Source organism: Ursus americanus, chromosome 16, assembly GCF_024610735.1.
Source record: "Ursus americanus isolate L20-20 chromosome 16, mUrsAme1.1.p, whole genome shotgun sequence".
Classification (NCBI taxonomy): domain Eukaryota; kingdom Metazoa; phylum Chordata; class Mammalia; order Carnivora; family Ursidae; genus Ursus; species Ursus americanus.
In genome coordinates, this window is record NC_142142.1 from 56218813 (window position 1) to 56362991 (window position 144179).

The 144179-nt window shown below is 41.6% G+C and overlaps 1 protein-coding gene across 1 annotated transcript; it reads right to left on the reverse strand.

The window, feature by feature from the left end:
* Positions 1–5711: 5711 nt before the first annotated feature.
* Positions 5712–103828, reverse strand: LOC123792459 (uncharacterized). Its single transcript, XM_087868036.1, has 8 exons — positions 103807–103828; positions 102719–102852; positions 95988–96185; positions 77538–77679; positions 77085–77193; positions 60996–61114; positions 8810–8907; positions 5712–6131 (listed from the first exon to the last, which is right to left on the reverse strand). Exons 1-7 carry the CDS (start codon positions 103826–103828, stop codon positions 8879–8881), a joined length of 753 nt encoding a protein of 250 aa, XP_087724162.1. The 3' UTR covers positions 5712–6131; positions 8810–8878.
* Between the last annotated feature and the right edge of the window lie 40351 nt (positions 103829–144179).

Sequence of the window (144179 nt, forward strand, 5' to 3'; positions counted from 1 at the left end):
CTTTACTCCCTACACCTAGATGGGTGTGGGGACTGGTGTGGCTCAGGGTGGCTGCGTCTTGCTCCTGTGGCATGAAGACAGCTTTCTGGGTTCTGCTTCGCTCCCAGTAGAAGAAGGTCATAGTGATCCGGATGAAGACTAAGCAAAGAGGAGGGGCCTTGGCCATCATAGTTTACCAAGTAACGGTGCAGATGGCTCGAAGTAGACCTGATGTGCAGAGGACAGGACAGGTGCCCGACAGAGCCACTCTGAGCCAGCTGGATTGACCTTTAGAGAGATCTGCCTGGGATCTGTAATGAGGACACCTGGCCACTCATCATCTGGTCCTTCTACACGTGGCCAGTTTCATGGCTGTAGCTTTTCCTTCAAATCTGAAAATCGCTGTTTTGCAAATACTCTGGCAGTGGGCGTATGGAAGCTCAGTTGTAGATGGTAGACTGTTTCCACTGGAGGGGACACTGAACAGGCAGCTTGTATTCCTCGATTTGCATGGAAGAAAATGCAATCCTGGGCCTGCTCGGTCAGAGAAAAATGATTCAGTCCATCCTGGCATTTTGCTGGAGGCATGTTGGGTCTGGAGGCCCCACCCCAGGGGGGCTACTTCAGCAGGACAGGCTTCCGGGGGAGGCTGAGCCCCGGCCACAGGAGAGGGTGAGTGAGATGGTCTGAGAAGCCTTCGGGCATGCAGTTATTTTGTTTCTCAGGCTGTACCATCCCGTGACAGCCACTGGACCATCCAGGAAGCACGAGATTGCTGAAAGTATCTCTTTAGGGCAGGGGAGGGGGATGGGTTTATTTGCTGAGTGGCACATGGGGCCCGAAGGGGGTTCTTGGACTCTGAGCCTTACACTTAAACAAATGAGTCAGTTCCTTGTGCCCATTCCAGAATCTATTAGAGAGGGGATTTTAGGAATTGGGGAAAAAGCTGAGCGAGCTGGTATACTGGTGCTGAAGGTGAGTTCCTGCCCCTGGGAAGGGAGGTGAGCCCACTCGGGGACTCCTGCTCCCTGGAAGGAGCCGTGCCTGAGCATACTTCTGGGACGAGCTGAGGGGACTGATAAACCGCCATAACAAGCAGCTTCTTGTCAGATCCAGCCTGGTCTGCAATGATGAGAAGGTCTTTGCATTTATTTGGACAAAGTATCATATCTCACTGAAGCTAAGCGCCAGTGACTGTAAGACACACCCTGATTTTGTGTTTTACTGACACTGTGTGTTCAACCAGTTGTCAAATCTTGTCAGTCCTGCCTTCTTTGTGGGTTTCCTTCAGGCTCCTTCTCTGTACCTTTAGCCTGTTCCAGCCCCTGTTTTCTCTTCCCTGGCTGTTGTGCTGGTTTCCTGGGTGTTTCTTCATGTGTTCTTTCACTCCGCCTTATCTCAACCAACCTCAGAGCTATGATCATTCATCCTCCAACCTCAAATCCCAAAAGATACCCAATAGCCCACCAAATGCAAGATAGGTTCCGCATCAGGTCTTTTGCTGGGGGCTCTGCCCTTCCCCCTTGGAATCTTGTTGGTTTCGGACCTTAAACTCTTATGCTCACCACTTCCTGGTTTTCCCACTTTTCATTAACTTCAAGCTTTGTCTCCTCCTGTTCTCTGCCCTGGTAACATTTTGTTCTCCTCTTCTTTATCTCCTGAGATTTTGTGAGTTCTTCAAATCTCATCTCCTGTCCAGCTTCCGCAGTGAAGGCTTTCCTGTTGCCCTGATTGGAAGGTGATTCCTTCCTCCTTTCATCCCTACACACTCCGTTGTGCTTGTTTCTCTTTTCTGAACATACTTCTTCGTTGACTTGCTTCTTCTTCTCATTAGATCACGAGTTCCGAGAAGGCTCAGACTGTGTCTCCTGCAGAACATAACCCAGAACCTTTTAAATAGCAAGTGCTCAAATATTTATTGAATATATGAGAATTCTACAAAATGTGGGGAAGAAATAAATTAGAGAGTCCTCAAATGGCCGTGTGCAGTGAACAGCTTGCTACCTTTCTGAACTGTAGCATGAAGAAGTAAACTTGATTTTTAAGCCACTGAAATTCAAGGTCTTTTCTACAGTTTAGCCTTTCACACAAATCCACTGGGGAACATTCACAAGTAGGTGATGCCATTGACATCTACAGAGCAAGGCTCATCCATTCACTGATCTCAGGGCATGAGATCATTAGCTCTCCACGACAAACAGATGATGGCTTCGGGGTGACTCCTCTGGTTGGAATGAGTTTAGGGAGCTCTTCAGTGGTCTCAGCCTTTGCAATGTGAGGGACAGCAGTCTGGCAGCTGTAGGAGGGGTCAGATGGAGGTTGGAGAGGCTCCCAATGGGACAACTTGACCAGTAAAGCCACATGACTACTGGTGAGACAAAGCCCTGAGCTCAGTTTGGAACAACAGGTGAAGAAGCCACACTTTACCTTAGAATAGAACCAACACTGAAAAATGAAAATAAAGGTGAGCCAAAGTAGACAAGAGAGAATGGAGTCCAGGGAGCCTGGCGCTTCAGGAACTTGAGTAGAGAGGCTAACAGGAAGGTAAAGGGGTGGACAGATGTCAGTCCAGATGTGCCGAGGGGCAAGAACTCTTGAGACTCAAATAGGGAAAATATTATCCTCTGCCTTCATCTGAGTCCTGGGCTTGCAGGGGTTGGGGTGCCTGAGAGTAGCTATAATAAAGTCCAGGGACTGAAAAGAACATTTGGAGGCTCATTTTGAGAAAATGCTCCAGAACCTTCGTTCCTGCAGTCAAGAGTCTGTTATACTGAGCACAACACTACCCTAAACAGACTTGGGACCAATCTGTGTAGATGGCCCATTGCTGAACCTGGCATTGCCGGACACTACATTCAGCTGCTCCCTGAATCTACTTTTGTCCGTGCAGACCTCTCCTGTCTGATCCTTTGCTTGCTTGGAATTTCTCCATCCTTTAGGTTTCTGGAGGTAGGGTGGAGAGCCCAGTCGGCAGCCTGCTTCCTGGGGCTGGGCCCTACCACTCTGCATCGACTTCACCAGTTAACAGCCTCATCCGTACCAGGCACCGGGGGCATTGACCTGACCTGCCAACCCCTCTCCTGCAGGAGCATGTGGGCAGCCGTGCTCCTGCTTGGTCTGGTCTCCTTGGACTGCTCCTTAACTTGTGCGAAGTAAGGGACAAGGGATGGACACCCACTAACAACTTCTGAAATGTCAAGGAAGGAGCCCTTCTGATGCAGGGACCCCCTTGCAATAGTGCCCTCTGCTCCCCTCTCTCTGTGACTCTGAGGTTTCTGCATAAACTCAGCAGAAACTGTTCTTTGAGAAGAAAGAACCTCTTTCCCATTTCCCTTTCTTTTCTGGCTCCTTCATCGGCACTAACTTCTCTACTGAGTCTCCCCCAGATGCTGAATATGGCCCGCAGCTATCCAGAGGGGCCCACAGTCCTGGGGAGAGATCTTAGGAGACACAGTTTTCCAGTTTGTTGGACAGTGATGGGGGTTCAGGTCTCCTGGATTCAGGTCTCCTGGATTCTAGCTCTTCCTTTGTTCCCGATACGCTAGGTAAACCCTTACACAGGCTGGCATGAAAAATACCTTTTAATGATGTGTGGCTATCAGCTACGGGGAATGCAGAAAGTCTTGGGGGGGGGGGGGTTAGTTTTGCTTTCTAGTTCCCTTTTCCTGCCATGGACAGAGCACTGTTTCCCTCCTTGCCTCGGGGTTCTCCTGGGACATCTTTTGGGGGTATTTTCAGTTTTAGCCACTAGGTGGTGCCTCAACCCTATCAGTCACTCCCCAAAGGGCCGGCTCTGATAGCTGGGTTTATGAGCAGATTTTTGGGGGTGGAGGAGTGGGGAACTGCAGTGAGATGGAAGGAATGTTACTCTTTTCTTCCTGAAAACCCTGGAAGTCAACCTAAATATTCCCTCCATGACTGCCTGTGAAGAAGGAAGTCATTTCCCCAACTTCTCTCTTTTCCTCTGACTCATTCCACCCGCCCTTTGCGGCTAATTTGAGTAGGAAAGAGCACATCTGGGAGGAGCCTCTTTCTTTGGGTGGTCCTGGGGTGGGAACTCTTCTCTTGTTCATGAGAGACAGCAAAGCCAAGTGGTTAAGAGCACAGGCTCTAGATTAAACCTGACTCCACTTATAAACTATGTAAACATGGGCAAGTCACATAACTTCTCCCTGCCTCAGTTTGCTCATCTATAAAATGGGGATAAAGAAAGTGACCTGCCTCAGGATTGTTACACTGTGGTAGTGTAGCTTTTATTTATTAACACTGTCCAGGTTACCTACTAGTCAAACCACGCAAACTTTAGTTTTTGGTAGGTTCAATCCGCCATCTTGTGGGCCCTGGTGAGAGACTATGTTTTCTAGTCTTTTCTTTAAGAGGGACCTTTGGTATGCCTCCTGTCCCCAGGACTGGGAGAGCCTTACCTCTGACCACAGGGCTTGTAGAAGACAGTTCGCCTGCTCCTCTGGTCTTGAGCTTCTTCTAGTTGTCCATACCCTTGGAGGCAGAACATCCAGACCATATGCCAGGGCTCCAACTCAAGGCTGGTCCTCCTACTCCTGTCAGCCAGCCCTGGGCAATTCTCTCTGTAACTATTGTATATCTAACTTAGTATTTTTTCTTTACATTTTTGGGTCCTTTGCTAGATATAAAACTTTTAGTCAGTTTGGTTTAAAAACATTTATTCAGTGGCTCTTTCGGCCAGATACTGGTTAGTATGTTTTGTATCTGTTGGGGCACTGTTCCTGGAGTGTGTGTCTTCCAGCAGCCTGGGAGTAGGAACAAGCCCTCTGCTCCTAGTGAACAGTAGGCAATGCAAAGTCATCATCAGTTCGTTGGGTGACTGTGGGGATGCAGAGCTGTGAAGAGAGAGAATAGCCCTCTGGACACACCAGCCCTTTCTTTTCTATATCAGGCTGTAAATTAACACCCACATCTCCTCAGGGGTCTACTCTGAAAATCACAGAGGGAATCTCCTATGCTCTGTTGATAATAATTCTCCTTACCTCAGTCATATCTGAATTGTCTGTGTTTCATGTTCTTCAGATTTGTCCGATTATTGGCTTATCAACTGAATTTGGGGGTTAAGTGGGGACTGGAGGATGAGGTGAGATTGAATTCCATGGGCTCAGGAATTTTGAGCATGACCTCCGTCAGGTATCAGAGGAGGCACCGGAGGGTCCTGAAGCCTTGAGGGTCTGTTCCTTGCCACCAAGCAGCCGTTTGGCTTCTTCAGCTGGGCAAACAGTCCTTCCTTCCTGACTGGCTCACAAGAAAATGAACTTTTTGGATAGGAGAGGATTTCTGTGCCTACATGAAAGAGACACACTGTCCCTCTCATCCCTGACAAACAGATTTGTGCCTTGGATTTTGTGGTGAAAATATTGTGTGGTTTGTTTTTCTTTTTTTTTGGTTTTTTTGGAAAGCTTGTGCATTTTTCTGTTGAAGGCTGTTGAGTGATCTTTTTGCTGATACCCCCAAATGGGAGCTGGGGCCTATAGCTGAAAACAACAGGTGAGAACTATCTGCCATTGTGGAGAGAGCCACCAACTAGTGGAGGCCCCGGAAGCCACTTCCTCTAAGCTTATTAAGAAGTAATGCATAGTCCCTCTACCACCAGCCACTTGTCCCCCACCCACATACTTCCCGCACCCCTCCATCTATACAAGAAAACTAAGGAGTGAAGAAAGAAAGAAAGAAAGAAAGAAAGAAAGAAAGAAAGAAAGAAAGAAAGAAAGAAAGAAAAGAAGCCATAGCTGTGCAGTGTTCGTGTTGAGAAGTTATTTGCTCTCTGTCCCCTGGACGAGGGAGGAGTGAGTTATAGACCACTCCCCTCCTCAAGCCCAGTGACAGGGAGGCTCCAAGGAAGTTACCTGTAGAAGCTGGAGAAGGGGAGGTGGGCATCCTGGTCTCCAAGTGGGTGACTTGCTGATGTGCGGTGGCCAGTCCCATCTGATCTCATCCGAAGAGAGGAAAGAGGACTGGAAGACGGGGGGGGGGGGGGGGGGTATGGCCGTGGTGAGGACACGCATGTCTCCTGTGGGCCTGGAGAAAACACTGGAAGGTAGGTGGGCTTGCATCACTTAAAAAAGCTGCCCCTAAGAGGGGTGCATTGTGCTGTGGCATGGTCTTCAGTCCTCTCCTGGTGCAAGCTGTGGGTGGCAGGGGTGGGGTGGGGGAGAGAAGGGGAGGGGTAGAAGAGGTGGAGCCAGGGTTAGGTCTCCCAAGTCAAAGAAGCCAGAGCTCCCACATGGGCTTTTTGAAGCGCATGAAGACATGATGGGTGTCTACAGCTAGCTAATGTCACCCCAAGAAGAGGAGCAGCCTTTGGGGAGAGGAACCACAGAGACCAAATAAATGAGAGACCCCTCTCTCTGCCTTCTGCCTGCATCTTTTGGACAGACCAGGCCTTGAAGGATACAGAAAGGCAGCTCAGAGCTTCCCCCGTCCTTGCCCTCTCTCAACTCCTCGGGTCTCAGGTTAAAACCATGCTGATGGGAGGAGATGTCATATGCAAATCCAGTTTGGGGTTAGAGTGTCAGTTGGACTGAGTTTTAATAATAGAAAAATAACCAGAAAAGCTTTGAAATCCGCCTAGCATGTCACTGAAGAATGCAAAGGGCAGATCTGACCGAGGTTGCTTGAAGGCAGTAATTAGAGAAAAATAAAACTACATCATGTTCATGCGCACTGAGATGAGACACAGCAATATACTAATTACAAGCCATTTACAAATGATTTGTCCTAAAGGAGATACAGGCATCTCCAAACGAAATATTTAGTATAAATTGGAGATGTCATTATTAGTGGGAAATTACAAAATTTCCTGTTGTAAGACACAAATGTTTCCTAACATCAATATCTTAATCATAAGCAAATTATAAAAGGCCACTTGGTTGGGGAGGGGAAGACAGCCCCCAGGTCTTAACAGATTTCCGTGCACTTTAAGGTAAGTGTTGAGGGTTAAGATTAAGGATTATTGATTGTGTGTCAACTGCACTGCAATAAAAAAAAGAGGATTATTGGCCTAAACTTCTCTCGCTAGCCTTCTTAGAGTAGGCTCAGAGTCCACCAAGCATTCGAAAACTCATGTCAATGAAACAGGGGCAGGCTTGTTCAGAGCAGGCTGACATTATCAGAACATCTCTGGAGTTACTCTAGAATCTACATCCATTTGGATTGATTCAGTCCAAATACTCAGTATCTAGCTAGGAGCTTCAATTCATTCTCTTAGGACAAAACTTGAGTAACCATCCCCTATCCCCCACAACCAAGTCAGGAAAAAGACACCTGCCTGGTGTTGCTCACCATTTTTGCCTGGACACTAGGCATGCCTTCTCTCAGCCTATAAGACTTCATTGCCTGGTCATCCACCATCAATTGTGACCTAAGTTCCCCTCAACTAAGATTCCCCTTTTCATTGCCCCTGACCATGACCTCAACTTAGCCTAACTTATTAAATTCTCTTGTTTGGCCAAGACCTTTGCTCTGCGTATTAAGCTCTGCTGTCTGCCTTGGTGAAACATTTTTTCTTTCTTTCTTTCTTTCTTTCTTTCTTTCTTTCTTTCTTTCTTTCTTTTGGTGAAACATTTTCAAACTATGTCAGTTTTTGTTTTAAAACCATTTTGCTGTTTAAGAACACAACATGAGAGGTGAATAAGGACAGCAGACTCTTTGAAGAGGAAAGGATACTAGTCAGGAAGCATTTACGGCAGGGCTGTATCTCACAGTATTAAATCTGTGTTTCCTGACCTAAGTTCTGTGTATCTTTCTCCCTCCCTCTCTCACTGGTGCCCTGGGGGCTGTCTTCCCCTCCCTAGCCCACACAGAAGCAGAAACAAAGACTTAAAGGAGCCTCTGCCTACTTCAGGAAGAGGAGACTCCCCTGCATGCTTATATTTAGCTAGAGTTCCCACCCCCAAAGGCGAAGGGAGCCTGGAGGCAGGGGAAAGGGAAGTGGAGGGGGAGGGACTAGGCGGAGTTTTAGAAGTGTTTGAAACAAACTGAGGGCTTCAGAGAGGAGGGGGTGGGGGATTGGGAAGGGCCAGTGATGGGTATTAAGGAGGGCACGTATTGCATGGAGCACTGGGTGTTATATGCAAACAATGAATCATGGAACACTACATCAGAAACTAAGGATGTACTGTATGGTGACTAACATAATAAACAATAAATTATAATTATATAATAATAATAATAAATAAATTAATAATAAAAATAATAAATAAAAATAATAAAAAATCATGGAATCATGGAACACTACAGCAAAAACTAAGGATGTACTGTATGATGAGTAACATAATAAATAATAAATTATAATTATATAAATAATAATAATAAATAATACAAATAATAAATAAAAGTAATAAAAAATTATTATTAAAAAAAAGAGAAGAAGTGTTTGAAGTGGGGAGGGGAAGAAACCCAGGCTCGGTGAGCATTAGGGATGAAGTGAGTGGTTGGTCCTTGTTACCCATGAATCCACCCACCACTTATGCATACCTGTGGTCCTACAGTCCCGGTCCTCGCAAGCCTGTGAATGGAAGGTGAAGAATTTGGGACACCTTGTGAGAGAAGGGGCTGTAAAGGGCAAACTGCATCCCCCACAGAAGAAGAACTGTTTAGAACCCGTCGGATCTCCCTTTGACTCAAGGAAACCATGGGTCCCACTGTTCTATACTTCAGGATGAGCTGAGCTGGTTTGCTAGCGTGTGGGTAAAAATGATGCATTCACCTGAGTTTGAAGTTGTGCGTCTACTAATTCTAGAGGGGCTAAACTGTCAGTTAGAAGGTTAATCTCACACATCATATGCTACAGGTAACACTTTACCTGGGTCTCGTGGTAGTTGTTAGGGTGTTCACTTTGCTCTGAATGTGACCTTGGTCATCGCACTGATCTTCAGCGTTGACTGTCTGATCTGGGTCTTTCTGTGAAGACAGTTGTATTAACCAATTTCAAGTATTCGACCTGTGATTTGCTGGAAACTCAGAAGTTAAGTTCTGGCTTCAAATTATGTGTTCCAATGACAGATTCCGGCTTGATTGCTTTTGCAGAATTAAGTATACAGATATATCATCAACAAGTCAAAATTGAGTCAATTTTGGGACAGAAAGTACATTTCTTCATGCAAGAATGTGTTTGTGTATGTGTGTATGTTACAAAGTAGTAGAAGACGTGATTACAGCCCTTGAAGAGCTTTTACAGTTGACCCTCGAACAACATGGGGTTAGAGGCGTCGACCCCTGCACAGTAGAAAATTTGGTATAACTTTTGACTCCCCCCAAATTTAACCACTAATCACCTACTGTGGACCAGAAGCCTTACTGATAACATAAACAGTCAATTAACACATATTTTGTTATATGTATTATATACTACATTTTTACAATAAGTGAAGCTACAGAAAAGAAAATGTTAAGAAAATCATAAGGAAAATAGACTTGTAATACTGTACCGCAAAAAATCTGCGTGTAAGTGGATATGTGCAGTTCAAACCTGGTTTGTTCAAGGGTGAACTGAAATCTGGCTAATGTAACATATAAAGTTAGTAGGTTTATATTTAGAATTATCATATGGATATATATTTCTTGGCCCCCAAATATGTGCTTATATAAATTTACAGCAGGACATTAACACTGAAGTTTCCACTAAGACATTAAGATACAAAATATGCTGGTTACCAAAGTGGGATGTGAGAAAAAAAATAGATAACTGGAGTCATGCAGAAGGTCGCCTTTCCAGACTGGCTTCTTTCACTTAGCAATATGCATTTAAGATTCATCCATGTGTTTTTGTGTCTTGATAGCTCATTTCTTCTTATCATTGAATAACATTTCATTGTATGGATGTTGCAAAATTTATTTATCCATTTACCTATTGAAGGACATCTTGGTTACTTCCAGTTTTTGACAATTATAAATAAAGCTGCTATAAACATTCGTGTGCAGATCTTTGTGTAGACATAAATTTCTTAAATCAGTTGGGTAAATACCTAAGAGTATATGAAAAAAAATCTATATTTAACTTTCTAAGAAACTGCCAAACTTTCTTCCCATGTGGCTGTACACTTTTGCATTCTCACCAACAATGAATGAATGTGTTATTGTTCTGCACCCTTGCCAGCAATTGGTATTGTCAGTGTGTTTGGATTTTAGCCATTTTAATAGATGTACGGTTATATCTCAACATTTTAATTTGCAATTTCCTAATGACAAAGAGTGTTGAACATCTTCTCATATGCTTATTTGCTATCCATATGCCTTCTTTGGTGAGGTGTCTACTCAGATATTTTGCCCATTTTTTTACTTGGATTGTTTTTTTTTTCTTATTGTTGAGTTTTAAGAATTTTTTTGTTTTATTTTGAACACAAGTTCTTTATTCGATAGTGTTTTGCAAAGATTTTTTCCCCACAATCTGTGACTTCTCTTTTCATTCTCTTAAGAGCATCTTTTGCAGAGCAAAAGTTTTTAGGTTTAGTAAATTCCAACTTACCATCAAGTTCTTCCTTCATGGATTTTTGCTTTGGACGTGGTATTTAAAAATTCATGCCAATCCCAGGGTCATCTAGATTTTCTACTACGTTTTCTTCCGGAAATCCTATGTTTTGCAGTTCACATTTAGGTCTATCCTTGAGTCAATTTTTGTAAGAGATATAAAGTCTGTGTCTAGGTCTGTGTGTGTGTGCACATGCAAGTGGGTGTGTGTGCACACATGTAAGCGTGAGTGGGTGTGTATGCATGTGTGTGTGCACGTGTGAGTGTGTGTGTTTACGTACATCTAATTGTTCCAGTGCCATTTGTTGAAAAGACTGTATTTTTCCATTGAACTGCTGCTTGTATTTCAAAGATCAGCTGACTGCCTTTGCTTGGGCCTATTTCTGGACTTGCTGTTCTGTTCTGATCTGTATGCTCCTGTTCTTTCACTAGCACCATGCTGTTTCGATGATTGTAGCTTTTCATTTTTTAGGTAGAATCCACAGTACCTGTCCTTAGTAGGGACTCTGTGGACATAAGGTACATGTGGAAGTTTGAGCGGAGACTGAAGTATTGGTTAATATCCCGACCTGGACTCTAATTAATTCGAAATCTGACTGGATTTTGTTAAAGTGACTATGGCAGTGTCTATCACCTTAGAATGAAGAGAAAACTCAGGAGACCTGCTGAGTTTTTATCTAGTGCAGGGGCAAAGCTTCATTCACTGAACAGTTTCAAAGGGCATTGGGGAGACAAAAATGAAGTTGAGTTTCAGTGAAATCCCACTCAATGGGCCTATTCAATATGTGTGTCCAACACATAACTATGTTAGAACTCATACAGCATTTAAATAGTTATTTCATGCACTTGGGTTAGCATGGGTCAGATCATGTACCTCAAACATTATAAGTATATCCAACAAGTAAATACTTGAAATGTATCATCAAGTATAAAAATATTATAAGTGTTAATTCTATTTTCTGGTGCCACATTTAGGAAGGAATTATGTTGTATTTCCTTTTCTTAATATTTTATAGATATAACCCAAATATAACATGAGTAGTTCCAAATAACGTTTCTGTTTTGTTTTCTTTAAAAGTGTACACTTTAGCTTTCCTTAATAACATTACAGTCTATTAATTAGCAGCTATTCCTTAGGGCTTGTAATTTTCCCAAACCGTGGGTCTAACACCACATCTATTATGTCTTACTCTGAATAGAACAAGTACTTTTTAGGGTATTCTCTGCCTCTTATCTTACTTTAATATCGAGACAGAGTGATAGCGTGCACCCTCTGGGGCGCTGTGGTTAGAAGGTCTCATCGTTGGTGTTCTTGGGAGATGCTTATGTAGTCTCCACGGCTGCCTAGAACCGCCCTTGTCCAGGGTGAACAACGTCAGCCGTGAGGCACTGACCGACAACATTAAAATAGTTCAGAAATTATTGAGCATTTGCTTAGTAACCTGATTATTTTACATTTTTTTCCATGTTTGCATTTCAAAAAAGAAAGATATTGTTGGAATTCACCTCTTTGTGGAAATAAACCAGTTTAGCTGAGAATGACTAATTAACCTGGATCAGGAGTAGGTTAGCTTTTTCTCTATTTTAGGCTTTCTGGGCCAGTCTCTGTCTCAACTACTCAACTCTGTCACTGTAGCATAAAAGCAGTCTTGGAATATATAAACTAATGAAGGGAGTCCTAATAAAACTTTATTTATAAAACTGCCAGCATTCGGCCTGCAGGCTGTCCTTTGCTACCCACTGGCTTGGAGAGTGGCACATGCACTTAAAACTTGGTTCGTAGGTAAGTGGAATTAGTCAATGCTACTGGCAACTTATAACATCCAGCATGGAGTCGTAATTACAATGGATGACTTCGCTATCTGTCAGGAGTTCTTTAAGAAAACATCCCAGGTTACCAGAATTTTTTCTGAAAAATTTGAGAATAAGAAAGAACTAATATCAAATGCCATCTTGTGTGTTCAGGGACGGAATCAAAACAAAGGCAAATTCCATAACGGTGCTAATGAGCCCCTGGCATGGGTTCGCCTGATTGGCAGAGGGTGGCTCTGTGCTTAGCAGCGCCTCGCCATCCAGACGGAGCCTCTAGCGACTTGATTTTCTGGGGCATCGTAGAGGAGCGAGAAACAGACACACATGCACCCAGGCTTACACACTTCCCTCAGAGGAAAGACTCTACCCTGTCAGGAATGGCATCTTTGTCCTTATTTTAGAATAAATTACCTAATTTCTTAGTCCCAGGTGGCTGACAATCAGCAAATTAGAAAGGGGGAATAAGGAGCATTGCGGGAGGCTGACAGCCTGAGAGTAGAGGAGGACATGAGCTTAAAACAAACACGACAACTCAAACCCCCAGCCTTGTAGTCATTTACCACCGGGATAAGCCGTCCTTACGCACAGATTACTGCTATTGATTTTGGCGATGATAATTATGCAATATGGACAAGACCAGCAAGAAGCATCACAGGAATAAAGGGGTATTGATGTCTGTGAGTTTGGGGTAGAGGTGACTCAGGCTCAGAGAAGCTGACTGAAGTAAGGGCTTCGATGTCCATGAAAAAGAGCAATTTTCTGGAGAAACCAGTCACCGATTGAGTACTGCTACCACATGCATTTCCGGGAGACAGAGGTGGACAAGGGGCCTCTGGGATTATATGACAAAATGGGATTAGCAGCCTAACTGATCTTGACCCCAGGTCAACGTGAAAACCTGAAGCATATTGTGTCTACTGTCTTAAGAAAGGGGAGAGAAAACACCCACACATGTAACAGCTTTCTAAAAGTGATTTCAATCCAAGTGGTTAAAATTATTAATAAAAAAAAAGTCTTGGCACTTAAAGGCGTAAAATTATTTGAAACACTTCATTTCACAATGATGTTGAATAAATAAAGCATTGCTTTCCTTAAGTAAGGCCAGGTGTAGAAACAAATTACTTTTTTTTTTTTTTTTTTTTGCTGAACCCTTTTGGAGGTCTGTGCTTGCATAAGATTGTTTCCATATAGTACAAAGTGCGGTGGGGGTCTGACTGCTATTTGGTAATTGTGATCAGTATTAAATACCCAAGAATAAGTGATTCCTCAAGTGAATTAATTTCATGCAAATTTTAAACTTAGATGTCTAACACCAATACAATTAACTGAATAACGGCCAAACATTTTTCTTTCTTCCTCTGTGGAAAGCATTTATGTTGCTGAGAGATTATTTGAAATTCTTAAGTCATCTGAGGTTTCCAATCTTGTTGCCAAGAGGAATTGACTGAACATTTTTTTTTTCATTTTAAATTTGCTTGTTACTCAGGTTAAATTGTTTCATGTTTCTCTCCTCCTTTTTAATATAATGAATAAAATATAATAGGTATAGATGAAGACCCATTTGCATGCTTCCCCAGCCACACTATCCTGTTTCTTACCCCAGAGATAACCTTCATCCAAATTGCTGTTTATTGTTTTGTATGTGTATTTTAATTGTTATGTACTGTTCCAGTGTATGAATATGCCGAGTTAATCCTTCATCCATCTGTTGATGGCATTTGGGTTCTCATACTGGAATAAACAATAATGAAATCAACTTTGCCATGTTTGTTTCCACGCACATGTATCTAGAAGCACTATTTCTGGGCTTGTTTATCTCCAACCTGGCTTTTATGACAAATTGGCTCTCTACTGTGGCTGCACCAATGTACAGTCTCTTCAGTGTGTGAGGATTCTCACGTGTCCACATCTTCCACACACTCAACGGGATCAGGCTCATCATGTCATAAACATTGCCGATCCCACAGTGTTGAAACTGATGGGTTTTGTTTGCATCTGCTTGACTATTAGTCACATTGAACAGCTCGCCATGTATTCTTGCCTCCTTCGTGGTTTAAAGCCCATATGAGACAACAGAGAATGATAATGATTTGGGGGGGAGGACAAAGGTTTCCATGGCTAGGAGTCGAATTCTTCAAAAAATGAGGGACGTGATTACAAGTTGTGGGGATTTCAGCAGTGAGGAGAGGAAGAAGGTGTCGAGGGCCTTTCAAGATCAAGAATATGGGGACAGTGGTTTGAGAGGGAGCACTGGGGACCCAAAGACTCCTACCAGAAGAATGTGGAGCTACTTGCAGAGGGCTGAGAGGGTGTGGGACCAGAGAGTCTCAATAGGATACGGCCAGGTTTTCATTTAAGGCAAGAAAAGAAGTAGAAGACACAGGGGAGTTTGCTGATTGAGGGTTGGAAGGTCCAAGGACCTGGCTGAAGGGTTTGGTCAGAATTAGTCATAGAGGGAACAGGATGGAGATGAGATTTGGGGGATAATGGGTATAAGGCATGGCAGGATGGGCCCTGACATTCTTTTATAGGAGGATAGAAGCCTGTGTAATGGGATGGTCCTCCCCTGACGGTAGGACAGCTCCAGGGAGAGTGACTAGGATTGTTGCTCTTACTGACATGTGGGCCCCAAGAACTTAACATGGTGCCTTTGTCTGAGCCAACACTTCCTACGCTTCCTGTCCCCTAAGAGACCCAGCGATCCTCACCCAGAGCCTATAGCCAGAAGCACTTGATAATCTCCGCTTCTAGAGTAGGGTTCGCAAAAGGAATTCAGAATTTAGAAATAAAATTCACTAAGGAGCTCCCCAAAAAAGGATTTAACAAATATTTCTGTTTTAGCTGCACAAATATGAGTTATTTTGTTTTCAGTTCAGCCTTTATCAAAAACTTCACAGGAAAATATTTTTATTATTTAAACATGGCTTTCCACTGGGATTACATTCTATGCAAACATCAGTTCTGAGTGACTCAGAGATTGTTTGTCTTCGAATCCTGCATAAAGTAGAGTGTGTTTACTTTATGCACATTTATCTACAATTGAAGGGCTATATTTGGGGAATATTTGTTACTAGGAGTACTCGATGTTTATAAAAAAATCAAATTTTATACATTTTACCAAAATTTGGTGCTAGTGAAAAAATAAGGTTTCTGCTGTTGTGTTGTGTCAAATTTGTAACAGCAAAGCAATTGCAGGCATTTGAAAAATAGCCAAATCATAAACCTTCTAAATCAATATAGTACTCGTAATTTCTTGGTAATTAGTGGAGACTTCCAATTTGCCAAGAGTCAGCAGTGAGTTTAGACAAGGAGTTAAAGCTGGAACCCATCTGGCCCAGTGCCCCACATCACATCAGGTGATGGGAAGGCACATCCTGCTCCCACATTTTGTCTGTTACCATGTGGCCTCTTGTCTTGAGTGTCTGTTGCCTTTGCCCAGACTGAGATAACACATTTCTTGTAACTACATCTATTTAAATATTTAAATGTGTATTTAACTATTTATTTAAATATTCAAACTTTTGGTTTAATAAAAACTATTGTAGGAAATTAGAGAACCATCATTTGAGAACAGTAGGTCTTAGTCCAATTAATCTTCAGTTCTACCCTTTAATTTTCCTATATTTCTACCATGAAACTGGATTTTCATTTACAATGTTTCAAAGAAATGGCATTTATCCACTGAAGTAAGCATGCATCTAGCTCACACTTTTGGGTCAAGTCGATCAGCATGCAAGGCCTAGAGCCTTAGCCAGAGACAAAGTTTATGCTTTCCGAAGGCTGTAATCGCTAACACTCATTCATTCAACAAACATTCAGTAAATGCCGACTATATGCCAGCACTGTAGAAATGCTGGGGCTACAGCAGGGAACACAACTCTCATGAATGCCTGCTTTCAAGCAAGCTTAACTTCTGCACCAAAAGGTATCTGTGCAGAGAACTTCCTTCCTGGTCTTCTCACGGTGCTTTAATGCTTCCAGCTGCCTTCTCTGGTCAAAGTCTGAGACCAAGGAGGAAGAGATGCTTCCACTTTATTTACCTTGAGAGGCCTGGCACCAACAGAATGTCAATCCTTGAAGCACCCTTGTAAGCATCTCAAGAGGAAATCCCAGTTTCAGTGAGAGAGAGGAGTAATAACGGTTTCTTAGGGCTGCCACAACAAAATACAGTTGACCTTGAACAACATGGGGGGAAGGGCACTTATCCTCCCATGCAGTCGAAGATATGTGGATAACTCTTGACCTTCTCAATAACTTAACTACTAAGAGCCTATTGTTGAGCAGAAGACTTACTGATAACACAGATTAACACATACTTTGTTATATTATATGTATTTTATACTGTATTCTTACAATAAAGTAAGCTAAAGAAAATTGTATTAAGAAAACCATAAAAAGAAAATACATTTATAGAACTATCTTAACGTTACTGAAAATCATCCACATATAAGTGTATCCATGCAGATCAAACCTGTGTTGCTTAAGGGTCAACTGTACTACAAAGACAGTGGCTTAAAACAACAGAAATTTATTCCCTCTATGTTCTGGAGGCAAGAAGTCTGAAATGAAAGTGTCAGCAAGGCCCTGATTCCCCTGAAGGCTCCAGGCCTCTTTTGGCTTCTGGTGGTTGTGGGCAATCCTTGGCATTTCCCAGCTCATGGCACCATAACTCCAGTCTCTGCCTCCAACTCCCTCTGACCCTCTCTGTGTATCCTCCGTGTCTTCAAACCTCTCTCCCCTTATAAGGGTCGCCCTAATCCAGTATGACCTCATCTTAATATAATTATATTTGCAGAGACCCTATTTCCAAATAAGGTCACATTCACATATACGGGGGTTCAGACTACAGCATATCTTTTGGGGGAACACAATTCAACCCACAACAGAAGGGAATGGAAGAGATATTGTAAAATGGGGCTGAGAGAAGAGATGAGCTTGTTTATAGTAGGTTGAGTGCTTCATACAATTAAGCAGAAAGGATTAGGCACAGGATCTGCAAGGGATGACTGGTCAGAAAGCAGGAAGTGGGGAGGGAGAGTTGTAGCAGCGAGCTGCCCATAAAGCAGGGCTTGCAAACTTGGATAGTTGGAGGAAAGGTCAGCTACTGTCAGGGAGGAAGGCAGGCTAGATGGGGAGTATAATGAATGGCCTGGACAGCATGCGCTCATCTCGAAGGAGCATCACTGTGCCGCTCCAGCTGGCCGCCATCACAAAAGACTGGGAAGCAGTGTTGCCAAATTGTCCCATTTTCTAAAAAAATCCACCAGTACACCAAGATTATGTGGCATCTCCTGACTTTTAAATGATGGCAGCAAATTGACAAGTGTTAATGCATTGTATAGACGACAAGTCCCTGTGCAGGCTGGATTGATACCACAGTGGTCAAGGATCATGTGACTAGGGGAGGCAGGGCATAGGGAACAGGCAGGGAGGACAAAAATGTAACAGACAGCTCCGGGTTCTCATGGGCATGGTGCCTCTCTCCCTGATTGCATGGCAAGCTGATTGTCTGCAGAGGCTCAGGCCGGGGCAGTGAGGATCACGTGACGGTTTCTGCTGAGCAGGCTGCTGGAAATAAGCTGCCTTCTCTGCTAGAGACAGTTATGGCCCTGGCTTTCCAAAACCTTACTGGTCATTTGAGTGGACATCACAATTGTACCCAAGATGCAAGGTTTGCTGTGTAAACCATCTGTGCAGCCAGAGTCTTTAAGGTTGAGAGGATGTAGGTCCACAGGAGAGGTGGCAACAGGGCACTCCAGCACGGACACAAAGGAGGGTGGTGTGTGCCAGGGAGTAAGAGGACACGGTGACTACCGTGACTACCAGATGTCCAGACATAGCAGCAAGGTCCTGGGTGCTCCAGATTCACTCACCTCCTCGCTCTGTGTCCCAAGAGCCTGACCTCCCTGGACTGAATCGACTAAGCTCCCTTGCCCCTTGGTATCTGGTCAGGGTCAGCCAACGAGAGTATCAGTAATGTATAACAAAAAGTTGAGGTTGAAGGAAAAGAAGATCAAGGTATTTATTTTCCCAGGAGCCCTTGTTGCTGGGCTGTGGGTTGGCAGTGGCTAGACCAGAGGTCAAGGCTGCTGTTGCCCTGGGCAGCCCTCGTCTTCAGCTGTAGGTCTCATTGAGTTTCTGTAAATGCTTTCTCTCCTTGCCTGGTTAGACCTAGGGGAGGTGGCAGCTCTCTACTATTGCTAGCTCCAAGGTGCTCCACCAATCCTGGTTTCCCTTGACCCAGTGGCCTTCTTTGTGAGTAGTCCCTTCATTAAAGTCTCCTCAATTATCCTGTTTGAGTGTGCCATCTGCTTCCTGCTGGGAAAACAGATAAATAAAAAAGAAGCACACACATACATATATGTATATATATTACATATACATTATATATATCTCTCTCTATCTCTCTATCTATACCACATTCTTTGACCTTAAGATGTCTTTCATTAGGTTTAATGTTTAGCATTGTAAGAAAAACAAAAATCTCTAAGGAGCCCCCAAACAGAAGGTTCTCCAACTGATTCTTTTTGCCATCAACCAAAGTAACAGGGGACCCTCCTAGAATTCTACTCGCTTGATCTGTGCCTTTGCGTTTCACTTCTCCAGCAGTGTGCTGCCCCGGGGGTCTTCGTGTGGTAGCTCACTCGCACTCAGCCACTTAGGATGCAAAAATGAACTCTAAGAAGGTCCCGGGATAAAAGAATTTAAAGGTACGAAGTGTAATCATGGCAAACTGGCACAAGTGAACACAACAGTCAGATCTTCAACGGTGCCCTTTAAATCTGATTCACCTTTGGTATGTTTACCAGATGAAAACTGCAGTATTGTCTTCACTGTTTTCATGTCCGAATAATGAAAGCCTTGCCCCAAGTCTACCCTGGTTCCAAATCAAAGCTGTGGTCTCTACAGCCCTCTGAGCTGTCAGACCTCTGCTTCCACGAATTCCTTCCTGGTCACAGAGCTCTTGGATGAGTCGCTCTTGTAGCAAGACAGCTCTGAGAGCCTTCTCGGTTCTTCCTGTCTGCCCCTTTCCATCTTTCTTTCACTCTCTTTTGACTTTTTTTTTAATATCTTGGCTTTCTGATCTCTATTTCTCTAGAGCTCAAAATTTTCTCTTCATATCATGATTTCTTTTCTCCTCTTTTTCTTGCAGCTTCTAAAAATGGTTTTCCTTCCATTTTCTTTTTAAAAATTTTATTTTAATTCCAATACAGCTAACATACAGTGTTAAATTAGTTTCAGGTGTACGATATGGTGATTCAACAATTCCGTACATGACTCAGTGCTCATCAAGGTAAGTCTACTCTTCATCTCCATCACCTACTTCACTCATCCCTCACCTCATCCCCTTGGTCACCATCAGTTCATTCTCAAGAGTCTGTTACTTGGTTTGTCTCTCTTTTTTTCCTTTGCTTGTATCTTTGTTTCTTAAATTCCATATATGGGTGAAATCATATCATATTTGTCTTTCTCTGACTGACTTATTTTGCTTAGCGTTATACTCTCTAGCTCCAACCATGTTGTCGCAAATGGCAAGATTTCATTCTTTTTATGGCTGAATAATATTCCAACACACACACACACACACACACACACACACACACACACACACACCCCACATCTTCTTTATCCATCCTCTACCAAAGGACACTTGGGCTGCTTCCATAATTTGGCTATTGTAAATAACGCTGCACTAAACATAGGGGTGGCCTGTCTTTTCCAATTAGTGCTTTCATATTCTTTGTCTATACTATCCAAAGCAATCTACAGATTTAATGCAATCCCTATCAAGATACCAATAGCATTTTTCATAGAATAAGAACAATCCTAAAACTTGTATGGATCCACAAAAGACCCCGAATAACCAAAGTAACCTTGAAAAAGAAAAATAAAACTTGAGATATCACAATTCCAGATTTCAAGTTATACCACAAAGCTGCAGTAACCAAAACAGTGTGTTACTGGAAAAAAAACAGATACATAGAAATGTAACAGAAAAGAAGGCCTAAAAATAAACCCATCCTTATATGGTCAATTAATCTTTGACAAAGGAGGCAAGAATATACTATGGGGAAATGATAGTCTCTTCAACAAATGGTAGAAAAACTGGACAGCTACCTGAAAAAGAATGAAACTGGACCACTTTCTTGCACCACACACACACAAAAAAAACGATGGATTAAGGGCCTAAATGTGAGACAGGAAACCATAAAGATCCTAGAAGAGAGCACAGGCAGTAATTTCTCTGACATTGGCTATAACAACAAATTTTTTCTAGATATGTCTCTGGAGGCAAGGGAAACAAAAGCAAAAATAAACTGTAAGGACTACATCAAAATAAAAAGCTTCTGCACAGCAAAGGAAACTATCAACAAAACTAAAAGGCAACCTACTGAATGGGAGAAGATATTTGCAAATGACATATCTGATAAAGGGTTAGTATCCAAAATGTATAAAGAATTTATACAACACAACATCAAAACCCTCCAAATAATTCAATTAAAAATGGGCAGAGGACCTGAATAGACATTTTTCTAAAGAAGACATCCAGATGGCCAACAGACACATGAAAAGATGCTTAACATGACTCATCATCAGGGAAATGCAAACCAAAATCTAAATCACAATGAGCTATCATCTCACACTTGTCAGAAAGGCTAGTATCAAAAATACAAGAAACAACAAGAGTTGGTGAGGATGTGGAGAGACAGGAACACTCTTGCACTGTTGGTGGGAATGCAAACTGTTACAGCCACTGTGGAAAACAGTATGAAGGTTCCTTAAAAAAATTAAAACTAGAACTCCCATATGGTTCAGTAATCACACTACTGGTATTTACCCAAAGACTCTGAAAACACTAATTCAAAAGGATAGATGCATTGCCTTCCATTTTCAACCCAGCCCTGGTTGGGACCAACCTCCAAACTAGTGGACTGTACCCAGCATGCCTGGGGGCTATGTCGGCATTCCTTAGCACAAACGCTGGCATATAAAGGGGCAGAGAGGCAGCCCAGATTGCATTCCCAGTGCTTTGGCCTCAGTTGGATTTGTCTCTCTTGAATTATACAAGGAAACTGGGTGCTGTGACAGGGAATTGTGCTGGCCTATACCTAAGTGCGATGTGATTTCCGTAAAGTCAATTGTCCCCTCTGGGCCTCAGTTTCCTTATCTGTATGATGGAAGGAACCAGAGAAGTATTTTTAGCAGTGTGCACTCTTGTCAAACAAAATGTTATATGTAAAATAGGTCTACATATTTTTCCATTCACATTTATAATATTTACTCATTATAAAGCCAGACAAAGACAATGACATTAAAAGACAATTTAAATTGGGAGAGGTGGTGGTGGAGAATGGATGAGGGACGCAAGCTCAAATGAGCCTCCTTTCCAGCAAATGCAAATCTGGGGTTGCAGAACCTGCCCAGCACTCTCCACAGGGTGCTAGAGTTCTGAGAACACAGCTTTATGGCGCCTGGGCTGGGAGATCTCCAAGACCTCACTGCCCAGAGTGTGACCATGGATAGCAACATCAGCTTCACCGGGGAACTTCTTAGAAATGCAGAATTTTGGCCTCCCTCCAGACCTACTGAGTCAGAATCTGCACCCCAACAAGTTCCTCAAGTGATTTATCTGTCCATTAAAATCTGAGAACTAATTGGGAACACTTTCTCAAACTTGGCTGCACGTTGGAATCAACCATGCTTCCCAAACCTTAAGTCTCCTTAAATCTTATGAGGTCCTTTCCAGCTCTGAAGATCTATGATTTTAACATCTAGCCTCATGAATTGGGGGTGGAATATATTTTTGTTAAATACACAACAGTTTGATCATTTAGTCCTGAACTGTTTAGGGTTTTTTTTTTTTTTTTAAGCCATTGGTTGATAAGTAGACTAGATAGTAAAGGAAGTCAGTGCTTTAGAAATGTGTGAACCACCTTTATTAGCTTTATTTTATATCTAGGTAATTTCTATGACATTAAAAAATGACATCTTGAGGCCATGAAAAGATGCTCAGCATCACTCATCATCAGGGAAAGGCAAATCAAAACCACAATGAGACGTTTCTTCACATCTGTCAGGTTGGCTCGTATAAAGAAGGCAAGAAACAACAAATGTTGGTGAAGCTGTGGAGAAAAGGGAAACCCCATGTGGGCTGTTGGTGGGAATGTAAATTGATTCAGCCACTGGGGAAAACAGCCATAAAAAAGAATGAAATCTTGCCATTTGCAACAAGGATGGACCTAGAGGGTATTATGCTAAGTGAAATAAGTCAGAAGGAGAAAGATAAATACCATATGATTTCACTTATATGTGGAATCTAAAAAAGAAAATAAATGAAGGAACAAAACAGAAACAGATTCATAGATACAGGGAACAAACTGGTGGCTGGGGTCGGGGGGATGGGCAAAATAGGGGAAGGGGATTAAGAGTTACAAACGTCCAGGTATAAAATAAATAAGTCACAGAGAGGTAAAGTACAGCATAGGGAATTTAGTCAATAATATTGCAATAACTTTGTATGGTGACATATGGTAACTACACTTATGGTGGTGAGCATTTCATAATATACATTAATATTGAATCACCATGTCATACACCTGAAACTAATATAATACTGTATGTCAGCTATACTTCAATTAAAACAACAAAACTCATTGAACTGTATGTACACTTAAGATTCATGCACTTCACTATATGTAAATCATTTCTTAATAAAAAGATTATCCAAAAAAATGACATCTTGGTAACTTTACGGAATGTACCAAGGAGTATAAAAGTGTTTTCCCTGGTGGGGTGAGTGGATAACCCTGAGTAATCACATTTTAGACTTCTCACTTTTGTTTTTATTCTCATTTGCTATCTCAAAGTAGCTATCAGAACCCAACATACTTTTTTTCAGCATATACTTCCCCTAACTGTGATGCTTCTTGGTGGAGATCACAAGGTGGTGATGAGCTGGGATGTACATATTTCACTGCACCTGTGAGAGCTGGTCTCTTCTGTCAGAGGAAGCATCTGCAATTGACAGTCTTTTTGACATTTGCAAAGTCCTTGCTCTTTTTTATTTCCTTATAATTTCTGCCATAAACTCTACTTCAATACAGATGCAGCCTATGAATTTCATAGCATTGAAAGCCCCACTTCCCCACATTCTTTCCATTTGTAGAAATTGTATGTATAAAAAAGCTGAGCAGGAAGTGTGATGACTGGTGAAAACAGCTATTTTTACCTAAGCCAGAAAGCTATTGCCAGTAGAATTGCTGTTGGCAAGAAAAATGCACTTTTCCCTAGGGATGTCACTGACACAGTCGGTACAAGCTGCTGGACATGTTAGGAGACAGCACACAGGTTCCACCCGAGTAGAAGGAACCAAGGTCTATCCATCAGGTTCAAGGCTAGCGGAGAGCAGACTTTTCAATCTTGGATCTTTTGATCTTAAATATCAAATGGGTGAATAAAATATAAGGATCCAACTACAAAATGGAGGCTACCACGTTTGACAGAATGAGAAGTGCAGTGACTGGCCTTTTATTTGAAGGAAACCGTCTTCCTGTTTGTGACATCAGATCTGTCTTTATTACAATGTTCCAAACACACTGTCCTTCACTGAGGAGGGAGTCAATCACCCACTCGTTGGATTACATACTGGTCGTGATCTTGTATAAACCAAGGCCACAAGGTTAAAAAAAAGTTTAACTACCTTAAAAAAAACAAAACACTGTGTGTGAAAGCAAATCAAATGAAATGGACATTAATGTTTCGGTGATACCATGGAATGTTTGTCAGCACACATTTAGAAAAAGCCCCAGCTATCAGTGAACTTCCTTCGGTTCACCTGGCAACATTAGCATATTCAACAACTAGTGTGTTAAAATTTCTGATTTTTTTCTTCTCAGAATTGTACTCTGTCCCCAGATCCTGGGTGTTTCCTTTTGCTGGGTGAACGAGATCCACAGAGTACAGTCTAAGGGGCTGTACTTATATTTACAAAAATAATTAGGCTAAGATCAGAGGGAAAACGTGGGTCCTTTCTACTCCTCAGGGGCTGAATGCAGATCCCCTTGTCTCCATAGGAAGAGTGGGACAGAAAGCCTGCCCAGGAAGGCTTGAGGCATTTCACGGGTTGAAACAGCTGGAGCTGTTTGTCCATCAAAGGAAAGCGTAACCAAAACATGAGGGAAGAGGTATTTTTCAAGATGGGGGATGACTCTGGCTGAGAATGACCACTCGTCTTCAGTTTAAACTTCTGTGGATTCCTGTTGAGGGGCAGACTTTTGAATAATAAGATAACTGATCTAAACCATCTGTCTTAAAAACACTCTGCTCGTGTGAAGAGACTGCATTATGTTCTGTTAGGGACGTTGAAGCTGTACCCAAAGCTAGATTCGTGGCTGGTTACAAATCTACCTGAAAGCTCCAGGATTTCCGCAAGATACGCTATTTTCAGAGGAGCTGCCTGAAATGAGCACACTATTAGGAATAGCAATCATTTATTGTTACTATGTGCCAGGTACAACAGGTGCTTTATGATGTTCTCTCTCTTTTTATTTGATGTTCTCTCTTTTTATGCATGGTCCAATTCTTCCTTTTTTTTTTTTTTTAATCAGACAGAGGGAGAGGGAGCAGGAGAGAGAGAGAGTCTTAAGCAGGTCTCCATGCTCTGTGCTGAGCCCGATGCAGGCTTGCTCTCATAACCCTGAGATCACGACCTGAGCCGAAATCAAGAGTCTCATGCTTAACCAACTGAGCCACCCAGGCCCCCCAGCACGGTCCATTTCTTCATCTCTCTAATGAAAATCTAAGCCACCAATTACACTTCCTTCTACTTTTTTCTTTGCATCCACAGAGACTTTACTTCTGATCATATCTTAGCTCCTTGACATCAGAGACTATAAACAGGGCACTGCCCTTGGAATACTAAGGCAGGTAACACAGATAATGCTTTGTGCCTCACAGAACTTAGAGTCTGTCCTACAGCACTCGGCTCCTCGTACGGCTCAATTTTGCTGAGCGGAGGAGTATATATTTATACAGATGACACACATTTGCCCAGCTAACAGCAGCCTGATGCTGAGTTAATGAAGACAGTTATATTCATACTATATCTGAATCACAGTCCTCGTCACAAAAATCACTTGCTCCTCACTTCACAGTCCGTGAGGGGAGACTCCGTTTTATCAGAGATCTTTTTGGGTTCGTGGTGTATCATTGCCCTTCATTATGACTGACTTTCTAGTCCCCATGGTCAACACCACCTGTCTCATGTGATTTTTACTCACTGATTTTGGTGTTCTAGGTGTTGTCTTCTCCAGTTATTGCCATCGAGATGTAAAGAATAAGTCCCCTGTCCACTGATATTTGGGGCACTGTTCCTGAAGCCAAACACACAAATTCATTATTCGTCCCTAGGCTGTCAGTCCTTGTATTTGACCTGCTCTTGGTATATTCCATTCCACTTCTCACTTTTGTTTCATACTGAAAATGGATTATCTTCCTACTGTGGTCTTCCAGTTTCCCTCCTTTCAGAGTGAGTTCATCTAGTATACCACCCACTTTTGTTGTTGTTGTTTTTGTTAGAGGTAGTCATTATTCCTCATATTTAGAATTTTTGTCTCTGAAGACCTGATGTTAGCACCAATCCATCCAATTATGCTGAGCTCACTGGACTCCTTCCTGGGCTGAGATTTGCCTGGCATCACAGCAGATATAACTTTAGGCTTTTGCTCTGTGACATTCTCTACACATACACACACACACACACAAATTCTGAAATCTCTAATTATCAAATGTTATCTGTAACAAGCTAATGATGAAATGAAATCATACAATTGAGAATCCAAACACCCCATCCACCCCCCTCTTCAAGAGAGGATCACTACTGAGAATCACTATCTGAGGTTTCCAATTTTCTCATGCAATTTCCAAATCCAGTGGGCATTCCCCCGCCCCAGTCCTTGTTCTACTTGTTTTATTTGACTGGTAGCATCTCACACTTCTGACCAGTTCCTTCCTGAACTTCTTCATCTCTTAGCTTTCCAGCTACTACTCTTTCCTGGTTGTCTTCCAACCATTCTGGTATTTCCTCCCAGTATCCACATTCTTTTGTGCATTCCTTAAACGCTGGTCTTCCTTAGGGTTCCATATTTGACAATCTTCTCTTCTTATGCCATATACCCTATTTGATTCATGTATTGGGTTAATCTCATTACTCTCAGGGCTTTAAACTTCCATCTTTATGCAATATCTATATTGGTATATTATATTAACTTGTATCTCCAGATCTTTCCCTGGAGTGCCAGACCTGAGCTTCACGGTGCCGAGTAGACGTGTTCACTTAGATGCCTGTGAGCATCTAAAACTGAACTTGTTTTCATGTCATTTATCTTTCTCCTATATTGCTTACTTTAGGTAAAGCCGTCTCATCTCATTCTAGTTGCTCAAGCCAGAAGCTTTAGAGTCATCTTAGACTGAACTCCTCCTGCTCGTCACCTTCAAAATCTCAAAATTCAAATCCTGTTGAATATTCAACTTCTCACAACTGGGCCCTCTTCTCTATCCTTGAAGTCATGTCTTGCCATTTCTCAAAGGTGGTTCTGAATCTTACCTTTCACCTGTCCTCCATAGAGTGGACTTATCCCTCTTCTCTGCTCCAGAGTTCTATTTCTCAAATGCAGATTTGATGATGACTCCATCCTGCTCAACATTTGTCCATGTCTCCTTACTGACAAACACAGGCTGAACTTCTTGAACTGACCCACTAACACCTTTCCCCCTCTCCAGCTCCTCCTGCCATCCCTCCCACACAGGCCATGCCCCCATCATGCCAAAACCGCTGCTGCTTCCTGAACAGTCCCTTCTTGCACATGAGATCGTGTCTTCAAATTTCCCTAAAAACTGTGTGGACTGAAGTGTAACCCAAGATGATAGGTGTGGTCATCATCAGAGTGGGACCTCCTGAGTACGCCGGCCTAGCAAAAGGGAATACCAGCTAGAGCAGGCTGTGTGACTTGGGCGTGAACCTTGAACATGCTGACTTACTCCTTGTAGAAGCAGAGAGAATCTTTTCCAGGAGGGAGGGGAGTTTCTAGGATGAGGAAGATGTGAAGTAACTTGTGGGGGTCAGAAGCAGAGAAGATAGAACTCTTGAAAAAAAAGGTAGACAATCTGCGACTTTGGGCTTACATGGGGCAGGGGCCTGCTGATAAAATCTTAAAAGTGAGCGCATCCCTGAGATGATGACCCCCAGAGGCTAATAGATCCTTACAGCAGAGCTTAATACCAGAAAATCTTAGGTTAAATTCTGGGTTTACTGAGCCAGGATTTCACCAATAAGCAGAACAGTTTCAACATGAAATTGAGGGGTGAATCTGGGATTCAGGCAAAGAAAAAACTGTTTTCTGACAAATAAGGGGTATGACTAATAATAACAGCACTCGGAATTTCTGAGTATTTATTCAGTACTAAGGGTGATTCTAAGGGTTTCATATCTACTCATTTTATCTTTACAAAACTATTGATAGCCCCCTTTTATGGATGAGAAAATTGAAGCACAGAAAAGCTAAAACAACTGCCTAAAATCACAGCCCTATGTGGTAGAGACAGGATTAGAACCCAGAACTCTGCCCCTGTGCCTATTCTCTTAAGCATCTTGGAACAGGATGTAGGAATGAAACCAGGAGGAAGCACTTGGAGCAAAGGAAGAACTCATGACACAGAGAGGATTTGTAACTGCTCACATAACTTTCACACACACACACATGCACACATGCATGCTCATGTACACACATACATGCATATTCACGCTCACGTGCACACATACATGCTCATGTGCACACACCTGTGCATTACACGTTCATGCACACACATGTATATAGATGCTCATGTGCACACATGTATCCATAATGCACACACATACACACGTACACATGCGTGCTCATGTACACACACTCATGCACACACATGCTCCTGCACACAAGCTCATGCACACGCATGGATGCGCACATGCAAGCTCCTGTACACACACACACACAGGCACACACATACATGCACGTACACACAGATTGTAAAGGGCACACCAGGATATTGCCTTTGAAGAAACCCTCTCATTTCCAGTAACAGCATCCTGATGTTACCCTGGCAAGCCAAAATAGGAACAATGTGTCATCACAGTGGCTTTTATATTTTTTCTCATCTATAGATTTTTTTTTAGCTTAAAGCTAAATATAGATTAAAAATGAGAATTCTGAAATGTGGTAATTTTGGTCGTAGCTATTTACAATATACTTTAAAACGGATCATTAAAAACTAGCTTTAAAATACAAAACGAATGGAACTGTTTGGTAGATAATTTGGTCTGATGATGTACAGAGTCACATTAAAGACAGTCCAGAGGCTCTTCCATCTTAACTAGAGAACAATACGATTTTTACCTACTGCCCTCTGAGGTGATCTGGAACTCCTCACCTCATGCTATTTCAATAGCAGCAGTGTGAGAAGTTGGGACATCTGGGGTCTGGTTCTGGTCTTGTCTGTGGCCACGTCTTGTTTAACGATGACACTTAGAGACGTACTAACCTATCTACACCCATGTGGGGATTGTTCGGTACTATGACTTCTGTGTCCTTCCAAAATTCATATGTTGAAAGCTAACCCCAGTGTGATGGTATTAGGGGGTGGGGCCTTTGGGAGGTGATTAGGTCATGAAAGTGGAGCGCTCCTGAACGGGATTAGTGAGTTTATAAAAGAGACAGAGAGAGCTCCGTCAACTCCATGGGAGGACACAGTGGGCAGACGGCCACCTATGAACCAGGCAGTGGGCCCTCACTAAATCTGCCGGCACCTTAGTCTTGGACTTCCCAGCTTCCAGAACTATGAGAAATAATTGTTTATTGTTTAAGCTGCCCAGTCTACAATATTCTTGTTATAGCAGGCCGAACAGACTAAGACAGCTGCCAAAAATCAGAATGCCACGTGGGTCAGCTTAAGCACATGTGAACATCACTGCAAAGATACAGGAGTACCTCCCTGAACCAAGGGTAAGAAGTGCAGCCAGCCTCCTCTCCCCTCGCCCTCTCAGGGGGGTGGTGGGCTCTCACGTCTCAGCCTACATCACTGTCCTCTATTTTTGCAAAATGGCTCTTTCTTCTTTGCATACATGTGACCTGACTCTAGCTTTTGTATCACTTGAGGTTCATGTCGGAGTCTGACCTGGCTCTGAATTTCAGAACTGTGGCAGGGAATCTGACGCTTGGCTTCGATGTCCACTTGTGGTTCAGTTGGCTGTGGGGAGCATGGGGCTGATGGCCTGGCCGCCCACTCAGTTGGACATTGGTGCAGACTCCGAGAAAGGGATGGGAGGAATTAATTTAAAATGACTTAGAAACGACTAGAAAATGATTTAGACACCTATCATACAGTAGAGAGAAGTCTGTTTTTGCATCTGTTACTTGAATGCCCCAAGTCCTCAAAGTAAGTTTGTATGAATGGGGTCATACTGACATTAATGCCTGAATACTGAAGCACAGAAAGTTACAATAATTGGCAGAAGTCACAGCACCGTATGGGAGAGTCAGTTATAATCCAGTATTCTGGCCACTAAGCCTGTCCTCTTAAGCCTCTGGAACCAGGAGGCTGGCAAGAATGGAACCAGGAGGAAGAATCTGGACCAAAGAAGGAACCAATGAAGCAGAGAGGACTTGTGACTGCTCACTTACGAATTTCTCACACACACACACACACACACACACACACACACACACACTCAGTCTGAGTCTTGCTGATGTTAAAACCCTTCTTGCAAGTATTTCTGGGGATCTCCAGGGTGTGTTTTACCAGCACCCATGTGTCCAGGTCACTCTTCCTTAACTCTGCCACACCTAGTAGAGCCACTATGACTCCAGCTGGTTTTGTTCGTTCTGCATAGGCTTCTGTCCCAGTTAGGCCCAGATCCTGCTGGTTCATTCTGGCCATTAGTGCCACCAACCACCTGTGGCACGGGGCAGGAAATGCCCCTGTTCTGTCTTGTGCTTACTCAGCGCACGATGAGCTCCCATGTTGCAGGGTTTGGTGTCATGGGTCTTCCCATTCCCCTGTTAGGCGTCCTTCTCTCCAGGGCCAACATGCTGCTAGGACAGCAGGTTCAGAAGGGTTCAAGACTCAGCCACCATTTGACAGTGACCTGCCATGCCTTGTTACTGATCTGCTCTGCCTGCAAATTTTCTTTTCGATTCCTTCCTCTACTGTGTTCTCCATTGCGCCTTAGATGTTGGGCCATCGTGCACAGCCAAGATGTGAACAGCTGAACTCCCGTCCTGGACACTATTAAACATTTACTACAGTGAGGCCGCCAGTTTCCATATGAACTAGTGACTGCGAGTGTATCTGTGGGTGCGTATGTGTGTGCCGTTTGTCACTAACTCCAGAGGATGACCTTGTACCTCTCTCTCAGGGGAGACTCCAGATACACACAGCTTGCCAGACGTTGTCTCAGGGATGTGTGGGGCCTCTGTGCACAGATCATTCACACAGACCACAGTCCTTAACTGGTGGTTGAGAGTGTGCCATCCTGTAGGCATGGGGTTCTTTATTTGGATTTGTGGACCCCCTAGGAGTCCGTAAGTGAGCACCAGGAATCTGTGATTGATGGTCTCTAAACTCTCATGCACTGAGAATATATTCGATTGTATATTGCTCACAAAACAAAGTTTTGATCAGAGGTCCATGATATTCCCAATTTTTGAACACAAGTGTTCATTGTTGTCTCTCATCCACTCATTATAGTGATGGCTGTTATTAATGACTACAAGATGCTATTTTTAACTCATTTTATCTTAAGACACAAATGAAATTGTGTATAGTGGCAATCAGGATTTCCTCCCTTTTGCTAAAAGGCAAGGTGGTGCAGTAGACTAAAATTCTTACTTCTGATTAAGTAATCATGTAAAAATGGGTCATTTAATTTGTCTGGGCTTCATTTTCCTTCATAAGAAAATGAGATTAGACTAGATTATCTTTAAATTTTGAGGTACTAATATAATGTGACTTCTGACATTTTTTGGGGGAATAAATAGTACATAAATAATATCAGGAAAAACTTTAAAAAATATATTAATTCTAATCTAGTCCTCAAAGTAGCTTTGAATCTGTGGTCTATTTTCTAGAGCCTTCTTCAATATAGTGTAATCTATTCAACTAATGTGGTAATAGCATCTATTAAAAATATATTGGATACTGGTGGCTTCTTAACCATAGGTAATATCTACTAATAGAAAATTTTCATTCTTTTTGTTCTTTTAGTGTTTCATATAATTGGTTAAGTCAAGGATCATAAAATAGATCTTCACAGTATATTAGTAGACTCTAAATCATTTCAAACAGATTTTTACTTTCTTCCTACCTGTTTACTTAAGTGTAAACATAGAAAATACTTTATATTCCTGCTTTAGAATTAGCAGTTGGATTTCATAGTATTCGTAGATTTATACAAATTGGATTTTAAAAAGAATTAGTTTAATTTCTATCCTTAGAGTTTAGAAAGTACAATTTATCCTTAGAATTTAGAAAGTACCAAACTTACTTCAAATTCATATAGTCAGTTGTCTCTGTTTTTTAATAAAATTCCACTTATTCATGAAACCATTTGCACTCCCTCACTCCTAAGGCCCGGGTGGTGGGCTCTGTGGTAGTTAGTTACCCTTCGTTAAGAAGTAGAATGGCTTGCTTGGCAAAACCAGCTAACAGTGGTGATGGCTGGAGCTGCGCATTCAGTCTCTGTCTCAAGTATGTCCTTGTGGATGACCTCTAGGGATGGAAGGGGGGTGTGCTCTTGACCACACCTACAGCAGACGGAGCAGCTGTTCTCAGTTCCCACAGTGTGGAGACAATGTTTCCCAAACTTGCTGATGGAAGAATAATGGGAGATGCTTGGAAGACAGATCGCTTCCCCAGGCCACCATCTTGGAGGTTCTGATTCCATAGAGATGGGTTGGGTCCAGGAATTTGTGTTATTAATGAGAACCTCAAGTACTTTTTTTCATCAAGAAGTTCAGGCAAACACGTCACTTTGAAAAAGCTCCCTTCTTCCTTTTTTAAAATTCCTATTAAATTTCTCTAAAATCACAAATATACCACATGAATTTTGCCATCAGCGATGCTCTCACTTTCTGACTGGTTGCCTGAGTTGCTGCTCTCACATACATCATTCATTTTATACACATCACCAGCTTTTTCTTCTGGAAATTCGGCTCTCATCACTGTTTTCCTGCTCAAAGAATACCACGGACGCTCTGCGGCCTGTGGAATTACAGCCAGATTCCTCAGCCTGGAACTTAAGGAACTCTCTCAATTAGTCCTGACCTGTCTTTTCAAATTCTCTCTTGCCAAGTTCCTGACTTTTTAATGTCCTGACTCTGCCTGTTCTCTCTGCTCATCTATGTTTGTCCACACCTTCTCTGTCTTTCAGGGGCCAGCTCAAAAGTTCCCTCCTTTCTGAGGTGGGACCTCATCCTATCGGTCCGAGAATAAGAATTTATTGACTGCTAACTGTATGTAGGGCATTGTGCTGAACTGCTTATGTGGATTGTCTCGTTTATTTATTTTTAATTTTTTAAAAGATTTTATTTATTTATTTGAGAGAGAGAGCATGAGCCAGGGGGGAGGGATAGAGGGAGAGGGAGAAGCAGGCTCCCCGATGAGCAGGGAACCCAATGCGGGACTTGTTCCCAGGACCCCAGGATAATGACCTGAGCCAAAGGCGGATCCTTCATGGACTGAGTCACGCAGGTGCCCTGGATCGTCTTGTTTAACTCTTGAAATGATCTAGGAGAGAAACTCCCCTCCTGCGGACCTCATTCACACGCTACGGTAGCTCTTCATTTTTTGGATTTCATGTTTGCGAATTCACCAACTCACCTTTATTTCTAATTCCATAACCAGTGCTTGTGGCTCTTTCCGGGTCATTCTTGGACATGTTCGGAGTGGTGAAAAGTCTGCCTTCTTGTTTCAGCTTTCATACTATAAGTAAGAGTCCTTTTCTCAGTCTATTTAGTACCGTGCAATGTTTTGCATTCTTGTGCTTTTATTGTTAGTAACTTTGTTGTTTAAAAATGGCCCTAAGAAGAGTGCTGCAATACTGTCCAGTGTTCCTAAGTGCCACGGGGCTGTGACGTGCCTGACAGAGACTACACATGTGTTAGCTAAGTTTTGTCCAGGCAAGTGGTAGTGTGTCTGTCGCCTGTGCATTCAACGCTAATGAATCAACAGTACAATCCATCCAGAAAAAAATGGAGACGTTCACTGATCTGTACATGAGGCTGCCCCAGAAAGGGCTACAGGAACATATGTAGTGTGTGATGAAGTTATGGAAAAGAAGGAAAAGCAGATCAATTTGTGGATTCATGAGAGGAAGACCTTATGAAAAGCACGGTGGGCCACACTGTGGGGACACTGAAAGCCAGAGACATACGGTCACATTACCCAGGGTCAGGCCTTTATACCCTCCTTGTTGGGGGTCCTCTCTGCTGCTCCACATGCTCCAACAGGCAACATGCTAAGGACGACCTTCAGCTTTCAGGCAAGGCAGGTACTGCAGATCTGGAGGCTACAGAATAATTAAGAAATTCATGGTACGTATTATATAGGAAAAGGGAGACGAGGAAGAGCAGGTTTTCAGTGCTGCTGAGCCTCACTTTTTTTTTACAAGAAAGCTGGCAAACAAACGTATAGAATGTAAATGTGTTTCAGTTGATAAAAATGTTATCTGCAGCTTATAGGAAGCTAATCCTTATTTCCCCTAGGAGCCATAGATGGTTCAGTATTTGCTAACTTGGTGTCCACAGCGGCTTTAGAAAATATCACTGCTGCAAATAGTGAGAATCGGCTGTCCTTTGTTTTTAACTTTCTTTACAAAATGTATTACTTTCTCCCTTCTATTATAGATATTACACTGTGTACCAACCCCACCCCCATCCCCACCCCCAGTACTATTTCAGAAACTCCTCAAGGGGAGGATCCAGTCATCATTCTTCCAGCAACAGCTGTTGAGGGTCTGGTATGAGACAATCAGAGGCAGCGGATGAAACTGTGTCCCTGCCCTTGGGTAGCCTGTAGTCCAGTGGGAGAGAAAGACAAGCAGACCGGTAGTTGTCACAGGGATTCAGAAAGGCACAGGAGGCCCGATGTGATTCATTAAGGGACTGCACCTAATTCACAGTCTAAGCATCAAATGAATGGATCTGCCATTTAAATTTCTTTTAATGTATGCTCTACCACTGAGTAAGTCTTTGCCTCTTGGAAATGATTCTCCATCTCTGTCTCTGTTTCTATGTCTGATGTCTATTTCTTTATCTTCTTGAAGACCCGTAATCGTTACTGTGTGGTTTTGCTAAATCACAAGACATCGGTTTACATTTTTTACTACCACCGACAAGAGAATCACAGTTCTTAGGTATTGAAGAGGAGAACCGTACAGGCTCTGCTTTGCAAAGCTGCCAGCTCACAAAATGAGCAGGCAGCCCGGAGCCTGTGAGCGGTGTGGCTACGCAGCCAGACAGCCGGCCACGCCCTGCATCGCAGATAACAGCACTCGCTCCGCATGCAGGGGCTGCGCGCTGCAGAACAAGGAGGGTCCCGGCACGCCTGGGTGAGCGGCTCCTTGTTCCAGCAGGCCAGCCCTAACTAATAACTGTGGTTTGGATCAAGACTTTATGGTCAAATAACAAACGAATCACTTTCTTCCCTTTTCCTCTTTTGGCAAGAATTGAAAATAATTAGTGATCTATTCAACAATTCCAAATACTTCTCCTAGTCTCTTTGGAAGAAGACTTCAATATATTTGCTAGAAGAATCTGGCTGATGTCCAGGGAAGGCTGCATTTCTAAGCCATTTCTTTTATCTTTTAAAGGAGGCAACTGCACAGAAACATCAATTTTAGGGACAAATGGGAATGAAAATGAAATGGAACCCGGGTTTGCCTTTAGGAGCTTTCTTCTAGGCCTTCTCTCGTATGGATTTTAGGCTTAACCACCCAACCCTCCGACCTGATTCCTAGACCTGCCCGATTCTTCGCTTCTGTGACCCTTCCATTCCCCTTCTTATCTCCAGGCTGCTAGACAGTTCCTCTGTGGTTGTCCCAGTCCCTGGGGTCAGTGAAAAAGCCACCAATTACGTGCCCACCCTGCTCTACTGTTGTGGTGTATGCTTCAAAGCTGAGTATGAGCGAGCCCCTGACCTGGAGGAATTTATTGTCTAGCAGGGGAAAGACACACACAGTGATCGCAGTGCTTCGTGACGAGTAGAGACGTCTCTAAAACAGCAGAGTGGGTGAACGCTTCATCCCACTTGGAGGACAATCCCCGCTGCCCACAAACGCTCCTTCCCCTTGGCTTTGGGTCGTCTCTCTTTCTCTCTCTCCTGATTCTCTTCAGCCTTGGCTCTCGGAAAGGGCCCTTCACTTCTGCTCCATTTCTCTCTGTCCCCGTTGGCCTCTCTGAAGTACATTCCAAAGCCTGATGTCAAACCGATTCTTCCCTTTTGTGAAGCTGGCCCTTTTCTCCCGTTGCTTGAGGCTGGGATCGAGGCCTGCTCCCACTTGGGGCCTCATTTGTTACAAATCTATGTGTTTTCCATAAATAATCTCATCTCCCCAAGATGATTTATCAACTCCTGAGACAAGACTACGCCAGTTACTTCCGTAATATATCTCTCATAAAAACCAACATAATTTTGAAGACATAGAATCTGCTCCACAATAATTTTTGAAATTTGGTTTTGTCAGTACGGCCTCGGTGTTCACACGCTTATTCAGACATACGGCATCCAATGAAAGCCAGGAATGCAGAGACAGGTGCTCTAAGGAGATTGTCCAGCGAGAAATGATTTTGTTTCTGTATTTCAAGACTTATTATTTTTCATTTGATCCTGTAAAAATACCTCTTGAGCTTTAAAAAATTAACTGTCTCATTTCACATCCCTAGTGTTTGCATACTGCGTCCACTCAGCAGAGCTTCGAAACCGATGTGCTCTTTATCATACGCAGACACGGAACGCAGGGATGGGGATTTTTCCCAACCTTCCATACTCTAAGTCAGGATCTTCAAAGATGGAGGAAGGCTCTCCGAGTTCAAAATTTTGATCCATTTTGTCTGATTCTGGCCTTTGGGGAAGAAGTAGGATTCACATAATCTTTCAAAAATATTTCCCTATGTTTGGTGCCTTCTGTGCTCGGGCTTCTCATTCCCTTCAAGCGTTCCTGGGCTGCCAATTATCTACAGGCTTTTTTCTCTACCCCATAGAGTTACCCACTTTCCTTATGTTTCTTCCATCCCTCTGCGTGTGTGAGCTGTGCTCTGATTTTTCACCTATTCATTAGCACCCCGTAAGGGTACGGACAAGTCATATTAAAATTAGAGCTATTTGATTTTTTTTTCATGGTTGTAATGAAAGGTTTGGTGAAGAAAGGGATTATAATTACTGCTTTCAATACCGTGTTCCCTGTTGGTAATTCCAAGAGCATATGGATCGTACATTTTGTTCTCCTAGTAAGAGAGAAGAAGTTTCTTTTGTCGATGATCCTTTTTTTTTTCTGTGAATAAGGCCCCTTAATAGAATATAAGATGGTTCATTACCCATGTTTTATATATTTCTCTATTGTTGGATTCCCTTCTCAACTCAACCACGATGTTCTTTTTTATTTTTCTCCTTAACCTAATTCTCTGCTCTGAAAACTGCCCAGGATCTCCTAAAACAGTGTTTCATATGCATGGCCTCATCCTCCCCTGTTTTCACCTGGAAAGCAAGGAGTGTTCTTTTTGGAGCCAAACCCAATGCTTCACTGCTGTTCTAGGGTCCATGTCCTCCACTTCCTCTAGCAGTTATTTTAAATCAGCTTTGTTACAGAGTAAGGAGGTGTTTTCTAAAGTGTTCCTGGGTATTCTAGTTCTGTAAAAAATGTTCCACAAAAAAAGGTTCTGTGGTCCTATAAGTTTGGACACATGGTATACATACTCATTCCATTCCCTTCTGGGAGATTTCCAATGCTCATATTGGAATATACTAAATATCTTAAAACCCGGAGAAATCCTGCCTCTAACAAACCTGTTTACTCTTGTCTCCTTGTCATTTCCCAAATGTATCTGATCACCGAGACCCTTTCATTCTTGAAGCACAGAGTTGGCAAAACCTACTTAGGGAGATATGGGGAAAGGAATTAGGAAATACAGTTGATAAGCCTGGATGAATCGCAGGTATGCAGTGGCGGATTCCTGTATCTGGCCTTGTAGGTCCTATTTGTTGTATCAGGGAAATGCAAGCTTCATGGGGGCAAGGACTTTTATCAGTGTGTAGCAGTTCACTGCTCAATCTCCAGGCTCTGGCATGTGTTTGCGCTCAGTGACCACTTGCTGGCTGGGGGAATGCCTGCACCTCTGGGTCACCACGGACTCCATGATTTCCTTAGCTTAGTCTCAGGGGTTGCCCTTGTTTCAGCCTGAAACTGCACTTTTACCAACTGCCTGGATCCTATAGCCAGTTGTTTCTTCTCTTTGTTTTAACATTCAGAATGTCCCGGATGCTTTATCTTTAGCAGTTGTGTGGCACACATTGATCCTATTCATAGCTCCCCATCGTATTTTGACAAGTCTTCTGTGTATTTGGGGGAAATGCCTTTGTTATGAGTCTTGCCTCCTCATGTAGAATTCAGTACTCAGATCTCCAGGCTTTTTTTGCAGGAAGATGCATGACAACCATGAGAGCAGAATGTTGTGGGGAATAGGCTTTTTTTCAGACTAAGTAGTACCACTGAGGTCAGCTTCAATGCAGAAACAGGAGCATTGGTGGGGCCTTCAATCAAGTGGCATGGATTGCTCTGGGGTGGCCAGGAAAGGTCAGCAACTGCCTCATCAGGCCAGTTCTGCAGGGTGGTCTGAACCTTTTTCCTGGAAGCTTAAACAAGAGCCTGGTTTTCCAGGACCCAGAATTTAACTCATTCTGATTTGTTTAAATGTCCCTGCTAAACTTGATATCCATCCTATAATTCTGCAAGTCTCAAATTCCCATTTCAGAAGACTTTTTTTTTAATTTAAATTTTATTTTTAAATTTTAATTCCAGTATAGTTAACGTACAGTAGTCTATTAGTTGCAGGTGTACAATACAGTGATTCAACAGTTCTGTGCATGACTCAGTGCTCATCATGACAAGTGCACTCTTAACCCCCATCGCCTACTTCACCCATCCCCCCAGCCACCTCCCCTCTGGTGACCATCAGTTTGTTCTCTAGAGTTAAGAGTCTGTTTCTTGTTTTGTCCCTCTTTCTCCTTTATTCATTTGTTTTGTTTCTTAAATTCCACATATAACTGAAATCATATGATATTTGTCTTTGACTTATTTTGCTTAGCATTATACCCTCTAGGTCCATCCATGTTGTTGCAAATGGCAAGATTAATTCTTTTTTATGACTGAATAATATTCCATTGCATATATACCACTTCTTCCTTGTCCATTCATCTATCAGTGGACACTTGGGCTGCTTCCATAATTTGGCTAATGTAAATAATGCTGCTATAAACATTATAGGTATTGTAATTATAAACAGATAGGGGTGCATCTATCCTTTTGAATTAGTGTTTTTATATTCTTTGAGTAAATACCCAGTAGTTTGATTATTGGGCTGTAGGGTAGTTCTATTTTTATTTTTTGAGGAACCTCTGTATTGTTTTCCACAGTGGCTGCACCAGTTTGCATTCCCACCAACAGAGGACGAGTGTTCCTTTTTCTCCACAGTCTCACCAACACCTGTTGTTTCTTGAGTTTTTGACTGTAGCCATTCTGACATGTGTGAGGTGACACCTCATTGTGGTTTTGATTTGTATTTCCCTGATGGTAAGTGATGATGACCATCTTTTCATGTGTCTGTTGGCCATCTGGATGTCTTCTTAGAAGATTTTGTTCCTTGTTGCTAAAGATTTCTAGACTTTATAGCTTTCCACACCATTTTTTAAAAATTTTATTTACCTCCTTTAATTAATTAAATACACACAAATATTCCTCCTTTGCCTCTTTGTCCTGCCTGTTTTTCTGGGTTTTGATCACACTAGTATATGACTCTCCCCTTCTGAAGGCCAATGTCTATGATTTGCTTTTTATAATGGGTCTTTTTGTTTTTAATTTGGATAACTGAGACTTTGGGGGACTCTCGATCCCACGTAAATGATTTCTTTCCACACCTCTCTTGTACTCCAGAGATTCTTGTTCACTGAAGTGGTCATGCTTAGAACAATAGATTCTATTTCCCCTTATTTGGAATCATCTGAGTTAAATTTTAATAATTCAGTTTAATGTTCCAATCTTTACATCTGCCAAGCACAATTGGGAAAGGAATAGGGAGACAAGATTAGGTTTCGCTGCTTGTAAGAAAGATCCAAAGTAAAAGTAATTAAAATACATCAGAGATGTATTTTTTCTCTAACAAGAGAAGTCTGGAAGTAGGCTAATTAGGTACTAAGTATGGTGACTCCCTGGTCACTGAGGACCCAGTCTCCTTCTTTCTGTTCTACTGCCCTAAGTAAATGGCCTTCATTTTCGGGGCAATCTGCTGCTCACAAGATGGTTGAATTGCTGTAGCTTTCCCATCCTGCCTCCCATTTGAATCAATCCCCCTTCCAAGAAACCACATGCAATGACTTCCACCCATATCTTATCATCCACTTTCATCTCTAAGGGATGCTTAGAAATGTAGTTTTAGAATTGGGCAAATTGCCACACCCAATGATGGAGGGCTCTGCTTTTATTCAAAGGAAGAAGAAGGGAATACATACTAGGAAAACAACTAACAGTCTCTGCTTTGAAGATTTAAAAAAAATTTTACTGTTTTTTTGTCGTTATTTTTTGTTTTTAAAATTTTTTATTGCTGTTTTACAAAAGATGCTGTTGACTATAAATCTGATGTAAAAGTATTGTGAAGATTTCTCACGAAACATCTTTTATAGGAGACAATCATGGCTCAATTCTTTGCATTTGGAGGAATGTCCAGAAATTCATGTCGTCTCATGGGTCAGAAAGTGGGCACAAATTACCTGCATTTACAGCTGCCGTGAGCAATGTTGTCTTCCAGGATATAAGCCAAGCTTACTTTGTCAGTATAACTTCTGATATGTATTTAAAAGAAAGCATAAGATGCAAGACATGTTCCAAATGAAGCATTTTAATAATGCTCCATCATGATTAATTCTTGAGAGCCAGATTCACAATTCAAGGCATTTTGAGCTTTTATAAAAGATTTACAACTTTGAATGCAAAACAGAGTCAGCTCTCTCTAGGCTCATTATAAAAACCAAATCATAACCACCATCACAGAAAGTAGTTTGGTTATTTCTCCTTGTTCCTGGGTAGATAATGGGAGGTTGGGTCAGGGTGATCCAAGTCAGAGAAGGATCTGCTCAAGATAGAGACACATGATGCAGAGAAGAAACTGTCTATGCTGATGTCGTCTCGGATAAGCTGTGTTGGCATGAGCTTTCTTTTGCCATTCTTAAAGTGGCAGGTTTAAAGCTCAGGATCAAAATCCCGTGCTTCTTAACACTTCTGTGATGTGATTACCTTTCTTTCTTGTTTTAATTCTGCTTACTTGCAATCCACCAAAAGTCAGCTTCAAATCATAGTTCCAGATATCCAAGGGTCAGGATACTGAGCCATTTTTTCCAGGGTTATTTATTTGGACTAATAACAAAGAATTCAGACTTTGCAAGATGCTGTACAGTCTTGCCTTTTCTCCTCCTTCCTCCCACGTAGCTCATCCTTGTAACAAACAACTGGTTCTGCTCAGCCAGTGTGATGTATCCATAACCACCCTTCCCTTCCCTTCCTCTTGTGGAGGATGCCGCGATGACTGCTTTATACGCAGCTGAGGAGAACTCTGCCTTTTACCAAAATGGGGAGAGACGGACGGTGGCCAGCGGGGCGTGATTCTGTGCCCCATATAGGAGAAGCGGACACCCAGTAGCCCCATCCCGTGGGAGGATGCAAGCTTCCAGTGAGGCCAGCGGCGGCCAGATGGATTAGAGCCGGGGGACCAATGTGTGCCTGCAGCTGGGTTAGCACAGGGGAGGCTGCGTTCATCCATGACCTCCCGTCTTCCCGAAATGGTCCTGCAACAGGGCTGCCATTGGGGCCCTTTCTCTGGTATCACCATCAGACGCTTCATCAGTCCAGTCTTTCTCGCCACTCTTGCAGGTATTCAAAGAACATCCTGGGTGCTGGAGAAGCAAAACATTCTTTCAGCACTGGTGAATTTTCCATTCAAACCCAGCCAAGGCTCTGCTGAAGGGGAGAACTAGCCACTTCTCGAAGCTGTCAGGCTTAGTGCTGGGAAGGCATTCCTCCATGTGCTTTGGAGGCATCCCAGTGAGGGGAGAGCTGCAGGGGGGTGGGGGAAGGTAGCAGCGACAAGGATCAGGCTGCAGGCAGAGCATGCGCCTACGGGAGACACACCAGCAGATCTCTGTGCTCCTGCCCAGAAAGGAAAGAAGGGAGTAGGAGATGCGGCTCCAACTCTGGGCGGGTATAAAGCGGGCTTGCCACCTCTAACCCGTCTGACAAATCAGACTCCGAGTGCCTCATGCCTCAGCTTTGCCAAATTTGATTCAAGTTGTTGTATTGTTTTATCATTTTCCTAATTTGCAAAGAAACAGATACGATAAAAATGTAAACAAGAGGTGCTATCAAGCACTTTAAAAGGAAAGAAGCCATTCCCCAGACATAAAAGAGCAACCAAAGGTTTATAGCACATATTTTTTTTTTTTCAAAAATTTTACTTGAAGTCAGGTAACGAATACGTGAAGCTAAAGCGGTGATTATTTTGTTTTGAATTAAAATTAATTTGTCTATTTATTAGACAAATTAACAAATTAGACAAAATTAGACAAACTCTAAATTATATAGGAGAAAAACCGTGGATCTTTAATCATCCTCCAATTTTGGAGAGAAGTTTTTACTGTTTATTCACGAAGCACTTTTGAAAAGCAGGAAAGTGCAAGATGAAGCTGACTGGGAGCTCTGAGCTGTTTCTGGCCTCTTGTTTTTGTCTTCTTGAGCTTAGATACTGACTTAGTACCACGGATAGCCTGGGGCTGGAGAAACTTGACACGAGGAGTAGGATCAAACATGTGGACGCCCCACATCCTTAAAATGGAAAGTATTTCCGAATGTGGAAGATCAGGAAGAAATTTACAGTGTGGGATGACAGATCACAATGGCTTGAAAGCTCTGATAAAACGATGATGACAAAGGTTAAAACTCTGTTTTTCCTTTTCAGAGCACAGATTATGAAGTTGCTAGGAAGAATGATTTGCAGTTTCTCTCCCTAAAATCCTCTAGCGTAGAATTTTTCTGAGTAAGTGACTGTTATTCTTACATTTCATTTTTATCTTGGCTTGCTTGGCACCTGCCTTTGTCAGTAACATTCACATGGTCTGTTTTTCTCTCTGCGTGTGTGTTTTATGTATCCGTAGCTTCTTTACAAGTTTATATATATAGAAGTTACAGGGAAGAGGTAGAAGCAATAAAATCTTCATTTATGCCAAAATCTGGAAAACTAAAAGGATAACTGTAAAGGAGAAGGAGGAATGTCTGGCACACAGTAGGCACTCAATAAATGGTTGTGGAAGGGGTGAATAAAGGAAACTCCTCCTTCATTAAAAGATTATTGCTATTTCATAGGGAATTACATAAGTGAAAAAGATTATGGCATACAGTAACTACATAATGTTATTCTTCTGTGTGTTTTTTTAAAGTTTTATGTATTTATTTGAAAAAGAGAGAGCAGGGGGGAGGGGCAGAGGGAGAAACAGACTCCCCATTGAGCAGGGAGCCCAGTGTGGGGCTCCATCCCAGGACTCCGGGACCATGACTTGAATCGAAGGCAGACGCTTAACCGACTGGGCCACCCAGGCGGCCCTACAATGTCATTCTTACAATATCCTTGGGAAATGAGTAGGTCGGGTATCTTTGTTACCCCCATTTGCTGATGCAACTTGGAGTCTGAAGAGTTCTGAGCTTGCTCAGAACTGGTAAGTGTCCTGGCTGAGCCATGGCCCCAGTCAGGCGATTCTAAATTCTGTGTGTTTTGTTGCTTTTGATTTGTCCTCTGTGTGCCTGTGTGTGTGTGCACGCGTGCGTGTATGGTGAAGTACCCTGGTCTTCAGCAATGGCTACGGCTATGGTCTGAGTGTCTCTGTTTTCCCAGAATTCATTTGCTGAAAATCTAACGCCCAAGCGGATGACAGTGGAAGGTGGGGCCTTTGGGAGGCGACTAGGTCATGAGGACAGAACCCTCACGAATAGGATCAGCATCCGAATAAAAGAGGCTGTGGAGAGCTCCCTTGCCGTTCTGCCCTGTGAGGACACAAGAAGTCTGTGACCCAGAAGGAGGTCCTCACCCAACCATGCTGGCTCCCCGATCCTGGACTTCCAGCCTCCAGAAGAACGAGAACAAAGTTGCTGCTGTTCATAGCCACCCCGTGTGTGGTACATGGTTCCAGCTACGACAGTGCTAACTGGGGTGCTCGCCGCTGTAGGCCAGGACGTGACTCTTTAATTTACATCTGTTCCCAGTTTTCAGCTTCCTCTTCACCCCTCCTTTTGTAATGTCCATTCTATGTCACATTACTTGTTCAGGAATAGTCACTGAAAAACAAACTCTTTGAAAGGAGAAAGGGGAATAAAAAAAGAAAAACAACAAGATTTATTGCAAAGCTGTGGGTCCACTGCCTTTGTGTTGGGGAATTTTCATCTCCTATGTCTGTCCTTTTACACATGTGTGACACATTTCAGAAGGACGTAAGTGAGTTTAATGATAACAAACATTCATGCTTCCACATCTCCCTTCCGCTCTGTGATGGGCTCTTGATTCTTTATGTGGAACTGACAAGTGGAACCACGAGCAGGCAGGACAAAGAGGCGGCAAGGAGTTTCTTGGCAGAAGCAGCGGCTCAAAGAACTAAAACAAACTCACACACCAGGGTGATGTTGTTCCTGGACCTTGGAGAAAACAGCAGAGATGAAGAGGTCTGGGTTTGACCAGGGAGAGCCTCTTTCTGAGTGTGACCTTTCTCTTCAGCATGCAACCTTTGGAGACAATAGAGCATAATCTCCGCTTTCAAACAATGACTGCCCTTCCCCCTTCGTTGTCACACGTTTGTGTAAGACTTCAGATCTACAGATATATTATATTCTTAACCTTTTCTGCAATCCAGGAGTTGACCGCGGGGAGAATACAGGAACATTTTGTTTATGTAATGTGTTGTGCCTGAGAACCATTTGTGCTTTGGAGGTAGCTCAGCAGTGTGTCCGTTCTGCCTGCTGTTCTGGCCCAGCAGCAAGGGCCTAAGTGCTCACCGCCTTGGGAGCTCCTGCCTCCAAGGAGAAGGACTGCAGAGAGCTGCTAAGCCCATTTCAGGGACCTGGTACATAGAAGGGTTGCCTGACTTCCCAGGGGCCCATGTGAATAGGCTCGATCTGGAGATCTGGCCTTATTTGTGCCAGGGAGGAGGAAATGAGCCTGAGAAACCCCCTTAGCCACAGCCCTCTCTCAGGGAAGCAGCCAAAGGTACCCAGGCTCCTTTGCTTTCCTTCATGGTGCCCTGGTGACAACAGATTGAACAAGACACTGCACACACTAATCTAACAAGGGTAACCATATACACCAGATAAACAAGGTCTCATGACCTCTGAGGCAGCCAGGCTCCTTCATGAATACTGACTGTGATATTCTGACTGTGATCTTCTCTTAGGGAGTTTTAATACCCCCCCAACACATAAGCACACACACATAGACACACACACAGAGACACACACATACAGGGCAGTAAAACAGAGGGGGTAAAGGAGGAGCAAGAAGACACAGAAACTGAGTCAAAGATTGCAAAACCCCTGAAGTAGGGAAAGAGGGAGTCTCTGACAAGATAATCTAGTCACTGGAGCTGCCCCAGTATTTTGAGCAGTGATAACCCACTGTTCTTTTCTGGATCGCGTTTTTCTTTAAGGGCTGTGCTGAGGTATAGTTCACATGCAGTAAATTACATACATTTAACGTGTAAAATACGATAGGTTTTGACACATGCATGCACCTGTGAGATCATCATCACAGTCAACATAATAAACATGTCCATTTCTCCCAGAAGTTTCCTCTTGCTCCTTGGGAATCCTTCCCTCCTGCCCTTCCCTGTCCTCTCTCACTTTCCCTAGCCAAATCATCTACTTTGTGCCAGTATAAAGTAGTTTGCATTTTCCAGGATTTTATATTAGTGGAACAATACAGTGCATGCTCTTCTTATCTCTCATCTCTCATGCAGCATAATTTTGAGGTTCATTCATGTTGTTGCATGTATCAATAGTTATTCCTTTTTATTGTTGAGAAGTGTACCATTGTATGAACAGTTTTGGTTTTTCAAAAAATCCATTCACTTGTTGATGCACATTTAGGTCATTCCCAATTCTCTGCGATTACAAATAAACTGCTATGAACATTTGTATCCAAGTCTGTGAATATGTGCAACTTTTCATATGTTTATTTGCTATTTTATATCTTAATATACTGTAAGTCAAAGCAGAAATAAAAGGGAAAGAGAGTATTTTGAACTGAATAAAAATGAAACTACAACATATTACAGCTTGTAGGGTGCGCTAAACTGTTACTTTGAGGGAAATTCATAGCACTAAACACCTATAAGAGAAAAGAAGATTTTTAAAAAATTTGAGACCTCAGCTTACACATTACAAAACTAGGGGAAGAAAAGCAAATGAAGTCCAAAATATGGAGAAGAAAGGAAAGAATAAAGAGCAGAATGGAAATCAGTGAAATTGAAAATAGAAAAACAATGGAGAAAATCAAGGAAAGCAAAAGTTGGTTCTTTGAAAAAGATCAAATATAACCAGTGAAGCTAAGACTACATTGATCAGGAATAAAAGAGAAAGCATGAATTACCACTATTGGCAATGAGAGAGGTGTCATCAGTAAGAATTCTACAGATACTAAAAAGATAATGAACGAATACTACGAACAGGTTATGCCAATATGACAACTTATATGAAAAGCACCAACTTCATGAAAGATACAAATGTTCAGAGTTTATTCAAGAGCAAAGAGATAAGCTAAACAGACTGTATCTATTAGAGAAATTAAATTTGAGGTTAAAAATTGTCCTGCACACACATCCAAAATCCAGGCCCAAATGGCTTCACTGATGAATTATACCAAATGTTTACAGAATCAATAACAGCAATTCTGTACAAAATCTTCAAGAAATTGAAAGGAAGGAAATGTCTCCCAATTCATTCTATGGGGCTAGCCTTAATCTGGTGTAATCCAAAACATTATAAGACAAAACATGAACATCATAAGAAAAGAAAAATGCATGGCTCGAAAATTTAACAAAATTTTATAAAATCAAATCCAACAATATACATCAAAACAACGCATCATGACCAAGTGAGGCTTATCACAAGAATGCCGGGTTAATAATACCTCTGAAAATCAATATAATTCACCATGATAGACTGGGGAAGAAAGAGAAAAGAAAAGAAGAAAAATTGTCCAATTATCTTAATAGATGCAAAAAAAGTATCTGACAAAATTTAACATTCATTCCTCATAAAAACTCTTGGCCACTTAGGACTAGAGGACAACTATCTCAATTTGATCAGGGGCATCTGGAGCTAACATCATATTTAATGGTGAAATGTTGAATACTTTTCCTCTAAAATAAGGAACAAAACAAGGATGTCTGCTCTCACCACTTCTATTCAATATTTCACTGAAGGTTCTGGACACGTAATACAACAAAGAAAAGATATAAAAGGCATGTAGCCTATAAAGGGAGAGATAACACTATCTGTATTCATAGGTACTTGATCATCTATATGGAAAAAATCTTATGGAATCTACAAAAAGGCACTAGAACTTATAAGTGAATGCATGATATGAGATTAATATATAAAAATCAATTGCATTTCTTTACACTAACAATCAGAAACAGAAAAAAAAAAAAACCCTACCATTTACAATCATATCAAAACAGGAAATATTTAGAGATAAATATAAAGAGATAAATCTAGTAGGTAATGTGCAAAAGACTTGTAACTGAAAACCATGTAACATTTCTGAGAGAAATGAAAAATTTAAATAAACAAAGATTTATGAATGTGAGATATATATCACACATTCATAAACTGGAAGACTCAACATTGTTAAGATGTCAATTATACCTAAATTGATAATAGATTCAAAGTTACCCCAGTCAAAATCCCAGAATTTTTGTAGATACTGATTTTAAAATTCATTTTGAAATGAAACAAACCTAGAATAGCCAAATAACTTCGAAAGGACAAAAGGAAAGTTGGAAGACTTACAGTACTGACTTCAAGATTTATTATAAAGCTACAGTATCCAAGATATTGTGGTAATAGCATAAAGATAACAATGTTCAATATATGTGCACTTCATAACAAAGCTACAAAACAAAATGACAGTAATGCTGATAAAACTTGAAGGAAAAATAGACAAATCTACAACTGTATTTGGAGATTTCAACATTCTCAGTAACTGACAAAAAAAAAGTAGATAGAAAGGATATAAAAGAGAACAGAAAGATATAAATTAACAACTTGACCTAATTAACCTTTTAGGACACGATCTGCAAAAACTACAGAGTACTCATGTTTAAATGCATATGGAATATTCACCAATATAGACTGTATGTTGGACCATACAATGAGCCTCAGTAAATTTTAAAAAGAAAGAAAGAGAGAAATCCTACAGTCTATAATAGAATTAAAGTAGAAAATTAATAACAGAGCTATCTCGTTTATTAAAAGACCTCTGATTTATTTGGAAATTAAACAACACACTTCTAGATAACCTGTGGACAAAAGAAGAAACCAGGAAGAAAATGAGAAGATATTTTGAACTGAATGTGAAAGAAAACAGAACACACAAAAAACCTGTAGGACGCCTCTAAAGCAGGGCTTGAAGGAAAATTATAGCTTTAATACTTACACCAGAAAAGAAAAAATGATGAATTTTTCATTTTAAGAAGCTAGAAAAAGAGCAAATTCAACCAAAGCAAGAGAAATAATAAAGACATGAAACATAATAAATTAAGACAGAAAATTTATGATAGAGAAAGACAATGAAGCTAAAATTTGGTTCTTTGACAAGTTTAGTTAATGAGAAACACCAAGACTTAACAAGTAAAAAAGAAAGTGCAAATTACCAAAATAAGGAATTAAGAAGTGAAACTACTCGAGACTTTCAAAATTCAAATGCCTACGGACATTCTAAGGATCAAAAGGAAATATAAAGTACAAATTTATGCTAGTAAATTCAACAACTTAAATAAAATGAATAAATTTCTTGAAAGATATAAATTAACAAAACTGACACAAGAAGAAAAAGTAAATCTTAATAGACTAATATTTATGAAAAATATTGAATTCATAACTTAAAATCTGTTCTCTATGGAAAGCCTAGCTGGTTACATGGGTAAGTTCTACTAAACATTTAAGGAAAAATAATACCAAACCTAAACAATTTTTTTTCAAAAAATAGTAGAGGAGATAATACTACCCAATTTATCTTATGAGACCAGAATTACCTTGGCACCAAAACTAATGACACTACAAGCAAACTACAAACCGACCCCCTGATGAATGCACAAACCTAATCGAGGAACTAGCAAATTTAATTCAGTGACATATAAAAAGTTAATACCTCGCGGTCAACTGATATTTGTTTCATAAATATAAGATCAGTTCAAGATTTGAAAATCAGTATCGGTTACTATAACTTACCAGATTAGAAAAATAAAGGAAAAAATCACAAATCTCCATAGAGAAAAAAAGATTTGTCAAAATGTAACACCCATTTATTTAAGAAAAAAAATCTCTCAGCAGACTGCAAATAAAAAGAAACTTTTTCAGTCTGATAAAGGGCATCTACAAAAAACCTACAGCTAACATCTTACTTAGGGGTGAAATCTGAAAAAATTTCCCCTAAGATTAGAAACAAAGCAGAGATGCCCACTCTCACTAGTTCTACTTGACATTGCATGGGAGGTCCTACCCAGGGTAATAAATCAAGTAAAAGAAATAAAGCTCATATAGCTTGAAAAAGGATGAAAAAAGTGTCTTTGTTCATAGACAACATGTTATATACATAGACAGCCCTAAAGAATCTATATAAAACCACTAGAACGAATAAGTGAGTTCAGTAAGTTTGTAGAATTCAAAGTCAATATACAAAAAGTAATTGCATTTCTATGTACCGGCAATAAACTTCTTTTAAAATGAACTTCAATATCATTTAGAATAGCACGTAAAATTAACAAAAGATGTGTAAAATCTGTATACTGACAAAACACAAAAATACAAAAACATTGCTGAGAGACATTAATGGGGATCCAAATTAAATGAAGAGTTATATCATGATCATGGATTGGAAGACTCAATATTGCTGAGATGATGGTTCTCCTCAAATTAATCTACACGTTCAACATGATTCCAGTAAAACCCAGTAGCCTTCGTGTGTGTGTGTAGAAACTGGCATGTCATTTCTAAAATTTATTTAGATATTCAAAGAACGTAGAATAGCTAACATAATCTTTAAAAAGAAGAGCCATACTATAAAGCTGCCTCATATACACACCATGTGCTATTGGTGTAGAGATACACAGCTCAGTGAGTTCAGAAATAAAACTGCACCTTGAGAGCACAGTGCCAAAGCAATTCAATGACAGAACGAAAGGCTTTTAACAGACAGTGCTGGAACCACTAGATATCCATACAGAGAGGTGACCTTCAACCTAAACCTCACACTATACACAAAAATGAATTAGAGATGGCTAATATATCTGACTGTGAAAGGGGGTGAAAAACAGCCCTTGGAGGGTAAAAAAAATCTTGGATGTTACAACAACAGTTTGTGGCCCTCCAAAGGGTCATAGTACAAGAACAGATATACATTATATCTGTGGATATTAACATATTTCATGTGAGGGGACTGGGCTGATTAGAAAGAGAATATCTAAAAAGATGGCTCTGGAAATACTGTTGGTATGAATTGTGTCTCCCAAAAAACTTATGCTGAAGTCAAGCCCTGGTATCTGTCAAAGTGATCTTGTGTGGAAATAGGGTCTTTGCAGATGTAATTAAGAAGCTAAGGCGAGGTCACACTGGAGTAGGGTAAGTCCCTAATACAATATGACTAGTGTCCTTATAAGAAGAGGAGAAGAGATATAGAGACAGACACACAGGGGAGAAGGCCACTGTGAAGACAGAGAAGAGATTGCACGAAATGTTACAAGCCGAGGATTCCTGGCAAACCAGCAGAAGCTGGCCAGAGGGCAAGGAAGGATCCTCCCCTAGAGCTGGGAGAGAGAGCAAGGCTCTGCCAACACCTTGATTTTGGAATTCTATCCTCCAGAACTTTGAAAGTATACATTTCTATTGTGTTAAGCCCCCCAGTTTGTTACTTTGTTATGGAAGCCTTAGGAAACTCACATGGGGACAATAATGTAAAAAAGGTCAGGAAACTTTGTTCTAGTTGAAAACATGGGAGAATATTTTTGTAACTTTTTGTAACTTTTAGTTAGCCAAAGATTTCTTAGATGGATCCAGAGAGCACTAGTCATAAAGGAAAAAAACAATGAAAAATAGGTTTTCATCAAATTATACACTTATGATCACCAAAAAGTCAGACCTGTTAAGATCATTGTTAAGAAAATGAACAGAGAATTCACAGACCAGGAGAAAGTATTTGTAATAGACAGCTAACAAAGGACTTATAAACAGAATATATGAAGAACTACAATTCAATAATAGAGAGGCAACTCAATTTACTAGCGAGCAAAAGACTTAAATAGTTCACAAAGGAAGAGATCCGAAAAGTCAGTAAGCATTGCAAAATATTGAAAGTAATGCTAAATATTACTAGTCATCAGAGAAATGCAAATTAAAACCACAATGAGGTACCACAACACAGCCACTTGTATGGTACAATTAAGAAGACTGAGGACTCCAAGTGTGGGCCAGGATGTGGAGCTATGGGAGTGCATGCCTGTTCTGCCATTTTCTCATTTAGTTAAACATATCTATCCTATGTCATTGCAATTCCACTTCTAGGTGTTGACCGAAGAGAAATGAGTAAATATACAGCAAGAACTGTGCACAAATATTAATAGTCAAAACCTGAGAACAACTCAAATGTCCATTGTCAGGAGAATGGATCAGTAGACTGTAGGGCGTTTATTCAATGCCCACTACTCAGCAACGAAAAGGAAGAAATGACCGATGGTCTCAACAACACAGATGGAGCTTGAAAACATTTTGCTGAGTGAAAGAAGCCACACCGAAAGTGTCCTCTTCCATTTATATGAGGCTCTGGAACAGAAACCCACTCTATAGTGACAGAAATCAGACTGGTGGATTCCTGCCTGGAGGGACATTTGAGGGGTTTACGTCAAAGGGGTACACGGAAACTTTCTAGTGATGAAACAGTTCCACAGCCTGAGGGACGTGGAGGGTAAGTGTGTGCGCGCACAGGTTAAAACTCGTCAAGCTAATAAAGTAGAAATGTCTGTGCGTTTTACTGTTCAACTCGGAGGAGGTCAGGGAATGGCCATTTCCCTGATGTGGCTGGTCAGCACGGAGAACCCTAGTCAGGTGGGTGGGCTCCTAAGTGGAGGAAGCACTGAAATTTCTCAGAGTGGAACCCTCTTGGCCTTTTGATAGCTGTGTGGATGCAAGGACAAGAGTCATGGCGGGATGCGGGCAGCTCAGTGCCAACATGTAAAGCCTATGTTCTCCCGTTTCCAGGACCATCTCCCCAGAAGCCCAAACTCTCTTACACATCCGGCTGTTGTGTAGGTAAATCAAAGTGAGCCCATCACGAGCCTGTGTAAAGAAAGTCAATTCATACATTGGAAAGTCTTAGTAAAAGAAGTGGTGAAAGGGTCTAAAACTCCCATACAGTTACAAGAATGCTGACAGCATTGAAACAAACCCTTTCCTCAAGGGACCCCAAAGTTTCTCTTCAAAAGCTTGCATTTGGCGTGATGATTACACTTGTTTTCTTCCCATTTCTTGTTCAGAATGATTTTCCTAAGGGAAGTGGCAATCTACTCTCTACCACTTGTTTTCCCTTATCTTATATGAAAAGAGTACTTTGCTTTCTAACTCCTTTTATATAACCGATTTTAATTAGTGGTGATAACCACCCTCTTCCTCTCTAGCACAAAGACCTGGTCGGAGAAAAGCCACAGCTAGTCACTAACGAGCACACATTGTTAACGGCTCAGAGTTGACATCGCCGGGAACAAACTGAGCTGTGAGCTTACAGTGAAGTCCCACTTATCCTTTTCACCCTATTTCAGCAGCATCGCAAAAGCAATTTATTTCATTGATAGGTGTATGATTGGTGGATTATTTAATATTTCTTTGTCAGCTTGTAAAGACTTTCTTTATCGTAGTTCGGTGGTTAGAATGGCATTATATCCAGAACCTAGCGTGTGATACAATATTATCCATTTTATATATATACATATATATATATCTCAAATTACATTCCAAACTGTTTTTCAACCCATGACAACAGCATGTATCTGTAAATTGTTCTTATAATGAGGTGACATATGCTCAGCTGAAAGCAAATTCTCCCTCCTCTGAGTCCTGTTGAACATGGTGCCCTTCCTGGCCTGGGGTTAGAGCTGGTAAGCTTTCAGGAGTGCAAGTCGGCAACGCCCAAACCTGTTTGTACTTAGGCAGTCAGCCATCTCTCCATCCCTCAAAGTGGCTGGTTCCTAACTTGTAACTCTCGCTTCTCTCCTGGGAGGGTAAGACAAGCGCTCATTTAGGTGGGGGCTCTAGCGGAAGAGATCTACTCCTGTGGGAGTGTACCCCGTGGCCCATCGTGTGGCTACTTTTGACTGAGCTCTATTGTGGGGTCTCTTGACTCTTCTGTTGACTGTAACCTCCTCCTCTTTCCTTGTTTCTTAACAGAATGCCACTCGGTATAGGCACAACGTAGACGCTCAATTTGTGTTTGATGGATAAACTGAATGTCCACTTGTTTCGATAGCTTCCCTTCTTCCAAGGGATTTACAGAGCTCTCTCCTAGGAGGCACTGAGTTGCACACAATGCTCTATTCTTTTTGCTGGACCTTTGCCAGTCACCCAAACACTCAGTTTATATTCCAGTCTTTAGTACTGAGGCTTTACAAATTTGTTCTTTACGTGTTGGCTAGAACATCCTGGCTGCTGTAAGTATAATCATTATAAATATAAATATAAATATAAATATAAATATAAATATAAATATAAATATAAATATAATCTTTACAAATGTACCCTCAGGCACGTGCTCTGAATCTTCTAAAATCTTTTCTCCAGGAAGCCAACATTTATTGATCCAGGCAGTGTGCGCTACGTCCATCATCTAGGTGTTCGACACTCATTATGTAATTCGATCCAAACTAAATTATCCCCATTTCATAGGTTATGAAACTGTGGACCGAGAAGCTTAAGGAATGGATCCAAGTATTTGGGACAGACAGCGTACTACCAGTGCTCTTTTCCACTACTCCTTATACCACAGGTTTCTCTGACAAGGGTTTTTTGAGGATGGTGGGAAGCTTGTTAAATATTACGCACACGGCGCTGATGGAATGGAGTGATTCCCCTCTGGTCTCTGGGCTCTACAGGGGAGGTGTGTTAGGTGGGCAGGTCTGGGTGTCCTGACATCTTGTGAGGGCAGTATGACCCATCGCTCCCCACGCCTCGTCAGTACCCTCAAAGTCACATTGTGTTCATCACTCTCCTTTAGAACCACTCGTAAGTGTTTCTTCTTTAAGTGTTTGCAACCTGTGCTTGGTTCCGGATTAAGCAGCAGGCTGCACATTCCCTACGGACTCCATCAGAGCCCGCCGTGCGACACTCTCACCGGCCTGCTGAGGACTACCCCAGATCTCTGTCATCTCCTGAGTTTTGTTCTTTGGCTTGAGGCAGAGATGCATCACCATCCCAATAATGTCCCCTGGGGAGATACATTTTTAAATAGTGGCCGTACCAACTCTGAGGAAGCCATAGGATTCACTCTGATAAGCAAAGTTCTTGGAGAATGGAAACTGCGTCACATTTATCTAGGTATCGCCAGCGGCTGGCACAGAGTCGTCAAGAAGGGCTGGCTTCATAAGGTAATTAGATGTCAGTGTTTGGTACATTAGGAAACAGTGTCAAACTCTAGTACCGCCTGAGAGGAACATCTGTTTCTGGAAAGCCAAATTTACTCCCCAGTTCCCACTTCCATTTATTTAAGATAGAGCTGAGATAACATAATTGACATTAAAGAGACCATTTTCCCCTACTGCTATTTCACTTTCTTATATATTTCAAAGATGTGACCTGTTGTTTTTCTGGGTGCTTCTTATGTTTTCATTTCATACACGATAGTTCCATTTGGGAAGCTATGGAAATGTAAAACTATGAAAATTCATGTGAATTCTAGAAACCTAAGCTTGGACAGAACTAGAGACCTAGAGTATGCAGCTATACAAGAAAGTTAAATAAACAATTCTGCTTAGAAGGATAGGGCTGTTACGAAATACTGGGTGAAGAGACATGTCTTTCTGCCTGAGCTCACCCAAGAACCAAGAGCTGGTTCATGAGGTTCTCCAGGTAAGAGCCTCACTGATTTCTGATTTCCCAATGCTTCACAAGCGACGTGAACACAGTAGGAGCTTGGCGAGTGTTACTGAAAGGATTTACAAGGGGATTCAAGAAGAAATCAATTTTTTTTTTTTTTTTTTTTTGAGAGAGAGAGGGGGAGAGGGGCAGAGGGGCAGAGAGATCTCTCTTGGGCTCCATCTCACGACACAGATCACGACCTGAGCTGAAATCAAGAGTCAGATGCTTAAGGGACTAAGCCACCCAGGTGCCCCCAAATGAAGTTTCTTTTAATTTAAAAAATAATCAAGATCAAGAAGTCTGGGGATATAAGAGATCCATTTCTTGGATGTATATTCTTCTTAGGTGTTAGAGGGTGAAGAGAATCGTGGGTCTGTTTGGGTCAAGGTTTCTGCCCTGCGAAGGAAACACCCCTCAGAGGTGAGTGGGCTGTGCTTAGCCCAGCTGTGCCATCTGTCTGTCATGGTGCACCCTCACCCCTCGTGTGTAAGGAGTGTGGTGTGTGTTAAGGGATGATGGATCCCATTTGACTGCTTATAAAATACTCAATTTCACTTACTAAGACCAATGGTCAGAAGGTCAGTCTGCACTCATGGCAAAGCTTAAGCAGAGGACACTGAAAATAAACAGAAAACAAGCAGCAGCTGTGTTCTCCATGGTTCTTGATGCTGTTGGCACACCCGAGCGTTGGCAGTGGCCTGACTGCTGCTTAGAATGGCGCGGATTAAGAACGCACAGGCAGGAAAGTAAGCGAGGCTCCCTGAGGACGAACACACTCTCAGACAAAGTAGGAATGGTTTCTGCGAATACTTTGAAAGCAAAATTTAGGGCATTTCAGGAGGAATGTGGTCCAAAGTTAGGATTCTTGCTTCTTCTGAGTGAAGGGTTTTCTTCTTTCACCACCCCTATCCCCAATCTTCTATCATGGATTTACCTATCACCGTCCATCTGTCCACCATCTGTGTGCGGTGTATCTAGCATCTATCTACCTACCCATCTATCCCTCTACTCAATGAAGTGGGATGAAATCATTTACAAAATTATGCATACAAGATTATTTTAAGAACCAGGCCAACCCTGACTTTCCTACTATTGTTTCAAACACTCACATTTGTTTAGCTTCTATTGCTTGAAACACTTATTTTCTTACAGTATGTAGTGCTCATCTGAACAAACCCCCTTCAAGTCTTGTTTGCCCAAATATATTAATTTTTTTTACATTTATTAGGTCTTCTTCATTAGATTGTATGTTTATGAGGACAATGATTTCTTTGTTTTCCTTGCTGTTTCTCTAGACCTAGCATAATGCCTTTATTGTTAGGTGCTCATAAAGATTAAATGTAAGATTATAGGAACAAAAGAATGAAATGAATAAATGAGTTTAGTAAACGTATTTGAATCCAGCAAAATATTTTCTACGCTAATACCTATTAGTGTGGGTCTTGGAATAGGACAGACATGAGTATATGTGCATCCTACTTTTTATTAGCTGTGGGAATGTGGATGGATGCCATCTTCTCAAAGCTAATTTCTTCATCTGCGAAACATTTTAAATAAAAATGCATTTTGACCATCAAAGCTGGTTCCTTGGTCTCTACTAATTATCTTTCTTTATTGCCTGCTAATTCTATCCCCTTTTAGCATTATGAATATGCAAATTTGGCATGGTCCCAGGGAAGTTTCACTATAGGTTCAAATTTAATGTTTCAGAAAGTATTTTGATTAGGAAGCTACCCCTCAGTAATCATATCCACTTAGTTTTTTGTGGGGAATTATCTGATATTAGACAAAGGATTTAACATTTTAAGAAAATGATGTGGATCTTAATCTAAGCAAGATATGATCCCAGTACACTTAATTCCCAAGACAAATGCATTAGGTCTGTGGACTTTAAATCAAAGTAGTTCTGGGAAGGGGAGTAGTCCCTCTCCTTAGGTGAGGAGTCATTAGGGGGCATTCAGCCTGGACCTCACATTTGCCAAGATCTACCACTCTACAGTTTTAGGTATCGTCTTAATCATGTGTTAAATGTGCTGATTTGTTAAATATAATATTTAAAGTAATATTCCACAAATTTTCTATTTTTTTGCCATTCGTGTTTAAAAAATATTAAATCCTCAAGAAATAGAAATGACTTGCTTTCTCTCAACTTTTGAAAACTCTGTCAGGTCTGTGGGGCCAGATTTGTGTTTCTGTGACCAACATTTTCATAAGAAGCTATGGTTTTGCACAGGCCATACAACTGCTTGGATTCCTTTTATCTCAGAAAAGTGAGGCAGAGATCTCTTTGCCACGTTGACTTTTTTTTTTTTAATGTTTTTTAATTATATTATGTTAGTCACCATACAGTGCATCCCTGGTTTCTGATGTAAAGTTCGATGATTCATTAGTTGCGTATAACACCCAGTGCACCATGCAATACGTGCCCTCCTTACTACCCATCATCAGTCTATCCCATTCCCCCACCCCCTCCCCTCTGAAGCCCTCGGTTTGTTTCTCAGAGTCCATAGTCTCTCATGCTTCATTCCCCCTTCTGATTACCCCCCCTTTCTTTATCCCTTTCTTCCCCTACCGATCTTCCTAGTTCTTATGTTCCATAGATGAGAGAAATCATATGATAATTGTCTTTCTCTGCTTGACTTATTTCACTTAGCATTATCTCCTCCAGTGCCGTCCATGTTGCAGCAAATGTTGAGAATTCGTTCTGATAGCTGAGTAATATTCCATTGTATATATGGACCACAGCTTCTTAATCCAGTCATCTGTTGAAGGGCATCTCGGTTCCTTCCACGATTTAGCTATTGTGGACAATGCTGCTATGAACATTGGGGTGCATATGGCCCTTCTCTTCACTACATCTGTATCTTTGGGGTAAATACCCAGTAGTGCAATGGCTGGGTCATAGCGTAGCTCAATTTTTAACTTTTTAAGGGACCTCCACACTGTTTTCCAGAGTGGCTGTACCAACTTGCATTCCCACCAACAATGTAGGAGGGATCCCCTTTCTCCACATCCTCTCCAGCAATTGTTGTTTCTTGCCTTGTCAATTTTTGCCATTCTAACTGGCGTAAGGTGGTATCTTAGTGTGGTTTTGATTTGAATTTCCCTGATGGCTAATGATTTTGAACATTTTTTCATGTGTCTGTTAGCCATTTGTATGTCATCATTGGAAAAGTGTCTGTTCATATCTTCTGCCCATTTTATGATTTGTTTATTTGTTTCTCGCATATTGAGTTTGAGAAGTTCTTTGTAGATCTTGGATACCAGTCTTTTATCTGTAGCATCATTTGCAAATATCTTCTCCCATTCCATGGGCTGCCTCTTAGTTTTTTTGACTGTTTCCTTGGCTGTGCAGAAGCTTTTTATCTTGATGAAATCCCACAAGTCCATTTGATCTTTTGTTTCTCTTGCCTTTGGAGATGTGTCATGAAAAAGGTTGCTTTGGCCAATATCGTAGAGGTTGCTGCCTATGTTCTCCTCTAGGATTTTGATGGATTCCTGTCTCACATCAAGGTCTTTCATCCATTTGGAGTTTATCTTTGTGTATGGTGTGAGAGAGTGGTCAAGTTTCATTCTTTTGCATGTAGCTGTCCAATTTTCCCAGCACCATTAATTGAAGAGACTGTCTTTTTTCCACCGGATGTTTTTTCCTGCTTTATCAAAGATTAGTTGCCCAAAGAGCCGAGGGTTCATTTCTGGGTTCTCTATTCTGTTCCATTGGTCTATGTGTCTGTTTTTATGCCAGTACCATGCTGTCTTTGTGATCACAGCTTTGCAGTACAGCTCGAAATCTGGCATTGTGATGCCCCCAGCTTTGTTTTTCCTTTTCAACAGTTCCTTGGAGATTCGGGGCCTTTTCTGGTTCCATACAAATTTAAGGACTATTTATTCCAGTTCTTTGAAAAATGTCATCGGTATTTTGATTGGGATAGCATTGAAAGTGTAGATTGCTCTGGGTAGCATGGACATTTTAACTATGTTAATTCTTCTGATCTATGAGCATGGAATATTTTTCCATCTTTTTGTGTCTTCCTCAATGTCTTTCAAGAGTGATTTATAGTTTCTAGAATATAGGTCCTTTACGTCTCGGTTAAGTTAATTCCAAGGTAACATATGGTTTTTGGTGCTATCATAAATGGGATGGATTCCCTAATTTCTCTTTCTTCAGTCTCATTATTCGTGTATAGAAATGCAACTGATTTCTGAGCATTGATTTTGTATCCCGCCACATTACTGAATTGCTCTATAACTTCTAATAGTTTGGGAGTGGATTCTTTTGGGTTTTCCATATAGAGTATCATGTCATCTGCGAAGAGAGACATTTTGACTTCTTCTTTGCCGGTTTGGATGCCCACTCTCGCCACTATTATTCAACATAGTACTAGAAGTCCTTGCAACAGCAATCAGACAACAAAAAGGGATCAAAGGTGGCACGTCGCCTTTTAACCACCCAGTCACTAGATGATATCCAGTAGTAGGATTAGTGATACTTACTCTGGATCAAAAACTAAGTACTCTTGACATGTTGCAAGCTATACCTCATCCCTCTGTGCCAGAGACGGGACTTCCCTGTCATTATCTACCAACTGCAGAAGCCTAAGCTCTTAAGAAATCTCATGTGAAATGTTTGCTTCTGGCAGTGGTGAGTTAGGTAATCTGGACAGAACTGACATATTTCAGGAAGATATTTTTAAATATGTAAACGTGTCTACTTTTCCATGTGTCACTTTTGCTTTATATGTTTTCAAATCAAATTAGGAACTATATATATATTGAGAATCTTTATTTCTTCCTATTAAAGAAAACCTTTTGCTATTGTGAAATGACCCTCTAGCTGAAGCAATGCTTTTTGTCTTAAAATAATCTGTTATTTGCTATCTTTCTCTACAGCTTTTCTAGATCTACTGGGTTTTTCTTGAGTTGAACTAAAATATTTTGTGATATTCAGTAAGGTTCATAGAAAGCCAGATTACCCTTATTTTATCCTAATACATTTACTATTGATGCTCTGTGAAGTGAACAACTGTGATATTTTCTGCTCTGTATCCCTATTTATATGGCTGTTGTAAGACCTGCTTTGTTCTCACATGACCTTACCCCTGTGAGTGAGCATCTGACCCAAACTGAGCCAGTATTTTTTTTTTTTTTTTCAGATTTTGACTGGAACTGAGAGTGTTGGTCCTTATATTGTGCTAGCAGTTATAAAAAGTACCTAGGAGATTTCGGTACCCATGTTTCCCATTATGTGGAAGAGAGCCATTTTTAGTGAGAGAGAAGAAAAGTTAGTTGAAAGATGAGGAGTGCAGGGAAGGGGTAGGTGGGGTGTCATTTGGGTTGCTAGTTTCAATAGTCCCAGAAAACAGCTCAGTATCTGCTATTTCCAAGTTCTTCTCTTGTCTCAATCTTTCTTGGAGTCAGAGACAATAACCCCAATCTCTTGCTCAAACTAGTTGAAGGTGGATTTCTATCATTTATAACCAAAAGAGTTTTTATAAATGTGTTCGGCAATGAACCATCCATTTTGGCTATAGGAAGATATTAAGCCATGGTTGTTAGAAAATGAATTTCAGCTAGAGGCTCGGCGGTGCCAGCTACAGCTCTGGAATTTTAAGACACAAGATGGTAGGCAGGGTCATCCAGGAATTAGCAAAGTCAGTGTAACTTCTTTTAAGCAATATTGTCTGGAAAAGTGTTTTATCCCATAGGGTGTACACACAAAACCTTACCTTTGGCTTATGACCAAAGCCACTATGTGCAGAACCTGAAATCAGTGAGCACTAGTTGTGAAACATCGCCCTACAGGCATCATGCCAACCTCTCTAGGCAACAGAGTACTTAAGAGTATGAAAACCAAAAAGAACGTGCATGATTGGAGGTAAGGAAATGAGTCTGAAGTAGCTTCACTCTGAGGCTTTACATTTCTGTAGCAATATTTGGGGAGTATTTGTCAAATCCTATTTCTTCCTCTTTAGAGAACGGAAATTACCTTCAGTCGTTGAAATCGGCTTTGCTCTTTGAAGGCTTGATTTGTGACCCCCATTTCTCTCTCTGGATTCACAGATAGCTGCCCGGTTCCTACGGTCTGCCAGCGGTTGGTTCCACACCCTGTGGCAGCAGAAAAATATCACAGCCAGTAAATCAGAAGGATTCTATACAGACTCTAGGTCCGATATTTGTGTCTATTTAACTGTAAGAATATTATGCTTTTCTTCTTGTCAAGAGTAAGAGAGGGATGTTTCAAGGAGGGGTGAAATCATAAGAAGGGAAGCTAAGACATAAGTCAGTCATGAATTACTCTTCTCACTTTTGCCTCTTTGGCCTGTCATAGTAGCAGGAATTAGGAATTCAGATTATATAATATCATTGGGCTTCAGAAAAATATTTACTCAATAATGTCTTATGAAACTTAATTTGCAAACTTCAACTCACATTGGGTACAACTCTAAAACACAAGATTCAAACTGACACTGAAAACTGACCCAAGTGCCACAAACAATAAGTAAAAATAAGGATGAAGTAAGTAGTTACTTATTTAGCCACCATAGTTAGAAAACGAAGTATTTTGCATAAGTACATTTTCTAAATAACCAGATATTTTTTATATTACTGAAGCTTAAAATTTTTAGGATTTTTAAAGAAATATTTGTAAGTCAGATTACGTATTTCTTTGTCTTAATGTGTAGAATAGGGAATAAAATAAAACATATTTATTCAGTAAATATTTATTAAGCACTTATGATGTGCCAGGTGCCGTGAGAGGTCCCCAAGCTATGAGGAGCAAGACACGTATGACCCCGAACCCCATGAAGGCACATCTTAGCCATTTTCTTTTTCTTTCTTTTTTTTTTTTTAGATTTTATTTATTTATTTGACAGAGAGAGACAGCCAGCGAGAGAGGGAACACAGCAGGGGGAGTGGGAGAGGAAGAAGCAGGCTCCCAGCAGAGGAGCCTGATGTGGGGCTCGATCCCAGAACGCCGGGATCACACCCTGAGCCAAAGGCAGATGCTTAACCGCTGTGCCACCCAGGCGCCCCACATCTTAGCCATTTTCTAAGGACTCGTGAGTTATTATGAATATGCACTAGAGACGTGATGTTTCCAAGTGCCTCTGACTTACTCAGGGCTCAACATCTTGTTAGTTTTGTCATGGTGAAATCCAACAACTTTTTTTTTTTTTTTTTTGCCTCATGACTTCTAATTTTGGAGTCTTATTTGATAAGACTCTACACCACTAGGTCACAGAAGAGTTCTCCTATATTTTCCTCTTTTGCTTATCGTTTGATCCAGAGTCTAGCTCTGTATATTGTACAAGGAAGGGATATGGTTTTATTTGTCTTCATATCATCACACCTTTTTTTTTTTTTTTTCCTGTAGAGGTCCTGTGTATTCTTTGTTAGGTGAAATCCTAAATATGATATAGGTTTTGTTGCACTTGTAAGTGGTATAATATTTCCTAACTGAGTATTATTGGTGTAGAGGAATTCTACCGAATTTTTTAAGTTGATCTATCCTGTAATAAAGCTAACGTCTCACATCACTTCTTTTTGTTTACCTGTTGATTCTGTTGGCTTTTCTGGTTAGATGATTATATTTTCTGCATATGATGAGAGTTTTAGGTGTGTGTGGGTTTTTTTTTTTTTTTTTTTTTACACTCTTCATATCTTAGCTTTTTTTGTTGTCTTATAGGTAACTGACTAACCAGGACTTTGGAAAACAGTGGTAAGCATCCTTGGTTTGTTTCCAATCTTAATGGAAACTTTTAAAAATCTTTCTGCTAAGAATGATGTTTGCTTTAGGTTTTTGGTACTTGATTTTTATTAAGTTAAGGAAATTTCCTTTTGTTATTCCTAGTTTTTTGAGAAGTGTTTTAAAATTATATATAGTTATTCAATTTTATCAAATTATTTTTTCTGTACCAGTGAGATAATCCTATGATTTATGTCCTTTAGTTTATTCATATGGTGAATTATACTGACATATTTCTGATGTTAAACCAACCTTGGGCTTCTGGAATAAAACCCACGTAGGCATAGGGTAGTATTTTTAATACTTTTGGGTTTGCTTAGCAAATATTTTTATTTAGGATCTTTTACCAATGTTCCTGCGTAGCCCTGTAATTTGCCTTCTGTGACCTGTTCTTACCTACTTTGGGAATCAAGGTTAAACTAGTCTCATAAAAAGCGCTGAACAATGTTTCTTACTTTTCTACATTTTTTAATGACGTATAAAATAAGGATATGTTCTTTGAATACATGATACAACTTATCTATAAAATTATCTTGAAGCTTGAGACTTTTGTGGTGTGCAGAACCTCACTGCCATTTCACTTTTTAAATTATTTATTTGGGTTTTTAATTTGTTTTTGAACCAATTTTGACCATTTTATATTTTTCTTTTTATGCATGTAGTCTAATGAGTTCCTGTGTGACTGTTACTCCCTTACGTCCTGTTGCAGCTGTCCCTGAGAGCTTGTTTGGAGGTGCTAGTGGGGGAGCGCAGCTACTCATATACCCTTGACCGAAGAACGATCATCCTCCTGGAGCTTCTGCTCCAGCAAGAGGGAGGGGACAGCTGCCTAGCCAGCCAGATCAGCAGAATCAACCCTGGCGATCGATAGGGTGACAGATGTTGCCGCCAGAGTGACCCCACATCCAGCTGTTCTTCTCTTTTCCATAATGTAATAATTTGTTTGGGTACTTGTACAGTATATAATATATAAATTTATGAATTAGGGAATAGTATGTGACATATATACACAACACTATATGAAATACTACATATATACACGATATACGATACATAGTACATACAAAGTAAAAATACACTGTATCACATAAGATACTATATGCTTCTATATACACATTCAATTACAATACATAAGTACAATACATAATAGAAAGGTATGTGTAATAATATACTACATCACGTATAACTGAAAGCTAAAAGCTATTACATATATTATTTATAGTTACTACTCCTTTTCATTCTGTATTTATTTCTCTATGCACTGAGGGCCCCCTCTCCCTTTCTGGGCTCCTCCCGTATACAGTCCCACCCTCTCTACCAATGGTTTGTTTCTGTCACACATTTCTTCAGAGAACCAGTTTTTAGCAGTTAGTTTTTCTACTTCTCTTTTGTTCTTTCACTGATTTCTCCCTCCTATCTTTACTGTTTCCTTTTTTGGTTGGCCCTTTGGGGTGTGTACTTATTGCTCCTTTTTCCAGATTCTTGAGTTGAATTCTTAGGATTTGTTTTCAGTCTTCCTTGTTTGCCAGCAAATGTATTCCAAATGAGAAATTTCCCACTAAGTACTTGTTTAACTGTGTTCCAAAAATGTTGGCATGTAGTATTTCCTTATTTCTCAGTTACAAGTATTTTGTAATTTTCCTTCTGGTATTCTTTTTAACCCAAGGGTTATTTAATAGTATGTTACTTAGTTTCCAGGCATAGGAGACTAAAAAAAAAAAAAGAGTCTTTAGTTGCTGGGTTCTAATTTTATTGCATGGTGAGCAGAGATATAGTCTGTGTGATGCTGATTATTTGTAATTTCACACAGAGTTTTGTAAATATTCCATGTTTGCTCAAAAACAACGCATATTCTCTGTTTAGTATAAAATTCTATCCCTCTATTGGTTTGAGCTTATTAATCACGTTATTTAAGTCTATAATCTTTTGCTTGTTTGGTTTTTTGTTTTTATTTGATTTAAAAGTTTCTGAAAGGGTTGTGTTAAAATCTCCAATTAATTGATTTGCTCTCTGCAGGACAATGCTTATATATACACAGGATAGATTCTTAGGCACATATATGCTCATTATCTTTATACATTTGATTCATCATTCCTTTTACTAATATATAATATCTCACATAACTCAGCTAGGGAAATACCAGGGAAGTGAGAAAATTCTAGATGGTACAAATATGAGGGGGTTTAGTAACCAATCATATGTGAAGGAGAAGGTGGCTCCATGGATAACTCTCCCATTTTTCGTCTAGAAATCTGGGTGGATGACAATATTAATTACTATAAGATATACAGAAGGGCCAGAAAGGGTAGAAAAGATGAAATGAGCAAACATTTATTCATTCATTTATTTCTTCATTAAGTAAATATTTACAGAGTGCTTATTATATATCAGATAGTATACCAGGCATATTTTCCCATGAAGTTTTCACGCTAAGTTTAAGATAAATTAGTCCCACAACCCCATCAAAGTTTTGCTCACAAAGCACCAAGGTACAAGACAAATCATAATGTAGCTATTCATATGCAAACAATTGAATGTGGTGGGCTTTCTGTAGTGCAGAGTGGAAGTTCAGCTCAATAAAATCTCCCAGTATCTAAAGGGAATTCCCAGGCTATAAGTAGGCTTGAGATAATAGATTAGCATGATTTACAAACTGTTCGATTCTAAACTAAAAAATATTCAGCTTTTTCTTGTAAATGTAATGATCCGAATCTCTTAGCACCAAACTGGACCTATAATATATCTTCTTTGAAGGTTTCAAACTTCAACAAGCACATGAATCACCTGGCTCCTTGATAAAAACGCAGATTCCTAGACTCCAACCGCAGAGATTCAAGAGGTCTGGAGGGAACCCAAGAATCTACATTTAACAACCCCCTCAGCTTATCATGATACTAAAACTGTATTTTGAGAAATGCTGCTGTACACTCTACTAACTCAAATGATGAGATTTTAATAAACAAAGAAACAAAATTCAAAAACTTACTGCTGGGAATGGACAATTGGCATACCTGTAGATTTTTTTGGATGTGATCTTGTTGTTCAGGGATTGCAAATTTACTTCTTAAATACATTTAGAACATTAAAAAATGTTTTAATCTAATCCAAGGGAAATAATCTTCATAGAAGGTATGAAAAATACAATTTTCCTACATTTCTAGCTACACAGTCTCCAAACTAGCCTTGTTTTCATGCCCACATAAAGGCTTTATTTTTATTTATTTATTTAGGCTTAATTTTTAAATTTTTATTTACCTAATTTTTTATTTAAATTCAATTTAGTTAACATATAACATATTATTAGTTTCAGGCATAGACTTTAGTGAGTCATCAGTTGCATATAACACTCAGTGTTCATTGTATCACATGCCTTCCCCTCCAGCAACCCTCAGTTTGTTCTCTGTAGTTAAGAGTCTCTTATGGTTTGCATCCCTCTCTGTTTTTATCTTATTTTATTTTTCCTTCTCTTCCCCTATGTTCATCTGTTTTGTTTTTTAAAGTCCACATATGAGTGAAATCATATGGTATGGGCCTTTCTCTGACTGACTTACTTTGCTTAGCATAATACCCTCTAGTTCCATCTACGTTGCTGTAAATGGTAAAATTTCATTCTTTTTGAATGCTGAGTAATATTCCATTGTGTGCATATGTGTGTGTGTATATACACATATGTGTATATATATATATACATACACACCACATCTTCTTTATTCATCTGTTGATGGACATCTGGGGTCTTTCTATATTTTGGCTATTGTTGGTAATGCTGCTATAAACATTGGGGTGCATGTGTCCCTGCAAATCACCATTTCTGTATACTTTGGATAAATAAGGCTTTTTTTTTTTTTTCCTGCTAGGAAATCCTGCTAGGGATTTCTCTTTTAATAACCTCAGGCTCAGTGACCTCACGGATTCTTTCTACTGCTCCCTTCCACCGTGAAAAGGACTGTCTTGTTTCTTGTTGTTAGTTTCTTGGATTAGGAAAGACAGAAGTGAGCAATTTTTCTAGTTTTCTCTGTTGGCTGAGAAGATAAAAATTTACTCATTTTGACCCTGCTAAAATATTATTTTCTCCTCTAGAAACTACCAGAAACATGCAGCAAGGCACAGTGTCCTACGATTTCTGGAAACATCTTGGGAACATTCTGGGGAAAAATATCCCATGAACACCCCTATCCATAAGAAGATTTTTTTCCCCTCCCCCATTTAGGAAAACTCTCTGATTTGCTTCCTGCTGACAACTGAAGCAGGTTTGGGAAGCTATTCAACTTTAATAATAAGAGATTCTGTGTAGATTATGATCTGCTTAAATTCAGAACTGCTTTAGGATTCAGACGCAGAAGTAAAATTGAAAATAAGGCTAAAATTGAATCAAGTTTAATATCCACGGTATTAAAGGGATGAAGACAATCATTATGTATTAGCAGATATGGACCTTTGGACCAGGATAACCAGATTGCCCCCAAACTGAACATTCCGTAGGTAGTGTAATGAACAAGCATTTATAATAGGCCATTCTGTTTAGGCCATCCAGTTAGAAAATTATAACAATTTATGGGAAAGAAATGTACAAGTGATTTTTCATAAAATATTCTGAGCTGACAACTAGATTAAATGGAAAAACATGTAGGAGATTGGAAGAGGGCCACTGCGAATGGAAAAGTACACACTGAACAGAAATGAGCGTCATCAAACACGGGGCTGTGGGGGGACTTGGATTAAATCCAACAACAAATGAAGAGACCCTGCAGCAGAATGAAAGCGAAGACACACTCAAGCTGGAAGACAGAGGAGGACACAGAAGTGCCCACGGTCTGAAAACAGAGGAACACATAAGTATTTCCCATAATGAAAAGCAACTGTTATGTTTTAATAACTGTATCTGGTGATTAGCGCCTACATCATCTCTCTTATCTGCCGATCTAATAATGTCTTATCAAAGTATTAATGATCTTCACTAAGTAGGAATTGTTAATATCATGCCCAGGTGGGCAGTGAGTGATACTTCCAGATTTCTAAATATTCATTAACGACTTGGTTGATTAGTTGTTCTGGAACTTTGACAGGGACTGGTATTGGCTCTACTGGCTTCTATTTATATCCCTTCCTTTCCTTCTCTTTGAAAACCAGAGGAACATTTGCCAGTCTTAGGTTCTGGTTATTGGAAGATACACACTGAAGCCACAGTGAGATCATCGCGAACACACACTGGGATGGCTACAATGAGAAGGCCTGACTGTGTTCAGTGTCGCTGACGATGTGGAGTGACTGTGCTCACACACCTGCCAGTGGAAATGGAAGAAGGATGAAAATCACCTTGAAAAACAGTTCGGCACTTTCTTTAAAAGTTAAACATATACTAACCAAATGATCCAGCCATTGTACTCTTAGGTATTTACCTAACATAGTTGAAAACGTACACACAAAACTTGTGTGCAAATGTTCACAGCTGCTTTGTTTATAACAGCCAGATACTGCAGACAACCCTGCTGGCCACCAGCAAGTAAATGGCTGCATACGTTATGGGAGATCTATGCAGTGGAATACGACTTACCAACAAAAAGAAAAGAACTATTCGTACACACCACGTGAACGAATCTCAAAATTGCTATCATTTAGCAGTTCTTTCATTAAAAACCAGAAAAAAAGAGCCCATATTACTCCATATATTTAAAACTAGAAAATATGAGCAAATCTATTGTGAAGAAAATCGTTCAATGGTTTCTGGTGACAGGGATGAACAAGGAGGGGAAGATGGAATTACAGAGGGCACAGGACAATTTTGGGGTGATAAATTCTCGATTATGACATGGTCATATGTCACCAGTAATCAAGTTGCACACTTGAAATATGTGCAGTTTATCGTATGTTAATTATGTCTCGGTAAAGCTGAATAAAACAAAATAAAGTGATTGCCTTTCACCGTTAGTGTCGGGAAAAGACAGAATGCATCTCAGAAGGTATGTATGGGAAGTCCCAGAGCATGTGCAGAAAGAAACTTAAGGGTTTCATGGTCTCTGCTCAAACTGGTTTTACCTATTTTTTAGCTGACAAATATATAATTTGTAGCTGGCAAGCAAGTGAAATTGTATGATAACCATAAAGGCTTTGGTATGGTGACAGCCACAAAAACAGATGAAGTAAATAAATGTCCTATTAAACATGGTAAAAAAAAGCACTGACTTAAGAGAAGGATGACCTGACTTCTGGTTGGAGTCTCCTCTGACACGTTAGAGACAAGCTGCTGGTGTTGGACTGGGTGAGCCTCTGTTTTCTGCCCTGAAACTGAATGATCATGTATTCTAACTGTGCGTAGAAACAGAATTGAGGGAACCCCCCCGTGTTGTGAAGCTTATTTGTTCTGATTTCTAGCATAGACTGCCTGCTGCTTGAACCCAAAGTATATTCCCTCTTAAACCTGTGGTCCTTGTATCAAATGCAGATTCTGAGGCCACAGCCAGGATACTGAGAAAGTCTGAGGCAAGGCCCAGGAAAGTGCAATTTATAAATAGGTGGTCTGAACACCATGTTTGATTCTTTAGTCTGATAGCAAAAAAGGACATCTCATTTGTACCATTTCTCCAAATTACAGACTATCACATCGCCTAAACAGCTCCTCAGTGCAAAGATACCTCAGCTTTTTAAAACATAGGGTCTTTCAACATCATATCCCTTCATGAGGAACACGTTTTAAACCATTTGTATTGCTTCATCTACCAGAAAACTTGGTCAAAAATAGAAACTTTTCACAGCATTTCTTGCTCTCTCACCAGCCTTTGAGTTTATAGATTACTGAGATATTTGCAGTGTCAGAGGATGGGCCCCTGCCCTGCAACTGCTATACATTTTTCTGCAGGCATAATAACCTTGATAAGCTGGTACACAAGCAAGTCAATTTCAAATGTGGGCTGGTTAAGGCACTGAGTACCCTAAGTACAGATTCCAGAACCTGTTAGAAATAACTGCTATGAGATGTTCTGGGACTGAACTATTATGTTAGCCCAACAGATATTGGCAGGCATTCTTTTCTTTGACAAAACAAGGCAGTGAAATTTATTGTACTATTTAGTAGGGAAAACAAAGCAAAAACCTGTACAGAAAAAACAAAGAAGCTCTTTTGCTTTTAACAAAGAAACTAACATAAATGTCTTAAAAGAGGGGTTGCTCATCCACGTCTGGACCCCACGGCTGGCAGACTCCCTCCTCTCCTGGGCCCGTCCCCAGCCCTCTCTCCAGCCAATCGATTGCAACATCCTTATTGAACTGACCTTCACAGCATCCCCCAGCCTGTTCGCTTCTCTCCATGGCCTCTCACCTGGGTCAGACTCCTCACCTCTCACCTGACCATTTGCTACAGGCCAGGCTAATGCAGTGTGGTTCTCAAGTTCTGGTCTTCAGACCAGCCGCATCATCACCACCTGGGGCCTTGTTAGGGATGCAAATTCTCAGGCCCCTCTCCAGAGGTTGTGGGTGTGGAGCCCAGCGATGGCTGATTTAACAAGTCCTACCAGTGGTTCTGATGCTCACTAAAGACTGAGAACCATCACTCTGAGTGTTCTCCCCTTTGCCGGGTCCCCTTCCCAGCCACGGTAATTTTACCCACTGCTGTCAGATAAAATTTCCAAAGCATACACATGATCATATCACCCCCAAGAGTAAGGGCCCTCAACCTCCCTCTTGTTAATACCAGTAACATGGAACATCTCCTGAGCACTTCCTATGTGCTAGGCAGAGTGGCTCCCAGCTGAGCATAATAAATATTTAAGAAATGTATGAAGTGTGGATGTGTGACCACCTACTACTCTCTGTGGTGTCAGCCTGCAATGGTCCCCATCAGGGGTTGTCAGCCTTGGATGCACGTTAGAATCCCTTGGGAGGCTTAATAAAAACTCACCACCCAGGAATAAGTTAAGTGGGTCTCGCATATTTTCAGAAGCTCCCTGAGGTGATGTGTGTGAAACTGGGGTTGAGAGCCAGCCTCTCTGTGACCCCTATCTTCTTAGCCTGATTCTCCCACAGCTGAGGTGGCTTTGCCCCCATCTGCTGCAGCCACTGCCTTGCCTCTGGCTCTGTCATCCATCTCGTTCTTAGACAAAGGAACATACCAGGGGGCAGTGACCTACCTCATGTCTCCAGTGTAGAAACTGCCCTGGCTTCTCTGAGATCTACTTTCTACACAGCAGCCAGAGCGAGCTCGTTTCAACCTAAGTTAGACCATGGTCGTCCTCTGCTCAGAACCCTCCAGCGGGCCTCCATCTCATTGACGGGAAAAGCAGAAGTTCCCTCCATGACTTCTGTATCTCCTCCTTTTCCCTCTACTCTGCACACCCATCCACCTGTTGCCTCTCTGGCCTCAGCAACCTCTGCTCCCCCTCCAGCTTTCTCCACTCCAGCCACCTGATCTTCCCACTGTCTCTGAGACACACTTCTGCCTCAGGGTCTTTGCACATGCTGCTTCCTCCACCCGCAATCAGTCTCCCCGTTTAGCCACCTCCCTTCTTCCCTTGCCTCTTTCCCATCGCAGCTGTCACCTCGGTAGGGCCTACCCTGACCACTTTATTTAAAATTGCCAACATCTTCTCGGTGTTCCCTAACTTCCTTCTTTGCTTCCTTTATCTATGGTGTTTACTATCTACCTCTAACTTGCGCAAACTTCACGAGAACGGGTGCTTTGTCTGCTGCATCCCAGCACTTAGAACAGCGTATGCACGTAGTGAATGCCTAATAAATACTTCTAAAATGAATAAATGCCTGGCCCCATGGTCAGGCTGTCTATCTCATAGTCCACAGTAGACCCTGGGCCTCTGTCTTAACCCCTAGGTGACCTCTCTTCTCCCCCAGGCCACCTAAGACAGGATCTCTCCTCTGGTCTGGCTTGCAGGGGTGGTAGAACTGCTCAGCACACCACCCAGGGTTGAGATGTCTTCCCTCCTGCCACATCTCCTGGTCCTGCCTCTGGCCTGCCTGCATGCCTCTGTTAGCCCGACTGGCTCAGCCCAATCCTGCTGCTTATTTCGACAGTAGCCTACTTGTATGTCATCTATACCATTCTGGTGGAGGACACCTTTGGGCAGGCCTATACCCATGTTCATAGCTTGTTGTGTTTATCTCTGGAGCTCTAAGTTCCTTTGCTGACAGAGGACCTGCCCTGTATTACAAACATTTAACCAAGATCAGTTGTTAGTATCTATTTTAGTCTTTGTTATCTGTTGCCCTTGACTGTAAGCTCAAAAAGAACAGAGATTTCTATTTTTTTGTTATTATATTTCTTCAGTGCCTAGTACAGTGACTGACCCATTGTAGTCACACGCTATAAAAATACTTGCTGAATGAACAAATGAGTCCCAGTGTTATTGCTGAAAATCTTCTCTGCCACCGCTGAGTTCTCAAGGTATGAAAATTGACCTAGAAAAGCAGTGCAAGGCACTGATTCCCATTTGAAGAAGTTACAGAGTGAGCTGCCAGGATTCCTCGTTCGAACCCTTCATCATTCAAACTCTTTGTTGCTTGGTCTTGAAAGGGGAGTAAGCAAGAAATCAATCAAAAGTGTGGAAAGTCACTTTAGGAATGCCAGTCAAGGTATAAAATATCACAAATGGAGTTTCACAGCCATATATTACAAAATCAATGAATGTCTGTCTTCAAATGGGAAAAACTGACATTTAGAGGTTTCCAAATATCCATATGTGAGATGAGATGTAGTACACGCAGATATATAATTGACGTTTTTACTTTTCGTGATGAGACTCAGCCTTAAGGAAATTAGAGCCACTGTAAAACAGGCTACTTTCTCTTACGCTGAAAAAAAATGGCCATTTATGATGCCTTTTTATGGTGACATCTCCTGGGCCACAACAGCGTTGGGAATGAGAATGAAACAAAACACCTGACGCTCTGACGGTCACAGAAGTGCTCGTTCTTTCTCTTGCCTCCAACAGGAATAATATGAGTAATGACAGTGGCTTATTTTGAGGACACCAGAGAGGACACATACATACATTATCTCAGTTAGTTATCCTGTCTACGAGGAAGAAATGATTATCCCCAAGGAAAAGATAAAGAAAACGAAGTTCAGCAAAATCTAAGTGACATTAAGGTAAGAATTAGGGGAGCCAGGAAGGAAAGACCTTCCCTCCTCTTGCCCTTCCCCCGACTCCCATGCATCACTCACCTCCCAGCCCCAGCCCCTCCTCAGCTGTTTGCCTGCCTTGCTCATGGCAGTGGACATGCTTACATTAACATATAAGCATAAAGTACTTAGTGTAAACACAGGACATACTTATGCTAAAAAATCATTTATTGCTTATCTGAAATTCAAATGTAACTACTTGTCCTGTATTATTATTTGCTGAATCTGGCAATCCTATTTCCGGTATTCTCTTTGAAATAATTTTTTTTTAAGATTTTATTCATTTATTTGAGAGAGAGAGAGAAAGAGAAAGAAAGAGAGAACACGAGTGGCAAGCGGAGGGCAAGGGCAGAGGGAATGGGAGAAGCAGACTCCCTGTTCAGCAGGGAGCCCGACGTAGGACTCGATCCCAGGACTTTGAGATCATGACCTGAGCTGAAGGCAGACGTTTAACTGACTGAGCCACCCAGGCGTACCCCCACCTTTGAAAGAAATATTATTTTTGTGCCGTATAAGGATTTAATTAAGAATAAAGAACATGAAGGAAAACTGTAGGAAGTACTTGTACACCCTCTTAATCTACCATCTCTGTCGCCTCATTAGCCTGGAATGTTACTTACTAAATTAGGTCTTAAACCTCCATTATTTGTGAGCTTGTTTCTCCCCCAGAAGATGATAAGTAGCTGCGGGGAGAGAGGGTTATTTGCACAACCTGGTCCACACCTCTGCTCAGCGCCCCGTTTGGTGCCTTTCTGAAGGCGCTCCATCTGTTGGAGTCATCCAAGCCAAACTGGGCCAACTCAGAGGAGTTAGGGAGGGTAAGCGGGCGGATGCCCAACGGGGAGATCTGATCCGCTGATCTGGCTTGAGTGGCAAATACACTCGATCCTGTGTACGGAATACACAGGTTCCGTGTTTGCAAATTCACCTGCTGGCAAACATTTCTTTGTAGCCTCAAATCAATACCTGTGGCACTTAAGTCGTCATTCGCAGATGTGCACAGGGCAGCAAAACATTTGAGTCAACCGACACGCACCTTCCCCGCTGAGGGAGAGCAGGGCGGTGCTCGGCTCATGTGCTTTAGCTCTCCCACTGGAGACAAGTGCCTTCTGGTGGGGTGTTAAGTGCCATGTTTTTCACATTTTTGTACTTTTTGTTGGTAATTTCATTGTTTGAAATGGCCCCAAAGTGCAGTGCTGAGTGCAGCCTGATGTTGCTAAGCACAGAAAGGCTGTGATGGGCCCTGTGGAGCAGAGACGTGTGGCAAGCTTTGTTCAGTCATGAATTAGTCATGCTGTTGGCCATGAATCCAATATTAATGAGCAATTGCATTCATATATAGCAATTATCTATCCAATGTACATGTGATCACTGTAACGTAATATATAATCAATTCTATATATAATAAGGCATCTTTAAACAGAAACACATATCCAACATGTTTGTGTATTGATCTGTTGATAAAAATGAGATCATGGCTCACAGGAACATAATGTGCATTTCCCCCAGAAGTCGTGACTCAGTATTCTCAAATTTAACGTTCACGGTGACTTTAACTACTATGCATAACGAGAATCAGCTTCTATCTCCTAGACTTTCTCATTTCTAGGATTGTGACAGTCAATTCATTATGTTGGTATGGACCACTCTGGGTCACGGAAATAGATTACTAAGGCACTCTTCTCAAAAGAGGGAAAAAGCTGGCAGACCATGATACTAGAAATGGGTTGCCAATGGCCTTGCTAGTTTTTCCAAAAATTGAAGGTGATCATTTTGAGTACATTTCAGTGGCCAGCCTTCCTGTTTCTGGCATTTGTTTTTCCTTTACAAACTTAATTTTTATTCCTACTTTTCAAGGAGAAAGTTTCTTGGCAGCAGGTGATGGTACTTGTGGGATTTTATCTTGGGATCAGATAGCTTTTTGTTCCGCTCAGAGAAAAATCCAAGCAGAGAAATAGCAATGGATTGCTTCAGAGCTTGACAAGCATAGGGTTAAGATGTTCCATGAGATTTTTATTAATGTAGCTAGGGAAGGCCAGAAAAAGCCAATTTATCGATGTCAGTCCCCTTAACCCCATTTCGCCTGAATGACTCAATCGTCTATTGCACTGGATCTTGTTTCTTCTGGGAACTCTAAAAGGCTGTTAGAATTACATTTCCACCAATTTTTTTGTACTTGTTGCTTTTGAAAGAAAGCCTTGTCCAAAAGGCCTCTCATCTCCTAGAATGAGGTACAGAGATCCTTGAACAAAACCAGACAGGTGGATAAGAAGATGTTCTCTGAGCCTTTCTTTCTTCTTTTTCTGAAGTTGGCTGTAATGGAGAGAAACCAGCTCCTCAAGTCCTGGCTTGGTGGGAGGCGTTAACCAGCAGCTCCTTCCCTCCTTCGGTGGTGCGGGGGGCTCAGCAGCTTCAGAGCTTGCTGTTTCCTTACCGCTCTAGTCAAAGTCCCTGGTATTCATTTTTCATCTTTTCCACCGTCATTTTTAGGAAAAAATACCAAGTAAAGGAGTTTCTGAGAGTAAAAGTTGGTATAACCATTTTGTGGGGCAACTGGCAATATCAATCCAAATTTAGAATGTGCCTACCCTCTAACCCAGCAATTCCACTGCTGGAAATGTATCCTACAAATAAACACACAAAGATGTATGTACACAAATGATCATGATGTACTGTTTTTAACAGTAAAAAAAAAAAAAAAAAGAAAAAAAGGAAATCTCCCAAACAACAACAATGAAAAACAACTAGAATCAACCTACAATGTCACATGTGAAATCCATTAGAGAATAAGGCATATCTCTCCGTACTGACTTGGAATTTTCTGTTAATCAAACATGGCAAGTTGCAGGAAACGTATAGTATAATCCAGTTGTATAAAAAGAACGTGTGTGCACAGAAAACTGTGTAAAAGGGTAATCACAATCTGTTGATCAGGTAATCTCGGTGATCATTTGAATTGGGAATAGCAGGTTAGGGGGAGGGTAGGAGCTGAAGGGTGGCTTTTAGTTTGTATTTTACAGATATTTTATTGCTTATTTTACTACAATAAGCATTTCTTATTTTTATGCTGCCATAAAAACACATTCTGTGAAAGATTCCCAAATGTTTTATTCTTCATTTTGGTAACTTCTGTGGAGAGGCAGCGAATACTATAACCTCTTGAATAATCGCACGTCAACGTGTTGGGCTGCCACACCCACGCTGTGCTGCCTCAGCTATCCACTTCATTGATGCTGGCTGGATTTAGATGTGTTACACCTCGTTTCTGTGCTACCTGTTGTATGCGTATCTGTGACACATCAACAAATACGTATGGAGAATATTTACCCAAGAACAAAGTAGCTGCCAAGAAGTGGGGTCCAATTAGATGGGGCCTAATTGGTGTACTAGAGTTCGGGGCTCACAAAGTGACCACACAGTGGATAAAAACTTAATGACCTTGACCAAGGTGATTGGTTCTGACGTAACACTACTTGTCCTTGACAGATAGTAGAAGCAAGAAAGAGGGCAGGTTACGTGCTGCCTTGACCTGGCTCCAGAAAGAGAATTCCAGAAACTCTGCTTTCAACGGCTTTATCCATATCAGTTCAAAAGATGTCTGTGGCCTAGTCACTATTTGTTGATATGTGTTGTGTAAAAAAAAAATATTCTTTGAGCTTTGATCAATTGATTGATTCCTTCAGTTATTCCAGCCAGAATTTACAGAGCTCCTACTGTGTGCTAAGCACCGGGCATGATTTAAATACTAAATGATCACTCTCTCATGCTTAGCAAAGCCCACAAGAAAATACTAAAGAATTTAAGCACTGAGAGGTAGAGCCATTGAGGTGTGAAGCACTGACTTCCGTAACTATCAAACAACATTACCATCTGTTGTAATAAGAGAAAACTCTATTGCTTATTTGAAAATGTTAATAAAGAAACTTCCCTGAAGATGATATGCAAAATCTCCTCATTCAATTTTCAGCTGTCATGTTTCAAAACAAGTAGGAATTAGATGAGTCAATATAACAAAAAATCTCTTTTGGCCAAAATCTGGAGACAGAAGTTGGGAACTGTTTTCATTTCAGATCTCAAGGAAAATATCAAAGGGGAATAATTAGGTAAACTTACTGGGGGAACGAATCCATATGATCTACAAGGATCCCTCAGGGAGAAGACAGGAGACAAGCGGTGAGGGGAACAACGTAAAGACTCACCTCTGAGCACTTGAAAATGTGGAATAGGTCAATATAGGGATTCCTGAGAGCAACTTCTGGCGAGTCCCGTCCAGCACAGAGCTTATCCCAGCCCCTCTGCGGTTCTCTTCTGGATCAAAACAACAAAAACCCAAATTCATCATTTCTTATGTCAGCCGAAGAAGCACCTTCCCCCCCCCTTTCAGATCTCACCTACTCCCCTGCCCCCTCAACCTCCCTCTGTTAGCCAACAGTTTGTTTGCTGTATTTATGTGTCTGTTTCTGTCTTGGTTGGTTGGTTGTTTTGTCTTTTAGATTCCACATATAAGAAAAATAATACGGTATTTGTCTTTCTCCATCTGACTTATTCCACTTAGCATAATTCCCTCTAGGTCCACGCATGTTGTTGCAAATGGCAAGATTTCATTCTTTTCTTATGGCTGAATAATATTCCATTGTATACGTACACCACACCTTCTGATCCAGTCATCCACCGATGGACGCTTGGCTGCTTCCATAGCTTGGCTATTGTAAATAATGCTGCAATAAATGCAGGGGTGCATGTATTTCTTTGAATCGATGTTTGAATCTCAGTTTGACATGGTTTCCGAGTGCTCTGGAGAGAAGAGAAACAAAGACATGGGAATACAAACCTTCTTCATCCTGCTCCCACCCACCTGGAGGTGGATTCTAGGTTATTACTTATTGTGCAACAGGCAGTGTGTTAAGCATTTGAGTAAAAATAGCCAACATGTACTGAGCTCTTATGAACTATTGGGTAACTTTAAGTTTTACATCGATTAAGTCACTTGATCAGCACAGCGCATCTGTGTGGTTGGTGTTCTCATCGTTCTGTTTCACAGAGGAGAAACGTGGGGCAATGAAGGTGAACTTGGATCAGAGAACACAGCGAGGGCTTGAACCTGGGCAGCCTGACTCCCAAGTCTGCTCCTGTAGCTGTTGTGACAATGTCTCTCCACTTTCTTTCCTTTATCTCACTTACCCCTTACCCTAGACGTCTGCCTTAGGGATGATTACTCTCCTAGTTTCACTGATGAGGAAGCTAAGCCTTGTAAAGGCTGAGTGAACTTGCCCAAGGCTACAAAGTGTTCCAGTAGTAGACCCTGGATTCAAACTCAGATATATTCAGTTCTACATTCTCTTTCATAGCATTCTGTAATTTCCCTTCACTTATTTACTTAAAAGACTGTACTAATATCTTCCAGGTGGTGGAGACGACTTGCTGTTGGACAAAGGAGTTGAGTGAGGTCCTAGGTTTCCCATTGAGGGCCCGAGTGACTTGGTTATTCTCCATGGCATCCCTGTGACTGCCATCCATTCTTTACCCTCCTCTACTCTTCCCTGTTCCCAGGGAGGCTGACCGCTGTGGACCAGTGCATCCCATTCACTTGTCCTCTGGCTTCCTATTGGGTTCAGCTAATCTAACCCAATGCTTACTCCTGTCCTTCCCTGCTTCCCTGCTGTGGCCACTGGTCCTGTTGGGCAGCTGCTCTTCTATGGCTCTGGCTCTCCCTGGAGTACGATAACATTATTCCTCCTTGCTACCCACCACCCAGCCCCTTTAAGCCTAGAGATGATAAGAGCTTTCCACTTCTGTTAGTTTCTGGGTGCTTCGCCATGTCTTGTAGATGGGTGTACTGTTTCCTGTCAGGGCTATGACTGATGTAAAACCCATAAACAAAGCATGCAAATTTTCAGATTCTCAGTTTCCTTTAATGTCAAGTGGGGATATAATACCAACCAAAATGGTAGTATCATTTCAATTGTTCAGTACAGTACCTGGCCCAAGGTAAGTGGGCAATAGATAGCAGCCATTTAAGTGGTCATTTTTATCATGACTCTTCTCTGCTCTGAGGCCCTCAAGCACTCATCACCAATGGTATGTGACTAGGCAGGATCATCGAAAACAGCATGAAGTCATGCCTCCTTAACAACCTCAGTGGGAGTATAGAAGTGGGTCTCCCTGAGCTGGCCAGCAACCCTTCACCTTTCACTGAGGTTGACCATTGGAAATAGTAATAGTTTCCTTTTTTGAGATCATACTTTTTTTTGTTTACCACATACTGTGCTAAGTACTTTAGTTAATTCTTACAGTGACCTTAAGGGGTGGTTACTCAGAAAAAGTGGCCCGTGCAAGGTCAACCACAGCCAGCAAAGCTGAGATTGAGCTCATGCGGAATTCACCTCTCTCTGTCCCCAAAACCTGGCTCTGTGGTCCCTGTGGGAGCTGGAGGAGGGTTGGCCATCATCAGCAGCTCTCCCCACTTCCTTCCAAGAGGAAGCTTGGCTTTCTTAGTGGTGCATGTCCAACAATACAACACTCACTTCCCTTCTTTCCCCCCAAACCTACTTATTATTCTGTCATACAGGAGACAAACTGGGTCCCCCAGGGTGCCTAATGAGTTTGGTAAGCCAGTTAAAGGGCAATGCTGAGTCTTGAGGTGGGTGTGTTTGATTAAGCTGTGGAGACTTCAAAGTGAGGTCAGGGGTCTGTGGAATCCATCAAAGGAAGCTTCTTGCCAGGAGCCACACAGAAGGATGACAGAGTGGGAGGGAGTCCTGCAGAGAGGGAGGGCTGGCTGGGGTGCGAGAGGGGATGAGAGGCTGGCAAGGCGAGCACAATAAAAGTGTCAGCAGGGGTGAGGCCTCTGTGTCCCATGTGAGTGATGGGGTTCCTACTAATGAGAAACTTGGAGAGAGAGTGGGTTCCACGGGGCCCTGGAGGCAGAAGGAGGAGATCGGGGATGCCCATGCCAAGAGTACTGCCAGAGAGTTTGGCTGCAAAGCCCCCAGGACAGGGAGCTCAAATTTGCTTTCTCATTAGCTGAAATATTTGGAATAAATAAACGGATGTCTCTGGAGCCCATTTTATTGCATTTGGTATCATCTTTCATCAGGGTTGGGAGGGGGAAAGACACTCATGCCTCAGAAGTGTAACCATTTTGAAAATACTTGAATAGACTATTTGATCACTTACGGGAAAGAAAAGATGATGTACTTAAAGGTTTTCTCCTTTCCCCCACCCTCAAACAAAGAAAACACTCCATGTGTACATTAACCTTAAAAAAAGAAAAGAACAGAACCCCTCAGCCTTTCTTGCTGACTAAGAGAAAAGGAGCGGACAGCTGCCTCACTAGGGAGTGCTCAGCAGGGAGTTGGGAGTCTTGACATAACTTTAATATATCCAGGGAGGGGGTTCTTTCTCCACGTAACAACTTCTAAGGATGGGCTTTGATCATCTCTAAATAAAACTCACATTGAGTAAATACTTGCAATATTTTTTTTTATCTGTTTAGCCCATGTTAGCTGGGGTCTCCCTGCTTCTTGAGAACCAGACCAAATTGGTTTTACTCTTCTGTGGATCTATGAGGGGGTAACAGTTTCCTGGTCATCTTTGGGTCTTCTTCAGTTTACAAATCATTTCATCATATACATTTCTGGCGTACAGAAGGCTAAGATATAAAACAAGTCCTCTTCCTTGATTTCCACAAAAAGACTCACTTCACAGGGCATATCGTGCACGTCATCTGGGGATTTTGAGGATCGGAGGAGGTGTTATCCCCAAAGCAAATGTAAACAGACTTAAAATTGAGTGGTAGGTATCCTGTACCTGAAAGTCCTCTGGGTACCCCACCCGGGAATTTTCCCTGATCATTTCATATCACAAGGTGCCTCAGCCTCAAATCAGCCCCCCTTCCTTGGCTTGCCACATTTGTCTGTTGTTTCTTTCACTCTTCACACATACCACCATGTCCATCACCACCACCACCACCACCACCATCATCATCACCACCATTACCACCATCATCACCACCACCACCAACATCACCATCATCACCACCACCATCATCACCACCACCATCATCACCAATACCACATCACTATCATCATCACCATCACCATCATCACCATCACCATCACCATCATCACCATCACCACATCACCACCACATGACTATCACCACCATCACACTACCACCATCATCATCATACCACCATCACTATCATCACCACCATTATCTCCACCACCACCACCAACACATCACCACTGCCACCATCACCCTCACCATATCACCACCTCCACAATGCTAGCACCCTGATCTAAGAGTCCACCTTCCAGAACAGTAAGAAAATACATTTCTGTTGTTTAAACCACCCAGTCCATGGTGTTTTATTACGGTAGCCTGAGATAACACAGGTATTTTCCCAAATAAAGTCAGTTTCTCTTCTGTCAGCCACCAAAAGTAATTTTGGTATCACTATGAGGACAATTGATCTTTTTCACCCATCTCTTTCCCAATATACAAGTGTCAACAAAGAAAAAATCTAATTTCTCCCTTTAAGGTCCCGTGTAGGTAGGAGATGGGTCTGGACTTTGCCCCTAACTGGCTGGTTGGGCCTGGGTGTATCTGATTTACCATTCTAGGTGTAAGTTTATCTGCTGATTAAGTGCAGTAGTTGGGATAGATGATCTATGTTGAAATGCATGATTTGATGATTTACAGAGATAGCAACCTATAGATAATCCCTGAATAACAGCAGAATCTTACTAATAAACGTAGCATGAAGGCTGAGAATGTGAGCTGCTGGTGTCTTCTCTTGGAGTTTATGTGTGAGTCTAGAAAAGTGATTCCAGGAAGGTGCTTCACACTCCACCTCACTTGAATTTCACTTGACATTAAAATCAGGATTGAATATAAAAGAGATCGATAATGTGTTTTCCTTTTCATATGCCCATCTTAGGGCCTGTCTGTGTATTTTTGTGAAGCATTGGGGTGAAATAGTTGAGATGTCTTTCAAGTTGTTCCATTAATCTGAACTTTCATTTTTTAGGAGAAAGAAATTTTTCTATCCTGCATCATTTAAATTCTTTGTCACTCTCCAAGTATTTATCCAACCCTCAATAATATCTCCTATTACTCTTGGTAACATGATTATTTATCTCAAAAAAATGTGTTCTCTGAATCATCTGAGGATCTTGATAAAAATAAATTCTCGAAATCCCTTTTTAATTACAGAAGATTCAGAAGTCCATTGTATGCTGTGCTAAGCACACTTCCTTCTCGGCATTTGCTCCTTCTCCTCAAATCCAGAGGAATGCAAGAATCCAGATAAAGACCATTTAGTTTTATCTGGGTCAGGCCTAAAAGACTCCTCATGGGAAGCATGAATTTCCTGCCTTGACAAGGATAAAATGATTACCAACTCCTCTGAATTTGTAAAATAGAAAAAGTTTTGGGACAGCAACAATAGGATCAAAAGCCAGCTGGACAATCCCTTTTAGGAAAGAACATGGAATCTTGAGTTAGGAAATGAGAGTTCTGGCCTTGGCTCTGTCACTTGGGCACTATTTCTTGCTGTTTATAGGGACATTGATAATATTCTCCCCCCAAAGTTTAACTGTGGTTGTGTAGGTGGCAGGGTCTTTCAGAACGCCCAATAAATAGCTCCATCTTCCCTGATTAAACTCTGAACCAATTGAGAAATAACATAAAATGAGTCAGTAAGCTTTTACTGACAAAAGCTAGGTTGGTAAATGTAGCTTAGTGTAAGAGCCAACAATAGTGTGTAACTTCTGACACCCCAGTTTCAACCCTGGAACGATATGGAGCTGGGGAGAGACATTTCCTTCTAACCTTGGTGATTCATATTGGGATACTTTATGTGTTAGATTTCTTTGTCTCAAGCATCCTGTTTAAGAAACCATCCTGTTTAACTTAAGCAAAATAAATATGTCAGAGAATAATGAGGACTCTCAGAATGGACAGGAAGAAGGATAAGAGCCAAACCACCCTGGGGGCTTGGTCTGGGTTGAGATTGGGTTAAGGAGGCCACAAGAAAGTCTCATGGCAGGAATGTTATAGTGAAGATCCTGGCCTGTTGATGACTGAAGCAATAACCATGTGTGGTCTCTTTTTTTGCTGCATAAGATTCAGGGTATAAGGTAGGAGTGCCTAAGTGGCTTAGCTTGCATTGCATGGCTCTGCATGGATAAAGATGAGTGGAACCTTGGGTGGGTCGCATCAGTCTATGGGTATTGTCACAGAGTTAATCCCAATAAAAGAAATTTGGCCTCTTTGGGGAAGAGAAAATAAATTTTAAAAATCAAATGTAGTAACTATCAGAGTATGAACTTTCCTTGCCTATGGATCTAATCCAGTGTTTGTATATAAGGATCTTTAGAATCTGTCCTGAGCCTAAATTTCTAAATTTCTAGGCTCATTTGTCACTTTGTTTTGCTCTTTTTGCTGATTATTCATTGCACACACCATGTCCTTTCATGCTTCTATACCCTAGTTTTCGTCTGCCTACTATACCTCTCTTACTCCTCTTCTATTCTTATACCTGGAACATTCCTACTCCTCCGTCGAGGGCCAACTGCTAAGTTACTTCTTATCTTCCTGATAATGCAAGGCAGAGTTAAATCACCCCCTTTCTTCATTTTTCTGCATATGTACATCTCTATTATTTTACTACTTACCACATACCGTAATTGTTTATTCATGCATTTGTCACACTGACAAGGGCAAGGACTTTGCATGCTTCATACTTCTGTGCCTCACACACAGTAGTGATTCAGTATGTTTGATGTCTATTTTTCCTGAAATATTCACATTAAGACTGTTGATGTGATGAGTACTAGACAGAGATTAGAGAACTGACGCTGTCCTGGCCTTCTATATTTATGGTCACATATTCATAATGTCTTAGTTTTCTTATCTGCATAATAAGGAGGTTGTATTAAATTGCCATTTATAAAATTATAGTACCTTAAAAAAGATAGAAGTTCATTTTTCTCTCCCATGCAAGAAATCCTGAGATAAGCAGCCCAGGTCCACTATGGTGGTACCACAAAGTTGCCAGGGACATAGGTTTATTCCAGTTCATGCTCCATCCTGCTTACAGTGCTGCCTCATAGCCCAAGACGGTTGCCTGAATCCATCCAAGCTTCATCGTAAAGGAATTAGAAGAGAGGAAGGGGCAAAGGAAGGCCCACCCATTTCCTCAGGGAAACTCTCCACAAGTTTTACAAAACACTTCCTATGCCTTAGGGGCTCAAACTTAGTCACATGACCAGACAGGTGCAAAGTATAATATAGTGCACCAGACAGGTGCAAAGTGGGAAATATAGTTTTTTATCCTGGTGACAACAGCGTTGCCTAAACATAAGGGTTCTCTCAAAGGTGAAGGGGAGAAAGGATAATGAGAAGTAACCAGCAGTCTCTGCCATAGTGGGCCACTTTGGTGAAAGTTATTGGAGAAGTTTTCTCAGAGATTAAAACTAAGGTTAAACTTGAAAGATGAGGAGGATTCAGTTGTCCAAAAAGTACGTAAAGGATATCTTATGAAAAGGTAACAGTAAATGCCCTGAGGTGGTATGGTAGAGGTCGTGCTATGCTTTCATTAACTGTGTACCAACTCCTTTGTCATCCTCCTTTTCCAAGCTGTTCTGGAAGACTACACCCCCCAGCCTTTCTCATAATTAGGTTGAGGTCTTCTGACTGAATTGTCCAGGGACACCTGGGTGGCTCAGTTGGTTAAGCATCTGCCTTTGGCTCAGGTCATGATCTCAGAGTCCTGGGATCGAGCCCCGAGTCAGGCTCCCTGCTTAATGGAGAGTCTGTTTCTCCTCCCTCTGCCCCTCCCCCCTGCTCGTTTTCTCTCTCTCTCTCTCTCAAATAAATAAATAAAATCTTTAAAAAAAAAGGTGGAAGATCTGGATCCATACCAATTAGTCTCCACCTTGCCTTCTACTGTAGCCCCAAGACTTATCTATAGAACCCCAAGATTCATGGATATACAATTTGAAAAATCGCTGGACTAGATGATGCTAAGGATCCTCCCAGCTCTTCACATTCTGAATTTTACTGACTTACGACTTATAAGATATATAGCTTGGCCTATTTTCAGTTTGGATCTTTTGTAAATTAAATGTTAATTTGAGGAGCCAGATTAAAAAAATAATTACTGAATTAAATTTTCAGAGACTATTGAGCAGAGTGCCAAAAAATTAGATGCCTGATAAGAACATATTTTTTAAAATATATGGGATTTTTTATGATTAAATAACTAACACATGTTCTTATGTGAAATCTAAAAAAATTATGAAGAGAGAGATTATAAAAGTCACTTACAGTCCCACAACTTGGAAATAACAGGGATTCATTTACATTTCGGTTTCATGAAGGTGAAGATTGGAGTTGCCTGGGGAATGGGGGTAGGGTGGAGTGGGAGCAGTGGGCCAGGCTTTGCAATCAGAAAGAAAAACATACAGGGTGTGGACGTCCACTTGTATCTCTAGGGACTCTGGGTTAAAAGGCAGACATTTACAAGGACAAAAAGGCATACATTTATATCTGACAACTCATTTCAAAAAATTTGGAAGCAGGAATTTGGAGGAACTAGAAATAACTGATTTAACTGACTCGAAAAATCTGAAATATGAGCCTGTGGTGTGGAAAGCCAATAAAAAGCCAACTGACTCATCCCACAGAATTTGATAGAGGCTCCTGTGGATTTGGGACAGCGGGTATTTGGAAAAGTAGGAGGTGCAGGGCGGGGCTAAAAACAGGTGGATTGCTGAAAATCCTTTTTTATATTAGCAGTTGGACCCCCTTTCCTCAGGGGAACTCCCCTCCGTGACTCTGGCCAGTGATCTGAGGTTTACTGTCTGGAGAGGATGAATCACATAGGTTCTCAAGTTGGAGAGGTTATAAACAACTGAGGGTGTAACAGACACACTTTATGGATAATAGAGGATGTTAGGTGGAGATCTGCACGCCGGAAGTGACACCTCCCACACCCGGCCACACTCGGCCTCCTGAGTACTAATGACAAAGATTGCAACCATCTCCCTAAACCTAAACTATGAGACTGGAAGATCTGTATTTGGGAACCATAATGTGCCCAAGAGTGAAATGCTACAGAGACTACTTTTTGTGAATCGTTAAAAAGACAATTGTGTCCCTAGACCTTCTTGCAGCAAAGCCCAGATCACCAGATACCTGAAGAAAGACTTAACAACCAACTGAACAAACAGGAAAAAAAAAAGTGATCGAGCCTTTTTAATATTCTCAGAAAAATGAGAGAAGAAAATGTGCCCATGAAAAATAATAGATTGATTTAAAAAGGAAAGATCTTTGATATTAAAATGTGATAGCAAAAATTAAAAATTCAGTGAAAGGCTTAGAAAACAAAGTTGAGAAACTAATCAAAATAGGTCTCCCAAAAGTAGTGAGAAAAGGCAAGAAAATGAAAGAATCAGTTGAAGAGTTCCAAAAGATAGAAGTGATACAGGTTTCACAAAGAGAGACCAGAGGAAATAATTATTAAAGACCTATTCTGAAAATATTGCCCAGACCATAGGAATTAAGTTTCAAAGAATAGGCAGCATGATTGGCCAGCAAACTGAGTGACGAAAAACAAAAATAGAAAGCAAAACAAGGCAGATTATCATCAAAATGTTAGGATGCTAGCAATAGAGAAAATTGTAAAAGCTTCCAGAGGGGGAGATAGATTACATACAATGGCTGGGAATCGGAATAGGATCAGACTCCTGAAGACCATATGGGAAGATAGAGACAGCAGAGTTACAAAACAGAGCTCTAGATACAGTTGAACCAATAACCAAGCACAAAGGTTGAAGAAAGACATTTTGGGACCTGCAAGTTCTTAACATTTTTCTGTCCCAAGTATCCTTTTTTGGGAAGCTCCTGAAGGACGTGCTTCCCTAAGGACTGGCCACCACCCAAGAGAGTAGGCAGGTGTCCTGGAAACAAGGTTGAGAACACAGGAATGAGGTGAAAGCCATTCCCAGGGGTGACCCAGGACAAAAGTCAGGACAAGTGATGAGTGGCAGCTCTCCTGAGCAACCAGGCGAGTTCAGAGCTGCAGGGGAGAGAGAGAGCTCCTTCCAGCAGGGATGTCTGCAAGGAAAGACTCCACAGCTGATGACTTTCCTGCTGTGCCGGAATTCTGCTCTGTCAAAGAGTTGGGCAATGAATTTGTGAAGTCGCACACTGAGCCGAACAATTAGACTAAATTGAGGAAATGGTTAATTCCAGGGAGCAAAGTATTGCAAAGGAAAGGAAATGAAACTATAGTCCAGTACCTGGAGCCACTCTGCATTGTTTTCACGTAGTCATAAAATGTAAACAATCAACATTGGCTCAACTGAAAAGGGTGATGGAGCTCTTTCAGAAGAACAGGAAAAGATGAATCTACGTTTGTGTGGGAGATGAAGGGTGTGGCTGAGAGGTGGAATCTCATCACCTCATCACGTAGCAATCAGTCCATGTGTGCATGCAGAAACTCATAAAAGAGCAATATATACCAGATATTTAGAAATGTGGAAGCAAACACCAGAACAAATAGCCAAAAACATTGAAAGCATTTGTTTCTGGGCAATTGGAATTGGGAAAGAAGATAGATGGGCAGCTATCTGATTTTTTGTACATTATTTTGATTAATAAGAATGAAACGAAACTTTAAAAAGTACTATCTTAAAATCAAACATTTCGACCAACATCTCCTTATATAATTCTTATGGAATTATAAATATTCTGAGTTCTTTAGCCAAACATCTAAATGATCTGAAAAAAAAAAAATTCCAAAGCAGTAAAACAAAAGCTACAAAGTTTCCTGTTCCTTTCTCACAAGTTATTTGAAAAACCATGCAGTCTATTTGAAAGTATTTCATGATACCTAACTATATTCAGAAGGACATTCAAGAAATACTTTTGAATAAAAAGTTGAGCATGAGTAGTAAATGTTCCAAGTTTTTAAAATAATAAGCCTGTCCTTTTTTTCAACTATAAAAGTTATAGATTATGTGCTGTCTGTATTTAAGTTCAATGCTACTTAACACAGGGTCTGGGCATATACATATGGGAGATGCTCGCTAAGTGTTTGGATGGAATTGAAATTTTTGAGTGCCCTGGAGACCTGATTGAGCCAAGAATTAAGGGAGGGGGTGTTCTCTGTTGACTTGCTACAATTTGATTTCTCACTTTTTTGTTGGAATGAAAACGAAATTCACAAATTCCTAGAGGCTTTTACTAGGAGTGAAATTCCAAGCTTTTATGATCCTTGTCTGTAAAGGAACTTACTGGACTCCATGCCTTAGATTACTGACCTACATCTGGATTCTAGATGGATTCATGGTTTTTCTCATAGTCCATAAATCACACATCCAAAATGAAACCTCTTTAATCTGCTCCAGTCCCAGCTGCTGTCAGTATTTTGTTAGCAAATGAAGAACATATCATATAAAAAGTCTTTTTAATTTAGGAAAGCTTTTTCTTTCTTTTTCCCTGTTACTATTTTATATTTGAATTAGTTGTGTTCTTCTGCAATTAAAAATTTCCTTTCCATGTATTATTAATGCTGCTGATAATATCTCCTCCTTTTAAGTAGTCTTTTCCCACTTATTTTGAGATAATATTTAACCAATACATGCTTATTGTTTATGGGAAAGTGTAGGAGAAAACACCACCTAAAATATTATAACAGCTTCTAGAATGCTCACCATGTGCCAGATACTGTTCTAAATATTTCACTTACAGAAACTCACGGAATCCTCTTGTATTAGTTTTCTATGGCTGCTGCAACAATATATCACAAGCTTAATGAATTAAAACAACACAAATTTATTATCTTACAGTTCTGTAGTTTAAAAGTCCCATATCGTTCCCTTGGGCTAACGTCAAGGTTTCAGTGGGGCTGAATTTTGTTTCTAGAAGCTCTAGGAAAGAATGCTTCCTTTCCTGTTCCAGCTTCTGGAACAGTCCATGTTCCTAGGCTCATGGTCTCCTCCTCCTTCGTGAATGTTAGCCACACAGCCTCTCTCTAGGACTGCTTCCATTGTCACATCTCTTCCCCTGACTCCCTTCTTCTACCTCCATCTTCCACTTTTGAGGATCCTCTTGATTGTCCTGGGCCCAGCTCAGTAACCCCACATCATCTACCGATTTGAAGGCCAGCTGATTAACAACCTTAAGTCCATCTGCAAGCTAACTCCCCTGTGCTATGTAAGGTAACACACTCAGTTTCCAGGGACTAGAATGGGGACACATTATAGGCATATTACTCTGCCCCTCACACCTCTTGACAACACTAAAATACCTACAAGCACTACTATTATTATTATCTCCGCTTTACAGAGAAGACTCAGAGAAGCTATGTAAATTTCCTGAGAGCACAAAGCTAAGATTTGAACCCAGGCAGTCTGGTTCTAGAGCTCAAAAGCTACATTTACCCCAAGATAACTCACCATACAAAAATGCAATATTATAGTACTTTTTACTTCAATGTCTTTCTTTTTTGTGTGCCCTTTTTATGTAATTGTTAGATAATGGTTATAATTTTGTAGCCTTTTTACTTATTCTATGTCTACCTAACCTTACTACATGAACTTTGCCCTTTATCTTTTAAATGTCTGTATGGCATTCTAGTTCAGCCTCAGGGCCTTTGCATATGCCTACCGTGCTCTTCCATATTTCCATATGGCTTACTCCCTTTTACTTCACTGTGCAAATGCCATCTCATCAAGGAGGCCCTCCTTGACCACTGTTGCTAAAAAGAGTAACCTATCACTCTCGGTCCTTACACTGGGCTTTATTTTCTTCACGGTATTTATCACTAATAGATTTCATGTAATGTATGTATGTATTTATCCATTATTTGTCTCCCCTACTTAAATGTAAACTCCACAAGGACAGGAATTTTATTTTGCTCATTGATGTAGGCATTCAGTAAGTATTCTTGAATAAATGAATGAATAGGGAAAATTCTAAAACCACGGGTAGTCAGGATGCTACTACTCTAACAAACACCAGTGGTCTGCATGTCCTATTCAATGCCCATTTGCGAATATAATTTTATGTATTTCATTATACCATTGAAGCAATTATGGATGTGTGTATCTTAACTAAATATTAAATCCTTTGCATGTGTCTAATCTTTCACAGATAACTTAACCTCTCTGAGCTCACTTCCTAGTTAGGAAAAGCATATTTAGATTATTATGTTAAATGTAATAACCTAAATAAAATACCTGGATAATGTATGATAGATAATTGTTACTGAACAATTAGTATTAGTTTCTTTTGTTTTGATTCCATTTTCAATATGTTGCTATTACTAAATAATGCTTTACTGAACATTTCTTGTTATTGATACTTTTATATTTATTTACTTTAGGATAAATACCCAGGAGCGGTATTACTGTGTTGGAGTGGTTCAAAATATTAGCTAAATTGATAAAATTGAATCAATTTAGGATAAATATTTACCTTAGTTTTAAGTATGAATTTCCTTACGGACAGATAAGTGATATTATTCTTTATATTGTATTTTATTTTTACACTTCTTATTATTTCAGAAATACTTTCTTCTATTGCCAGTAATATTTTAAGTCTTCCAACGCATAAACCGTCCTTTATGTCTTAAAACTAATCAGTATTTTGCTTAACACGGGGAGATGATTCAGCCCCTCCTGGGCCGAGTGGATTGCTCACGTACTCGAGCTCTGGATCTCCCTCGAATTTCTTAGAATTGATGCCCAAATTATTTCCTTCTAAGTTTTTTAATTTGATAAATCTTTCTAATTTAACAGTTGCTCTTAAAAATAGATTTGTCATCGGTCCGTTGCTATAGTTGTTTATATCTTTCCTGGTCCTAATTTAGTCATAGCATCTGTGCAAAATGGTATGAAAGTTATTTATTACTCCATCATCCAGAGGGGATGCTTGATTCCTGACATTTATATTCCCTCGAACATACAAACCAGATAAAAAGAAAATCAGACTTCTTGCTTTGGGAACTGAACAGATTGCTTACCATGGTTGGGAGAGAATGCCCTCCCCTGCCTCCTCTTCCTGAATTATAAATACATTTTCAAGGATTGTGTCCCTGAGTAACCAGATAGTTTTCTTTTACATCGCATTGGTTGGGATAATTTGAACTGGGGGGGGAGGGATCCTACTGGGCTAGCAGAAGAGCCGAATGGTTTAAAAAGGGTCTTTGGAGGCCTGCAGACCTGGGTGGGTTATCGACCCCTCTGGACCTGCGTCAGTCACTTTGTCTCTACCTGGTGGATTCCAGAGATGTCGGTGGGGATAACAGTCAGTACGTGTAAGGAATAAATGAATAACTGTATGCAAAGTGTATGCAAAATACCACACATTTCATAAGTGCCCCAAATGTCACCTATTATAATACTTAAGGTAGGAATGAAATGAGTGGCACGTGCAAGCCTGTGTCCCTTTGAGTCACCGCCGCAAGCTTTCACGGGCTTGCCGGGCCTTCTCCTCGCAGCTCTTCCTCTTCCACGAAGGGTCCGAGGGCTTTACTGAGCTCAGAGGCATCACTCAGGGGTTGTCTTAACTTCTGCATTGAATTATACTTTTTAAAAAGGCTTGTTCTTCCTATTTTGGCATAATAAGGAGGATCTAGTGCAGTTACCTTGGTAGTTACATAGAAAGAAACCCAGACTTCACTCAACCAAGAGGATTTAATCCCTGCAGCTTTGGAATTCAAGCTAAGGAGAGATTTGCTACCTTCTCCTTAGAGGGAGCTGGTTGAGGCATAAGGAAGGGCTTCCCCTGTGTGGCAGACCACATACCCAGACCACATATGATCATCTCAGAGCACCAATCAAGGGGCAGGAAAAAAAAATCTGAGTTTGTAGAATGGAAAGCAATTTCTATTACGAGCCTCCATGCCACTGAGACAGTGGTACTTAGTTTCATGTGATTTGAGGTGCCCCTGTCCCTTGCTCTGGATTCATGCCTGAGTTCTCGGCTGGGTGTGGAGAGTGATGTGCCTTGTCAACTACAGATGCTGATGTTTGTGAGATGTCCTTATTCATATTGTGTTTGTCTGTGATCTCTCTCTGCGGGTTGCTGACTAGCCGTTGCATGCTCCTACCTGAAAGACTGTTGAGGTTCCTAGAATCTCCTTGCTCTCTCTCAAGTGCCAGGAATTTAATCTGAAGCTCTAGTTCCAAGCCAGGCCACCAGACCTGCTGTGGGACTGCCTGGGACCCTGACCACCTTCTCCTGCTCTTGGCCGTCCAGGATTTCTCAGCTGCTTTCAGGCCCTACTAGGACAAGGACATTCTGTAAGGCAGCTAGGGCCAGGATTGGCTGACATAGCACCCAGAATTTCTCCTCCGGATTTGTGTCTCCCAGGGTCTGGGTTCCCCTCTTAGATTCTTGAATCCTGTTTGGAGGTGCTATCATTTGCTTGTCAAGCTTTTTTTTTTTTTTTTTTTTTTTTTAAGACACCCACAAGTTCTACACAAATCTTGCTACCTCTCAGACTTTCTCTTCCTAACCTAACCCAGGGAATCTTAATGAGATTCCAGAATGGAAATGCTTTTCCTGACTCACCACATATTCTTCCAAATCCACGATTTATGCTTTTGATTTCTCTTACAGTCTTTTGAAACATGACAAATTATAAGATGGCAGAAAATGTGAAATACCAATTTGTCAGAGATCAGGAAGGAAATGGAAATGAAAAGGGGAAACTTTTAAAGGTAAAAGTCACATCAGATGCAATAAAAATTATCAGAAAAATCATAACCAAGTTCAACATTAAGGAACATATATACACTTTAGAGGAGCTCACCCACAATGAAAAGGAAAAAGTGTAAGAATGATTACTTCTGGTTCCTTCTCTGAACTCAATATTAGAGATGCCATGGAAGTAGCAAGGAAGTACATGAATCTGAACATTTAACATGAAACAGTGGGCTGTCCCTGGGGAGACAGAGAGTGGTTGTTTCCCCAGGAGGGAGGGAACAGCTTTGGTGCTGGAGGAGGCATCAGCACCTGGGGGTGGAGTTGGGCAGCTTCTGAGTTGTGTTCTCTTTCTCTTCCCACTTTACATTTGAGGACCTTTGCCACTTGTCTTCACCATTGGATTAAAAAACAAAGCCGAAGCCAGAAATAAACAGAAAAACAAAAATACCCCTCGGTGCCGGCTCAGTGCTGCCTTGGTCCACAGGCAACATCAGGGCCATGTGGGTGCTCACTGTGGTGAGAGGAACATGGCAGTCGGACAGCAGGTTGGTGGGTGGTGCTGGGTGTTTACCTCCCGCCCCCTTCACGTTTGTTTAGGGCTAGGGAATGAGAGTCGAGACAGAAAACTTCTCATTGGGGGCAGCGAGAGGAGCGGTACAGAAAATGATGGGGAGAGTCAAGTTGTGGAACCAGGGTTTCCACTTTGGCGCATGCCCATTTCTTCTCCAAGCACACAAGGAGAGGCACACCAACTAGGAACGAGAGTTTGGTTCCTTCTCCCATTTCATATTACTAACCAGGGAAATACAGCTCATAGGAGACACTACAAAAACAACAACAACAAAAGACTACAAAATGAATCAACTATACCATGCACAGCTGGATTCATGGCCCTAACAAGTCAAATGTTTAATAATAATTTATATTTTCAAAGTACTTCTTTTACTTATGTAGTGGATTTTGATGTTAATAATTTAAGAAATTGAAAGATAAATGTAAATACAACTTTTGATCTTAAATTGGGCATAACCATAAAACAATAAAAATAGAATGTGCAACTTTCAAATCAGGAGAAGAGAACCCTATCATTTTTTGAAGGGCAGGAAAAGAGAAAAAGGAAGTAGAAAGAAATTATGGTAAATAGAAAATATGAAAAATGTGGGGGGACACATTCTAATATACAAATAATAATAAATGCAAATGGGTTTAACTTACTGAACAAAAGAGTTTAAAAGGTTCATTTAAAAAGTATGTTCTATGAATATACTTTTTTTAGAAGAAACACATTTTAAAAACTGAAGGATACAGAAAACTAGAAAATAAATGTGTGGAGAAATACAAACTAGATAAATTTCTGATAGCAATTTTGATATTAAAGGTGGATTCAAGGGGAAAATATTATAAGGGTAAAAGTGGAACATATAAGAACCATAGATCAAGAAGCTAATTAGAAACATATGTGTACCTTACAATATAGGCTAAAGTAAAAGCCACAAAAAGAACTGTGGGGGGAAATAAATAAAACCATACTTAACATCAACACATTTAAACATATCCCTTTCAGAAACTGCTAAATTAAGCAAAACATAAATGCATTACAAAATAACTTTGCTGAAAGAGGAAAATCACAAGAAAAAATCACAAGATACTTAAAACCACACAAATGAAAACACATGTGAAATTTGTGGGCCCAGCTAAAGCAGTACTGAGTGAAATTTATAGCTCTAAAAATTATTTATGAGCAAACAACACAGATAAAAACAAACAAGCTAGAGATCGACAGCTTCAGAAATTGGAAAAACGAGTAGCAGACCAAACTGAAACAACTGAAGGGGGAAGATGTGATTGGTGTAAGGGCCGAAGTCAACGAATCAGAGCCTAACTGTAGCTAGTGACTGCCAGCTAACGGACGAATCAAACTTCAGAATTCAGAAACAGAGAAACAAAGATAAAGGCCTGGGAGTGGATCTCCAATCTACGTAAATGTGGAACTAAGAAAATGTGTGGATTGCCGAGACAGAAGAGAACACAACTACTATAAACCATCACTTGTTGAGACAGAAATAACTGAGCTGTGTTAGGCTGAATCACGCCCCTGAAAAGTTAGCCATGTCTTAATTCCGGAATCTGGGACTGTTGCCTTAGATGGACAGTAGGACTTTTTAGATGCGATTGCATGCAGGATGTTAGGGTGGAGACATCACCGTCCATTATCTGGGTAGGGCCTGCACACAGTCACATATATTCTTATAGGACAGAGAGAGAGGGAGACTTGACATACAGGGCAGATGAAGGGAATCCATGGAACCACAGAGGCAGAGACTGGAAAGACGCGGCCATGTCCTGAGGAATGCTGACAGCTTCCAGAAGCTGGAAGAAGCAAGGCAAGGATTCCCTCCCAGAGACTCCAGAGAATGTGGTCCCGCTGACACCTTGATGGTGGACTTGATTTTGAAACTGATTTTGGACTTCTGGCTTCCAGATAGTAAACGAATACATTTGTGTCGTTTAATCCACCAAGTCTGTGGTAATTTGTTACATAGTCAAAGAAAACTGAGGTGGGAAGAGGGGAGGAAGAGGAAGGAAGTATAATGCAGTGATTTCCTTGTCTTTCCATCAGAGAGTTAATAAATGTTGTTTAAAGTTAAATAAAAAAGACCTCTACTGACACTACCCCTTAACATTTTCATATTATTTTAGAAATGTTTATCATTTATATAATATCTCTGATGTTTATAAATTCACATGTTGCAATCCTAATGTCCAATGCGAGGGTATTAGGAGGTGGGGTCTTGGGGCGGTGATCAGGTCACGAGGTTGGAGCATCATGAATGGAATTGGTGCCTCTAGTAGACAGAGGCTTGCTCCCCTCCCACCATGCGAGGACACGGCAAGAAGGTGCTGTCTAGGAAGCAGAAAGTGGGCCCTTTATCAAGCAACAGATCTGCTGGGGCCATGTTCCTGTACTTCCTGGCCTCCAGAACTGTGAGAAATAAATTTCTGTTGCTCACAAGCGACTCAATCTGTAATATTTTATTGTAGCAGCAGACATGGACTAAGACAGGAGGTTTGCAGAGGATGGAAACCAGTTAATTAAAGAGCTCATTAGCATCCCTTCGCCAGTCTGCATCCCTGTCAGTGAAGATGAGGGTGAACGGTAATATTCCTTCTGGAGTGCTGGCTGTCTTGCGGCTAAGTATTGAGTGACCTCAGAAAGTTTCCAAAGTAAGGCAAATGACACTGTGCTCCCTCACACTGACCGTATTCACTCAAGTTTTTAGCTGGAATACATCCTGCTCACCAGAAAGCCTCTTTGAACAGCAGACACCCTGCTTCTGTGGGTCCTTCAGAGGGTCCGGCATTGACCGTGTACTCACCACAGCAGACTGCTGGTCGGCCTCCAGGTGATGGGGCTGCTCTCCTTGGGCTCCTCTGATGGTGTGAACAGAGAATGACACTGTACCACAGCTAGTCCTCCAGTGCCCTTCTTTTCCTTCTTTGTCGTGGCAAACTGCAACACTTGCATGGTACGACTGCCGAGCACAGGTTAGGACCCAGCCGGTGCCACGAATGCCCTTAGAGTTGGGGAACAAAAAGGACATTTGAGATTTCTGTTGTGCCTCTAATTTGTTGTGTGCTCTCAGAAAAAGAATTAATTTCATTTCCTCATGTCTTTTGTCTCATCTATAAATGAGATGGTTGGACCAGAGTGAAGTTCTTTACAGTTCTCTTATTCTATCACACTGATGCTTACTAGTTAAGCAGCAACAATGTAGATATTTCTATCTATATATGTGTGTTTATCATAAATAACAGCGATTGGCAGGGATCCTTTGGAATATTGCAGCTGAAACTCCTCTAAGGGCTTTTGCGAAAATATTATCTCAAGGTAAATCACATGTATCTCTCAATTAGGTAGTTAAGGACGGGAATGGACTTTAAATTCTACTGCTTTGTGCTCATATTTTATTGACTTAATTAAACTTTGCATTTAAACATGGTATATGTCTGTAATTTATTAGAAAATCAAATGGCAGTGACATTTGGTGCAGGCAGATGAGACGGAAAGGTTACATTTGCATGAATTCATGCTTTAGTTTTTAGTTTTAGGTTCTGAATTATAACAGAGCCCTTTTTCCTAGTCATTAAGTCATTTTATAGATGCATTGATTAGATGATAATCTGTTTGGAACTAGGCACTGCTTCTTGTGACCTTCAGAAGACACTCCGTAAACGGTTGAAGGGAGGAACACTAGAGGAGATCATCCAACGATGTGTATGGATACTGCTTCGATTCGTGGCCTCGTCTCAGAGCAGCCAGCCCTCTGTTGGTGGTTTTGGTCACTTCCCCCCATTTCCCCTAGATAGGATTCCAAACTTTCCTCATGTACCAGAAACCACCTTTCCAAGCCTTGCTGCCTCTACTCTCAGCAAATGCCTCCAACACCTACTTCAGTGCGGAAAACAAGGTCACACCAGTGGAATGACGCTCACACCACGGACTTTGTGCTGAGTACGGGCTGGTGCCTACAGACTGTAACACCCTCCCACAGTGCTGCGAAGTGGGGCAGCCCGCTGGTCGGGAGTCCTGGGATTTGGGAACCCATCGCCAATCACCTTACCCTGGCGGTGTTATTGTAGGCACGTTATGGGACAGTATGCAGTCAAGTCCTGTACTCTATGTCACAGACCTGAAATCTAACTTTTATTTTTTCCTTCCTTAAAACCTAGGAATATGTCTATACACACACCTATTCTCTCCTCCCTTCTGGCAGGATCCTTCATTTCCAAGGCCCACCTTCCACCTTCCATTTGGTTGTATCATCCCCTGCCTTCTCCAAGACCTTGGTTTTTCTCCTGCATCTTCAGTTTCTCTTTCTACTGGCTCCTTTCTGTCAGTCCAGTTCATTCTTGTATTCGTTCATGCAGATCAGATTGAATTACTGATCTTAATCCTCCCACCCCCTTTCCTGGGATTAAAGGTCCACCCCTTTGCCATAGAACTGGAGGTGTTCTCTTCCTCTCCTTTCTGTGGGTCTGTTTTCTCTTCTGTAAAATGAAAGTGGTTGGACAAGATCAAATTCTTTATAGCTTTAATATTCTGTGACATGTTTAATATTTAATCAGGAGCAATTTTACAGACATTCCTATCTGTATATTTGTTTTTAATTTAGTGTCATAATCCAGGGGCGCCTGGGTGGCACAGCGGTTAAGCGTCTGCCTTCGGCTCAGGGCGTGATCCCGGCGTTCTGGGATCAAACCCCACATCAGGCTCCTCTGCTATGAGCCTGCTTCTTCCTCTCCCACTCCCCCTGCTTGTGTTCCCTCTCTCACTGGCTGTCTCTATCTCTGTCTAATAAATAAATAAAATCTTTTAAAAAAAATTTAGTGTCATAATCCAGAATAATAGTGGGCAGGGTCTACTTTCCCACCTCATTGATGTTGGGTGGCTCATGGAACTGGACGTGACCAATGCAATGTGCCCAGAAGTAATAGTGTGCCAATCATGGCCAAAGCTTCAAGAAGCATGGCATGATTTTGCTCACCTTCTTGTTTTCCAGTGGCATACTGAGAGAAGAGTATGGCCTAGGTAGCCTCTAGTCCAAGAAGAATGAGGAAGCACATGGTGCACAGCTGAACACAACCCCCAGCTTGGAGCGCAGCCCAGCCAAGCTCATCAAAGATCAGCAGAACTCAAGCAAACCCATAGATCCATAAGCAAGAAAGAAATGCTCGTTGTTTTAAGACACTGAATTTTAGGATGATTTGTTATGCAGCATTCTTGCAGAAAACACTAATGAATACACTCCACAATCCATTTTTCCATTCAACAATTATCTGTTGGGTACCTAATAGATACCAGATACTTGTGGGCTTCAGGGATGCCATGGGGAATAAAACAAAGAGGGAAAAGTAAGTGAACAAGGTCATTTCTCATTCTGACAAATGCTATGAATAAAACGAGACGGGAGGAGGTGAAAAACACGGATGGGGGCTGTGGCAGAGTGCACCATTAGCGCGGGCGGTCAGGGAAAGCCTCTGAGAAAGGAACATTTGGATGAGACATGAATCCCAAGGAGGAGGCAGCCAGAAGGTGATGTGGCCGGAGTGAATTTCTGCAGAAGAGCAAGGGTCCCACAGTGGCAGTGGGCTTGGCTCCAGAACAGCCTTAAGTGTCTCTCAAATAACCCAAAGCTGTAAAATTAACATAAAAATAATTCCAAAGGTCCAAAGTGGGACCAATATCTAGAAATAAAACCAAGCCTCGAGCAGCAGCTGAGCCAGACCGGAAAACAAGGGTGGTTGCAAACAGAGGCAGGTTCTGGGCTGGCCTTTTTGGCCGCTTGTCACAGGCCGCAAGGGTGGGGCAGGCTGGCTTCAGTGTGCAGCCGGACAGATATCTGGTACTGCACTGAGCTGGAGAGCGTGTCTTTTCATTCTCTGCATCCTGTTTAGTGTTGCTTGGGCTCAAGATTCTCCATCTTGGCTAGTGATGCATTACATTGTTTTCACTGGACGCAAATAACTTCATAATTCCCTGTGAGAGAGCTCTGCGTGCTCTTTCTCTGTTGTCATCCCTCTCCACTCCCCCACCCCGTCCCCCGTTCTTTCAATCAAAGTGATAGGTACACGTGCTGTAGAGTCAAGGGGTCCTTTAAGTCTTCTCTGTAAGCAGACCCTCATGCTCACATTCACCGTCCCAGAAATACTTTGACTTCTTTCACCTGAGTATTTGGCATTTCACCTTCTTGTCTTTTAAAAAACAGACTTATTGCTTTGTCTTGATCTGCCATTTAAACCTATTTTATATTGACTCCTCACGATTGACTATGAGGGTTCAGCTTTCTTTCATCCCTCTACTCCCACCAAACACATTTATCTACTGTATAACGTTTTCTTCTCAGTAAAATGTTGATAATTTTATTTACATCATCCAGTATGTTTCATATTTACATTATTATGATTATACAAGTGCTCTTAACAGCTGTGCCGTAATAAAGTGCAATTACTTTTCCCTTCTGTGGTAGGCAGCCTCTACCTGGTCCCCAATTGATCTTTGCCTACTAGTACTCAAGGCCTATGTGTCCCCTCCCCTTGAGCAGGAGCTGGGCTCACTGACTTGCTTCTAACAAACAGAAAATGACAGAAGAAATGAGACGTTGCTTCTGAGATGAGGTTATATACAGACTGGCTTCTGTCTGTGGCATTTTCTTTTCTTTTATTTATCTTTTCTTTTAAGTAATCTCTACATCCAACATGGGGCTTGAACTCACAACCCTGAGATCAAGAGTCACACATTCTACTGACTGAGCCAGCCAGGTGTGCCTGTAGCATTTTTTGTTTGCTCACTCCCAGGGTCATAGAGTTCTAAAGATGCCCTCCCAAATTCCCATTACACAGTTATTCAAACACTAATCTCAGTACCGTTGTGAAGGGATTTTGCAGATAGAATTAAGTTTCCTAATCATTAAGTTTCCTGACCTTAAAATGGGGAGTGTTACTAACTGCATGTGCTCCCCAAAATGCACATTTTGAAATCCTACTGCTCAGAGTGATGGTGTTAGAGGGAGGGCTTTGGGATGTCATTGAGGTCACAAGAATGGAGCCCTCATGATGGCATTAGTGCCCTTATGAAAGAGACCCAGACAGCTCCCTCACCCTTTCTGCCATGTGGGGACACAGCCAGAAGACTGCTATGAACCAGGAAGCAGGTCCTCCCTAGACATGGCATCTCCCGGGGCCTTGATCTTGAATTTTCCAACCTCCAGAACTGTGAGAAATGAATATTTGTTGTTTGGGCCTCTCAGTCTATGGTGGTTTTATTATAGCAGCCCCTGTGGATTAAGACAGGCAATTGTCCCGGCTCGCCCGGAGAGGCTCACTGTAACCACATGCACCCTTGAAAGCAGAAGAGTAAGGCAAAGATGTGGCAAAAGAAGAAGGCAGGAGACATGAGGCAGAGACGGAGCCCAAAGAGATTCGAGGTGTGAGAAGGACTCATCATTGTTGGCTTTGAAAATGGAGGGGTTTACGAGCCAGTGAATGTGGGTGGCTTTAGAAGCTGAGTATGACCGCTGGTCAACAACTAGCAAGGAAATGAGGACCCGGTCTTACTATCACATGGAACTGGATTCTGCCAACAACCTGATCGAGCCTGGAAGTGGATTCTCCCTGAGAGCCTCCAACCTGGCTGACACAGTGATTTCCGCAGAGGCACTGAGCCCATCTGGACATGGGACCCATAGAGCCATGTGATAACAAAGGGGGTTCTTCTACGCTGTGAAATTTGCAGTCATCATTATAGCATCTATAGATAGCAAATATTTTGCAGGAAGCCAGCAGTAAAATTTTGAGCAAACAAAGTGAATTGGGGGAGTGATAATGTCAAGCATTCATCCTGATAAAGCTATGTTATCGAATAGCATATTCTCAAAGGATTATGAGAGAGCTCATGCATTTACTCAAGAAATGCTTATGGAGTGCATATTGGGGCTACTGCTGTGAGTAAGGCCAAGTTCCCATTTTTGTGAAGTTGACATTGTAGTCAGAAAAGAGGGTGTGTGACTATTGATTATCTTTGTGCCCTGTTCCTGCAAGTCTACTCTTAACCACAGGAGAGTTCATCACAATTGGCTTAGTATTTTTAGGAAAATCCAAGATTATTTGACAAGCATTTGATAAACATTTACTAAAGCCTCAGATGGTGCCGGTCCCTGGGATCAAATGTGTGGTAAACAATGATTCCTGTCCTCACAAATCTTATGTAAGGAGAAGGCAGAGGCAGGAGTTCACAGCTCCTGCACCACGTGACGCAGGAGGAGAGGGGCAGGAGGCCCAAAGAGGAGTGGGTTTAGGTTTCTATAGCACTGACTGACACTATAATTAGACATTTTTGATTTAGCAAGCACTGCCTTTTTCTCTTTGTCTCTCAAAACAACAAGGAAGACACCATATTTTTTTTCTCATTCTCTTATTTCTGTTCCCAGCACAGATTCCAGAAAAAGGTAAGAATGCATTGCCCTTGAGCATTGTCTAAATTTTTACTTCTGTTCATGAAAATCAGGGATCTATTAGATATTTGGCCTTGAGCTGGACACACGTGCTTGTGCAATAGCAGAGTAAGATTTCCTAAAAGAATTGGTTGCTGGTTTCGAGTTCGCAAGCACTACAGTCTTCTGACATGTGCTATTCTCAGAGTAATCTCATCACCATTACTCATTTACTAATTTAGCGGGAGACCATTTGCTTGGCGGAGCCTTGAGTGTATTTTAAAAATAGCTACACATTCAGGTTTCCTTGATCATGTAAAAAGAACAACAAAAAAAGAGGCTGTTGGTTTTATCCACAGAAATAACTGATTTGAAATCAACCTGGTGTCTTCTATATAAATCATGCACATAGATGTGAGTAATTGCACTGCAATAGTTTTATATAGGCTTGCATACATAGCTCTCTGTGTTCGTTTGTTAGATATTTCTCTCTTTAGTTTTCTCATTAAGAACCAGAGATCACAAGCATAGCTTCACATTTGTGACGCTCCTCTATTGCTCGTTTATTGATTTAATCAATAATTACCTGCCACGTGCCTAGCATTGTGATAGGTCTTAAGGATATGCACGTGAACATCAAAGAGTGCCAGGTTTCAAGTCACTCGGTTTGGCTGAGGAGCAGACGTCTGAGTTAATTTCTGGAGGAGAAGAATAAGTAAAAACTTCCCTCTCCTTGAGAGAATTTGGAGCAGTGACAAGATGATACACCAAGCTCTGCGACAAAAAGAATTCAAGGTAGGGGCAAAGCTGTCACCCTGCAAGAGTGCTTCCCTAAGGGACATAGAATTGCCATAAATAGAATTCCATTAGAATGAATCAAGCAGGAATTGGGAGTGAAAATTGGATGGGAACCCTATTTAAAGAAACTGTATTAGTTAAGGTAATCTGAGCTTAGTATTAGAAAAAATAAATAGAAGCAAAATGCATAATGCTCAAGTAGGCTAAGAGTGTATTTCTCAATCACGTCAGTTTAGAAATAAACATGCCTAATCGGGGGAAGCTTTTCTGCATGCAGTTACCCAGGGACCACGGCTCCTTCCGTACTGTGGCTTTCCTACCTTGAACACTGGTTTCCAAGGCCTCTGTGTTCTGCACCTCGTCCACAGACAGTGAAAAAGAGCAGGTATACGTGTGAGGCTCTTCAGGTCCAGGCTGAGAAGCAGCACGCGGGGTTCTCCTTCTAGTCTATTGGCTAGAACTTAGTCACGTGACCTCACCTACCCAAAGGAAAAGCTGGGAATAGAGTTCAGCTGTAGAACTGGAGGAACCAAAGAGGTAAATGGTTCATTTCTGCCATGGAAGCCTTAAGCTGGATCATACTTTGGGGCTGGAAAGTCGTGGAGGGTTTTGCGCCTATGTATGCTCTTATTCCCCGGCTAGAGAACGCTTCAACTTTTTCTTAAATGATGTATGTCCTAGGCTATTTGACATTTTTGTCTCCTGAGTCTGGACTGTCCGTAATTTGTCAACAACCGGCCTTAAACTGTGGGGTCCAGAAAGGAGTACACTGTTCCAGATCTGGCTAACCAGTAAAAAAGCAGAGTGGGACAAATTCTTCCTCATTAGCTTGACATAGCCTCACACCACATTACCACATAGCTCTTCTTGCTTTTTACCATTTACTTTCTTCACTTCATGTTGTGAGGGTCATAGATTAGAAAAGCGTAGAGCATGTTTTGGTGACAAAGACGTAAATCTCCTGAGTCATTGTGACTCTTTCTGGTTTACTGTCGTATTCCCCATGTCTAGCACAACACCTGGCACATACTGGGTATTTAATAAGTATTTAATGAATGAAAAGAGTTTTTCAGCATCTTACAAGATACCTTGAACAGAGTAGACAGTTTCATGTTTTTCTCTTTCTTATCCTTCTGGGCCACATTCCGGGTGATCTGTGCATATCAGTTTTCCAATTTAATCATTTTTCTCTTTAACGGTGTGGTGAGTGGGTCATCAGTTGAACTTAAAAAAATCTTTTCAATGTCTGTACTCATAATTTCTAGAATTTCTATTTGTTATTTTCTCCAGTTGATCTGCGTTTTTTATTTTGTTCCTTCCTTTATTTCTCTGACCAATAAGCCTGTGTGTCTTGACGTCTCTTTGGAATGCTCTGTGTGTGTAGCTTCTGGCGTTTGAAGGTTTTTACCTGGATTGTCCTCATTGTGCATGCGAGCTCATGCTCTGGCTGGCGCTGTTTGCCGCTGGGGCCTCAGGTCTGCAGAGGGTGGGGCCATCCACAGGCCGCTTTTAACTTGCCTCTGTCGAGGCTCTATGCACAGAACCATTTTTAGATTAATTTTTATGCTAATATCTCCTTTTAGGGTTCTTTCACCTTGAGGATAATACAGATTTGGACCACACACTCAAGATATAAATTTGTAGTTCTTGTTTCTGGTAGATGACTGGGAATACAGCTGAAAGCTCTAATTTCCTCCTCAGCTTAAAACCATGTCCCCTAAGGCATGTATCTGGTTGTTAGGATTTGCCTGTCAGTTCCTTCTTCACTTTTGGCACCCTTTCTTGCTTTTATATGTTTCACCATGTATTAAAAACATTAAAAAAATATACTCTCCCCAGCATTTCTTACAGGCTTGGAGCAGGCCCTAGGGTTTCCCACTGTGGTGGACACTGTGATTCACGGCCCAGAAACCCCTTCCCCGAAGGATTTGTTGACCCAGCTGCTGGCAGGTCTGTCTGTAGATAGTCTTCAGCTGTCAGCCCCTTCAGGGTTTGCCTCAGCTGCGGAGAGCCGCCTCGTCCAAGGTCGTGCCCCTTCCCCTGGGCGGCCCACATCCAGGGATTGATTAATGTGGGAGTATAGGGGCTGGGCCATCTTGCACCAAATTGGGACACTTCCGAGGAGCCGTTCTGGTTCTAAAGCTCCTCGTGAGCTTGGCCAAGGCAGTTACTGGGCCTTCATCAGTAGGCTTTTCCTTTTGCTTGCTCCTGCTTCCTTCCCTGCCCTTTGCCAGGTGTTGATTACAAGGGCACCCCTGATACACATCCTGGTGTCTAAATGCCACTGTCTGCTTCCTGGGAGCTCTCTGTTGACCAGAAGTCTCACATTTAACGATGCTCAGAAATGTTTGCTGGTGACGGGCGCCTGAGTGCCCCCGTGGGTTGAGTGTCCAATTCTTGGTTTCGGCTCAGGTCCTGATCCAGGGTCCTGGAATCGAGCCCCAGGTTGGGTTCCGTGCTCAGCGCAGAGTCTGCTTGTGAGATTCTCCCTCTCTCTCTCTCTGCCCCATGCTCTCTCACTAAAATAAATAAATCTTAAAAAAAAAAGTTTGCTGTGGAGGCTGTTGGTGTAAACAGCTGTCAGGCCTGTCATTTCGTCCTCCAGTACTTGTGCGATACTCAACTGCTTGTCACTTGCACATGCTCGTTTTTCTAAGACTTGTTTTTCTTTGGATTTCGACCTTATGTTTCAAGTTCTTAAGGTCATTTAAGTTATTCATTTATTTGTTTGTTTTTGCCCATTTGATTTCTTCTCTTCTGCAGCTTTGTGATGTTTTCGAGTTTGGTATGCATCGCCTCCTATGCCTTCATCCCAATAACTAATAAAAATATTCAATGGGAAGGATTAAGGGAATCTCTTGATAATTCTTCTTAGGAGCACAGAACCACTATTTAGACTCCAATTTCAAATAGGTGCAAAGCTATACTACAATCCATATTTTTTCCATTTTACCAAGAAGAACATCAAGAGAGGCTTTACTAAGTAAATGAATTTATGAAAACCAGATTCACTCTGTCTACCAAATATTCCTCACTTTAGAACTTTATAAAAAAGTAAGTTGGCTAATTTGATATGTGTTATTCTCAGTGAACATTACATGGGCTCCTCCTGGTACCACATTCTTAAATGCCCACAAGTGCTGAAAATGTTAGCTGCTATTAATATGACTATGGAATTTTTAAAAATCTATCATTTCTCCTATTCTGAAAAGTGAACGTATATACAACTCCAGTGATTAGGAGTCCTGTTGGACTCCTAATTAGTTCAATGTGGGCCTTAAAAATCTGTAAAAGCCGACAATGTTTTGTATCTTTATTTCAGGTAAAACATAAGCATATAGACTGAATTTATAATATAAAGTTTAAATTATGCATAAACCAGAGTGTTTAAACACTGGAAAGAGTTGTTGTTTAGGGAGTTGAAAGACCTTTAACTAGAGGCCTTTAAGTAACTTTAACTGAAGGCCTTTGACAAAAAAGTTTAAATAGCCTTTCTTAACCTAATTTTTATAAAATTAGGAATAACATTTTACTTCCTTAACACGCAAAGGAAATCTTTCTAAAGACAATAGCCAACATCATTCTCAAGGTTAAAACACTAGAAAAAATTCCAGTTAAAATAAAGAACAAGACCTATCTGATCCATATTACCATTGATAATGTTTTTCTATTTTTTTGACAATGCAGTAAAATGCAAAGCAGAAACAAAAGCTCTAACATGAGAAGACATATCTACCATTATTTGCAGATGGTTTAACTACAAACCCATGAAATGCAAAATAATCAACTAAAGCATTCTGGAAATTAATGAAAATTTAGTAAGGTGGTTAGTTACAGTTTAAATGTACAAATTGCTATATTTAATTTAAAAGTCAATAGCCAGTTTTAAGATATGAGAGAAAAAATATTGCATCAGCAGTAGAAACAACAGAAACATCAATAAAAACAAACCATAAAATTCATAGGATTAAAGCCAACAATAACTGTGTAGGACGTAATGAGGATGACGAATATTAAATTTTACTGGGATCCAAAAATAATTGAATAAAAGGAGAGGTACAATATTCCAGATGGTAACATGTGTATTACAGAGAAGTAAATTCTCTCTAAATTAAAAGTCCTGGCCTACTCTAATAAAAATCCTAATTAGGAATTTTCCAAGAATTTAGTCTAGAAAAAAGAAACAGTTTAGAATAGCTATGAACTTGTTTTTTAAAGGGGAGAGTAATACCTGGGGTCCTCTTTTTGCCACATATTTGAGTTCAACTTGATAGAGCGCAGGCTGAAAATAGCCTTATTCTGCCTCACTGTTGACCTTTGACCCCTGACCTTGAGGTCCGTTTTTTTTTTTTTTCCATCCCTTGGATGAAAACATGGGAAGGTTTTAGAAGTTTCTAGTTACCTTTGATTTTTATAAATGCATTTTGGTTACTTTAATGATAAGAACACTCATCTTAGTGATTACAGTGTCCAATGTAGTGTTAAATTAAAACTGTAAGTTTCATTTACAATTATATCCTCTCTTCTCTCTCAACCAGGATGAGAGAGTTACAGTAATAGAGACAGAGAAAGCCATTGGCTTCCTTGCTGTTAGGGATCTTGCTCCTTTACTCTTTGATTTACCCTGTGCTCTGGCTTTGCTGGGGTTAAAGATGGCGATGGAGGAGAGACTGGGACAGGACTAGTCTTGCTGGCTGACTGGGATGATTACTGGTGAAGACGCCAGCCAGCTGTGCTGATTCTCTGTCTCCAATGCTGATTGTCTCTTTCATGGGGAGCTCTCAGATGGGAGGTTCTTAGCACACACCATGGTTTTCCTCTGCAAGCCACTTCTAATTCTTTCTCAGCCCCTGGGCATCTGGCGGCCACTTTTCACCCCTTCCATCACCTCTCCAAGCAGTTGTCTCAGGCAGGAGCCAGAACACCTCCCTGTGGCCCCTTCTGATTGGTGAGATTCACTTCTCAGAACCTGTGCTCCCCAAACGCCAGCGGACACATGTCAAGTTCATGGAGCTCTCACTCTCACTTGGTGGAAGGTGAAAAAAACCCTTTCTGTCCCTGCTCTGTCCGTAAGGGTGGTGGAATGGGGAGCACCAAGCACGTGACAACATTCTAAAAAGAAATCCTTCCTCTTGGCTTTTTAGATGTCAGTACATTTTTCCCTTGAGCTGGACTACTCAAAGACTCTTAAAGCCTCAGTAAATCTCAAGCTGACTTTAAGCTGATTGTGACAGACAGACTTGAAGGTGGCCCCGTAACCCCTGCCTCTTGGTGTCCAGGCCTCTGCATAGTCCCCTCCCTAGGAGGGAAAGAGTCCACAAAGGCTACGAATTCACCATTCACCATGAAATCAATGTAAATGGCCACAAACTATAAAAAAATATGTAATATCAAGTCAAAATAAGGTATTGATTTCCAACTGCAAATTATATCTTTACAAAATAAAATGTCAACAAAATTAACAGACCAAAAATGGCAATATACTAATTAATATGCTAATTAAAGTGCAGTAAGATGGGAATGATCATAACCTGTGATGGAAATATAAATTAAACCAATGTCTTTGAAAGCATCTTGATGATTAACTATTAAGAAATTAAATAGAATCCATACCTTTTGGTCAAATAACTCTGCTTTTAGGAATATAGTCTAAAGAAATCTAAAAAATGGGCAAAGAATTATGTAAAGGCTTTTCATAACAGCATTGTTTAGACTAGCTAAAATTTAGGAAAAAATTAAATACTTATTAAGAGTGGAAAAGTTGAAAGTAGATGATGTATAATACATATATATGATGAAATATTAACCAAACATTAAAGATCTTTAATACTGTGAAAATACTCCTCTATTTAATATTCACTGAAAAAACTGACATAAAATCACTCATTAAAATTATTTGTTGGGTACAGTGCCAACTATTTTTTTAGGCATTGTGTTAAATTCTGAGTATTTAGCAATGCCAATTTTGTTATATATCTTTATAGAAGGAAACATTGCCATAATTATCATTGATTTTTTCTGAGTTGTGGGATTATCATATTTTTTTTTAAATCAATTGCCTTATGCTTCTCTGCATTTTCCAAAATTTCTTCATGTTCATGTAAGGCAAGAAATGAAAAGCTTTAAAAGGTCATTTCTTCCTGTACTTTCACCAGAGTTCTGCCCAAAGATTGGGCTGCATCAAGCCCTTCAGTGGCGCAGGAGACCTGGGAACACAAATCATCTTCTGGTTTATCACTGGTTAATGGGGTGTGGGAATGGTGGGTAGTTAAAAACAAGAGGAGCTTACATTTTTGGATGTGGTGGAAGCTTGCAAGTGTTGCATAAGGAGAGCTTTTTGAAGAGGACGGTGTGCCTTCCCGCTGAGATCCTGCAAAGCCGCATGTATGTCTGAGCTCCCCGAGTGCCTGGCTGCCTAGCAACTACCACATAAAGTCATCTTTCTCTCTTTTAAAAAAAAATTCCAGGCTATGCATGATTTAAATGAAGATGTTCTAGCTCACTGGAGCTTGGAGAGCAATTACTTGTAGCTGTCTTTGGCATTTGTGCCAGGCACAGCAGAAAATAAAATGAAGATGTTGTGCACACCCTGTGTCTTCATCTCCAACATGTGGAAAGTAGTGCAGGGGGAGGAACAGCTGTTCTCCTGGGGCCTTACTTCTTTCTTGCAGCCTGACGCTCTCTTGGAGAGAAAGTGGGGAAGAGCAGGGTTTGGGCTTGGTTGGCCTGGTGAACCTACTTGGAAGGCCAAGAACGGGGGAAGGGTGGGAGCAGAGCAGAGGGCACTCAGGTTTCCTGAGACCCTCTCCTTCCAAGGTCACTCTTCTGCTCTGGGAAGCCCTAGAGAAACTTTCTAAAAGCTAGATTAAATAAGGTCTTCCTTTTTCTGCAGTCACTCCATCCCCATCGCCCTCGTCCCACAGAAATTTAACATGACCCTGGAGCCTTCCTCGTTACTTAAAATCTGTCCTGCTGCCCGCACACCCACGTGTGTTGTGTTCGAGAGCTCTTCCCTGGGGGCCCCCAGCCATCCTCGATTCACTCCCTTCCTCCAACAACCAGTGGACTTCCTCCAGAGCCCCTCAGATCTCTCATCCCGCTCACCAGGTGACTCGACTCCTGCTTCTGAGTCATCTTCAGAATAGCACCCAGGGCATGAAGTCATCTTCTCTACCTCTTGCCAAAGTAGTATGTGCAGTAGGGGAGCTAAAAATCACAGTAGTGATGTGAGGAAGGGAGAGGAAGGCAAAAAGGCCTATGTGACAGAATGGTCCTCCTCTTTCCCTTGTGAAGGTCAAAGGTATTAATGATTTTTTATGCTTGCACTAATTTTATGTGTAAGATTAAAACTCATTTTAATTACTATTATTTGTAAAAGCACTAGTTTGTAAGGGGTATGTATAAAGGAGCGTGACATCCTACTCTCCAAATTGCTTATGGGCCAATGGGAAAGACATATTAGTCAGCAAATAATACAGGGGACAAAGGAAGTAAGGGGCCATGTTTAATGCAAGCTGTAGCCTGGGGAGAACAGCCTTTATGTCTCAGGCAGCAACGCTCACTCCTATCACAACACCGAGGGTCTCCAGTGGCATGGCTAACTGAAATGTTCCTCCTGGATCTGGGGCAGGAGAACAGGCCATGTGGAGGGCAGAGAAGCTGAAAACCAGAGGAAAGCCTCTTCGGGGACCAGATATGGATGGTATTACACATAATGATAGGAATTCCAACAGGCGAAGCCTGAGAAGCCTGTAGGAGGGCAAGAGATCCTGCAAAGTAGATGAAACTTGAGGGATCAAAGAAGCAGACATCTTCCTTAACTAAAAAGACCCAAAGAACCAGCCTGCAGGGCAGGGAGGAGGAAAGAACCACACTGGGAGGCTGACTGGGAAGTGGACCCTAGAAACTGCAGCTCCCACTGGGACTCGCAGGAGGATAGCTGACCCGAGGATGCCACCATTTACCCAGCAGCGTCCGCATCCCAGCTTCCAGGCTATTGCCAAGGACTGTGAAAGTTCTGAGATTTGACCCTATCCAGTCAGCCTGCCACTTTCCTGGATGCTAGTAGGAGGCAGAAAGGGAGGCCCAGCAAGGGCCCAAGGAGCAGTGAGCGGGGAGGAGGGAGGCGTGGCCCAGCAAGGGGCATGAGCACCCCCACGTGTGCATCCGTTCCCCTGGCTCAGGTCCCAAGGGGCTGATGCAGATGAGGCTTAACAGACGCCTGTACGCACGGTAGGTCTCCTGGCAGGGAGGGACCTAGAGCTAAGGGAGCCCATGTCTTGTTGTTTTGTAAATAATACAAGTATTTTAAAGACATCACATGTGAATAACTAAAATCTGCAAAATGCAGGCTCAGAGAAAAGCCCCCTGACCTCGTGTTCCCTCCCAGTCTTCCATACTGTACCTCACTAGGGTCCTGGGGAACTACAGAGGCTCTTCTGAAGAGTTTTTCTCAAGCAATCTTCTCGACAAATTAGGTTTTTTCACACTTAAAAAAACTGGCATATAATTGTCATACAACACATTAGGTACACAACGTAATGAGTTGATATTTGTATACATTGCGAAATGATCACCACAACTAATTAACATCGGTTGCCACACATAGTTATGATTTTTTTTCTTCATGAGCAGTATCTATTTTATTTATTTATTTTTAATTTTTTATTATGTTACGTTAGTCACCATATAGTACATCCTTAGTTTTTGATGTCAAGTTCCATGATTCATTATTTGCATATAACACCAGTGCTCCATGCAATATATGCCCTCCTTAGTACCCATCACCAGCCTATCCCAGTCCCCCACCCGCCTCCCCTCTGAAGCCCTCAGTTTGTTTCCCAGAGTCCATAGTCTCTCATGGTTCATTCCCCCTTCTGATTACCCCCCCTTCATTCTTCCCTTCCTTCTCCTACCGATCTCCCTGCTATTTATTTATTTATTTATTTATTTATCTATTTATTTATTTTTAAAGCAGTATCTATTTTAATGATAGATAGGGAGACATTTTTCCAAGGCTGTTTGCTGGACACATACCCTTTAAAAGGTAGCCCAGAACAAAGCACAGTCAATGTCTCTGCAAGATGTTCAGATATGCAAGAGACCCATGGAGAATTGCCTCCCGGCAGCTATGTGCCTAATATCTAACGATTAGTCTATAAAATGATCTGAAAGAGGTTACTGAGCATGCTTTGAAAATGGAAGTTGAGAATTTTATAACTACGGAACTGTATAAAATTCTAGAATGTTCCTTAATTTTGTGCATCTTGCCTTTTTACCTAGAAGATGAACAGTAACAGAGAAATAAAGAGATTTCAGAGAGAAAGGAGAAAAATGGAAAGACAGCTGAGGTCTTCTACCAGCATGCATTTGCAAGGGCTGGGGTCGTTAGTCCCCTAGCAGGGCCTCTGTTGGCCTGTCTCTCCTGTGCCTGCATGGCTGGGCAGCCTCTGTTTGGGTTCAGGTCCTGACCCCCTCCAGCACCGGGAAAGAGGGCAAGTAATTGTACCCGGGGATCCAGCCTCAGGCTACAGCCGCATGTGGATACTGTCTGGGCAGGCAGTTTCCTGGATCTTATACAACAATGCGTTTAAGAAAGAATTAATCTAGGCAGAAATGACAGTGCTAATTTTATGCTACTTTAACATTAATCATAATTCTCTCTTACACTCAAGGATTTCTAGAAAAATTCATTTGATCTGTAAGATTCAATCTTAGCACTTTGAGAAGAGCTGGGGTTTCTGTGCATTTTGGAAACATTGCACTCCAATGTTCAATTCCTGTTGTTTGTGGCAGTCAGTTCTCAATAAGCACAAACAAATTGTTCTGCTTTGCTGACAGTTTAGTTCTCTTTTTTTTTTTTTTTAGATCTTATTTATTTATTTATTTATTTGAGAGAGAGACACAGAGAGAGCACGAGTTGCGGGGCGGGGGGGGGAAGAGCTGGAAGGAGAGAGAAGAGCAGACTCTGGGCTGAGCAGGGAACCAGACGTGGGACTCAATCCCAGGACCCTGAGATCACGACCCGAGCGGAAGGCAGATGCTTAACTGACTGAGCCACCCAGGTGCCCCTCCAGTTCCTTTTTTTTTTTTTTTGATAATATTTTTTTATTATGTTAGTCAGTACACCCCTGGTTTTTGATGTAAAGTTCCATGATTCATTACTTCCATATAACACCCAGTGCACCATGCAATACGTGCCCTTCTTAATACCCATCACCAGCCTATCCCATTCCCCCACCCCCCTTCAGTTCCTTTTTTAAAAAAAATCTGTTCTTTTAAAAAAAAATGTCCTTTAAAAAGACATGTCCTGTTTAGGACATTTTATGATCCATCAGCTTCTAGACCAGGGATTAATTTCATTTGGGAAAGTGACAGGATATGAAGCTGTAGACTCTTTGGTAGTAGTTGGCTCTTAGCAAAGAAAAATTGGGCAGAGAAAACGGAAAACAACTGACGTCATCTATGATTTGTCACTGCTCTATTCAAAATTAATAGTTCTCTATCTAAATTCTAGAACTAAGCACTTTAAGAGAAATAATAATCAACGATGAAAACAATGCTATGCAATAACAATGAAACTTAACAACATTGTCTGCTGAATGTGAAGGCACCGAATGCTGAGTGAAAAATTTAAAAAAAAACAACAAGCACCAGAACGTTTCTGTAACGCTTTCTTTCCATGACACCTGGACGCTCATCTGGATCTTCTTACTTGGTGTGGGATCAAGTAAGAATGTAATAATGAAACTCACCACATTAAAATTGATGATGTCCATAAAAGACACAACTTCAATTCATTTTTTTTCCTACAAAAGTCTTGGTTTAAATTTCTTGAATATTTTCCAGAATTAATTAATAATGGCTTTAGACCAGAAGATATCCTTGGTTATGGGGTTTGGCAATTCTTTTTCGAAGATAGAGTTCTTAGGATTAGACAAGCTGGTGATCTATACTGAAGGACTAAAGAGTGTAAGTTAATGTATCACTGAGGTTTATAGGGCAGGATTACATTCATCCTGATAAATGAGGATGGACCATGCATCAGAATGGCGTGTAGGCAAAGAAGTGTAAGTGGCTTGGCCAGAGGCCATAAGTGCTATTAAATAATTACACAGAAAGTGTAGGGCTTTTGAAGGTGGGTCTATACAGCACATACTTCATATGCCTAGGACATTATGTTCTGTGAACCTTTATTTTGCCCTGTTACTGAGATGGGTATAGCACAATGAACAAGAGCTTAGACTTTAGAATCAAAGAGAGAGAGAGAGAGGGAGAGAGAGAAAGAGAGAGAACACAAGATCTCTGAGCTCAAGGGAGGAGTTATTCACTTGCTAGCCAGTAATTTAACATCTTTGTCCTTAAGATTAAGGAGAAAATAAGAGCACCTACCTTCTAGAGCTTATGGAAAATTAAGTAAAATACTAGATGTAAAATGGCTAGCATAGTGTCTGGTCCACAGCATCTGAGACTATATTCATGCTAACTCTTATCATTATTTTCACTGCAGTAATACCCAGCAATCTTTTTTTAAAAAAGATTTATTTATTTGAGAATGAGAGAGAGAGAGAGAGAGAGAGAGAGAGAGAGAGAGAGAGAGAGCAGGGGGAGGGGCAGAGGGAAGGAATCCCAAGCAAACTCCCCACTGAGCATGGAGCCCCACATGGGGGCTCAATCTCAGGACCCTGAGATCATGACCTGAGCTGAAACCAAGAGTCCGACGCTTAACCAACTTAGCCACCCAGGCGCCCCTAAACCCAGCAGTCTTAAAACAGATTAGGAGTGTTGACCATCAAACACACTCAGAAGCACAGCTAAAGACTGGGGAAATCAGAATGAGTAGACTGGTGTTCCTCATGAATCCACCAGCGAAACTCTTAAGTGCTGCATTTCGGAACAGTTGATCTAGCAACTTAGGAAATTGTTTTATGATGAATATGAAATTAGATAAAGAGAGATGATAGAAGCAAGAGCAACCTAACAAAATTCATAGATCAATTCATTCATTTTTTTGTCCAACTGATGGTTTTTGAGGGCCAAATGCCTGCTATAAAGTGTGTGTATGCTAAAGGTATGAAGGAAACATCAATAATCATCCCTGTCGTCCACTCAAGATATTAAGGGGAAAATGAGAGAATTAGTATTTGTTTATTTAAAATCAATGACAATTTATCTATGTAAACTTCAAGCTACTTTCACATTTATTTCTAGCTATACTAAATACAGTTCTTGGAAAACAAATATATCTAGTTGTTGAACTGCTCCTGCAAAATTCTTATTGCTTATGTTATGGTGGACTGATTAATCAAAATTTCTTTCCCTGAACATAGATTTTTATAAGAAATCTTGCCTGAAGATGGAATTGGTCCTGCATGTTCTTACTCCTTCTTTTAGAAAGTGGTGGACAAAGATGACAAGGACACCTCACCTCCCCGCACCAAGGGCAGTGTTGTTCAGTGTTCCTGAAGAATGGGGCGATCCAGAAAGTCTCCTGGGTAAGAGATATGACGTGGGTTTGTTGGTGGAATGGAAAAACAGCAGATTCCCCACTTGAACTGCCCCCATGAATCAATTCCCAACATGGGACACCTGCCTGGATGCATGGAGGAGAGAAGCCTGGGCTAGCTGCTCCACTTTTAAGTGGGAGAGATGGACCTAAAGGTCAAAAATTCCCAAGAGCACTTGAGTATTCTTTCCAATGGACTCTACTTTTGAGAAGTTGGATCTTGTGTTCCATCAGAAGGAGGCATATTAAAACCTGTATTTACCCATCTGGAGGAAGAACTACTTCAGGATTAGGCTGACAGAATGGAGAGATCATTATCCCAGAAATCTCTTCTCACAGAAATCTGTACCTCAGTTGATTCTGGGTCAGTATGCAAGTGTGTGTGTGTGTGTGTGTGTGTGTGTGTCAGGGTAAGGTCCTGGGATTCTGATCTAAAGCTCTAGGACTTTAGAACTTGTTCTGAAAAGAGACTTACGGAACTTTGCATACGAGAACAAGACCTAGAGCCAACATAGGTCTGACTAATGGTAACTTCAGAGAAGGGGGGCATTAGCGAGGAGTGGAGCAATCAGAAAGAGTTCCACGAAGGAGCTGAGATCTGATCCAGGCCTGAAACAACGACGAGACTCTGGATAAGGGGGAGCGCATGGGGTCAGGTGTCAGAATACGTGTTCTAGTTCTGTATCTCCCACTTGACTGGCTGTGGGGCTTTGGATAAATTTCTTCGATTAACTTAATTTTTTCCTTTACAAATGAAGATGCTTGATCCAGAATCTAAGGTCACTTTTAGTACCTGCCATATAGATTCGATAGTAGTAAAATTGTCTGGTAAGTAGTAACATGCTGTATCAATGTGATTTCCAGTGAAAAGACCCATGTTCATGGTCCAACTTCAGAGTTTGCTGCACATACAATGCTTGTGAAAATGTGAATTTATCTGATGACAATCTATCCAATTACTTGTTCAATTCAATAAGCATCTATTAAGTACTTGCTGTGTGCCAGGGTGTGTACTACGTGCTGGGCCTACAGAGATGCGTCAGACACAGTCCACAGAGGAGCTCAGTATTTGGGAAAGTAAAGTACCATTGTAAGTACAATAAGTAATTATGTTCAGAATATAGCAGAGGGAGTGATTAAGTATTAGGCAGAGGAGGCCAGCAAAGCCTACTCAGAGGTCATGTTTCTGAGCTAGTTTTGAAGGGTTAAAGGGAACTCCCCAAATAAACAAGAGGGCATGAGGTTATTCCGGGCAGAGAAGATAAATACAAAGGCATAAGGAAATGAACCTTGTGAGTGCAGGACTCTCCAGGGGCTGGGTGCTGTGAGTGAATGTGTGAAGTGTGAAAGTCGGGAGAGCTTCTGGTGGGGGTGGAAGGCAGGAAAGGATTGTGAAAGACACAGCCAAAGAGGTACTTGATGTGAAATGTCAGTGGTTTTGGCATAAGGATATGTAGTAAAAAATGCATTATAAGTCTAAGATCAGTCAACTGTAAGACAGGGAATGTGTTAGTCTGCTCGGGCCACTATAACAAAGTGTCACAGGCTGGGGAGTGCAAACCACAGAGACTTATTTCCTCACAGTCCTGGAGGCTAGAAGCCCAAGATCAGGGTGTTGGCAGGACTGGTTTCTTCTGTGGCCTCTCCCCTTGGTTTGTAGATGGCTGTCTTGTCCCTGCTTTGTCCTGTGTCTTCCCCCTGTGTCTGTCTGTCTCCTCTTAGCTCATAAAGACACTGGTCACCTTGGATTAGGGCCCAGCTATATGACCTGATTTTACTTTAAATTACCTCTTGAAAGACCGTGTCTGAATACGGTCACGTTCTGAAGTATGGAGGGTTAGGACTTCAGCACATAAATTTGAAGGGGCACAACTCAGCCCCTAACAGGGAAAGTCATGCATTCAGATTTACTAGAAGCTGAATCTCTGTGACTACCCCATACAATCTAGAAGCTTATTATTGCTTTGTCTAGAAAAAGGGGTGTGCCTTTTATCTCCTTTCAAAGATTCCTTCCCCATCCTCTACTGAAAAGCCTTTCCTGATTAAGTGAAAGCTAAGTGACTATTTCCTCAAAACTCCAATTTCTGGACCCAAGCCAAAAAAAATTTAAAGAATTAAAATTTTAGGTTTAAAGAACTGTCCAGGGGCGCATGGGTGGCTCTTTTGGCTAAATGTCTGCCTTCAGCTCAGGTCATGATCTTGGGATCCTGGGACTGAGCGCCGTGTCAGGCTCCCCACTCAGTGGGGAGTCTGCTTCTCCCTCTCCCTCTGCCCCTCCCCACCTGCCCTGCTTGTGCTCTCTCTTTCTCTCTCTCAAATGAATAAATAAAATAAAAAAAAAAAAAGAATTGTCCAGTTTCTTCATCTTTTAAGACCCAGCTCAAACACTGCTTCCTTTGTGAACCTCCTCAGATCTCTCCTGAGTGGAGGACCATCTTCCTTCTCAAATTCCAGTGACACTTCATCTGTGCCTTTCAGGGAGTCTCTCTCACTTACGTCTTTGTGCCTCCACAGCTCTGGAGTGAGCTCAAAACACCTCTACCTTGTGTGTCGCACACCCTTGAGGCCAGAGTTTTTATTTTTGCCTCACTTATCTGACACATGCCGCACATCAACACATGATAAAATAATTCATGTCACTTTTTGCTACACTCTTTATGGAACTTTGGGACCTTGATGACCTGGGTTGCCCTTTCCAGACTCATTACTGTGTCTCTTCTCTTGTTAAGTCCAGATAACTGTGGTTCTTCTTGGAGGATTAGCTCCTGGAGGGGAAACTACAATACTCATCTTAGGTACTAAGCCTGGAGCTACAGACTCGGCAAGATTATCCCCTGATGGAGTAAATGATAGACAGACCTTCCAAGGGCCTACCCTTTGAGGAGACAGTGGGTAATTCAAACAGAAGGAAGGCAGACAGAGAGCACAGTGTATAGGACCTCCACCAAACACCCCTCATTTTCTACAGATATCACAATGAATTCTATTCTTTTACAAAATAAAAAACAAACTTAAAAGAAACACAAAACACTGCACCCTTGCTGTTTTATCTGAGTCTCCGTGATTTTCAGCCTGTGGCGGGTGGATGACTCCCATTGGGGATGGAGTGTGGGAAACAATTCTTGCAAAGGCCTCCGGAGTCAATTTGCTTTCCAAGTGACTGCTGACGATACTCAAGACAGAACAGAAGAGTGACGCCGCTCCTCTATGCGTGTTGCCATCTTTCGATAGACAGGTAAACGTGCAGTTATGATCAATAAATTAAAATTCCTCTAAAAACTCTTACTGAATTAGTAATGGATTTTTGTTGTATTTTTTCCTCAACTACTTGATACCTACAGTTTTCTGAAGAGTTCTTGAAAGTATTTGAAGTTAAGTAGGGAACCCTCTTAAACGAAAAGTTTGGGAGTCAACTAATCTTGATATAAATGTTTGTCCTTCATGTAAAAAAAAATGGAAATTTCTGCTCCACGAATTGAAATCAGCAGCTAGTGAGAACTTTTAAGATTTTGTTTCCATCTTCTGGTTTGGTTTTGATGACACTTTGTTTTCAGTGTAATTCTTCAGAATGGCTCTAGGGTAGGGCTGGGAGCCAGCGGTTTGTTTATCTTTCAGCCAGCAGGGAGAAACTCCAGGATTCCTCCACAGGACGCTCGAAGACTAGTGCAGAGTGCAGACAAAACAGGATATTACTTTCTGATTTAGTTCCATGTGAGAATTTCCCAAAGGACTCTCTTGTTGCTTCTTCTAAATAATCTGCATGGCAAAGTGGCCCCAGATCTGCCCTGTGACCCCTTTGCGTATTAGTGTAAATGGGTGCTGCCAAAAAAGAAATGATTCACAAAGAAGGAGGGTTTAATGAAAAATAGAGCTGCTGGACAGAGCAACAATGAGAGCACGTAGTCATGAGAGGTATTTGTGCCTGGCTTTGAGGGAAAGATGTCTGTCCATAGGCGTGAAGGAAGACTCAAACCTCCCTTCGGTGGGGGAGGAGGATGACCCACAGAATCACACTCGGGTTTCAAAGGCATCGTCAGTACGTTTGACACCAGCTTTACATTCCTCATTATGTTGGACTCAGACTAATCTATATGCACTTAGAATTCCCTGAACATATCCTACGAGAGGGTTGGGTGAAGGATAGCCGGGACCACTCTAGGAGAGTACACCCCAGCATCCTCCTGCTCAAAGGTCCAGAAAGAGCAGTGACTCCATCCCCTGTCGCTCCTCCTTTTTAGGACTCTTGACCCTTTACCTCTCTCTAAGCCGGAGCTCAGGAAGCAGTGTGGAGGAGCCTGTTAAAATTCAGATGCCTTCCCATTGGCTGCAGGATAGAATTCAGGTCCCCTCTAGCCCCAGATAAAGTTTATGGCCTTTCCCTCACCCCAGACCCTTGCACAGCTCAGGCTGCAGTCACATAAGAATTTTCACTTGTTCACTGAACTCTTCTGGCTAGTTCACAAGCCTTTGGATAATGCGGTTCGGTCCGAAATGTCTTTCTCTAGGGGACACTTTTCTTATTCTTGAAGGGAAAACTTTCTGAGAAGCATCCCTGACTCCTCAGGCAGGCCAAGTGCTAGGCATATGGTAAGCACTCAATAACTCATAGGTGTTATTATTGTTAGGCAATTAGCCCTCCCCACCTCTGGATTTCCATAGCCCTTCGTCTGTAAATATTAGCACGCCTAGTTGCTATTACCACTGTTTGCATATCTTTCTCCCTCATTAGTCTGTTTTTACCTCTAGCATCTAGCATAGCACCTGGTACAGCCTTTGTTAAATGAATCAGACTCAAACTTGGGTACCTGGAAAAGCCATTGAGGCACACATTCAGAAGACAAGGTGTAACTAGAGGGAAGCGTGGAGGCAGGAGAACGGAACTCCTGGCCATCTCTTAAGGGGCTGTGTCTACTCTGGGCAATTGTTGTTAATGCAGGAATACTTAGATTAAAAAAAAAACCAAAAAACCCAAATACCATAGACCTGAACTTTTATGTGTACTCTCTAAATTTTAAACTCCTGGCAAGTAAAATGAATTTACAAAACCACCCAGGAAGCCAAGTAAAACATGCTTGAGGGCTGCCAGTTTCCATCTCGTTTAGAGACTGGAGGGGGTGAATGAGTGTTAACTGGTCCCCAGATGACACCCCATCTTTCCCAGAGCCAGGATGGCCGCTGCAGCTCTCTCTGCCAACATCAGGAATAGGAGCACTTCCCTTTCCACTCTCTACAGCACACCACCATCTTCCACTTCCAGAGTTTCTACGGGCTTTCGGTCTACCTACAAGTTGTCCAGCCACAGAATTTCCTGTCTGTGTTAGGGACTGGCCATCAATGCTATCCAAAGTCAGGCTTTGCATCCGTCAGATGGGCGTGTCTGGCTGCGAGTCTGGACAGCACCACCTCCGTGCAGGAGTGAGGACGGGAGGGACCCTGATGAGAAGGGTGGAGTCAACCCCACCTTCAAATGTGGAAAGGAGACCTGGCTGGTCATTAGGGGGCTTAGATTTCAGTTCTGATAGTACCTTGAGCTGTCTGAGTGATCCTGGGTTCATTTCTGTTTTTCCTAGTTATTCTACACCACAACCCTGCGAGGCAAGTATTTTTATCTTTAGTCCATTGATAAGGTTACAGAAGGTGGAGGCAGAATTCACCTAATATCACACAAAGAGAAAGTGCGAGGCTGGGAATTGACCCTCGGTGGTCTGTACGCCTCCAAAGTCTTTGACTGTGTCCACTCCTCCATGATGTCCCCTGCATGAGGTGGGGTTTGACCCCAGAGGGGAGATGGAGAAAATGTCTTCCTCACTTTCCTCTCTTATGTGTAAGCTGAGGTAACTACATAGGGACAGGCAATTCTCCTGCCTCTGGTTTCCTGATCCCACAGTCCCCACAGCTCCAACAGGCAAAGAAGGGGGATCTCAGCTTCTTAGGCTACAGATGCTTCTTTAATTCTATTAAGCCCAGCACTTCCAAAATGTATTTTACCATGGAGCTCTTTCTCAGAGCACACACTTCATAGTGATGGTCACTGGTGTTCCATGGAACACTCTCTGAGAAATGTTCCATTTAACTCGGCACAGGGCAGCCTCTTAAGAGAAACAGGGCTTAAGTATCTTCCGGACCAAAGAGAACATGTATAAGCAAGTAATTAAGCTGACTCCAGGCTAAGAGAAAGCTAAAGTGAGGAGAGCTGGAAGAGAAGAAAACCCAGAGGGACAGGTTTATAGATAATAAATAGGCTCAGACTTTATGAAAACCACAGACAATGCTGTGGAAAGGGTGCTAAAAAGAGAATGTTTCAAAAAGCATCTTGATTATGAGACTCCAGGAATGGCTTAACCGTGAAAGGCCAGAGAGAGAGGGGCTGGGGAATATTTTTTCTCTGCAGGATTTTAAACAGAATAACCTCCCCTTGGCAAGCCTCAGGTGTGGATGTTTCTAGAGCCAGATGATAGATTAGATTATCTCAACATCCTTAGAAAGCATCCATTTTAGCTATCACCTAAAAACCACATCTGAAAGATGGAGGCCGGGGAAGTGCAAGGACCACACAGATTCGCAAGCAGGTGGATGGCAGAGTTCATTGTTTCTGCCATAACACCCATCGCCTTCGAACCTTCCAAACAGATACAAACAACCAGCCATTGCACTGGGCTGCCTCTCACTGCAGCCAAGCAAACAAGACATGTGTGATGACCACAAATGGTCAGCCCCACTGGGGCGCATGCCTAATGAGAGGACTCACCCAAAATAAACAGAATACAAGGGGATTTGGGATTTCTAAATGTCACAGCAAGGCAAATTCCAACTTCTTGTAACTTTATGAGATGTTATAATTAAAAATAAACATGCAAGCCTGGGCACTCACCCCTAGGTAAAGATTTCGCGGTCTCTTGAGCTGTGACAGGCCATTAGTTAGGGTAATTAGGCTGTGCGTGCACCTCTTGCGTTGCCTTCTTGAGGCGGAGCAGGGTGGTGGCTGGAAGTGGCAGGGGGACTTATCTAAGCCCTGAGACACACTCATGCAGGGAGGGGAGGTGGGTGTCCTCCTAGCACTAATGAGAGAGGGTCCTTGGACCGTCTCCAGGAGCCTCAGGCTGCAGTCAGCCAGCCTCACTAGTTAGCACTGACAGGCGATGAGTCATCCTTCCAGCTTGAATGAGGTTCATTATTCAAAAGGAGGTGCTAGAGTGCCAGTTGGAGTGGTTGGAAATAAATATATCCGAGTGCTTCAGCAATGTCATCTCAACTCCTACTCTGAAAAATGTCAGATGCTTCCCACCTCACTGTCGCTGGTGAGCACATTGCAGTGTCAAGGAGAAGGCTCGGTTTAGTTCTCTGAGAAGAGAAGTAGAGATGGTAATGCCCACTCTGCAGGGCTGTGGGGGGTAGAGGCGCTGGAGAGAGACAAGCGTCCAGCAGAGTGCCTGGCCCCACGCAGGCTTGCAGAGAACAGGGAGTAGGCAGCACCTTTGAGCAATGACCCTGGCTCTCTGCAGCTTTGATGGACTTGGGTGCAAAATCGGGTTTTATTGCTTACACTCTGCGGATTTGGACAACTTATTCTAACTTCACTTTCCTTGTCTGCAAAATGAGCAGAGTAATAATGGTCTTACTATCTACCTTGCAGTATTGCTGAGAACATCAAAGATAATGCACAAGGGTGCACAGCACAGTGTCTGTATGTCATAGGGCATCAAATAGTGATTTTTGCTCAACTAAATATTTAGATATAACTGAAATTCACTTTTATAGTCCAGATACCACTATGCTGCCTGGGCCTTCCTTCTGCTGCCATCTTGAATATGTTCCCTCAGGTTAAGAGTATCTATGTACACCTGTGTCAGTGAGAAAGAGGAGTGGTAACAGCTCACACTTGCTAAGTACTTATGTTGTGCCACGCTCTGCTCTAACACTGTATGTATGAACTCTTTTGGTCTTTATAACAACCCTGTGAGGCTTTACAGATGCTAAACCTGAGGCAGAGGAGAGTAAGTGATCTCTCTGACCACATCACGTGTCCAGAGAGTGGCGGCGCCACCATCATACAGGGCAGGTCTCCTCAGAGCTATTCCCCGCTACGCCATGCCTCCTGCAAGCTCCAGATACATTGAATCAACTCCCTGAATACCCGTGAGATCAAACTACCTCTCATTTATTTTTACTTGGAGGTGTTTTATAAATGACTCTGGTCTGGGTAGCTAAAACTTTAAAAAGTGGTTTCCCACATAGATTCATAGAATTCCCTTCCTCTAATTGGAATTAAATTAGATATACAAAATTGATTTCTTCTCTGATAAAACACAGAAGCACAATCATGATAAGATGGCTGGAGGCTCTGTTGCTTTGGCTACGGATTCCTGGTTGTCACTCTCCTGACAACTAGTAAAAGATCCAGGCTGAATAGGCTAGGAGCAATAGTCCTGATGCTTATCTTACACATTGCGTGAATGCGTCCTCTGACAAAATCATTTATTAGGGACACATCGGGGAGCTGGGCAGTCTCATCCCACACTGGTGATGCCATCCTGCATTCCTTCCCCCACTCTCAGGTGAGGTCACTTCCTTGTTCCAAACTGCTCCAGCCAGTAAGGAGATTGCCGTAAGAAGTCACAAGACTCTGAGGCCATGAAATTCAGGGAAAATATTTTGATATATTTTGAAAATTTAACATGTGATGAATCACAAACTGATCAAAACTTGTGTCTAACCCAACCTGGAGCACTCCCTACCTGGAGCTTTTTGCTTACTGCTTCTTCCTTATTAGACCAATATTTTCTGAGACTTATCTCCAGTCTCAGAAACAAGCTAGGACACTAAACATGACAAATGTGTTCCTAGAAAACCATATAGCTAAGAGACTTTACGATATACAGTTCCACATATATACGTGATTACCTTGTGGAACTCCTTGATTTGAATGATAGGGTTTATTAGCAGAAGTATTCAGCCTGCTCTTTTGGAATTTGTCTTCTGAAACTCTACTCTGTCTCAACTTGTTGGTAAGAAGAAGTTAAAACTGTGTGGGCCTCGTATGCAGACAGCCTAGAGTGTCATATCCCGGAGAGAGGGCAGGAGTTCAAGTTCTCCTGTGTTATAAACCAGCTGCGTAACTTTATTTATTTATTTATTTTCAGTTGTGTAACTTTAAATAAGAATTAAGTCTTCTGAGTTTCAATATACTACTTCTTAGAAAAACTTGGGATAATAACACAGACTCAGAGGGGTCACTGTGAGTATAAAATGAAAAAAAAAAAAAGAAGAAGAAAGCAGTTTGTAAACTCACAATGCTAACCAATTGTTCAAAATTATGGGCTTTGACTTGAGGAAAGATGAAAAGACTAGATCTTCTCTTGCTTCCAAATGATCTCCCTTCTCTGCTGCCACGACTTCCTGGCATTCCCATAACACTAATGCCTTGGAGTTAAGGTGAGTAAACCTGGGGATACCTTGCAGATGTGTGACACATGTTTCTGGAAGTGGAGAGTCATTAAGGCAAAGCTTCCCTTCTAGATTTATTTGTCTCATTGCTTAATAATAATAATAATGGTCATGTAACAGGCTATTAAAACGGCCTTCTTTCTGGCTTCAAAGCCTCAGAGCAAAAGGTCAAGTGCCCCAGATTCTGAAACGGTTTAGACTGCCTAGGCAAGACTTTCAAAGAGAGTGGCACATAACTCAGGGTACCCGTTGTCCATCAACCATTTAGAGGGGTCAAGTCAGAGACCAACACAACAGAAGATGTCTGTGTAGAGATGTCAGAGAACCATGCATTCCACCCCACCTCTGCGAGTGGAGAAAAAGAGTGATTCTGCTTCTGTCTCTTCAAGCCAGAGAGTGGGTGCCCGAAAAGAAGAACTCAAGTGCCTTGAAATATGCCTGTTCCATTTAGGGCATGAGAACTAGTGGGAGAGCTGTGGCTGGATCAGACTGAGGCAGTCACACTGAGAGCAACAGTTGCACTAGGGGTCCTTCCTCTCTCAGTGGAGAGAGGTCCCTGAGAAGGGACCAGATTTGGTTCATGATGGAGAGGGTAGACTGTGGGCTCTTTTGAATCCCACCCAAGAGGTCTGCTGAGGAGCCATGTGGCCCCAGTGTGGGGGGCACTGTTGTCCAGGAAAGAGAAATTTTAGTGTCTGACTGAGAAGAGTCAGTGACTTTCTTGCGGTGAGCTTCAGCTTCCTTGTTGGGGTTGCTGCATTCCAAGGACCCCATCTGAGGAGACTACAAAATGCCTAAGGGAGAAGCAGTTCGCTGGGCATCTGCCATAACCCACCATGCCATCTTTAGGTTAGGTCTGTGGCAGTCAAGAGGTGGTGTCCTTACTCTTATCTCTCTACTCCCTTATTCCTTCCTTCCCACCTCCAACTCTGCATTCCCAGAGGCAAGCTGGGAGAGAGGCAGAGACAGAGGCAAGCAAGGCATGGAAGGAGAGAAAAGTCAGCTCTTCCCTGATTCTTTGGCAATTTCCTGGCTGACGCTAGAGAAGGGGAAAAGTTTAAAATGGATAAGAATATGGAGTTAAATGGTTAGGACTCAGGAATGGATATTTAGATTGTTAAAAGGACTATTCTTGTGGTTCAAAGTGACTTAAAGACTTACTTTCTGAGAATGGTGAGAGGAACTGTGATTTGTATTGTTTTTCAGTGAAATGTTATAGCTTAAAAACATTTTTAATGTTCCTTATTTAACTGCATTATCAGAGAACATATTCTAAATCATACTAATTCTTCAGAAAAGCTTGATACTTCCTTTGGAGGCTTCATTTCTGAGTCTGTGTTCCCTTCGAACAGCCTCTATGAGCAGCTTTGGATGCTTAAATTTGACTAACTTGATTTGTACTCCTGCAATGATACTACCTGTTCCTATTTAAGAGCAGATATCGTGGAATCATTTAACCAGCATTCTAAGAGTCTAATATTCTCTGAACAGAAAAACAAGTTCTAGTGCATGGTCATTTTTTGTAACTGATTCATGTCTTTTTGAAAAATAGAAATATGCTCTTTATTTGTAAGTACAGGTATATCTGTCTATCTATCATCTATCTATCTATCTATCTATCTATCTATCTATCTATCTATCTATCTATCATCTATCTATCTATCTATCTATCTATCTATCTATCTATCTATCTCCATCCTTGAGATTAAATCTGTTAATTATGTTGTTCAAATTTATATATTCTTAGAACTTTCTTATCTGCTTGCTCCTTCTAGAAGAGTGTATTAAAATCTTCCACTATGCTTGTAGATTTATTAATTTCTCCTTGTAATCAGGTCAATTTTTATAGTAGGTATTTTATGGCTAAGTTAGTAGGTGCATAAATATTTATGCTTGTTATAACTTTTGGTGGAATATCATATTTATTATTACATAGTATCCCTCTTTATTTAGACTAAATTATATTTCATTGATTTAAGTTGTTAATTTTGTTAATTCTACTGAATTATACTATAAATTCTATTTTCTCTGATATTCAATATCACTGTACCAGATCTTTTTGGTTAGTTTTGCCTTTTTACCATTTGCCTTTTCAGTCTTTCTGTGTAAAATTTTCTTTAGTTGATTCTTTAGTAAATAGCAAAGAACTTTATCTTGATTTTGTATCTAATATAAAGACCTCTGTCTTAAAGCAGACTTCAGAACAAAGAAAATCATCAGGGATGAAGAGGGGCACTACATAATGATAAAGGGGTAAATTCTCCAAGAACACATTATAATCCTTAATGTGTATGCACTTAGTAACAGGACGTCAAAATATGTGACATAAAAACTGATAAACCTACAAGGAGAAATAGACAAATGTATAGTTAGACACCAATCTCACTCTATCAGTAATTGACAAATACAGCAGTCAGAAAGTCAGTAAAGATATAGTTGAAATGAACAACGGTACCAATCAACTGAACCTAGTTAACATTTATAGATTATTTCATTCAACAGTAGAATTTAAATTCTGAAGTTCACAAGAAACATTCACCAAGACAGACCAAATTTAAAACTATAAAAACACACCTTGGGATGCCTGGGTGGCTCAACTGGTTAAGTGTGTGCCTTCAGCTCAGGTCGTGATCCCAGGGTCCTGGGATCAAGTCCCACATCAGGCTCCTTGCTCAGCAGCTCCTTTGGCCTGCTGCTCCCCCTGCTTGTACTCTTGCATGTGTGCTCTCTCTCTCTCTCTGGCAAATAAATAAATAAATAAATAAATAAATAAATAAATAAATAAAATCTTTAAAAAAAACCCCAACACACCTTAACAAATTAAAAAGAATAAAATAACAGGAAGAGAGTTGGCAAGCCCCCAAATATGGACATTAAGCAACACAGTTAAATAATACACAGGTCAAAGAAAGAAATTTCAAAGAAATTAGAAAATACTTTTAATTCAATATAAATGAAAATACAACTTATCAAAATTTGTAGGATGCAGCAAAAGCAGTACTTAGAGGGAAATGTATAGGACTGAATACATATGTTAGAAAAGAAGAAAGGTTTAAGATCAATAATCTAAGTTTCCATTTTAGGAAACTAGAAAAAAGAATTAATTAAATACAAAGTAGGCAAAAAGAAAAGAAAGAAAAGAAAAAGAAATAATAAAAATCAGAGCAGAAACCAATAAAATGAAGAAGAGAAAAACAATAAAATCAATGAAACCAAAGGCTACTTCTTTGAAAAGATCAATGAAATTGATAAGCTTCTAGCCAGGCTAAGAAAAGACAAGACACAAACTACTAATATCAGAAATGGAAGAGAAGCCATCACTATTGATCACATGGACATTAAAAGGATAATAATGGAATATAGTGAACAATTTTTTGTCTACAAATTTGATAATTTGGATGAAATGGACCAATTATTTGATAGAATCTCTGCATTTTAGTGAGTTTATTCATTCACAGTATTGCGATTATTTATATATTTGAATTATTTCTTCACTCTTTGTGTTTCCTATCAAAATTTTTCCTTGTCTTTTTCTTTCCCATTTTCTATTGAATTAATTTAGCTTTTTCTTTTAAATATGCTTCTCCCTCCAACTCCCACCACCAAATTTGGAGGCTATATATTCTGTTTCTAGGGTTTAAATGGTTTACCCTTAAGAAGACTAGCAGAGATTGCTAGTTTTCTTTTATTGTCCATTCCCACTTCTGTCCAGTAACAGGCTGATTTTATTTGAAATGTAGTTGCCTAGAATAAAGAGCATGATTTCCAACTTCCCTTGCAGCCACATGCAGCTACAAGTGACCATGGGATCTAGCATTGTAGAGGTCATAATGACATTAACAATAGCAGTCTGGGTGGAATAGCAGAAGTGAAAACCTGGTCTGCATGAGGTCCAGAGAAAATGAGAGACAAACAATTAGAGCAGAACATCAGAGACATCTTCCCAGGGAATTGTTTTTTTAATTTATTGAAGCGAAATTCACATAACATAAAATTAACCATTTTAGAGTGAACAATCCAGTGGTAAAATATTGTGCCAACACCCCTGGCTAGTTCTAAAATATTTCTATCACCTCAGAATACAATCATGTATCCATTAAACACTTCTCCCCATTCCCCACTCTCTCCTGCCCTGTGGCAACCAAAATCTGCTTCTGTCTCTATGGATTTATCTCTTCCAGATATTTCATATAAGTGGAATTGAGGAGGTTACGTTCTGTAAAGGGTACACAGAAATGAGGCAAAAGCACAGAGGAACAGAGGGACTGCACAATTAAAAGTCAAGTCTGCTCTTTCCATTCTCTGGTTTGAAGCTGAAGTCTCTGTGCTTCTCAGACTGGTTTGCAGGAATCTCTCTCCTCTGGCCATGTGAAACATCATCTCCACAGCATTCTATTCACCCAGTCCCAGACCTCTCCTCATGGCTGCTTCCAAGGCAGATGGGGTAAGGAAAGTGGTCTTTATTTTCTCTGGATCCCAGCAGCCCTCATCCAGCCTGTTAGACTTGAAATGTCTTTAAAGACTCTTTTAACTGCCCTTTATCATCCAGAAATAGATGGGGACGTATCCACGGAGAGGTGAAGGCTGCTAAGCCTAGTGCACTCCTCTTGTCTCAATGACACAGTAAGAGAGCACAAGGTGGGTTCATGGGGGATACTGGGAATCCTCACCTGGAGGAACTGAGATCCTCTAAGACCACCCATTGGTTTAGGTTCTTCACTGACAAGCAATGCTCCCGAAATAACTATAGCTACTCCTTACTGGGTACATTTTTTTTTTTTTTTTGCTAGTACTGCACTGAGTGCTCTCCATGCTTATTCTCACATATCTTCACTTTGTTGTGCTACTATTATGTAGGTGATATTCTTAATTTTTGCTAGTGCTTTCATTTTACAGATGAGGAAACTGAGGCTTATAGCAGGTTAAATAACTGGTTCAAGACACTGCAGCTGGAATAGGTGGGACACATGTTCGTTGGATTGAAAGCCCGGTTTAGACAATGCACTGGGTCATCCAAGTTTTAGCTGAACTTTAAAGGCATCTACAAGATGATGGCAGGGCAGTGGCAGGGCAGTGGCAGGGCAGTGGCCCCAGGAGAGCTTGGTGAGAGAATCCTGCAAACTCCCTTGGAGGAGGCCGTTCATAGTTTGTGTTCTCCTATTCAAAGCAACTTGAGTGACTCAATATTTCCTTGCATTTTATGCATGTTGCTTTGCAGTCAGAATTGGTTGGCTGTTACCCTTGGCACTGGGCCAGAGCTTTTCTTATTTTTCTCATGTTTGCATTCAGCCATCTGAATGTTGCATTCTGTCCCTGTTTGCTCCCAGGATCTGGTTTGGAGGCCATGGCCCGTCCATTGCTTTGACTTACTATTTCTTTACTTGACATTTCATCAGCCTCGTTTCTCACTTCCCACCCTTGGGATACATGGGCAAGTGCAGCTTTTCACACCTTCATTCACACTTGCTCTCTCTCACCCTTACTTCTTAAGGCTCCCTGCTCAGATGTCAATGGTGGGCCCAAGAGACCCTCTCTGGCTTGGGCCCCTCAGCCTGAAGCTGTGCTCCGCAGCCTGTGGTGCATTTGGCCACAGGCCTGTGTCTTCCTGAAGGCCATTTCCAAGGAAGCTGGGGATATCGCGGCACAACTTACCTTTTATGGGCATCAGAGACAAACTCAGGAATTTCAAGCAGTGTTGAGATTGTGGTATTGGTAGTGAAGGAGGTACAGTCCTGTTTTGGCAAACTTATAGGTAGGGACAATACAGATGGTAGATTCTCAACCACAAAGAAATGTGTTACAAAGAACAGGGGAAGAGCACTAGGATTTAAAATGTATGCCTTTAACTTACTATAGTTATATGAGATAATACCATTGGAGGAAGCTAGGAGAAGGGTATATGTGAGTTCTCTCTACTATTTTTGCAATGTTTTTTGAGTCAAACTATTTCAATATAGATGGTAGTAATAATGGTAATAATAATAATAATCATCTTTTTGAAACCCATATCTATGTCTGTAACTCAATTCCTGCTTATATCTATACCAATTTTATTACAGATCTTATTACTTATTTACAACTGGGAATTGGGAGAAGCCAACCTGGTTATGCCATTAAGTACTCTGTGGCTTTGAGTTGTTCACGTGTCACATTCTCTATTTAAAAAAAAACAACATTTTAAACAGCATTTTCAAATATAATTCACATGTCATACAATTCACCCATTTTAAGTGTACTATTCAGTGACTTGTAGCATATTCATAGGACTGTACAACCATCACCCCCAAAAGAAACCTGACACCCATTAACAATCACTCCCTCTTCTTCCTATTCTAAATATTTCATATTAGTGGAATCATAAAATATGTGATCTTTTGCGAGTGGCTACTTTCACTTAGCATACTGTTTCTGAGGTTCATCCAGGGTGTGGTATGTGTCAGTACTTCAGTGCTTTTTATTACTGAATAATATTTCATTGTATGGATAGAACTCATTTTACATATCCATTCATTAGTTGATAGACATTTAGGTCGCTTCCACTTTTGGCTATCATGAAAAATGTACAGGTTCGTATGTGGCATAGGTTTCCATTTCTCTTGGGTAAAATACCTAGGAGTGGAATTGTTGGTCATATGGTAACTCTATGTTTAACATTTTGAAGAACTGACCAGCTGCTTTGGAAAGAGACTGTACCACTTGACATTTCCAACAGCAGTGTGTAAGAGCATCGAGTTCTCCACATCCTCACTGACACCTGCTACTGTCTTCCTCACTGCAGCCATCCTAATGGGAATGAAGCGGTACCTTACTATGGTTTTTATTTGCACTTCCCTGATGGCCAATGACGGGGAGCATCTTGTGCTTACTGGCCATTTGAATACTTTTATTGAAGTAATGTCTATTCTGATCCTTCGCCCACATTTAAATTGGGTCATTTATCTTTTTATCACTGAGTTGCAGGAGTTTATATATTCTGATTACAAGTCCCTTTTCAGATATCAGATATATCATTTACAATTACTTTTTTTCATTCTGTGAGTTTTCTTTGCCATCTCTTGAAGTGTCAAAATCTTCATGGATATATACCTAAATACAGTGACTGAAACTCAGCCCGAAGATTTTTTGCAGGTACTATGGGTAGGAGCCGAATCATTTCCGTTGGAAGCTGCCAGAAGTTGATTGTCTTGCTAAAGGTTAGACTCAGTACTTCTCAGGGAAGCCTATTCCTTTGCTCAGGCAGAATCAACGAACAGGCCCTTTAGCTGCACAAATATAAACCAAGTCCTGACTCACTGCACTGACTTGACAGTTTTCTTAATGCTGAGGTTTTAAACAGAGAAGCTGGGTTCTTTTAGTTAATGTAAACTCCTCTGTATGTTTTAGTCAGAGCAATGTCTTTCCAGATTTCCTTTTGTTTATTTGGTGGTGGGGTGGGTGGGGAAAAATGTTTCTTGGCGCTGTGTGCACTGAGCCTGTGTCCCGGCTCTTTCTGACAGAGATGGATCGTGTTTGTGTGTTTATCCTTGAGTTGAGCATGAGGGATGAGCACAGAGAAAGGAAGCCATAGGGTCTGTCTTCACAAGAGGCCTTCTGCTCTTTGGGGCTCACCCAGGGTGGCTTTGGGGTTCAGGTACCGGAGGTCAGTCCCAAATCGGATAGTGGGTGAGTCTCCCTTCTCTGCTGCCCAGGGAGCCGTGGAACTGACGGCACCGCTGAGACACCTTTGGAACGGACACTGGTGTTTCGACACAGGCACCTACAGTGCTAGCTGCGGGCAGTCTCTTCCCAGCACTCAGATCAGCAGCCCAGGAGGAGACAGAGCAGGAGAGGAAGGCAAAGGGCAGAGCAGATGGCACGTAGTGACTGAAGACATGAAGTTGTGATGTGTCTCAGGAACCAGCAGGGTTCACTTGGAAGGGGAGGAGTTGCAAGTTTAACAGTCAGGCTGGGCCATTGTAACTCATGCCTTCTAGGCTCACGTGACTGTAACTGCATCCACAGTTCACCTTTATAACAAGTGGGTTGGGTCAGAAGTCATAGACCCGCAGTCTGGGCGCCAACTATGGTTATTCTGTAGACATATTTGGTTGTATCAACACACCTTTTAATTATATTTGAATTTAAATGACAGTAGGGCACCCACGTTCTCTCCTCAGTTTGCCACAGACCCCACCACTCCCTATTACTCATGCCAGCCTGATTCACATAGTCATGTTACTTATCTAGCCTCTATGGATATTCGAATTACCAAGCCCTTGATTAGAGTCTCTCAAATGACCTGTCTCTGAAATTCTGTGATTCAAAGTGATCTTAGCAAGAGGGCTTTGAATAACCCAGCCCACAGATTCAACCAGCAGTTCCCTATATGGGGTGGGGACACTCACTGTGGTCAGTGGTCAGCTGTGATCATGGGAGGTCAATGCTGCTTTACCACATTCTTCTGCCATTTTTATAATGAACTGATGGACCAAAAGGTGAGAAACTGTTAGGAGAAAGCCAAGAAATATATCTTTTAGAAGACTGGTATACCAAGCAAGGGTCAGCCCACTCCCTAACATACAAACCACCCCACCACCAAATTGAATTTAAATGTAAATAAAATTAAATAAAATTAAAAACCAGTTTTTAATTTCCATCATAGATTTGAACCCATGTCAGTTTGTCCCTCTTTCAGAAGCTTCTCTTTGCCAGCCTCAGCTCTAATAAATTTGTCCTTGGTGATTGATCATATTTCAAATATCATGAGCAGGTGGCAAAGGCATTTTTGGGGTTAAAGATGCTTTCCAAGTCTCTTGGAATTTCACTGCACAGAAACTGTCTATTCTGTTTATCAGAAGGCCAACTCTGAGGGTTAAGGGGACATCATTTAAAGAGAAAATTACTTAGTTTTCTAGAGATGTTACTTCTGCTCTTCTAAGGACCATATTATCAAATTACAGGTGAGTGGTATTCTATATATTTTGAAATCATCTCATGTAATCATCCCATACGATTATAATTCTTATGAGATCATAGGACAAACAATATGATTCTGATTTTGCACAGAACAGAGATGAAGCACACAGAGGTGAAGAGCCTGCTCAAAGATACGACTAGTTAAGTGATTGAAACAAAACTTTCTGAGTTCTCACACATAATACATTCAAATGAATTTTTTTAGGAAAACTGAATTTACCCTAAATTCTTCCTCATAAACAATATTTATACAAGACTCCTAATTCCTAGTTTTATGCTTTCCTTCCTACTTATTTGTCCTTGTGGTTTGGATATTTGCAGACTGGGGCAGAAATTGTGATAAAGAGAAAGCGGGACTGACTACACCCAAGCTCAGTTCAGCATGCAATTTATGACAAATTACTGAAGGGATGTTCTCGGAGGAAAGGTTAAGTGTGGTGGTGTTGAGACCCACTGGCATATAAAAAGCATAATAAAATCAGTGTAGCATAGAAAGAGAAGACAGTCTACCATGAAATTGATGTAATAGAATCAAATGGAATAATATCCAAGCAGGATATAAGACTGCAATCTCTGATCAAGATATTCCTGTGCAGATAAACGTGGCCCGGGGGGCTGGCCACGGTTTGCATTAGCAATGCTACATGCCCAGGGAAAAAAAGGATTTAAGGAGTGCATCGGCTGAAAGCGTGTGAAGTTCAAAGCAAAGAGTAAGAAAACAATTAGAAACAGACATCTCCTGTTTTACCACAGCCTGACCAAAGAAAAGTGGACGGTTTACATAAGCAACAGGGCTCTTCGAAAGAAAGACCTACAGCTTATGAGAGAATGTTTCGGGGGAAATTCAATTTTCCTAGGAAAAAGAGAACGCAGTATTCGAATGAGCCTGGTAGGTGAGCACCATGGAGGCATTACAGAGCTCTTCAGGATTCGTACATCCCATGGAGGTCTGTCCCTCCTGCAAACGTCTACCTGAGAGAATGGGCATGAAGAAGTAGGTCTGTGGACTTGAGCTTGCGGTGCTGTTGTGAAGTTGGTCATTAATTTTAAATAATCCCCTGCGTAGGACCAAGAACTTAGATTCTGTGTAAATACTGACTGTTTACAATCATGAGAGAGTGAATTCTAAGAAATTGTGCAACAGTAAATTGTCAGTCATGGACAATTACTAAGAGCTGTAATTAAGGGATAAAGCTCTCATTCAGAAGAAACAAATGGTTGGGAGAAAAAACAGAATTCTCATTAGTGATTTCTCTAATTTATTTTCTTCTGCAGCAGGTCAGCAGTTGGGAATCACAGTGTTAGGTCTCCTGCGTGTGAAAGGTGGTGTTGGACGCTTCTTCTGGACCAACACTCTGATTGTTGGTCACTCACTCAGACCTCGGTTTTTCTCCTGCACTTTTTAGTGGACTTTTCCCTTTAGACATGTTGGTAGGACTGGCAGGACGAGTCTGCTGAAGGTCTGTCTACATGAGAGGCGGAACTCCCTCTAAGGAAGGGAGCGCTGAGCAGCAAGGGTGTATGTAGCTAAGGGACATGCTGGGTAGGTGCAGAAGGGGAAGCACGAATATAAATTCAAGCGCATATCAATCATTTGTCCAATGATCCACCAACTACAGAGTCATATCTTATTAGGTTTAGGTGTCTGCAATCACAAATTAAAAACGAAAAGGATTGGTTTTCTAGAATCTAGAGCTACTGAGAACCCGAGGTGTCAGCTGAACAGCGCTGGCAGAAATAGGAAATGGCACTCTTGTTGGTGTGAGTTGGGGAATGTTGGAGAGCGGATGGTTAGCTGATGAGAATCAGCTCCTTCTGCTGGCATCAGCAGCAGCATCTTCCATGGTCAAGGACAGAGCGCCAGGGCCTTTGGCACAGAGGCCATCCCTGCACAGCTGGTGGCCATGGCAAAGGTCCCGACTGGGCTGGCAGAAGCCATTAGCACAGCTGCCCCTTTCTCCCTGGCAGCAACCGAAGTCATCATTACTGTGGCCCAGAGCAGGAGAGAAAAGTGGGGAAGGTCGGGGGCAGGTATGTGCCGGCCAAAGCACTGGCTGTGCCTTCCCAGAGCTATGTGGGAAGAATTTCGAGGGTCTTGGCTTTCTTGAAGTTTGGATGTGAGCACATCCTAGGAAATTCTGTTCTGCTGCTGCAAACTCTTTATAGCCAGTGGCAGGTGTTGGCTGGGGGAAAACAGATGATACAACAGAGAGAAGGAAAGCCTATATCCTATGAAGTCATATGCTTGATTTTAGGGGCAGGATTGATAAATAGCTGCTACCCCTTAGCTGGATCTTGCCCTTAAAATGGTTTGGTTTTCCTTGGAGGTATTTACTTTTCAAATCAATTGGCAAGAGGAAGGGCCAGATGGAGGGAGAATTCTCTCTCAGATTCAGGTGGCGAATAATTCTTACCCCCCCCCTTTTTTTTTCAAAGAGGGAGAGAGAGAGGGAAGGCAGGGGCAGAGGGAGAGAGAATCTTAAGCAGGCTCCACGCCCAGCATGGAGCCTGATGTGGCACTCAATCTCACAACCCTGAGATCACGACCTGAGCCGCAATCAAGTGTTGGGAGCTTAACCGACTGAGCCACCCAGGCACCCCAGTAATTTCTCCCTTCTTGACTGCAGGGAGAAAGCTCTGAAGCAGAGAAAAGAAGTCTCTGGGACTTCTTTGGGATATGTAGGTTATGCAGTAATTCTAAACTTTGGTAGTGCACAAGGAAAGAGCTGGCATTGCGAATGGAATAAGAAAACCAAGTCATGCATGAACACATCTGTTTTAGGTTCATAGAGATGGTGGAAAGGAGAAGAAGAAGGTGCAATCAGACCGGGGGTGGGGGGACATTTGGATTTAGGAACAAGTGGTCATGACAAGAGGAAGATCAGGTGGAGAGCCAGAGAAAGGTTTGGGGGGTAAATACAATGGCACAGGTAATACACAGTTTTTGTAAATTCAAATCAAGAGGAAAGAGTGCCTTAGTCCAGTAAAAAAAAAAGAAAGAAAGAAAGAAAGAAAGAAAGAAAGAAAGAAAGAAAGAAAAAAGAAAAAAAAAGCTGACTCCAGCTGACCAAATAAGAAATACATGAGGTATAAGTGGAAATATGTAAGGATATAAGAGGGGCTAGAAGAAGAAGTATCTATTGGCTTCAATGAGACGCAGGAGTAGTGGGAGAGGGGTGGAGTCACTGTGTACCATGCTGAGAGCAGAGGTCCTGTTTCAATCATCTTGGGGTCTGGCTCAATCTCTACCCAATCAAATACTAAGTGGTTGACACTTAATGAATACTGTTAAGCTGAATGTTGTTTCTAAGGTTATATGCTTGGAAATAGTATCACCAAATGCTGTTTGCGTATTTCTTGTTCTTCCTCCTTTCTCTGAGTCAGTATTTTAAAAACAAATTTTTGGTTCCAAAGCATATTTTTCTCATTATAACAAGATCAGATAAACATTTTGATTCCCCATGCTTTTCTGGTTTTTAAAATGTATAGGCCAAGGCAGTTCAGCTTCCTAGTTAAACTGGTATTCTAGACCATGTGGACCTTGACGCATAAATTGGGCCATTGACTGAAGCAAAATTTTCTTTTTGATTTTCCTCTTAAAGTTAGGAGTTGGTGGTGCTCATGAAAATGGGCTGATGCATCAGGAGAAATGAACCCCATGAATCAACTAAGTTATTCATCATTGGCCCTTCTGATTGTTACCTGGTTTCAAACTTACATAGCCTAATAATTGTAAACAGATGTACTGAACTGGGTTAAGCACAATGAAAGACTATTACGCACAGGGTCAAGGCAAACATCATTTCTGAGTTCTCTGTGTCCTGACATGGGGGCTGTGTGAGAAAATGACCAGTTTTGGGGGGTTCGTAAACCACCCATGCCCATAAGAACCACACAGGATATCAGGCCATCACAAAGGAAGGAGTAACATCATGAGAAAACCCTTGGAACAGAACTTGAATTCAAGTCCCGGCTGTGCCAGGAGACCTTGAGAACATCACCTAACTTTCGTAAGTGTCAATTTCCTCATCTGCCAAGAATTTCTTGAGTTTCCCGTACTCATTGTGGAGCAGAATCCCAGTTTCTCAAGTTAATCAGGGTCCATGTTCTTCTCACCAGTACTCCCTTCTTTGCTCATTGACCCACCAGTGTGAGGAACCCAAAGAGAGCAGACAGGAATCTTAACTTGGGACCCTTAAAAGTCTCTTAGTGGAAGTGTTCCTTCCCACTGCCCATACCAACAACCAGGACATCTAATCTGGCAGAATACAAGTGTGTGGGAATAGAAAGCCAAAATTCCCTAAGTGGGTCCCTGGGAGTGATGTTAGAGAAGCCAATCTTATATTCACCCCTTGATCCCATGATGTGTATGTTGCGCATTCCACAATTGGGCACTCAGCATCACATATCAGCTGGTGGTTTAATAATACACACACTGCATCTTGGAGGACAGCACTCAAACACCCTGGACAGTTGTCCTAAAGCCAGTGCTTTAGCTAACTCTTTAATAGGCCATTCCATCATTCTAGGTCAGCTGAATCCAGGTGAGGAAGGTCTGTGATAAAACCAGATCATGGGATCATGTGCCCACTGTTATACCTTCCTGGCTAAAAATTTGGTCTCATGGTCTGAAGCAATATTGTTCAAGATCCCATGCTGGTAAATCAGGCCTTAAACCATTGAGCGTGGTGCTGGCAGAGGTACTGAAGGCAGGCAGCATGAACCCATACCCAGATTAGCATGATCAGTTCCATAAGAATGAATGACTGCCCCCTGCAGGGCAAAATGCTGTGATATAATCCACCTGTCTCCAGTGGCTGGTTTCATCATGGGGTGACGCCATATTGAGGATTTAGTATACTCTCTGCTTCTGGCAGTTTGAGCACTCAGCTGTGACAGTAGCTAAATCAGCATTGATAAGAAGGAGTCTGTGCTGTCAGGCATAGCCTCCATCTATAACTGCACATTTGGCAAGCACTAGGGTGGCTGAGATCCATGGGACAAGCTGTCCTGGTCAACCGTCCAACTGGTTGTTCAGTGTCTCCTCTCTGGTGGGCATTAATTTGAGGCAGCAAAGGTCTACATGCTTTGTACTCACTTCCAGTGATCTAGTCACAGGTTTCTTCCCGAGAATTTCTTATCTCCCATCTTTCAAGCTCGCTCCTCCCAGATGCTAATCAACCAAAGTCATATACCATGTATATCCCAACTTCAGGCCACTTCTCCCTCCATATAAAGTGAATGACCAACTGTACTGCTTGCATCTCTACCCACTGACAGGATTTCCCTCTGTTACTTGTCTGTTAGAGTCATCTCTGAGTGTAGCTAAAATGCAACAGTAGTCCTCTTTCAGCTAACATCAACATAATAAGCCTCCTTGTGTGCAAATCAGCCCCAGTATTTTTCCTCCTTGACCAGTTGGTCATAGGGAACCCCCTGTGAGGACATAGGTATAAGTTACACACAGGAAGGTGTGTGGGAATATGGGCCTACTTGAGATGCTTCTTGTGCTCGCTAAACCTGCCCAGGCCCAATCCTGAGTTTACCATTTCCATTGTGTGATATATTACTAGTGTGTCCACTCAACCTTATGGTAGATCTGATAAACCCAGATCATGATGAGTCATTCCAGATACACCAGGGCTCTGTGGCCTGACAGAATTATCTAACTCTCTGACACAAAGGATAATTCAGCTCCACAACTGTAGGGTTCTGTGATTCTCCTGCTGGAGTGTGTCAGAGGCTCCAGTAGCATCCTTATATACCATGGTATCTTTAGCATTGTCAGATCTGCTGGCTCATAGGCTCAAGTCATAACTATGCAACTCAACAAATTCACACAAGCAAATATACTCCTGAAGCTACCATCCAGATCAAGGAATAAGATGTCATTAGCTGGCCCTAAGTTTTAAGAGAATTTGTCAGGTAGTTTTTAAAATAAGGAATATAATACAAGAGAAATTTTATGCTAAAGAAATCAGAAACTGTCTTCATATGGCTGTTTTTTACATTGACTCTGAATAAACCCCCTAAGTGTCATATTGTATTCTGCAGCTATTTGATGGTGAGCAAATAAATACAGCACAGTCCCTGCCTTTATGGAGCTAGTCATCAAATAGGGAAGATAGGCATTGATCATTAGTCGTCATGCAAATGAACACTAAATTATGTCTTCTCTCTCAGGTTCCTAGCTTTCTGTTCATTTGTCTCATCTTCTCAGCCCAATTACTTAGGGTTAGGACCCTAGACTTGTTCCATACCTCTGGTTCCTTTGGTCTTTGCATCCAGCCTTGATCACGGTATTTAGACTCCTGCTTTCTTATATGGGCTCTGGCTGACCTTCCACCTCTGGTCCCTAGGACCTTCTAAAGTCTTGGGAAGAAACTACCTGCGCCAACTCAGGTCCTGGTGGAGACCAATCCCTACTTGAAGCCACTGGGCTCCTGGTGGTGGAAAGGAAGTAGCAGACACAGCACTGTCCCAGTGGCTGTTCTGATGCAGGAGTGACCTCACTGCTAGAGGCTGAAGATGAACTGAGTTTCCAGCATTTACAGCTCAGCAGAACAACTTCTGCAGTGTCCTTTTCCAGCTAGTTCTGTCTGGTGGTTTGGGGCAGTCCTCCCGGAAGCTCAGTCTTATGGCTGTTTCTCCAACCTCTTCCTCAATTTTGTGGATTACCTAAAATCTCAAATTAATCCCTCTTCTGCTTAAAATGGAGCCTGCCATTTGCAACTAGGAACACAGAACCATATGTATGGTGGGGCCTGTTGGTAAGGCAGAATCACAGAATGTCAGAGTTGGAAGGAAGCCTGGACATTAGATTAACTGCCCCACACCCAACTGGTGCTCCTGATCCATTCTAGCTCCTACAATTCAGAGGGATTTCTGAAACACTGAAATCAAATTATGTAACTCACTTGTTTTATATGCTGTTTAAAATCCTAGAATAAAATACAAACTCCTTAACACATCTACAGGACCTCATATGCCATAGGCCCTGCCCTACTTCTTTTGACTTTATTTCCTACCAGTCTTGCTACTGTGCCCACAGGGGTCATCTTTCCTGGCCCCTGGACATGCCAAACACAGACCTGCCTTATAGCCTTTGTCCTCACTGTTCCTTATATCAGCAACACTCATCCCCAAAACCTTGCATGGCTGACTTCTCTTCACTCAAATATCGGCTCTTTGGAGTGACCTTTCCTAACCATCCTGTCTTAAGAAGTCCCCTATGGCTTGCTAGCCAATCACTCTTTTATTTTCTTGCCATTTCTATACTTACTGCTTTTCACCTGGGTATAGTCTGTCTCTATGACAGCAGCGCCCTTGGCCATCTTGTTTACCACTATATTCCCAGTGCCGAGGAGAGAGCCTCACATGTAGTAAGTGCCCAGATAACAATTATGGGATGAATAGGTGGTTCTGGAAATAGCTGTGGAGGGCTTGATATGTGAGTCAGGTAGTGTACAGAAGGGACGAGGAATGGAGCCACTCAGGTAGGAGGACAACAGCATCACTGCACACAATCACGCGTGCACGAAGACGAGCGAGCTAAAGAGGCACGCTCACGTTATAGTCAGCACAGTTTGTATACTAGTGTGACGCTTCCTGGAAGATTAGAGCTAAGTGTCTTGTTCTGACAAAATTAGTATGTTCTGAACAATCTTCTCTCCGACGGAAGGGACACTTGTTTCTAATTTGCACAGAGACACCATATGGGCTTGCAGTGACCCTCACAGGAAAGGAGGTATGGAAGGCTTAAGAGGTACGTGGCATACTTTTGCCATGAGGGAGGGGCTGGTCTGGTGCAGCTGAGGGATGCCAGTCTTGAAAGCCAGGCAAAGGAGTCCTACCTTTGTGTGTTAGTAAATTAGAAGTCATTGCGGATCTTGCTCCCAGTGGGTTCAAGGGTTCTGCTGCCCTCCACAGGTGCCTGAGAAAGAGACCAGGAGGTTCTAAAGGAGCAAATGGCCATTGGAAGCATCACCATAGCCATAAACTTGTGCTTTTATACACGGTCCTGCTGGGCAGGAAGGGAGGGGAAATAATGCACAGTGCCTGGCACTTGGTAGACAATCAAGGAATACTTGCAAAATGAAAGTATGAGGCAAAAGCCTATAGAAGTCAGCATGGAAAATCCCTCCCAGGATCTGGTTGGCTATGGATGACCGTGTCAGCATAGTCGTGAGGGCAGACTGGCAGAAGAAGATACAGAGAAGATACGTGTGTCCCTGGGAGAACTGTGACCTCCACCATCTCCTTAGTGAACACATGGGCCCAGAAGACAGAGTTCAATTTGCAATCAGTCTCCACAAGGCCTGGTAGGTGTCTCTTTTCTTTGTATCTCTAGTTTGTCCAGATGAAATCTCCTGAGGTGGGCATAGCTCACAGGGAGAGGGCAAGCCAAGAATTACTGGTGAAAATGCCTCTGGTTAGAATCAACTCCCTGTCTTCATTTTTCTTTGTTTCTTGGCAGTTTTTATGAACACAACCACATATTTTTATAACTGTTCTTCATTAAAATCATTGAGGGCTGAAAACAAGAGAGCAGGCTGGAGCTGACATGACTGCTGAGGGATCTTACTTCTTTGCCTTGCCAGAAGGTCCAGGAACAGAGACTGAGTCTTAGTTGAGCCAGTGGGGTGAGGGACGTGGTTTCCCCCCGACTCTCTCCTTCTCTCCTCCTCTCCCTCCTTCCTCTTCTCTGTCCTTTCTTCCCTCTCTCCTTCCTCCCTTCATTTTATCTGTCCCCTTTCCTCTCCTCCATCCACTTCAAGGTCTTCCTAAATACCACCCATGTTACAGATATCACACCAATGCTGAAGACAAAGAAATTCTTGAGAAATCCCATCCTTAAGGAGTATGCACTTAAGCCTTTCCATGCATTTTGAGGGATTTGGCTCAAACTCATATTTAGCAGTAAAACAACTTGTGTTGAGTTTCAAGGCTGTCGGAGCTCAAACATTGCTGGGCTCCTGTTTGGCCCGCTGAGAGGTGAGCAATAAGGTGAGTCAGGAGAGCTCGAGCGTGACCCCCTGCTCTGCATCTTGCAAGTAATTCACTAGGACAGGCTGACAAATATGACTCACAGAGTCTCTGCCATGGGTGTATGTTTTAGTAAGAATCACTGGCTGTTCACCAGAGATTGTGAGTATCTATGAAAAGGAGGCGCAGCTTACAATCACCAGGAATGTTATCTTGCCCCGTTAGCTTCCTTCAAGAGGAAGGCGGTAACAGGCAATTCAACATATGTGAAATGTAACAGGGTTTTTAGACACAAGTTATCAGGTAGAGGCTTCTCTAATTTTCAAAGCTATTGTATATTATTCTGAGATGTTAATAAAATTCTTTGTAGAGAATAGCTTAGGATTTCTATGTCTTTGCTGATAAAGAAAATAGAAAAGCAAACAGTTAACTATTCAGAAGTTGAGGACAGCTGATCAAGGTTCTAGTGACAGACTAGTTGCTACAAAGTTGAGTGACTTTTTTTTTTAAGATTTTACTCATTCATTTGAGAGAGGGAGAAAGCGAGAGCACGCACAGGTGGGGAGGAGGGGAGGGGAGAGGGAGAGGGAAAAGCAGGCTCTGTGCTTGATCCCAGGACCCTGGGATCATGACCCAAGCCGAAGGCAGATGTTTAACAGACTGAGCCACCATGCGCCCCAAGTTGAGTGACTCTGAGCAATTAGGAAACTAATTTATGAGTCCTGGCCTTCTTACTATTAAGTGGGTTCCATAACATTACCCACCTCACCCACTTCATGAGGGTATTATGAGGATTCACTGAAACAAGAACGTAAAAGTCATTTGAACAATGAAAATTCCTGCTCAACTAGATGTGGGCATGATAACCTGAGTGTCTCAGCATCATGATGATGCAGGACGGTGCCGAGGCCCTTAGCTCAGGGACCAATGACTCTCCTGAGATTAGCCTGAGATTCTTCTACATTTTCTTTGCATTTTCTGCCATCATGTTGAATTTTCTTCCTCTTTCATGGCTTTCACCCATGCTTGGCCCTTTTTTTATTTTATTTTATTTTATTTTATTTTATTTTATTTTATTTTTATTTTATAATAAATTTTTATTATGTTATGTTAGTGACCATGCTTGGCCCTTTAAATGAGAGTTCCCGATGTTTCTTTCCATAGCAATCTAACCTGTACTAACCAAGGAAGCAGGAGCCCTGTGGCTGTTGGCATCAGCCTCTCCATGCTTCCAAGACGCCTAATTCAAATGGTCTCTGGCCACACTGTGCCCTCTTCCCATGGCTGGCATATGAGCCCTCCTAGTCTCCCTCACTGTCCCTCCAAGTTCTCATTCCTGTCACAAGTGCAGTCCCTCTTTCCCAAGTGATTACCTTCTTTTTGGTGACTTTCTAAGCAAATTCCTCTGAAGTGTCTGCTGGTTAGGACTTGACAAAGTCTTCACAGCCAATTCATAAGCCCCATGAGAAAGCTAATGAGTATCGTGTTTTAAATAGTCATCTGGCTTTGAGCCCAAACCCACCTTTCCAGTTTAATCACATCTTACTCAACAGTTTTAGCTCTGACTTTCATGCTTCCAAAAATTAAACTCCTCAACCTCAACATGAATTTGCCATCATTTTTAAGGATGAAAAAATTATGCCACAGATATTAAAGGTCATGCCCAAAGAGGAGTCATTTGAGTATTTTGAATTATTTATCATTGAATTGTGCCTTAGCCTCTGGAGGTTTCTCTTTTAAAGGGCAACCCTTATTTGGATTCAGGCATTCTAATTTATTTGAATTAAGAAAAATAACCTATGTAATAATCAGGACTGTGGTTATCCTACAGCCAGTTGCCCATCCAAATATCCTGGATTTATAACCTATCTGTTTCCAAAAGAATGTAGTAT

Excerpts from the sequence above, each read along its gene's own strand:
- LOC123792459 (XM_087868036.1), bottom strand. The coding sequence starts at position 103,828 with ATGCACAATGAGGACAATCCAG. Across the intron at positions 96,186-102,718 it reads CTTGGAAACCAGTGTTCAAG|GGCATTCGTGGCACCGGCTG; the intron begins GTAGGAAAGCCA and ends CCCAACTCTAAG. Across the intron at positions 77,680-95,987 it reads CCGACCAGCAGTCTGCTGTG|AGCACTCGGAAACCATGTCA; the intron begins GTGAGTACACGG and ends TCTTCTCTCCAG.